General features: G+C 38.2%; 1 protein-coding gene across 1 annotated transcript; it reads right to left on the bottom strand.

Annotated features, from left to right (window-relative positions):
- Positions 1–29,724: 29,724 nt before the first annotated feature.
- chrm4a (cholinergic receptor, muscarinic 4a) lies at positions 29,725–93,033 on the bottom strand. The gene is made up of 7 exons (XM_059327749.1): positions 92,572–93,033; positions 54,074–54,666; positions 52,504–52,658; positions 49,390–49,591; positions 48,985–49,074; positions 45,116–45,388; positions 29,725–34,052 (listed from the first exon to the last, which is right to left on the bottom strand). Exons 1-7 carry the CDS (start codon positions 92,624–92,626, stop codon positions 33,807–33,809), a joined length of 1,614 nt encoding a protein of 537 aa, XP_059183732.1. The 5' UTR covers positions 92,627–93,033; the 3' UTR covers positions 29,725–33,806.
- Between the last annotated feature and the right edge of the window lie 21,814 nt (positions 93,034–114,847).

Below are 114,847 nucleotides of genomic sequence, written 5' to 3'. Positions count from 1 at the left end.
CAACAATCTGGTGAAGAGTGAGTCAAGGGAGGAGTTGACGAGGTGATCAAGAGCAGCTGAGTGGAGAGTGGAACAGAGAGCGGGAAAGAGGCACACATACACAAACACTCAATATGCATTATTGCTGTGCTGTTAAATGGTCCCCCTCCCCCCAGTGACTGCCCCTGACACGCTGTGTTATCCCAGAGTCCCACTGCTCTGTGGCAGACATTAAATGTTGAAATCATATCTCACAGTACAATATGCAGTCAGAGTGTGTTAGGAATTTGTTGTAATTTGTTATAGTAAGGCCCAAAGCACAAATATGTCAGTCACTTCAGCTGGATTACAAACCAGGCAAGGCAGTTTACAGCCCCAGGGCCACAGGGCACTGAAGGCCCAAATTTTACTTTGCATCAGCTGGTTTCCACTCATTTGTTTTACTTCTTTGGAAAGATGTGCTACTAAATCACATTATCATCTGTAATTATAAGGGTTGGTCATGATGTTGGTCTTGTAATGGGGCCCTTTGTGTTATGAAGATTAAACATAGCTGTCGCTCGGTTGGTAGAGTGGTCACCCACTGACTGGAAGGTTGATGGTTCGATCCCTGACTATGGCTGCCTACATGTCGAGGTAGCTTTGGCAAGATACTGAACCCCAAATGGCTCCCGATTCATTGGCGTGTGAATGAATTCCCAATGGTGGCAAACGTCATACCAAACTCAAACGTATCAGTACAAACGATTTGATCATTTTTGTAGCACTGCACTAATTATTGCAGGGATTTATTTTATGCCCTGAGAAGCTAGAGTCTCATGCAACCCTGGACTCTTCCCAACCCATTAGAAATATGCTTGCTGCCTTTGAAGTGGCAAAAAGTAGCTGACTGGATTGGCAATTATTGGAATAATTCTTCCCATCTTCACCTGCAGATATTGGATTTCTCCTACTGTGTTACTACAATCGATTCTTTAGGCAACTGTGATGTAAAACCCAGCTGCAGAGCTCATATCTGCCTGTCCAAACAAAGGTGGCTAAAGTTTCAGGCACAGAAATAAGGTCAGTTAGCAGAGTGGAGTCAAGAGCCAACTACCCCAGCCATCCAATATTAAGGGCTGTACAGGGCGTCTGATTACACTCAAGACTCAAGGTCAAAATATACCGGAGCTGAAAAACATCCATCAAAACAGCCCATATTAGTACTACCCCCACCCTCGCCAGGCGCTCTCCAGTGCACATTGACACGCTGCCCTGAGACACTTGATGAACTCTTCAGATGAGAAAATTAGGTCAAAGTAGTGGGTGTCCTTACATGGTTTTATGCCAGAGTGATGCAGAGGTGGAAGAAGTATTCAGATCTTTAGCTTGAGGAAAAGCAGCAATATTACACTGTAAAGCAAAAAGTCCAAGTCCAAAAGTGTAACAGGTTGTGTAAGGATCCAATTTGCACATAGCAAAGCCAGGAACAAATGGTAACAACTTTTTACGGAAAACTTGCAGAGCAGCTAGTACGGCAGGGTGAATAACTTCAAGTCAGGGACAGAAAGCTGGTGAGTTTACTGTACAGATACATCTCAAAAAATTTGAAGATCATGAAAAAGTTCAATATTTTTGTAAATTTGTGAAACTCGTTTATTAAAGCGAAATATTTCAAGCCTGTTTTCTTGTAATTTTGATGATTCTGGCTTAGAGATAATGAAAACCCAAAACTCAGTGTCTCAGAAAATGAGAATATTGTGAAAAAGTTAAATATGTGAGTCCACAGTCAGTGGTGATTTGGGGCCATGGGGCCATGGATTCGTCGGCTAGAGCATCACTTTTAAGTGTCCTCTGGAAACACTTCTGTTGGGTTGTGGTCTATTTGCAGTGCTTTAACCCTTTGATGCACAACATGGGTCTAAATTGACCGACTGAGTTTTTATGTTCTATATCTTTGCAATAAATTTATTTCATCATTAAGTATTGCAGGTTTTCTTCAATTAACTTATACCTTAAAACATTAACTTGAGAAAAACATTTTCCTTCATAAGGGAAAATGGAAACAATGATCTGTTGTAATAAAAAACAAGATATTCAAAGACTATATTCAATCATGAAATAAATTGATTTGAAAAGATAGAGCAAAGAAACACACAGCCAGCATTAAATAACATGGGAAATGAATGTGGGTCATTTTTGTCCCATGTTGTGCATCAAAGGGTTAATAAACAGAAACAGTCACTTCTCTTTATTTCTCTTCATTTGCTCTTCTGATGAATCAAAGCTGCCAGTCTCACACAGATGCTGACATGAAACCTGAAATAAGCAATAATTAGACATCTGCACTGTGAATCTTATGTAAAATTACTGTGAGATCTGAGCAGTATTCTACTGTATTGATGTCATACAGTGTAATACTGCAATGCAATGCAATCTGAGAGAAAAATATGTGATTACGAAAATAATGTTGATGTTTATTCTGGTGACTACTGTACATTTCCGAGGAGGACCTGCTGTGTACAGTGTGAACAGGAATGGAGCCAGAACAGTGCCTTGTGGAGACCCTGTGCTGTTCATTAATGTCCCAGAAACACAGTTCCCCAACCTGACATACTGTGGTCTTCCTGTCAGGTAATCTGTGATCCAGGAGATGAAGGAAAGATCCCCTCCCATCTCTGTCAGTTTATTTTTAAGTATGTTGGGTTGGATGGTGTTGAATGCGCTTGAAAAATCAAAGGACATGATTCTCACATGAGCACCAGTTTCCTCCAGACGAGCAAGGGCACGGTGAAGCATGTCACTCCCATGTGTTGTTTGTATGTATATATATATATATATATATATATATATATATACATACAAACAACACATGGGAGTGACATGCTTCACCGTATATATATATATATATATATATATATATATATATATATATATATGTAGATATCAGACTGAAAAGACCATCTTTGCAGCAAAGGCATGATTGGATTAATTGCTGTTTCAAGGGTGAATTTCAAGAGCACGATAACAGCTCAGCGGACAGGAATGCAAGACTTTATTCCAAACATTCTTCATAATCCAAATAATAACCAATAAAATCAACTAATGCTTTGTTTTAATTGCTTTGTTGATTTGTCTGTTGTGGTAAGGTCTCTCATTCTCTTCTATATGATAAAATGGGTCAGATATTTGCTGAAATGTTTGGCAAAACATTTCTCAGGGATTCATAACACTATGACACACAACTTAGCAACCCTGGAAAATGATCACAGTGACATTCATTTCAGTGATTGCAAGATCAAACATAATCACTATCCTGGTGAATCATCGCCCATAACTCAAATTTAGGAAGAAACAAGGAAGAAACTATGATCAAATAATATAATGGATTGTAATGAAATCCAACTGATTTAAATGAGACAGTAATAACCAGTCGTGTGCACATTTACACCAAAGTTTTGCAGTGTATGGAAGCACCTGTTGTCTGAGACATATGGAATATGTCAAGTTACATGTGCACTCATTAACACAAATATCTAATCAACCAATCACATGGCAGCAACTCAATGCATTTAGGCATGTAGACATGGTGAAGAGGAGCTGCTGAAGGTCAAACCAGCAACAGAATGGGCAAGAAAGGTAATTTAAATCACTTTGAATGTGACGGGCTGGTCTGAGTGTTTCACAAACTGCTGATCTACTGGTATGTGCCATAGACTGTATATGAATAATGGATGTAGTCACCGTGACGTCACCCATTGGTTTGTGGCCCGTTTGAGGCATTGAGTTCATCGTTACACTCGTCGCCATCTTGCATCTCTCTACACCTCAACCTGACTGAGAGAAGCTGCTGCTAATTCATGTTAGCATTAACTGGAGCATTAACTGGGATGTTCATTTTAGCTAGCAAAAAACAAAAACAAAATGTTTGTTACTTACCTGAAAACTGAACAGTGACTCCTTGGAGTCTCTGTTGGTCCAACCAAATGTTGAACAAGACATTTTTACTGAACAAAACGTTCAAATAATTGAACATTAAGGTCATTAAGTGAAAATACAGTGAAAGGGTCAAAGTTATGAGACCAAACCGCTAAACGTCCTTTTCTATATCTATATACCGTTATATATAACTTTATTGACACGTTGTCGTCGATACGCATTGTTCTGCTTCTTTCCTGATGACGGCTCGCCTTGTTAGTGACCTGTCAATCAAAGGTAGCCACGCCTCAAATCATACGATTCTTTATCTTCTATTTTCTTCTAAATGGGGCCATTATTAGAACTATTAACATGAAATTGTCTTGAAGAAGATGTTTTACTAATATTTGAGACTAAAGTGTTGTCATAAAAAAATTCTGAGGTAATAAATCAAGTGAGAAGTTTCTCATTTTGTTTTGAAATAAATGAACCAAAATGCTTCTGCAGTCGCCGTCAACTTTTGGAATTTTTGGTAGAATGCAGCTTAAGGCACTTCCTGGTTTGCCTCCCTGTTCAGACCCGGAGGTTGCCACTTGCACGCACAACCATCCCTAGGGTTTACAGAGAATGCTCCGAAAAAAGAGAAAATATCCAGTGAACGTCAGTTCTGTGGGCCAAAATGCCTTGTTGATGCCATGGGTCAGAGGCCAGATTGGTTCTAGATGATAGAAAGTGACTCAAATAACCACTTGTTGCAACCAAGGTGTGCAGAAGACCATCTCTAAATACTCATCACGCAGCAGAAAATCACACCGCCACTTTATTAGGTACACCTAAAGTGGCCAATGATTGTTTATATGTTTGCATTATCAATTGAGAGCTTCCTCCATGCTAAAAATAGTATAAAACCAAATTTGCATGACAACTTCTAAATGTCTCATGACAGACCTGAAGCTGGAGAAAAGAATTTCCGATTACAAGCTAATCTGATGTTTACAGGAGTAAACAAGCACAGATGTGTGTGTGCCACTGAGACACTTGGGGTGAATTACACACAGCTCCTGATTCACACACTCACATATGGTTTTGTTCATTGTGTGTGTGTGTGTGTGTGTGTGTGTGTGTGTGTGTGTGTGTGTGTGCATGAGAGGTGCCTCATGCATACAACTTCAGAGTTACCATCCACATTCCTCATGATGATTATTCAGAGTTGTTCAACTGACTATGATGATGATCACATTTTCACCATGGCAACACACTGCCTCTCCTCTCCTCTTCTCTCCTCTGTGTGTGAGTGAGTGACTGCTAAATACCAGTGACTTCTATTGTTTTGTTTTCTATAGCCATTGTGTAAGATGCACAGGTATTGTGTTCCTTTTGGATCTGTTCCTCGCATTGTAAGTCAGGATACAGACCTTGAAGAAGTGCTGAAACCTTCCATCTGTAAAGACAACTTAGAATTCCGACCACTACAACACAATCTATGTAATTTAAAGGCTTCACTGAATGCCTTTCTGAAATAATCCTGTCTGGTTATTGCAGTTGTGTAATTAATTAGGTTTTTGTCCATTTGATTAGTTTTCTGACTCTGACTCTTAACGACCTGCTCCTTTCAATCTAGGTCAGCTCTGATGTTCTGATCTCCGTGTTCCATTTCTTTGGGATCGACGCTGGAATAAGTGATGTGTGTAGTTTCTATCTGTGTTGCCATGGTTACAGTGTGCATGGCATTAAAGTGGCGGGGCCAGTGGGTGGGGCTATCCCTGGTTTCCCAAAGCAACATTTTTTTATTAAACAGTAATAATGACTTCTTAATTTGTTTGTCTTAATGCTGTAATTTATTTCCCTCTCGAGTGATTTAAGTCCCCTTTCACTCATAAATTCATTTTTTATCCTCTTCCTTGATTGTGATGTTTGAGTTTGCAGACTGAGGTCTGTGTACAGCTGGTTTTCATGTTTATCTGATGAAGCTCACATTAAATCTCAGTTTAGCACATGGACTAGCTACAGGATTTGTGTCACATCATAAATGGGGCCTACCATGGTCCTTTATTAGCCTGATGCGCCAGATTGTTTGTAAGTAGTAAAACTTGAGTATTTTAGTATTCAAACTTGGGTTAAAGTATAGTAACTATTTCACAGATCGGCCTCCGTTCGGTTCTATTTCCCCTATCCAGTCATATTTGCAATGCCACACTTTCCAGTGTTTCGCAGTCATTTCTAATAAGATCACCACCACCAGTGTAGGTAAAACTGATTTATACATATTTAACAATCAATGTATAAAATTTAGTTTATGTACATGGAGATTTACATGTCTAATTCATAGACTGTGTATAAATAAATAATTGGTTTGTGGCCCGCTGGAAGCATGGAGTTCAGTGTTACACTCGTCGCTATCTTGTTTCCGATACGGGGAGCAGACCATATCTGGACTGTGGAGGAGTGAGAGGGATCTGATCACTGACTACAGCCTCTCTACACCGGAAACAGTATTAATTGGAGCATTTTGGCTAGCAAAAAGCATAAACAAAATGTACGTTACTGACCTCAGAAAACTGAGCAGCGACTCCTTGGAGTGTCTGTTAGTCCAACCAAACACTGAACAAGACATTTTTACTTAACAAAACGTCCAAATAAGTGAATCATTAAGTGAAAATACAGTGAAAGGGTCAAAGTTATGAGACCAAACTGCTAAACGTCGTTTAAAAAAAAAAAAAAAAATATATAACTTTATTGCCACGTTGTTGCATTGTTCTGCTTCTCTTCTGATGACTGCTCGCCTTGTTAGCCACCTGTCAATCAAAGGTAGCCACGCCTCAAATCATACGATTCTTTATCTTCTTCTTTCTTCTAAATGGGGCCATTATTTACACTATTAACATGAAATTGTCTTGAAGAAGATTTTTTTCTTGTGATTGAGACCATAGTGTTGTCCTAAAAAAAATTTCTGAGGTAATAAATCAAGTGAGAAGTTTTCTCATTTTGCATTGAAATGAATGGACAGAAATGTTTTTGCAGCCACACTTAGCGCCCCTTGCTGCAATTATCATTAGAATGCAGATTAAGGCACTTCCTGGTTTGCCTCCCTGCTTAGACCCAGAGGTTGGCGCCTGGTCTAATTACAATATGAAAGGAACTCTGATGAGAGAAAGCAGTAAGAATGTTCGGGTGAGGATCTTAAAAACCGCATCTGTATTTTTACTGTTCTGTATTTTATCGTGAAGGACGGCAGTATGGTCTGGGTGTGTTGATGACAGTGATATTTACCTGGCTTACCCAGAAACATCCAATTTCCCCTGGAAAAATCAGCGACCCAATTATTTTACAGCAAAGATATGGAAGTGACTGATCCATGAAAAGGATAGCACACGACTAATTCACTGGTGTTAGCGTCCTTTTGTCGACACTGGTAACCCCAGGGCTATCGTACACGGTTAAACATGTTTTTTATGTTAAATCTTAACTGAAAAGTAACTCAAGCTGACAGATAAATGTGGAGTAGAAGTATAAAGTAACGTAAGTGAATACTCAAGTAAAGTACCTCAAAATAGTACTTAAGTACAGTACTTGAGTAAATGTATTTAGTTACATTCCACCACTGCACAGACGTTATCATTGGAAACTATTTCGAAGAGGGTAGGCACTTAAAAAAAACCCTTCTCGATTGGAGAAACCTTCTATCCATCACCATCTACGCCACTGCCTCCTCTCAGGGGTGTTATTTAATTAGCTGCCAGTAGCGCCTCAGATAATGCTAATTGGTCACAGCACTGGCTGTGCAAGGCAAGGCAATTTTTTTTTTTGTATAACACCATTCATGTACACAAGGTCACTCAAAATGCTTCACAGAGGCATAAAAAATACAACAGACATTAAAAGCAGTAGAAGCTGCATTCAAAGCAAAAATGAAATATTCTATTAATACGGTAAAAGTGTATTTAGGAGACAAAACAATTAAAACAAGCAATTACATTCCTTTTTTTTTGTTTTTTTTTTACATTACATGTCATTTGGCTGACGCTTTTGTCCAAAAAGACTTACAATAAGTGCATTTAACCTGATGGTACTAGCCTCAGACAACAGGAACCAAGTGAGTACATAACTTTTAAGAGCCACTGTAATCCCTACCGGAGTGCTATTTTTGTTTTTTTTTAATTAGGCGACCATGACTTAACCGAGATATTGTTAGAAGTGAAAGGTCTTCAGCCTGCAGCGGAAGATGTACAGGCTGTCTGAGTATAGGCTGTCCCCATTGAAAAGGATTAAAAAAATATTGTACTTGAAGTAAACAGTAATGTTTTCAGCCCTGTTTTAAACTAAATGCTATACCTTGCTTGGTTTTGATCCCGGGAACACTGAGTAACAGGATTTTGAAAATCCATTCTTGACAAATGGGAAGCCAGTGCAGTGATTTAAAGACAGGTGTGATGTGGTCCTTTTCCCTCGTGTTAGCAGACAAAAGGTCATTACTTAAAGCCTGAAAAAATTGATTTTCATGTGCTTGGTATCCCAAGATTCTTGTGTAATCTAGTGATATCCGCAAGGTAAATCCTACATGCCACTCAAACAGCGGTCTCCTGAGTGAGAGTCCTGTGTCCTCCTCCCTCTACCTTTGAACTAAATCACCTGACTTCCTTCTTTATTAACAGTAAACATTGAGCGGCTGTTGCTCCGTTGGTAGAGCGGTCACCAATTGATCAGACGGCTAGTGGTTCGATCCCTGACCATGGCAGCTTACATGTCGAAGTATCCTTGGGCAAGAAACTGAACCCCAAAATTGCTCCTGATGCTGCATTCATCTGTGTGTGAATGAATTCCCAATGGTGGCAGGTGGCACCAGTGTGCCCTGGTAGCCTCGGCCACCAGTATGAATGTGTGTGTGAACGGGTGAATGAGCGCAGTCCGTAGTGTAAAGCGATTTGAATAAAAGCTATATATATAGATAAAATATATATATTATTTAAAAATAAAGCTATATAAGTGCGGTCCATTTACCATTTACAATAAATATAGGAGGGAGACTTGGGCCAAAGGCTACTTCCTCTAACCCTCAGGGCCCACTTTAATTTACTACACTTTCGAGCCCTTTGGGCTGAAAATGTCCACCTCCAAAAAAATGCTATAAAAACTTTACAGATTAATATTTTTTTCTACTTTTTCTGCATAAACCTCTTAAACAACTTATGCCCTGCTCAAAACTATTAAACATTCAAAGATTTTGAGGATTTTAACCCTTTAAATGCCAGTTTGATTGCATGATGTCACTGATGTTTTATATGGAAAAAAAAACACAAAAATGTAGTTATTTTTCATGTAATATATTTTTTTGGGCTGGGGCATTGGTTTTTATAACAGCCTTGGATATGTCAAAGGTTAAGAACAAAATTGATTTTGATGCATTTTTAGTTTTTGTGTAGTGTCAGATTTTTTTGTTTTTTAAGATTATTTTTTTGTGGCATTTTTATGCTTTATTGAAAGTGATAGAGTGAAAGGGGGTGATAGAGGGGAAGACATGCGGCAAAGGGAGCTAAGGCCGGATTCGAACCCGGCTCCGCCGCAGCAAGGACTCAGCCTACATGGTAAGCGCTCTACAGGTGTGAGCCACCGGGACGCCCCTGCAGTGTCAGATTTAAAATGTAATACCCTTTCAGGCCCTTTGGGCGGAAAATGTCCACTTCCAGAAAAATGCTATAAAAACTTTACAGATTAATATTTTTTTTCCACTTTTTTCTGCATAAATCTCTTGTCTTATAAACAACTTATGCCCTGCTCAAAACTATTAAACATTCAAAGATTTTAAGGATTTTAACCCTTTAAATGCCAAATTGATTGCACAATGTCACTGTTTTTCAAAGAAAAAACACAAAAAAAAATTGAGTTATTTTCCCTTTATAATAAATAATTTTTGGCTGGGGCATTGTTTTTTTTGGGTAGGTCAAAGATTAAGAACAAAACTGATTTTGATGCATTTTTAGTTTTTGTGTAGTGTCAGATTTAAAATGAAAAAAACCCTAAATAACGCTTTAAAAATATTACTGATATATAATTTTTTCCAACTTTTTTGGATTAAATCTTTCAATCAACTTCAGTCCTGATAAAAACTATCAAATATTCAATTATTTATATCATATATGTATATATCTATATCTATATCTATATCTATATATATATATATATATATACACTGGTAATAGTTTTATAGTGTTTTTGGAAGTGGAGATGTCTGCCATAAAAGGGTAGTACATTTTAAATCTGACACTACACAAAAAACTAAATGCATCAAAATCAATTTTGTTGCTACTCTTTGACATAGCCAAGGCTGTGATAAAAAATAAATGCCTCAGCCATAAATTATTTATTATATGGAAAATAACTACATTTTTGTGTGTTTTTTATTTGAAAAACAGTGACATCATGGAATCAAGCTGGCATTTAAAGGGCTAAAATCCTGAAAATAATTGAATATTTGATAGTTTTTATCAGGACTGAAGTTAATCAAAAGATTTAACCCCAAAAAGTTGGAAAAACATATATTTCAGTAATATTTTTAAAGCATTATTTATAAGTGGACATGGCTGCTATCAAGTGGCAAAAAGGGGTTTTTACATTTTAAATCTGACACTACACAAAAACTAAAAATGCATCAAAATCAATTTTGTTCTTAATCTTTCAAGGCTGTGATAAAAACCAATGCCCCAGCCAAAAAATATTTATTATATGGAAAATAACTACATTTTTGTGTGTTTTTTATTTGAAAAACAGTGAGATCATGGAATCAAGCTGGCATTTAAAGGGTTAAAATCCTGAAAATAATTGAATATTTGATAGTTTTTATCAGGACTGAAGTTGATCAAAAGATTTAACCCCAAAAAGTTGGAAAAACATTTATTTCAGTAATATTTTTAAAGCATTATTTATAAGTGGACATGGCTGCTATCAAGTGGCCAAAAAGGGGTTTTTACATTTTAAATCTGACACTACACAAAAACTAAAAATGCATCAAAATCAATTTTGTTCTTAATCTTTCACCTACCCAAGGCTGTGATAAAAACCAATGCCCCAGCCAAAAATTATTTATTATATGGAAAATAACTACATTTTTGTGTGTTTTTTATTTGAAAAACAGTGACATCATGGAATCAAGTTGGCATTTAAAGGGTTAAAATCCTGAAAATAATTGAATATTTGATAGTTTTTATCAGGACTGAAGTTGATCAAAAGATTTAACCCCAAAACGTTGGAAAAACATATATTTCAGTAATATTTTTAAAGCATTATTTATAAGTGGACATGGCTGCTATCAAGTGGCCAAAAAGGGGGTTTTACATTTTAAATCTGACACTACACAAAAACTAAAAATGCATCAAAATCAATTTTGTTCTTAATCTTTGACCTACCCAAGGCTGTGATAAAAACCAATGCCCCAGACAAAAATTATTTATTATATGGAAAATAACTTTTTTTTGTTTGTTTTTTCTTTGAAAAACAGTGACATTGTGCAATCAAACTGGCATTTAAAGGGTTAAAATTCTCAAAATCTTTGAATGTTTGGTAGTTTTGAGCAGGGCAGAAGTTGTTTAAGAGGTTTATGCAGAAAAAAGTAGAAAATATTAATCTGTGAAGTTTTTATAGCATTTTTTGGAGGTGGACATTTTCAGCCTGAAAGGGTAGTAAGCTTGTACACAGTGTATTATAGAGCCATTAGAAAAAAATAAATTAGAATTTCAAAATATATCAAGAAAGAAATCCTTCTTCCAAAAATCATGTCATTTGCAGTATCACAGCCAAAATTATTGCCAAAACAAAAGTGAAAAATTACAAAAATGGCTGTAAATGTCCTTACTGAGGGCTAATCTATGCGCCCAATGGTAACTGATAATGGAAATTTAATGTGCTTCAACAGTTGTGTTTCCATCAACAAATTTCAATGTACATTTTAAAGATTTGCATAATAAAAGCTTGGTGGAAACATCAAAATTCTGTAAAACTTTTGAAAGTGCGCATAAAAGTTTCTGAGTTGGTTTCTGTCTTTTTTCAGAAAAAAAAAAAGTTAATGAGCTAAATGTGCAATGAAAATGCTTTTTTCCAAATAAGTTCTGACGTAACGAACATTTAACTTACAACTGATTAACTGTTTCCACTCTTCCAGAAAACCCAAAAGAATAAGTTGTTTCCGATATCAGCGTCTTCTCTCCATTGAGTTAGCCTACAGCAATACATTACACTGCCATCTACTGACCAAAGTATGTTACTGCAGCTTTGTTTATTCGCTCTAAACCAGTTGGTGGAATATCGCCATGTCACATTTTCTTTCATGAAACATTTCAAAAAGTAGCTTCAAATATTGCCTCTCCTACTAATACAAACATGTGCAATGACTGTACACATTAGACAATGTTTCAACAGCAGGTGTTTATTAGCATTACAGTTTTGAATCAACACAAGTTGTTTCTTAAATATCTTTAATACATTTCATTTAAAAAGTAATAGTTTCTGTGTATTGTGCCAGGCGATGCTTTATGTTGCTTTGAAAATGATGCGTCTATTCAAATAGTGTTTTACATGAAAAAGTATAGGAAGAAGTACAAACAGCCATAAAGCATTATACAGACCAAAAAAAAATCACCAGAGGGGTTTTTCCCAAAAGCCGCCACTGGAAGCCAAAATAAAAAAAAAGGACCTGACTGCAATGGCACTCAACGTTTTAAAGAGTAAATCAACCTTGATTCATAAAGGGCAGAAAACTGCTGTTTCACTGCTATATGGTCCACGAAGGACATAAAAAATACTTTTACTGTACTTGAGTATATGTTTGAGGTACTGTACTGTTACATCACTGGAGTAATTTCATTTTGAAGACCACTACTTACACTAATACTACATAAAGAGTTTTATAGGCATCTACATAATTTACTACTTACTCCAGTAAGCAGTAAAACCCACTACTTTACTATTTACTTCACTACATGTATCCTGAGTTACTTTGCAGAGTAAGTGTTGTTCTTACAGAGCAACTTAACCACAGCTCAGTCTTCAGTGGTTTGACTGCTCACTGTGCTGCAGTGATGTAGAAGTGGACTCTAGGGTGTGTAAGTACACCGTTCATCACAGTTGATGGTTTACAGGTAAACAGCACACTTTTGACCACACCGAACCTCCATTAAGTCACATTGTTGCATTCAAAAATAATTCACCTGAATTTTTTCTCAAAAAAAAAAAAGAAAAAAAAAGAGTTGAAGATGAAAGTGTGACCACTGAAGGCGCTATGGCTAGACCAATCTCATTCTCGGCTTTGTCACAACCATCACGTCACCCATTGGTTTGTGGGCTCTGGTTTTGAGGCCCCAAGGTCAGCGTTTTGGCTGTCTCCCTTTTGGCCATCACCACATTGGCGCATCCACAGCATGGATTAAAAACCCAGAATGGTGCTACATCATTGACATTTTTAAGCGATGAAGTGATAACACTGTGACAGGGTCAAAGTCCTAAGACGTGAACACACAGTGCACTGTGGTAGTGACCTGTCAATCATAGCCAGGTAGCCACGTCCTGAATCATACCTTGTGTTATTGTCTGTTTTACTCTAAATGGGGCTGTTTACAAAATTAGCAAAATAAGAAAACTTGAAACTAACGATTGAGAACATGAGAACATGAATGTTAACATAGGTAATAAATAAAGTCGGAAGTTAGGTTGTTTTATTAGGTATTGTTTGGTAAGATTCTGAGCCCCAAATTGTGCTGTGTGAGTGTGAATGTTTACCGTATTGATGACGAGCTACAAGCTACATTGACTACTTAACCTACGTAAGTAATTTAACTTATGTAAGAAAAGTAATTATTTCAACGTATATAACTTATTTTTAACCAAACCATAATCTTTTCCCCAAACTTAACCAAGTTGTTTTGTTTAAATTCCCAATGTTAACCTAGCCTGGCTAACGGCAGACTATATCACAAATGAGATATAGGGCGCTATGAATGTCTATCATAAGCGTACGTATAATTATACTAGATGACATATATATATATATATATATATATGTCTTGCTCTATATATCAGGGTCTTGCTAAACCCCATTAGCTTAGCCACTAACGGGCTAGTTGGTAGCTTTTGCCAAATCCTGTTGGAAGCAAGGCTAAAACATCCTTTTTGGTGGTGATAAAGGAGTGTAAAGCCAAACGTTGTTCTTCTTTAAAAATAAGCGTTGGCTCTAAACTATCTAGAACACTGTCGACAGCTAGATCCAAAGAGAGCCTCTTGTCTGCTGCAGCCACGTTGGATCCGTAAGCAAACTACAATTTCCGTCTGTCCAATAGTACGCGTCATCGTCTTGCCGTCCCTCCCCGTTCTGATTGGATACCAAAAGCAAGGCTAAGAATCGGCCATGGACACCATACTGCCTTGCAGTTCCAAACAAAATCGAGCGTGCAAGGCAGAATGGGTATACCCAGGCTAATGTTAACCATGTGTTCCACTCCTTTAAAACTTTGACCACAGTAGAGCGTTACAGTTTGATGCGCAGGCCTGCTCAGTGCATTAAAAAGTGGCGCCATGGTTCCTGAACAAGTGTTTGTATGTGAAGAGTTGGGAATGAGAACAGGTTGGGATGGTAACTGGTAGCTATGTTTTTTTTAATCTGTGCTGCTGTTTGGGTGACTGCAAGAAACTTGTCAAACAGGTCAGTTTGACAAGCATCCTGCAAAACTTTGCATTGGATATAATTGGATATACAACTGTGCTTGGTAGCCATTTTCTGTTGCTTTTGAGCTGAACTGAAACTGTGAGGTCCATTTTCTAGGTTCTGCCATGCTCGCCACTATACAACAGATTGTGTCAAATATATATGGCAGCGAAAATGAAAAACCCCAGCTTCAGAGCGGTGCCAAAATGTAGGTTCAGGAAGTCACCCTGGAGTGGTGGATAACAGTGGAAACAAAAGCAGAACCTGAGACAATGGCTACACAAACAGGCCACCTGTGATACCTGTTTGTGCATTGATAGAGTCCTTCTTGTGAGCTTAAAGGTGGAAATGTTCAGTCTTCTGTGTGCATCCCCAATTCCCAAATCAAAAACACCTCCTGCTACATTTACTGTTGATTTACCCTTTAAAGAGCCATTCTTTTACGTCTTGTTGGACCCCAGATCTGATAGAGTAGCAGAATCAATTTAAAGCATATGTACATATCCAGATGGTTATCAACATAGAGGAAACATTACATAAACATTATATATGTGGGTGTTTCCTTTGCATTTATATTACAGATTTCCAGCTCCCAATATAAAACATATATCATCTTAATACAGGGATGTACTTTACATAAAAAAATGACTTGCTCTTGGTGAAAATGTTTTGTGGTCACTTAACTGATGCCATTGAGCTGAAGTTTTAATAGCAATACTCTGACAAAATATAAGACTACAATTCACAATGTCTTTAGATCACTATAACGTTCATGCTCTGTACATTGGGAGGTAAATATATTTCATATACTTTGAAAGAACACAAGGACCATGTCTCCTCTCTTTGGAATGATTCAGTATGTGATATATTATGCTCAAATATTCAGAATTATTGTGTTGTGTATTCACAGCAATGAGCTTCAAATTGATATGTAAACAAACAGTGGTATATTTTATACTAGTGACTACCTTTGAATTATACATTACATTGACTTTTACATATATATCTTTAGAAAAAGATGTTTGGACAGTGATTTACAGTAAACTACCAAATGAAACATTAGCATAATGAAAATTTCTTTGCTTCAGTTTGGTAGTTGCACATCCAGAATTATAATACAGAACAAGTGATTTTTAACTATCATAGCACAGTATTTGTTAGTTCGATTCTTTATTGTTTAGCAGGGAAAATACATTAAATCTTATCATCAGAAGATAAAACCTCATCAAGTATCATCAGATAAAACTTGTCAGTCAAGTGAGATAAACAGAGAGTTAATCCAGTGGTTCTCCAGCACCAGAAACAGTGCACAAAGTGGTACTCCACTGAGCCATTCATTGGCTATTGTCTTTTTTAACCCTTTGATGCACAACATGGGTCTAAAGTGACCCGATATGTATGAGTTTTTATGTTCTACATCTTTGCAATAAATTATTTTCATCATTTAGTATTCCAGATTTTCCTCAATAAGTTTGTTTTTGATCATCATACATCCTAATTTTATGTTTTCCTTTATTTATTAATAAAATCCCTTTTTTGTTTCACTACGCTTCTCATGCACAACATGGGTAAAAAAATGACCCATATCCATTTTTCAGCTAAGTAGCTTGCTAAGCTAACTACTTAGCTAACTTCTTGGCTAAGTAGCTTGCTAAGCTAACTATTTTGCTTAATTCTTGGCTAAGTAGTTAACTTAGCAAGCTACTTAGCCAAGGAGTTAGCTATGTTATAATACAAAAACGTTTTTTCTTCAGAAAGTATGAGAGGCAAAATGGAAATAATGATTTGTTGTTATCAAAAACAAGATATTTAAAGAATACTTGGAATATTCAATCATAAAATAAGTTGATATCAAAAGATAGAGCACAGAAACACAAGCACTAAATAACATGGGAAATTAATGTGGGAAATTAATGTGACCCATGTTGTGTATTAGAAGGGGTGTCAATATGTTGTGCATCAAAGGGTTAACCTTTGGCCAAAGCATTTACCATTCTCCATCGGCTGTTTAAAAATTTGCCTGGGGTTCTACAAAAAATGGTGTTAATAGTACAGACAGAACCAAATGTACTGCCATGTGGGACTAAGGCATATTCAGGAGCGGGGACAGTGATCTTCCTGTGTGGCTGCTCTTTGGCCACAATGTTTTTACCCCAAGATGGATAGCAGAGAGAGGCTTCTTTATAACCCTTATTACAGTCTCTGCAGTTTCACACGTGTGGCTCTGTTGGCCTTGGAGGTCTAACCACCTTCATCCTCCAGGGATTTATTATTTCCTATTAAGATTTTAAAAGTGTCGAGGACAAGCTGAAAAATTGATTTTTAAATGTTGCAAGCAAGCATGTTTCTTCAGAATTTACCATTGATTTATTACACCTTGGATTTTATTTTGGATTTTCGTTCTACCAGCTCTGATAATACTGTACTCTGCTCACTTTAATCGAGTTAGTTTTCCTTTAAGTCACCTTTTATGTACATTTGTATGGATGGCTTCTTCTACCATTATAGGAAAAAACATTGGCCACTTTGTACAAGAGTGTATGCTTCTTTTGTTCTGGTGCTTCCACATAGCTGATATACATTGTTTGCTACTTGTTAACTTTGCCTGGATGGACTGGTATTTTTTAGACTGAACCACTGTAGACAGAAAGGTGCAAGGGAGGACCACAGACCTTTATCATGGACAAATCCAACAGTTTCCTCAACCATGATCAAGGCTGAGTATGAATTCACATCTTAAATACAGGAACCGCTGCAATACAGTTTTTATAGTGATGTTGAAAGAAAAACTAATACTTATAAACAAATATTTGACAGCCAGGGAATTTTTCCAGTTTTGGTGCAGTGGAATGAATCACTTCATCAATACTAAATATTGAGGGTCCATACCCAGCCATGGCGATGTGCAGAGCTCCTTGTAGAGGTGTACGATGGAAAACCAATCAATGTAGAGTTGGAGAGTGGTCTTTGGGGGTGGGAGACAATTTGTTCCATTATGATAGGAAGTGAGGAAACCTCAATCAATCTTGTTAGAACTATTGTATGCCCACCGCCTCAAAGCCCTCGATGCTCCCTGTGGGTCGGACCTTGCCCTGATCTGTCTTCACCGCTCCACCACACACCTCTCCCGGGGCTCATGAGATAAGTGCAGCCGTGAAACTGAGGACACCTCCACTGAGAAGAATGCAAATTACACCAGACGCAATCTTGTGTTAAAACCTTTCTGAATGGAGCAAAACCTCACACATAGGAGCTGACAGGGAACAAGGGCAGAAGAGTGGAAGAGTCCATGTCTTAAAACCAAGACCACTGGGATAACCAAATGTTGATTTTCAACCACGACGATGATAATTCCCAGACCAAGTAACTCTGTCTTCTTTTAACTGTGATAATAAAGGTTTCCCTAAACTGAGTCAGTCCTAACTATGGAGAGCAAACCAAATTATGTATTTTTGTACGCCAACATGGAAGTTAGCATCCCCATGGGGTCTATTGGGAATCCGCCTATGGGATTTTGGATCATTGCAGAAAAAAAGTTCTGTGGCAAACACACATTTCTGATACGAACGCATTTTGTTCAGCAGGATAATCTTCACAAATGACACTTTTATTATGTTTGAAGCGTAAATGTAGCCGAGAAGTAAAAAGCTACCATTTTGCTTCAGGTGGTCTCCGACAAGCTAACCAGCGATTTTGACAAGCTAGCGAAACCGTAGCCTAATAAATTGTTTATTGGCCGAATCTACAATCTACTAGAGTTTGCATGTAAAAACTTCAAAATTCACAAGTGGGGGGTATTTACTAATGTTTAATATGCCGTATAACAAAATGCGAACATCTCTTAATTTGTGTAAACCACAGACCTTATTTAAGGCTTCTAAACACCAACCCATTTAAAATCCTCATTGAGTTTTAGAGGATAGACAGCAGGGCGCTAACATGCTAACTTACTTCCTGGTTTAACAACTCATTCCTTTGGTGCCCTATTAGTGGTAAATGAATACAATTTGGAATGTAATTTGTAATGATTTTAGAAAGCACTGATGGAACAATGTCAACAATGTAAATTAATTAACCAATTGTATAAGGGTTTAGAACATTAATCAAATACAATTAGTGGGGCGGCATAGCTCAATATGTCATAAAAATAGTACATTTTTTGATAAAAGCACCAAATTTGGCAGATGCGTTGATAATTTTATTGGGAACAACACTGGATATTGGGCATTTTTAAATGGCTACCAGCAGTTGGTTAAACTTTCCTTTCCCATTGGGCCCATGTGCAATAATGGACATAATCTAGATCCTATAACCCTGAGAACCAAATCAAATACTCACTGTCACTTTTACAGACTTTAACAAGGCAGTTGGTCATCTCATTATATTATAATGTTATTATATATTGCAAGCAGAAAATCGGAACGCCAAGGGGTTCCATTTATTACTGTAACATGCAGAGGCAATCTCAAGATTTTGTTGCATTTTCTTACATTTTTTATTGTTTTACATTGTCATAAACTATATTTTCACTTGAACTTCTATGTATTTAATATTTGTGGTGTTGAAAACATGTAAACAGCAGCTTGGAGGCAGCCCAGGTTCTATTTACTTGTAACAGCTGGCCGCCATTTTCCAAAATGGCCAGCATCGTCATCAGATTGTGAATATGCGATGGCCCAATATCCATTCTTTATCTAAATATATTTAGCTATATATGTACCAAATTTGGTGCTTTTATCACAAAATGAACAATAGGTTAGCTATGCCGCCCCATTAAATAACATTAATTATGTCCCATAAGTTGTTGCAGCAGTTCTTGGGTTGATCCCATTTTCCTCAATACATATATGCATTTCTGTGCACCGTAGGAACACCATGGGGTTGGAGGTCTGAAATACATGAGTATGAGATTAAGTGTATCCTAGTAGTTTCACTTACAAAAAAATTATTCTAAATAAGTTTGGTAAATGTTTGTCAGTCGTCTTGAGTTATAGCCCAGTTTAAACTGGATGGACTGTCAAATGAATACCGTGCCTAGTGAAGCTTTAATTCTTTCAGTCAGTAAAGAAGTCAGGCAGTCAGTCCAATTTTCCTAAACTCTGCTGTCATCCATTACTCTGCACAGCTTGTCAATTAAGTATGTCAGCTAACCACGCAGTGATACTTTCTGCCAATCACGTTCAGCAGTCTGTTGCTGGAATTTGTCTTTGTACACCTCCTGCTGTCTCTTGCAGACTTCTTCCCTCTGTCTTTTCTTTACTGTCTGTCTATTACACTGAGCAGTAATTCTCAAGTTGTTGTTGTTGCTCAAGTCTTGGTACCTGCTTTATTGTCATTGTGAGAAAACAAACAAAGGATTTTTTTCAAAAATGCTGTTACAAACTCTTTTTTTAGGATTAAATCGGAAGTTTAAATGGTGCTTCCACCGGCACCTGAAGAAAGTAATAAAAAAAGAAAGTGAAGAGGAAAAAGGAGAGGGTTGCAACAAGAGTTTCTATCCAGCTGTTCACTGGAGGAACAAAAACATGGTTTCCCACAATGAGAACGTGGCAATTACTGTGTGTTATCACTATAACCCTGAATTGATTATAGCTTAAGGCTTGCATTTTTTTAAATTCTATGTATTGATTTATTCTCGGAATAAATGTTACAATTTATTTAAATTGTATTTTTATTGTATTTATTTTTTAAATGTTCCTCTAAAATGCTTCATAATAATGTTCCCTAATGTGCAAAGTAAAACTTACTAATAAAATAAATAGAAACCCAGCAAGAGAGAGAACAGGGGGAAAATAAATATGAGATGAGGTGGAAGAGAGCGTGAAGAATAGTTAGTGAATGAAGAGATACTGCAGGGGAGAGAGAACAGAATGAATTACCAAAAGCTTTTGAACTGTTCCTGCCGAGTCTCCAGTGTCTCTCGCTGAGAACAGCAACCGACAATAAAGGGAAATGTTTTCAGTTCACAATGTCTCTTTGGAAATCACGTCTCCCTCTGTTTCTGCATGTTGTGACAGTCATACAATTATATTCTAAATTATAGTCCTATTCTGAAAGATTAGCGTTAAGGAACAAAGCATGTTGTGATACGTTCGTGTCTGTGCAAACACTGCTGATGGTACGAGGATGTGGAGGACCAGAGTGCTCAGTTCAGAGTCTTGAACCAGAAGCATAAAGACTAGATAGTCTGGTCAAATGTGATTTGGACGAACTATTGACTTTTGAGAGTTTGCTCTCGGTTTTTATTCTGTCCTGAAAGCCTTCCCATGAAAGGCGGACATAGCTACCTCAAAAATCAGTGAGGAGACAGCGGGTTCCAAGACATAACTGATGTTAAAAGAGCCTTTTATAACAGGTCACCATGAACCTCGCATTAAACGAGGACACAGTCTCTCCATGCTTCACCTCAACCACTGGAGTACCACTTCAAGATTTTGTATTTTTTTAGTTCAGCTCTAACTTTGACATTTTCTCACACAATCAATATCAATGATGGGTATATCATTTAATGTCTTTTTCATGCATTATCCTAGCCTGGCTAACGCCAGACTATATCACAAATGAGATATAGTCTGGGTACTACCTGGCTGCAGACATGTTGGATCCGCAAGAAAACTACAAAACTACAAGCTTCCGTCTGTCCAATAGTAAGCGTCATCGTATTGCAGTCCCTCCCCGTTCTGTGATTGGATCCCTAAAACAGGGCTAAGAAATGGCCATAGAAACCAGACTGTCTTGTAGTTGGAAATGAAATCGAGCGCACAAGGCAGTATGGGTATGGATAAAGCTAGCATTATCAAGTGTTTCCTCTACATTCATTCGAATTTGAATTACGTGTGCCGCTGCTGAAATTTCACATGATCATTAATATCAATGCGCCAATAATGATTTCTACTCGCACTGTGTGAGCACAACAACACATGACATTATTTTCGTCTAGATTTGAGTCATCAACGAGCAAATCAAATCCTGTCGGACCCTTTTAGGACATCAACGTAAAGGTCAGTGAGCGGCAGTGTTGCCAACTTGGTGACTTTGTCGCTAGATTTAGCGACTTTTCAGATCCCCCCTAGCGACTATTTTTCAAAAAAGCTACTAGGGACAAATCCAGCGACTTTCGGAGAATCGAAGCGGCACAGTCCTCCCGCAGCAGTCTCTCCCAGCTGCAGTCATGTTAACATAATATTAACCCCTTAGTGTCCAGTCTGCAAATCGCGTATGTGCGAAGTAGCTGGTTTACAGTCAGTGTCTTTTTTGGGTCACTTTTGCTGGTCCCGAGGCCGGATTAAGGAGGAGGGTTGAAATTGTGACGGACGACAGTGCACTTGCAGTTCTTAACATATTAAGGGTGTTTTTTACTCACTTTTTGTATTCCTGTCTACATGTACATGCGCATGGTAAATTATGCTAATTAGGCGATGACGTCATTTAGTGACTTCTAGAGACTTTTTGGACAACCAATAGCTACTTTCCTTACTGAGGAGTTGGCAACACTGCTCATGGTCACGGACACAGCAGCACCACTGCTGAAAAAAAATCTAGGGGAAAAACTGATTATCCGAACATTTTCCGAACTCAGGTCATGGGGGCTGGAGCCAATCCTAGCTGACATTGGGTGAGAGATGGAGTACACCCTGGACAGGTCGCCAGACTACCACAGGGCTGACACATGAAACAAACAACCATTCAGCAATTTGGAGTCACCAATTCAACCTAAGCTGCATGTTTCTGGACTGTGAGAGGAAGCCGGAGGACCCAGAGAGAACCCACGTTGACATGGCCAGAAGAGCCGCAATGCTAATCACCGCTAATCTTGTTTTATTCTAAATTAATTTCTTGTGGTTGAAAGTCAAACTAATCCTGAACACAGTAATCAACGGAGCTTCTCTTCATGGAAAACCTCCTCATCACTCCACCTACAGTACCAGGAACTGTAGCCAAGACCACCTAAAGGTCTAGTGTGTAGGTTTGATGGGTTGGCAGAAATTGAGTATGATATTCATAATTATGTTTGCATTTGTCAAAAACCACAAACCAGGAATCATTGTGCTTTCTTTAGCTTTGAATGGATCTCTTATATCTACATATTTTCTGTTCTGTTTCTATGGTAGTCCTGAGTGGACAAACCAATCACCGGCTCTAGAGAGTGTTGTTTTGAAGAAAAAGCCTCCAACACGCCTTGAAAAAAAGGGGTAAGTAAGAACTTCAGTCCACACAAAGACAAATTCCAAGCTTTTGAGGGTGTCAAAATAGCCTTGAGACAAATCAGGACTTAAAGAAACCAAGAGAACAAAACTGTAATCATCATCCTGTTGTATTACTGTTGTGTATACAAAGAATCAACTGTTATGTAAAGTTGATGAAGTCCAACAAGGTCAAGCTGTCCAGCCCTAACATTTGCTAGGAATTAGTGATGGCCAAATGAAGCTTTATGAATAATTATCTATGTTTTTTGGAGCCCACTAGAGGGGGCTATCCAACAAAGAGGTTTTTGCACTAAAAGTTTCATGATGAATCAAGAGAATAAAATTGTTCAATATTTCCTTGAAACATTTGTACACAGTGTTGGAAAGTTGAATATCGACCCACACACCTGTGCATGAAATGATGTGTCTAAAACGATGATGATTTCTTGTTACATGGCAAAGACACAGCATGAAAAATAAACCTCGCCTGTGCTGGTAAAATGACAGCAGAACAGTGAAATGAAATGAAAGAATTTTGCATCTCCATGGGGAACTGACATCTGACTGACAGCAGAACAGCCTCTCCAGTCTGCTTCAAAAGTATCAAGCCGTGCCGAGCAGGAAAGAAACTGCAAACTGGACTTGATCAAGTCCAAAATGTCCAATCCACGCAAAAGATAAAGACAAGTGTGAGATAATAAGAAAAACATTTTTGAGTACTACTACTGCCATGACTCAGACATTTAGTTGAGCAAGTTGACAGAGGCCAGTGTTGAATTTGTCAGACGGCACTTAAAGGACTCTTTTTGTTGACTGCCTACTTGACTCAGTCCTTTTGAACATTTTGAGTTGAGAAATCTTTCCTTGAACTTTTACTCCTGTGCACTAAATGAGCATTGTTAGACTCAACCAGTGTGGGTGAATTCAGGCAAAGATGATGGACTCGGGCCAGTAGTACACTCACTGAGGTTTGGTTTAGGAAGAAAGCAGGCTGAGTCACTTCTCCTCAGTCCCAGGGTGGATGAACAGGTCATGATTTTCTTTTGTGTCCTTTTTCTCTCTTCAGTGTGGGCAATAGGTGCTTGACAAGCTCCTGAGCCATGCTAAGCTGACACAGTCACATTATAAGCAGACAGAACCCGGCCAAAGTCCTGCTGAGCCATGGAGGATTTTTTTTAACCATTCCCGCTGACTGGTTTCATTTCTCAGATGTAATGGCTGTGTTTGAATTGGACCAAGTACAAATCCTTGTTGGACATGAATAATGTCTGACCTAAATCTCAACCCTGCACAAAAATCTGACCTGTCATTCCCTCACCAGTTATACAAATGACCAGATAACTGCTGTTTTTACTCCTCAAAGGGAATAACATTGGCCGTGAAATATCAGTAAGACAGCTGTATCACTGAAGCTGCCTTCTCATGATAAGAAATGTTCTTATTTTGTTCTTAAATTTTCCGCGAGGCAGGGTGCAGCTCAGGTATCCATTATCATACGAAGCATACCTGTCACTGTGTCTGCATTGCTTGGCAATGTTCAGACAGATAAGCTAAGTTTAGCATTGGATTAAGCTAAATTCGTATATGGCATATTCAGCCCCATCTGACTGCTGACTGCAGGACTGCTCATAGAGGTGATACGTTATTAATGTGGAACACAGGATCATTTTTCTTCTATTGTTCATTTCTTCACGCTTGCATCACTACGTCCCAATCTCATTGGTTGAAAGGTCAGCAGCAAACTAAGTGAAGCTCAAATTATCTGAACCTTCTGGGGCAGTTTTTGATCAGTGCCCGACTCCAAGAGTAGTGCCACTGCTTCGTATTAGGGATAGTTCGGAATTTTTGAAGTGAGGTTGTATGAGGTAACCCACAGTCAATGTGTTCTGTGTAGTAGATGATGGTCTGTGAGTTCCCAGTTTGGAGAACCAGGTGTGCTCCAGGCAGGAATGTGCAGACAGGGCCTGTCACACAATGTATTTTAACCACCTAAACAAAGGCCCAACCTATCCATTAGGGGAAAGAGTGGCCGATGGGAAAGTCTCAGGCCACACCCTCTCAAATGGACGCGTATTTGCTTAGCGACAGTTTCGACGTGAAGTCACATACGTGATGGATTAAACACTGGAGACGCAACTGTGGCTGTCGCTAATTATGCACATCTACCGCTGATCATAAACAAACCAGCATGGCTAATTGTATACCGGATCAACTGGAGTTGAGTCCAACTCATGGCAGCAGCAGGTCTCCAGGTCTGTAGGCATGGATTTACAGTTCACACAGCAGCACCAGCAGGTAGCCTGGGTTCTTTCTTGGAGTTTAGTTTCCACAGAAGTTTCCCCCATCTCTCTCCTGTATATTCCAGTTCATAAAGATATCCTTTTGTCTCCATATTGAAGGCCATTTCACTGTCGCTGTCATAATCACTCAATTTTATTTTATTGTATTTGTTGTCTCAAAAACTAGCACTGGATTCGGAACAAAACAGCTGATCTGCTGCGCTTATGCGAAGGAACAGGGTTGACAAAAAGTAGTGCCAAATAAAACAGCTGTGGACAGCAACAAAAAATGTGGACATATCGTAAATATAGTATACACATAAACGGGTATAACATATTTAGGCTGGGCTGAGATAAGTTTTGTGACAGGCCCCATCTGCAGTCTGTTTCCTGCCTGGAGCGTCTGGTTCTCCAAACTAGGAACGTGCAGACCATCATCTAATACACAGAACACATCTACTGTGGGTAAGTACCTCATACAACCCCACTTAAAAAATATCTGAACTATCCCTTAAAGCCAATCCAACAGTTCATAAGAACTGATTAATTATTCATACTAATAAGACAGTTCTGAAGGACATGATTTTTTTCTTCATATCCTTATTTTAGGAAACAATTATTGTGTTTTAAGTCTGTCTAATTGTCTGTGACTGTATCTTCAGCATGAGCATTAGGATGGATACAAGAGATAATGAGGATTCCTGTACTTCATCTTTTTTCCTCACATTGTGGCCTAATTTTCTTCTCCAGGCTCATCACTCTTTTCCCTAATTCCTTCCTCCTCATTCCTTCTACTCTCTCCCATCCAGATGTTTTCTTGTTTCTTCACTCCCTCTACTCCATTTTCTCTCCCCTATTCCCTTACCTCTTGTTTTTGCATCGTCCCCTCCCTCTACACACTGTACTGCATTCTAGACATGTGTGGCATTTTTCTTTGTCCTTCCACTCATAAAGCTGTTAAACAGGAGTGATGTGAGATACATTAACTGTTGGGATGTACAATATGTTTAGATGGATTTGTTGACACTTGTGTTGACAACAAGTACATTTTGGCAGCAGCATCACCTCCAAAGAACTGTATTTTTACATTTTCTTACTGTATTTTACAAATACAGTGTATTACTAGAAATACATTTGCAGTATATTACTGTATTATTGTTAGTTTTCAACACAATACTGTTCACAGTTTTTTCAGTAAATTACTGAATATTTACAGTACACTTAGAATAATTGTAATCATTTTCACATACCCCTTTTTGCCCAAGGCAGTTCCAGGGACGTTTCGGAGATGGTGCCTAATCTTGAACAATTTCCTTGCGTTTTGCAAGCCAAAGAGCCAAAGAGATGAGAAGTTGTGTTTTGAAACAAAATTTTGAACTGAGCCATGTTGGTTTTGAAAAAGCTGACTCTTCAGAATGAAACAGATCCCAGGGTAACTGGTTCTAGAGCGGCATCAACCCCTTTGCGGGGTCATCCCTATGTTCACTTTTTTAGAAAAAAGGTCCTATGTTCCCTGTTTTTCTCCAAAAGTTGTTGTTCCCCTGTAGCAATACATACTGGGGAGCATAAGACCCTTTTTCTGAAAAAGGGTCCTATGTTCCCCGCAATCTATCAATCTTTACGGTAGACTCTCAGCATGGCCAGCAGGCCTACCGTCGCATTAGCTCAAGCAGCCCAAAAATTTGTACAGCAGCTACTTTCTGGTTACTTTGCAGTTAATTTTTCTTTTTAAATCTAAGATTACTCATATTTGTATATTCCCACCCCTAATCATATTGTCTTGCATCGAGGCTTAGCTTTTTCTTTTTAGGGTTAGGGTTAGGTTAGGGTCAGGGTTAGGTTATTTGAATATGCATATCAAACAGCCCGTAGGCCTACATAGGCCTATTGCCATGGAATTTGGCAGTAATTGTGGAAAAAGTAACAGACCGGGGAACATAGGACCCTTTTTGGGAAAAGCGGGTAAAAAGGGTCCTATGTTCCCCAGTCTCATACAAAGAGGGGAACATAGGACCCGGGAAACATAGACACGCTTCCCTCTTTGCACTTAGGGGCGGGCCGGGTTTATCGTGACCTACAAGACCAACTAAAACACTAACTGCAATGTGAGCTAGCGTTAGCGGGCTAATGTTAGCACCCTAGCGTTAGAGAGCTAATGTTAGCGCCCTAGCATTAGCTTACAGCAAAGGCTAACAATAACATCTTACGTTCAGTGTTAATAAGAACGTAATCGCTGTCGAGCAGCAGCCAATGTAGGCTCGCAAAGCCAGGAGCAACATTTGTAAAAAGACGATGAAGTCCACAATTGTTGTTATTATGCTTGTGAAGAGCGGAGACGTATACGGTGATGTGTCTCTCTAGCCTGTGGAAATGCAATCAGGTTCTGAGAAGGTTCACAAATTGAACCAACAGCAAACCAGCAGCAGCACTTCAACTATGTTCGCGTTGGTGGAAAAGGGGTAGTAAAGAGCTGTAATCACATATTTGTTCTCCCAGATTGCATTGCAAAATAGGGTATGACACTGTTTACCAACTCAATTACTGTAAAAGATTAGCAGTTTAAACACCAACAGTTTAAACTAACATGTAACATGTGCATACTGTGCACTTTAACTTTACATGATGATGATTAAAAAAATATGCGCAGGGAATAACTAATCCCAATGGAAAATAGAGAGGACGTGAACAGACTCAGAGAGAGAGAGCACCAACACATGCAGCAGTATGATGCTTCACCAATTTAACGAGGCAGTGCAGATGAGCGGAATACATTTAACTAATTTTCCTCACCGTCTGCCTAAAAAGCCCCCAAGTTTTTCTTTTTGTCTTTCTCAAATGCCACTCTATAATTATCTCCTTAAAAAAATCTCACCCATCAACCAAATACCAACAAACAAACCCCTGAAAAATCCAGACACTAAACTGTTTTTGACACGCTTAATGTGCTCCCAGTTTAACCCCTCAAAACAAACCAGCATGGTTATTAGAGTATGACTAAATTCAGCCAAGCTGCAGCTCTGCTCGCTTTTATCTTCTGTATTTAACTTGGCATGTGTGGAAACATTAAAACAAAGGGCTTGTGGAGGGAAAATACAAAAAAACAAAACGCTGCTGCCACTGAACGGATAAGAATAAAGTCAATAACGACTTGACATGTTTAGGCCTTTACATACCGGTGGTTGTTACATAAAACATGAAAATGCAAAATACTCATCTGCAAATATTTTTGCACTATGCTACACTAAAGTATATATTTTTAATATGTCTGTTTTACATAATGTGATTGGTTGATGCATTTCTTTATGTCGTGAAAGCTCAGAAAAATCATCAAAATCCTAAAAAGCAACTTTTTGCTGCATAATATTTAGATTCTGTGACAAAAAGAAGAGTTCACAACAATATATTGGCCATGCAAATTACATTAAAAAAGATCTTGAGGGTTGATTGTTCATTTTTGTCCTTTCAACTACTGGCCACATTATCATGACAAAAACTAACATTATTAGACAAAATCGAAGTCTAAATGGTCACAAAGTAAATGACACGTCCATTCTCCTCAGGAGATGAATGCTCTGTGTGATTCAGATGCTTTTCGTCTTATTCCTCTGGCCAGGTGCTACATTTCTTTACATGAAATGTGATGTATAAAGTCATGGAGGGTGATGGCAACCGTGTGAAATTTAGGTGTCGTGACTCAATGCAAAGGACTAAATGAAGAACTAATGGCGCAAAGCACATTTTTCTTGTGGTGTTAATACATACAAGGCCAAAAGTAGAATAGATTAGATTCTCCGGGAATGCAAATTCAAACATTTACAGAAGCTGTAATTTTTTAATTCAAGGAACAAACTAACTTACAAAAGGCTATCAGCACTGTGATTGTCCTGCACAGCTTGTCCCTGAGCACTCTGAAATCCATTCAGAAAATAAGCGTATTAAAAGTTCAGTTGTTGAATTGCAGAGACCTCATAAAGTATGAATATATGATATATATAAATTTACAGGCATTATCATTGAAATTTAAACCTTGACTGGATCAAAATCAGGTTGCAAAAGTAACCAAAACGAAGCATATAATGGTGATATTTCTGTCATAACCATTCATAGAGCTGTATGCACAATGCATGCTATAAAACTGTCTACTCTATCTGAGTGGCAAAGTAGCAATAGTGTTTTTATCTGATGAAACGAAATACTGAACTTTTACAAGGACAAAAATTGATACAGACGTTTCCATAGCTAAAACATTTGACACGATGTAACATGTAAAAAGTAACCCAGTCTCAAAAAAAAGTATCAAAATCTCGAGAAAAAGTAACCTACAGTTGAAACCAGAAGTTTACATACACTATATAAAAAGACACATATGCTTTTTTTTCTGACTGTCTGACATGAAATCAGACATCACTTTTCCTGTTTTAGGTCCGTTAGGATTACCAAAATTATTTCTATTTGCTAAATGCCAGAATAATGAGAGAAGGATTTTTTTTAGACAATTTTTTATTACTTTCTTCAAAGTCAGAAGTTTACATACACTAACATTATTATGCCTTGAAACAATTTGGGAAAGCCCAGATGATTCTATCATGTCTTTGGAAGCTTCTGATAGGTTTATTGACGACATTTGAGTTAATTTGAGACACACCTGTGGATGTATTTTATGACACACCTGAAACACACTGCTTCTTTGTGTGACATCATGGGAAAGTCAAAAGAAATCAACCAAAATATCAGGAAGAGAAATGTGGACTTGCACAAGTCTGGTTCATCCTTGGGTGCAATTTCCAGATGCCTGAAGGTGCCACATTCATCTGTTCAAATAATTATACACAAGTATAAACACCATGGGAATGTCCAGCCATCATACCGCTCAGGAAGGAGACGGGCTCTGTGTCTTCTGGAAATGTCTTCTTGCTGGCAGAGTGGCCTTTCAGCCCATTTTGGTACAGTACTCGTTTCACTCTGGATAATGACACACTCTTACCAGCTTCAGCCAGCATCTTCACAAGGTCTTTTGCTTTTGTTCTTGGGTTGATATGCACATTTTGGACCAAAGCACGTTCATCTCTGGCACACAGAGCCCGTCTCCTTCCTGAGCGGTATGATGGCTGGACATTCCCATGGTGTTTATACTTGTGTATAATTATTTGAACAGATGAATGTGGCACCTTCAGGCATCTGGAAATTGCACCCAAGGATGAACCAGACTTGTGCAAGTCCACAATTCTCTTGCTGATATCTTGGCTGATTTCTTTTGACTTTCCCATGATGTCACACAAAGAAGCAGTGTGTTTCAGGTGTGCCTTAAAAAACAACCACAGGTGTGTCTCGAATTAACTCAAATGTTGTCAATAAACCTATCAGAAGCTTCCAAAGACATGACTGCATCATCTGGGCTTTCCCAAATTGTTTCAAGGCATAATAATGTTAGTGTATGTAAACTTCTGACTTTGAAGAAAGTAACAAAAAATTGTCTAAAAAAATCCTTCTCTCATTATTTTGGCATTTAGCAAATAGAAATAATTTTGGTAATCCTAACGGACCTAAAACAGGAAAAGTGATTGTCTGATTTCATGTCAGACAGTCAGAAAAAAAGCATATGTGTCTTTTTATATAGTGTATGTAAACTTCTGGTTTCAACTGTAATCTTGATACGTCCTCATTCACAAAAAATCAGTTGATATAATATATTTTATGTTAACACAAAAGTATAGATGTAAACTTTTTTTATTTAATCTTTCATGAAAAACATGGTATAACAAACATTTGACAAGATGTAACGTGTCAAATGTTTTTAGCTGTGGAAAACGTCGCAGAATGTGGATAATTCAGAAAGCCTTGCAGTATTAAGTGCCTTAGCTTGCTAACATATAGCTAACATTAGCTTGCTAACAGCTAATGTGTCCTTTCTGGTAAACGTTAAGTGCTAAAATAATCATTAGATTAGCTTGAATCTAATAGTGTAGCTAGTAGCACGTATTTTGATAGCTTTTCAGCCCATGGTTGTGTATTGCTGCTCCTGCGAGTACTGGAGTCCAGACACCGATCCAGTACCACGTAATTTATGAAATTAGTAATCTATTTACTGGCTCGCTCCGTTAAGCTCTGGCACAGTTCTTCTTCGCCGCTCTTAAAACAGTGGCGCATGGTGCGTTCAAGGTCTACATGAATGTCAGAATTTTCGATGCTGTTCCTCGCTCCAAGTTCCGACTTTCAAGTTCTGACTGTGAGTGTAAATTAAACACACCAAATCGCGTTACGGTAAGCACGTGTTAGACCCGCCTTCAAAATAAAAGCAAACACATGTCGCTTTCAAAATAAGAGCACATGGATGTGTTAGCAGAGTCCACCACAGAATTTACAAGAAGACTGTCAAAATAAGATGCCTTAAATAAAACATAGAAGAACCCTTATTCTCCTTTATAATAATTCTCTAAAATATGCAATGAGTGGCGTTAGAGTGTGCGAGAGGCACCAAATTTAGGCTTTTAGGGCAAAAATGTTCTCCGGGGGAGTATGCCCCCGGACCCCCAGATTTATTTATTGAAGTTGCTGTTGCACTACTGTTTTGTATACTGTTTTATTTTAAAATAAATGGCTTGAATCTGCTGTATTTGTTCATGTTTTACAAAGGGTTTAACCTGAGCCAGGCCTTACCACAATGATAATCATATCACAGTCATGCAGGTGTAGTATGATATTTTATTATAACATACTGGTTTCAGATCGGTACTCGGTATCGGCCGATACCCACAGCGCAAGTATCGGAATCGGTATCGGGAGGGAAAAAATAGTATTGGAATATCTATATATCTAATATCTATAGCCACAAATGTAAAGTAACTATTAGAAGACATGGAGCTTAGCTATAACCATTTCTAACTTCTATCGGTCTATAACATGCTCGTAGAATGTAAATCAAATTTATTTAAAGCAAGATGTTGATGGTTGTCAAACCCCATTATTATTTAATGGCTAATGAACTGGAATGGAAAACACAAACAAGGTGTAATGGGAAAACCACGGAGGAGCACTACAGTTAATAAGGTGGTATAATAAGCATAATTAGCTTACCCATAATTAGGTGCTTTTGTTGCTCATGAGCTAGACATATCCAACATGGCTGCCACAGTGTGTGGTTTGCTATAAAGTCACTGTACTGCTGCTACTGTCTCCTCTGTCCTCCGTCACCCGTCCCCTCCTTAGTCTTGTCTTCAGTCACAAAGTCTTGCAGTCATCCCGTGTCTATATGTAGAGCTGATTTATGTCTATTTTTATTTCGGTTCTATGCTATTCATAGAAAGAATGACATCATTTGGGGTATCAATCAGAAAAAACTATAAAAAAAATAATGGTAAGATGTAAAAAAAAATATTGAGAATGTAATATCAAGAAATATTGAGTTATTGATTTTTATCTAAAACAACAGCTGCTTTATACTTAAATAAAAATGACCACCAGGAGGTCATGTGGAGGGCCGGGTGGTGTGAGTTAATTTCGCAATGAATTCATCACAATACATTATGCATTCCCTCTGATCTGTAGAGGAAGGCTGAGTTCTAAAATGCAAACAGCATGGACATATTATAGTGTGGCATAATATGATGTATTAGTTAGAATTTAGTGTGCACTCTCTCAGCTGCAAATCTTAAGGCCTGTAAACCCTCTGAATTCCGCCGGCATGATTGAAACGTATGTTTTCTTTAAGTCATCGCCAAAAGTACACCGTTTATCATAAAAGAAACTGTAAAAAGAGGCCTTATCATTGAAATTTAAATTCTGCAACAGTCCTTGACTGGATCATAGGTTGCATAAGTTTCTGTTAGTAAAAGTAACCAAACAAAGCCTTAAATTGTTATATTTCTGTCAAAATCTATTTATTCTACATGTGTCTTTTAAAACGACGCCAAAAATAACCGTTTGGATATTAAAATCTGCCCTCCTCAGCACAACTAGGAAGCCATGATTAATTTTGCTGAGACAAACGGTCACATGATAAATATTCACAAAAAATTGTTGTAAAAATGCAAATATCATGTGGGGGCCCAATTATTTTATTCTAATATCCATGACACTTGTGGACACTTAGAAAAGCCTTTTATATATAAATTACAATTCATTCAAATTAAAAAAAAATTATCAGAGAAATTCAACTTGTGTTTTTTTCTTTTTTATGATTCATGTCCTTATAACTGTGTTATTCTGCACAAAAGAAATATTAAAGTTCTTCAGACTTCTAACCATGATTGTGCTGATTCCACAGATCTGCAGGACCTATATATGGCAATAAAATACAAGGCCACAGTGAGTAAAATGTAAAAAGAGCAAAAAACGCCCTAAAACGGCTTGGGGTTCAGAGGGTTAACATAGACATACTGCGTTCTGATTGGCTGCTGCTGGTACCGTGATTGTGTCAGACTGTAGCTGTCATTATGGCTGAAGTTGGCTTAAGTTGCTGTTATGATTACCATAACAGTGACATTTGATTTTTTATGGGTGGTGAAGCTATTCCTGAACTTGTGAACACATATCAGATAGAAGCATGGTGATTAGTTCCATCTATCATATCCTAATCTTTACGCACCAATAGGAATGACTCGTTTCCACAGTTGCTCAGCCCTGCTGTCTCTTTAAAAGGAACCCTTTAACTAAATGCTGTCATACATTACTCTCCTTCAGCCCTCTTCCACTCACCTTTCAAAAAATGTTCCTCTGTTCCCCTGTTGCAGTGGTTTACCCCGCCCCCATCCGTCCCACCCTCAGTCTTCACCTTCCATCTCATCTTGTACCTATGTTTTTATACTGGCACAGCAGCAGATTCTTGAATGTCTTTTTGAATGTGGCGTTGCACAGTGCGTAACAAGCTGGGTTGATGGTAGAGTTGACATAACACAGCCAGTAGCCGATGGCCCACACGGTGTCAGGGACACAAGACTGGCAGAAGGTTGAGATCAACACCATGACGTTATACGGCGTCCATGTGATGATGAAAGCCAGCAGGATGGCAAAGATAGTCTTGGTTACCTAAAAGAGAATTGGAAGAAAAGAGATAGGAAGAGTGAAGTGAGCAAAAGATAATGACCTATTTGTTTTTCATTCATTTCACTTTAGTGTGAAAATCAATTTTCTGAGAATTAAAACTTGTTTTGGATCCATGAGCGTGAGAAAGTGCTGTAAGCAACAATGATGGAACTGACAAAAATAATAGCTCCGAAAGACTGATTGGCTCGAGAATTTTTCAACCTCCTTTTATCTATTTTTTATTTGTTTTGTATTTTTATTTATTTATTTTTCCTTCCCTATTATTTTTGTATATATATATATATATATGTATGTATTCATAGGATAGCCCTGACTATACAAGTGTATATATGTATTGTCACACCGCGGTGAGGTGGTGTTTTATTTTGTGTTCTGGTCTTGTTATTTCCTGTTTTTTTTTTGAAAAAGTAACTCTCCTCTCGTTTCAGGTCACTTGCCCTTTCCCGTGTGTCATCTGTCTGATTATCTCCCCTAATTACTGGTTGTGTTCACCTGGTGCTCCCTTCCCTCCATGTGTTCAAATAGTCTGTGTTCACCTGGTGCTCCCTTCCCTCCATGTGTTCCAAAAGTCTGTGTTTTCCCTTGTCTTGGTCCAGTGTGTTTGACCCCGTCAGCATACCAGCCACTTATCTCCTTCTTGTCACAGCCACAGCTTGTCTTGTTTTTCGCCCTTTTGGATTCCTCGCAAGTGATTTTTCTTTTAGTTAAGCGCAGTTCTTAGTTTCATAGCTTTTTGAGTCAGACACTTTGTTTTTCCTCCTTTTGGAGTGATTTTGTGTTCTTTATTATTTTTCCCCCTTTAGTCCTGATCCAGTTTCTCATAGTGTTTTAGTAGAATCTTTTATTTTTCCTATCAGTTTTTGTTCCTACCTTTTGGAGCGCTTTTAGTTTGAAGGTGTTATTTTAAATTTAAATTTTAAATTGAATAGTTTTTAGTTAGTTTTTCCTAGCCCCTTTCTTTCACTCTGTGAGGACTTACCCTGCTGCATTCATTGAATAAAGAAACTTTTAAGTTCACTTACTCTGCATCTGAGTCCTGACTTGAGCCCAGCCTGACATGTATGTACATAAATACACTATTGTATTTTTCTCCTTTTTCCAACCTTATTATATTATTATCTAATTTACCTTGTTGTTTATTCTAAGTTTACAATTATTAGTTACTCAGTATAAAAAAATATAAATTTACAGGAATGCTACAAGTATAAAGAATATGATATGTAAGTGTCTATTAATTAAGTCCTGCAATAAAGTATTAAAAATAAATTGGAAATTGGGCCGGAAATATTTAAAATCTCAAACACTATGGTATTCTCTTGGCAGTAATAAAAAAAGGTATACTTGCTTTAATACCAGGGTTAAAATATGCCACAATAATATCTGATAATATCTGAGTCCTGCTTCCCAGAAGCATCTTGAGGCTGAGATAATGGCGAATCTATCTGATTATCTGATTAGTGTGATCCATCTTATAAACCTTTTTAAGATTCAGTCGCAGCTCCTGACTACCTCCGATGCTACTTACAGCCTAAACACCAGAGGCCTTCTACTATAATCTCATCACACAGACACTTAGTGCAGGTTGCAGCTTAAAATTTGGGAAATGGTTTGCAATATGAAACAATTAATGTAACAAGTTTTGTCTCAACTCCCTTCATTGATCTGTCTGTTCTCTGCTGGTTAGGAGGCGTATAATTCACGAAACCCACATTAGTGAGATCAGCTTCTCTCGAGTTTCCTGTGTGGTTTCTATGGTTGCCATTCTCGCACAGCGTGCAGCAGCACTGAACCATCATAAATTCTTAAAGGTACAGTTTGGATTTATTAAAGTGGGGTTGTATGAGGTTCTTATCCACGGCAGATGTATTAACTATGCATGCCACCAGACTATTGACAAAAACAGCAATTTTAACTTGCATAACACAGGAATTGCTGGTGTACAGCTGCCTTGACTATTTTGTTTACCTATGTCATTGTGTGCCTCTGAACCCACCTTTTAAAAGGTCAAACAATAATATGAACAAACTAACCAATTGATGGAGCAGTAGACCAGCACTGCAAAAAAGGTGTGTCTAAAAACAAGATAAAACACTAAATCTGAGGGAAATGATCTTACTGCATGGACAGATAATTTCACTTGACAACATTTCTTGAATTAACATTGTTAAATCTAGAAATAACTCTTAAAACAAGATAAATTATCTAACACTTCTAAATATAAAGTTTTTTTATCTTGTAAGAAACAAATAATTGTCAGTGCACTCTGCTCGGGCCAGTTCATCGCTGCTTGCAGCTTTAATTATCTTGTTATAAGATTAAATTACTTATTTTAAGCATTCAAAATGCTTATTTCTAGATTTAACAATCTTAATTTAAGAAATCATATCAAGTGAAATTATCTGTCCATGCAGCAAGATCATTTCCCTCAGAATTAGTGTTTTTATAACTTTTTTGCAGTGTGCATGTTCTACAATGTAAAATGACAAAATGTTTTTGTCAATGGAGTCAGGTGAATTTGAATAGAGCAAAAACAACCTCTTTGTAAACTTAAAGAGGGCTTTCTGATGGCAAGATAAAGCAATGGAAATATTCCAAATCTGTGGACAAATTTTTTAACAAAATAATTACAGCTTCAAAATCCATTTGATGCCTCATTTACTTGTAATAGGGAATCAAGAATGTTGCCTCGGTCATTCCCATTCTGCGCCCCGAATGCCTGTTCCTATAGGATGTAGCTTTGGTGGGCGGTAGGAAGTGGCTCTGTGGAACAAACATATCACCAGCTATGTCACTGTTTTTGGTAAACCTGGATCATGTGGGGGCTTCCCTTGTAGAGCAATTACCACTAAAACTGAGTCCTTATCACAGGTTAGAGTCCAGCCTTGAGCTCTTTGCTGCATGTCTTTCCCTCCGTCTCTGTCTCTTTCACCATCAAAATAGAGCATGAAACTTACTTTACTTTAAGTGTATGCTACATTTAGAATATTTTCACTGCTTTATTTTGCCATCAGAAAGCCCTGTTTAAGCTTATGCAGTGGTTATTTATGCTTGAGTCAAAGCCACCATTGACAAAAACAGATGATTTTACATTGTACAACATGCTGGTCTACTGCTCCCTCAATTGGTTAGTTTGTTCATGTTATTGTGCGACCTTGGTGTTTTAAAGGATTAGGACGGATTCGCCGAAAGTACACAATAAAGATCCAACATCTTGTGTGAGTTCTTGGTGATTTATGGACTTTTCTGATTGACAGAAAGCTCAACTGTTGTTAAAGCGAACCGCTAACTAGAGGTCGACCGATATATCGGGCCGATATTTGCGTTTTTTACTTGTTTAAATTGAGACTTGTGTAACATTTGTCATCATTGTGTCATTTGGTCATGTAAATGGAGGGAGAAAAAGCAATATTGGCTTCAAGAATCAGCCCAAAAAAATCGGCAGCACATATCGGGGATCGGTTAAGACTGATGTCAAAATAATCGGTATTGGCATCAGCCTTAAAAAACAGCCTTAAAAAAATCGGTCAACCATGACCACTAACTGCTGCAAACTCTGGCTGCTTTCAGTTAACTCTGTTACATGTGCTGCCAGGACTGCCCGGAATACAGTGTTGGTGTTTACACCGCTAGCAGAGGAGCTTTGGACCGTAGGGAGGTGGAAGTTTAAGGCCTTGAGCGGCGGAAGGCTGGCTTGGAACTTGGCAAATGGGCCAGAACACAAGCCAAGAGACAGGCAATGCATCCTGGCAGAGGAGTAGAAACTGAAGAGGACTATAAATAAGTACTTACAGCCAGACCAAACTATTTCTTCTTGCCTCTGGTGCAAAAATTTTTTGCAAGGTTGTCCATTGAAAAAATTTAACAAGGCTTATCTTTGTCGCGCATCAATGCACTAGCAAATGGACTGCAAGAGATGTTAGTCAAAAAGGAATCATTTTATAAAGAATATGAATTTGCAAGAACAGATATCTCCTTTTTTATTTGCTGTTTTTTCCACTTTAAATATTTCATTTTCGTAGAGCCCAGGGTTTATAAGTATAATTGATGTTGACTTGCTTTGATAAAATATATTTTTTGATGTTTATTTATCGTGCACTCAAAGGAATATCAATGAAACTGATGTTGGTTTATTAATCTTAAGAATGCCTTTTATGTGTTGTTGCAAATTAAAACTTTGTACAGTTGCTTGGACCAATAGAGCGCCTCGCCAGAGGATGGAGCGGCTCAGGAGGTAGAGCAGGTTAATGGTCCTCAGCACCTCCTGTCACATATTTAAGTGTCTTTGGGCAAGAAACCGAACCCCAAGCACCTCCTGATGGTCAGGCCAGCACTGTGAATGGTCTATTTCATATAATACTGCTTTGTTGCAGAACAAAATTGATTTTTGTTCAACTTTTTTGATGGACAACCCTGTATCTACATAGGACTAAATATCTGTGTTAATAAAGTTGAATAGGTATACATAATATAGTGGCTGGTGAATGTATATACAGAGACAAGTGGAAATGGAAAAGGACTGGAAGGAAATAACAGGATCATCTTAAGGTCCTGCTGAGTTTTGATACAGACACAGTCTGACCTGAATACAAACATGCCACACTCAAACACACGACACTGTCCTTTGCTAACCAGCATACACTTCAAGTCTGGCTGCGATCCATCATTCAAACTGACAGTAACAGCACAAGGTGAAAACTGTCTGAAAACAGCATTTGAGCTTCCACAGAAGCTGAAGGAGGAACACTAAACTACTTGTTGCAGTTGAGGTTTTTATAGTTTTTGTTCACTTAATTGAATCTTCAAGTCCACACTTTTATCTTGCAGAAACTGAATGAAAACTGAATGAACTTACTCATTCTGAATCTGGTGCATTCTGTTGTATGTTTCACATGCTTTTTTGGAATCAGGTTTGCATAATGTGCAGGATTTTCCCAAGAAATGTTTAGACTCATACAAAAATAATCCCTTTCAACCATCACTTATGACTGACTAGAAATGTTTGATTGTGTCCCTCTGTCTATTCTTTCTCTTTTTCCTCTTCTACAATGTCATTCAGCAGATGCTTTTATCCAAAGCAACATACATTTGAGCATCCAAGGTTTTTATGTGTCACCTTTTGTACACAAAACTACAAAAACAGCGACACAGAAAAAAAATGCTCCAAGCATCCAAGGCTGAATCTGGGGTTTTCTTTCACTTTCAGCCAAGTTTAAATGTTAGGTAAACAAATAGTAAGTGACAATTCCTGCGACAAAAAAAGACCAATCCAAACAGGAAATAAAATCATTATAAAAAGATTAATCTGCACCAGACTGGTTGTCTATTGTATCGGATGTGAATCTGAAGCAATGGACTATCTCAGAGCTGACACATAGAGAGAAACAAACACCTACAGGCAATTTAGAGTCACTAGTTAACCTACACTGCATGTATTTGGACTGTGGGAGGATACCGGAGGACCCACAGAGAACCCACTCTAAGACAGGGTGAATCCGCTAAGCTGGATGTGACGTACTAAATGGGATGTGACATAGTACTCTACTTGACAACAACACGCCATTTGTAAAAGCAGTGTTGCTAACTTAGCGACTTTGTTGCTATATTTAGCGACTTTTCAGACCCCATTCGTGACTATTTTTCAAGAAAGCGATTGGAGAGAAATCCAGCGACTTTTTCTGGTGTTATTGGGGACTTTTGGAGACTCGTTCTTACTCTTCTTAACGAGCTGCTGGGGTCGGCGGCTTGTTAGGAAGAGTAAGAATGAGTCGAAACGGCACAGTCCTCCTGTAGCAGTCTTTCCCAGCTGCAGAGCCGGAGGGGATGTTAACCCCTTAGCGTCCAGTCTGCAAATTGCTACTAGGTTAACAGTTAGCCCTGTAGCAGTACAGTGTGTATGTGCTGCCGCTACAGGAGGTATTCACTTAGCGATCTCTGTTTGTTTACAACAAGCACCGGACACAGTTAGCGATGCCAGTTAATTCACTATCACTAAGTTTATGATCAGTGGAGACGCTGTGCATAATTAGCCATGCTGGTTTGTTTATGATCAGCTGCTGACGTTGTGCACAGTTAGCGATGGCGGCCACAGTTGCGTCTCCCGTGTTTAATCCATTGCGTATGTGACGTCACGGTCAAACCTGTCGCTAAGCAATTACGCGACGGTCGAAAACCATACATCACCTCCGGAGTCTCTAAATCCCTCTGAAGGCTAACTTGTCCTGGAGACATGCAGAGTGAGCGGACATTTGAGAGGGCGTGGCCTGAGACTTTCCCGGTGGCCACTCTTCCCCTTAAAGGAAACACGGCTGGTGGCTTTTAATTTCTTTTAAATTAAAGTATGACCTGTGGAGTTTATTTTAAGAGTGCTAGACCAAACTGAGAAAAATGTCGCTAAAGATACATGCTCTGTCATTTAAAAAAGCTCAGAGGAATGGTTCCAAATGCCATCTGTCATTCTGAACGCTAATGAAGTGAAGTGACAGCAACTCATCAACAGCTGCTCCCTACCATCCACACGCAGGTAAAGTCTGTAGTCCCACCTGTAAACCAGCGACATAGTGTACGCCGCCAAGCAAAACCAACAGGTTGAGTTTTGTTTCTTGTCATGATGAACTATAATGCCCTTTATACATATTTGGGGGTTGTGGGCGGTGGATTTTTAGGGGGAAATAGCAGGTCAACTGTATATGCCAAGTGTTAAGTTGTTTTAGTCTTAAATCATAAAAAATACTTTTAAGGGACAATGACAGGGGACATATATATATTATTTATAATTATGATGTTCAACCATGCAAACAATACATTAATTAATTAACTAGAAAATTTCCTCTGGGGAAATTTTGAAAGGGCCACAGGGGCTACTGCCGGTGTGTGTACACTATGATGAGATTCTTCAGAGATTTATAACTATGCCCTTTAACCTCAAAATGTGTGTGTGTGTGTGTGTGTGTGTGTAATTAAAATCACATAAAGTTACTGTGTGTGTGCGTGCGTGCGTGCGTGCGCGTGTGTGTGCGTGCGTGCGCGTGTGTTTGAAGCATGTGTATGCATATGAGGGGTATTTTATGCCAGCACACTATACTTAAACGCCTAGAATGCGTCGCCTGTGCCAGCATAAAGTCTGATTAATAGGCGTGCTTACAGACACGCGTATTGCGAGTACACCAGATAACATGGGTGACGGGTGAAAAGTGCCACGAGCGAACGTAGTGGACGCCTGTGTGTGTGTGTAACGCGTGTACGCCTATAACAGTTCAGCTGTTACACAGAGTCTCAGCTTCATACGGGGTTGTGAAAGCAGAACTTATAGATGAACTCCAAGCCCCACAGAGCTGTCAGGATATTTCTATCATTTTCAGGCCCGTTTTTATTTTCTTGATGATATTTAATGATAGCAAGGGTGAAAGGGATAATTAAAATAACTTCAGCTACTTAAAAATAGTAATACTAAAGTGCGACGCTCACAGCCAGTTCCCAGTTCGCTCTTGGACATACAGTTCATTACGCATCAGCTGTAATGTACAAATTAAATATTAAGTAGCCATGCGGACCTGTCCAATGAATAAGGATGCTTCTTGAGTAATTTTATGCGCTTGGACATACAGTTCATTAAGCATCAGCCGAGCATTGTCCGGTTCTGAGCTTTGTGCTCTGTGCGCGTTCTCATCAAAGGAGCTGCGATCGCGAGCAAGCTTCCCCCATATTCCAGGGATTTATTATGATGCAGCTACTGCGTTGCCATGGTGATGAGATAAACAACATGAAAGTAGCTTACTTCAGAAGCGATCAGCAGTACCCGTGACCGGGCTCCGCCCGGTCAACTTCTGCCCGGCGCTGTGTATAACATGTGGCCTTCCCAAACATCAGGCTCACCCGCCGGCATTAGTTATGATTATGATTAATAATCAATAATAATAATTATGTTAATAAATGTGAACCGTGCATGGTTCAGAGAACAGTAGCCTATACTAGTGCATGATGATACTTTTTCCCTCTTTTTTATGCTTGATAATAAGTATTTATTAATACAGGACTTTTTTTTGTCACGCAGTGTTGACATACTAATATTAATACCATCAGTATTTCCCAGTATCTCAAACCGAGAAGGTAGTAGTAGCAGATTAACTGCGATAGCGCCATCATTGCCACTGAGAGAGGATTTACAGACGTTTCCTTTTTCTTTATCTTACGAGGATCTCGTAATTATGAGATCAGGATCTCGTAACTACGAGAAAAGGTGTCTATTTTTTTTTAATCCAGTGAATGCAATGCGCTTCCGTACACAAGCTCTCCCAACAGAGCTCTATAAAGGCTGTACACAATACAACAGTAAAGACAAAACATGCGTATCGGCTCTATCGCACGGCACAATGAATCATTTTATTGCACAAAGTGCCGACTACAGATGAACCCAAACAGTAGATAAGGTGTTAAGGAACAGCTCAACATCAGACAGAATCCTCACATTAACGGCGATTGTTGTTTCAGTACCACGGACAGCTCATGCGTAACAGAACATGCGCAGATCATATCCTACAGCAACCAGTTAGTGTGGAAACCAGTAAGGACACAACACCAGCCTTTAATCTTACTGTTGTCTCACGCCAGTGTTTACTTGTACTGTTTAAGGTTGAGCCGCCAGCCGTTGTGAGAAATAAAGCATGACGCGGTGCGAGCCGCAAATATAACGACCACCCGTCAACGAAGAGTTCCAGGGTGGTCACAAGGGCCGAGTTACAATTGCAACAACAGTTGCAATTATACATTTATATCCTTTCTTACATACTTGTTTACATTTTTTGTAACAAAATATGTTTTGATCAAACTATGATGGCGAATTTTGAGTTTAACAGCCGCTTCGCTTCACAATTAAAGAGAGACCAAGAGAGACCTATTACACAGTTTAGGCTGTTTCAGTCTACCTAAATGCAATTTAAGTACACGCCTCGGCTGATGCTTAATGAACTGTATGTCCAAGCGCATAAAATTACTCAAAAAGCATCCTTATTCATTGGACAGGTCCGCATGGCTACTTAATATTCAATTTGTACATTACAGTTGATGCGTAATGAACTGTATGTCCAAGAGCGAACTGGGAACTGGCTGTGAGCGTCGCACTTTAGTATTACTATCATTAAATATCATCAAGAAAATAAAAACGGGCCTGAAAATGATAGAAATATCCTGACAGCTCTGTGGGGCTTGGAGTTCATCTATAAGTTCTGCTTTCACAACCCCGTATGAAGCTGAGACTCTGTGTAACAGCTGAACTGTTATAGGCGTACACGTGTTACACACACACACAGGCGTCCACTACGTTCGCTCGTGGCACTTTTCACCCGTCACCCATGTTATCTGGTGTACTCGCAATACGCGTGTCTGTACGCCTATGTAGAATTGTACTTAACAGTCACGCGGGTCTTCATGTCACGTATTTGAGGCGTAGTTCACCCGTCACGCAGCCGTCACGTAGGTGTATGCGCAACAACGCGTGTACAGCGTCTGCGTGACGCCTACGTGACGCCTGTCTGTCCATTGAAAGTGAATGGAATTTACACGCGCACGTTAGACGTTTGATGTCATCGCATAGGCGCTGTACACGCGTTTTAGTATAGTGTGCTGGCATAAAATGCCCCTCATAGTATGCATGTGTGAGGAGTGTGCGTGTTTCGCGCGTTTGTGTGTATCTGTAACTGTAATCACATCAAAGATCAAAGGCAATCAGATCAAAGCAATCAACAGAATTAACTGACACCTATATACATAATACCTATCATTGATCCGACTTCACTTTTTTTCAGAGTTCTTCCTGAACGTCTACATATGATTTTTTTAAAGAAAAATTAAAAAATAACTTTGTTAGAGCGATCTAAAAAAACTGTTCCATCTTCCTTTTTTCCGAAATCTTCCTGCATTTTTAATATGGGACCCAATGAGGCTGTTGGTAGTGTTGGTGCCGCATCTGTGCGTCGTACGCCCAAACTATAACTCTGACAGCTTTACCAGAGGATTGTGAGGGAGAAGACAAATTTTCCTACATTTCTATATATAAATTATTTCTGTAGAGTGGAATTTGCGGCCTGGAGCGTAGTTTTCAAATGTATTTTTTGACAATTTTTTCTCTCCCTCTACACTCTGGCGATGATGTCACACACTGTGCCACGAACATTCTGTGCAATACACACCCATTATAATCTCAGAATTTCTCCAAAAATGATCATGGTCATTGATAAAAAACTATATGACCTATCGAAACGTGGATTAATACACCAATACACAAGACTTGTGTCTACTGTTTAAGTTAAGTTAAGTTTAAATGGAGTCTCTAAATGGAGTCTCTCTATGCCGGAGAAGTAGACGTTTAAAAATCTCCAATTATTGTTCTTTTTCACTCATTTTTTGTCGGCCGTCCCATTCATTTCAATGCAAAATTTTGGGCAGTTGTTTGCGACTTACGTCGCGAAAAATTTGTATTCTGTAGAGAAAAGTAATAGCACACCGATCCCGATCAAACCGCACCTTTTGATATATAATTTGTCCTTCAACTCTTCAAGTTGTAGGACTAGTAGCGGGACGAAATTGTGTCCGGAAGAGGAAGAAGAAAAAATCCACAGTATAACAGTTGTGCTCGGGGCTTCGCCAGTAACTACACTGGTCCCTACAGCTATTGCTGTATGGGACCAGTGCTCGGTGCGATTGCCCGAGGCCCTAATTAATTGCCATGCAAAGGGTAAAAAACATAATTTTTACTCTACACCCCTGATTCCATACAAATTGGGTCTTTGCTAAAAATAAAACAGAATTAAATTATTTCCATTTTTGACATATAATGAATTGAAAAATGTACAAAGACAACATTTTTCATGTTCAAACTGATAATGTTTTTTTAAAACATACAGTCTGGACTTGGATTTGTTTAAAAACTTATATGTGCCTTTGTGACCAAACAAAAAGCTGTTTCATGCAATGTATATCTATATGTCAGCACACTGTTTATTGCTTTATTAATTTACGCCTTGTGTCTGTGCAATTTGATGTAAACATACTTTCTTTTCTCTGGCAGCCATCTGTCTTTTCCTCTTCACTTGGCTTCGAGCGATGCTTGCAAACTTTCTGGCCACAGTCCGAGGACGGCTGATTGGGATTGAATGGCTCTCGGCTCCCTCTACAGGCGGGACGATCTCTATTGCTGTGATGCATTCATCCCCCGCCTGCTTCGTTACAATCTTTATCTTGGACCACCTCGAGGCGTTGGTCATCTTGGGCACTGCAGGATTGGATGTTGTTGTTGTGGCAATAGTGTTGGGATTTGTTGTGGCCTGCAAACAAACCAAGAGTTTTAGAGCCAGTGTGACCTGTTGTAGAATGCATGAAGGTGTATGGAGTCACTGTGTACTACATTTACTGAAATCTGAACAGTATTTTACTGTATTGATGTCATATAATGCCACACTGTATATTGCATTCTTTATTTTTTAGTCATATTTGCTAGAGGAAGCATGTATAATGTGAATAAAATTGGGCCAAACACAGAACCTTGTGGAACACCATTACTAACATTTTGTGACAAAACTGTGAACAGTATCGTGTTCAGATCTACATTTACTGAAATCTGAACAGTATTCTACTGTATGCACGTCATATAGTGTCATACTGTATATTGCAATACAATCTGGGAACAAACAAATCTGTGATTAATGCCATTATCTACAGGGCACCAAAGGAATGAGCTCTTGAACCAGGAAGTCAGTTAGCATGTTAGTGCCCTGCTGTCTATCCTCGAAAACTCAATGAGGATTTTAAATGGGTTGGTGGTTAGATGCCTGAAATAATGTCTGTGGTTATCACAAGCTGAAGAGACGTTCACGATTTGTTGTATAACATAAATATGTCAGTAAATATCCCCATTTGTGAATTTTGAAGTTTTTACATGTTCTTAATAAGGCGGTTGCTAACAAGTGAGTAAAAGAGACTATAGTCTCAATGCCAGACATGATCAGGAACTCTCTCACTAGTCCGCCTCAAAGCCATGTTTTTCAGAGCTCTTGCAAATTCTTGTAGATTGTAGATTAGGTTAATAAACAATTTATTAGGCTACGGCTTTGCTAGCTTGTCAAAACTGCTGGTTAGCTCGTTGGGAGGTCATCCCTATGTTCCCCGTTTTCCCCAAAAAGGGTCCTATGTTCCCCTGTAACAATACATACATGCATGTATGTTCCCCACTGCTGCGGGGTTAAGGTTAGGCTTAGGGTTAGCTCGAGACCTGCAGGTTTGCCACCCCTGACCTAATCTTTCCTCATCCAGGCCTATTTGCATATGCGCGTCAAACAGCCCGTAGGCCTACATGGGCCTATTTGCCATGGAATTTGGCAGTAATGGTGGAAAAAGTAACAGACTGGGGAACATAGGACCCTTTTTGGGAAAAGCGGGGAAAAAGGGTCCTATGTTCCCCAGTCTCATACAAAGAAGGGAACATAGGACCCGGGGAACATAGACACACTCCCATCTGAAGCTAACGGTAGTGACGCTAAAGTCATGCAACCGTGGTGTAGTTAGCTATAACATAATGGTAGCTTTTTATTTTGTTGGCTGCATTAATACTTCAAACATAATAAAAGTGGTGCTAATTTGTGAACATTATCCTGCTGAACAAAACGTGTTAGCATCACAAACGTGTGTTTGCCTCAGAGCTTATTTTCTTTTTCTTCAATGCAATTCTTTGAACTTTGAATTCTTAATAGACCACATGGTGATGCTGACTTCTGGGTTGGTCTACAAAAATATGTAATTTTGTTGGTTCTCTATTTCTTACTGTATTCATAAAATACAATAAGGCAGGCGAAGCTGCTGCCAGAAAGTTACTGTACATTTACACTGAAAAGTGTTACAGTGCACAATAAAAGGGCCAGAATATTCCTCCAGCAAGAGTATTAAAGCATCAGGTATTACAGTTGATTTGGTACTTTTTCTAAAACACTTTTGCAGTTTTGCAGTACAACGGTACTTTTTTCCTAAAAAAGAAAAAGAAAAAAAGGCCACCACTTAGAGTAGCACATAAGAAAATATCTAGAAATGGAAATCAAATTGTAAACCCTGTCCATCATCACCTTTTAATTTAACAGAATATTCCCTTCTATCTGGTCAAATCATTTCACCAGATATTTAGCCTTGTAAAGCACAAATAATCCTCTGGCATGGTGCAGCCCTCCCCTACATGTCTATGCTGTGATGTTGTCACAGCAACACATTGTCTCTGTCCTACACCTCTCACCAAACTAACACAGTCTGCTTTTACATCTTCAACATGCCATGCACTACCCAAAACTACAGCAACTGAATGCAACTGACATAAAAAAGATCTTTTTGTGTTATAATATATAACTTGTTGCCTTGAGGTAACCAGATAATGATCTCCAACCAGGTAAATATTTATAGCTTTTCTTTTCTTGTACAAACAGAATATTAAGCTTGTCATGTTAAAAAAACAACAACAAAACACTTCCACAAGATCACAAGATATTCAACTTGTAAACCAAGAAATAGATAATGAAGTCATTATCAGAAGAGGATGAGAAAACATCTATCTATAAAGCAAGAAGTGTCTCTCTGTGTGTGTGTGTGTGTGTGTGTAGGGTACATCTCTCTGACCGTTAGTCAGACTGACCTCAGAATTCGTATGTGGCTTGCGCATGGCACAAAGATGTGTATCCTCGATTTTGAAGATTTTTGAATTCATTTTTCAAAATATCATTATTTACGTACACTGTAAAAAATGTCTGTAGATTTTACGGTGAAAAACTGCTAAACCATGACAGTAAAAGACCATAAAATGATAAATGGGTTAATTCAGTTTCAGTAACAATGAAACACCGTAAATGTATGTATCAACCAAGAGGTTTTTTTTTTTTTTACATTTTTTTGAAAAAAACATTACTCCACTGTAAAATACACTGGCACTGTTTGTAACAAAAATATACTGTTATATATATACACAAGCCATCACTGTAATTTTTGCATATATTTTTTTTATAAAACTACTTTTTCTGACTGTTAAATGTACTAAACACCATATCTCCAACAGAAATATACTGTAATATTTAATGGTTAAATCTTTTATTTATGCAGCATTTATAAAGTATTTTCTTGGTAATTATATGGCAGAACAGCGTTTCTTTTGATGGAAAAACTTTTTATTTTTTTACAGTAAAATATGGGATGGAATGGCAATCGTAAATGTGAAATCAACAATGCTAATATCATTTTACCGTCATATTTAAAAAAGCTCTACGTTCTGGCAACCACAGCTGCAGTTTTTTTCAGTAAAAACAACAGTTGCTTTTTTACAGTGTAGGACGGGTTGCAGCAGTGCACTGTTTCCGATCGGACGCCTTTTAGGGGAGCTCCGCCCCATTGTGTGATAGGCCTACACCTGGTCAGTAACACAATTCACTCTGGAGTTACACCCTGACTCATCTCATCTGGAAGTCTATTTAGCCTACCTATCTTTAGGAGTTTTAAAGTGCGCTACAAGGTTCAGTTTTACAATAATATTTGAATAGTTTCCAACGATTATTAATGTTCAATGTGTATGTGCTGGATGGTGTGGTACCTCATGAAAAGTAAGTGTTTTATGGAGTTGCAGACGTTGTAGTGTGGCATGTAATGTACGAATACATACTACCTACCGGCACTGCACTCGTGATAAACATGAACAATCATAAGATAATGAAGTTTTAGAAAACATTTAATTATCATAACTTGGATGCTCTCGATTTATGTGCATATATAAAGTTGTACAAATCTGTTAATCTGTATATCATCTGTATAATTTTTTCAAAAATGATTTTGAGAATGTGTGAAAAATCAAGCATGGATTCGGAGAAAAAAGAAATTTGTACAACTTTTGAACACCAACCTCAGATATCACCTCATTGTTGGTGTTGTCCTTTGGTTCTGTCTGAGGAATAAACGCTGTGGACGAATCGTTGGAGCTTTCTTTTTCCTCCTAAATGGATAAATAAATGGAACATCAGTACACTGTAAACCTTAGATGTAAATTTACAGTTAAATCTGAACAGTATTTTAATGTATTGATGCCATACTGAAAATTGCAATGCAATCTGGGAGAAAAAAATGTGATTACAGCACTTTAAGAGAATTACTTACAGAAATGTACTGTAAATTTAGCCTGGACAGTTTTACCGTGTACTAACTATGGCGTTTCAAATTAAAGCTTCCCACAGTAAATGTTGCAAGAAGCCATTAAGGCAGTAAAACTGTGACACTAATGAACATTTGGTGGGTAAGCAGAGATGAATACCTGTGTGAGTCCTGGACTGGGCTGAGCTGGAGCCTGAGGCTGAGCAGGCTTGGGCTCCTCTACTCTGCCATTCTTCACAGCCTCCACAGCGGTGGTAGTTGAGTCCAGACTGAGTTTGGGAGTTGAACGGGGACTGGCCTGAGGACTGGTCTCATTGTTATTGTTCTGCTTTAACAGGTGACTCTTTATCAAGCTGGGAGTTCTGGAAAACAAATATTATAATATAATAAATCTCACATTTAAAAATTCCGCAATTGGATATGATTTATTAATTGTGCAGATATTAGGGCTGGGCAATATACCGATATAAAAGATATATCATTATATTTTCAAACGTGATATGGAATTAGACGATCGATCACTTTATGGAGCTTTGATTTTAAAAAAAAGGTTCTCCTGTTGTTAAACGGTTTCAATAAAATTACTTGTGACATGTCATATTTGGCTTTGACTTTGACTGAACATTAATCTCACTTTGCGATAAAAGTCGGGATATATATCGTATATCGATTTTCAGCCTAAATTTATATTGGGATATGACCTTTGTTCCATATCGCCCAGCCCTAGCAGATATTATAGTAATTCTTTCTGAAGCAAAGTTTGTACATGATAAGTTGATGTTAATGGCCTGGGTGACTTGTTAGTTCTTTTAGTTGTGAAAGTTGTAAGGCTAAGAGATATAGATATACCCAATGGATAATGACAATAGCAATCTATAAAAGACATACAAAATGTCGGGAAATATTCACATCACCTGTGCTTTATAATCATTTACAAAGAAAATGATGATTGAATCTGAATCCAGACAACTCTACACGTATCAGGAGCCATATCATTTATCAGGGTTAGACAATAATAGCATAACAATAATAGCCTTATTGTTCATTCATTCATTCATTATCCTTAACCGCAATCTGGGAAAAAAACTAATCTGTGATTAATGCCATTATTTACAGATCGCCACAGGAATGAGTTCTTAAACCAGGAAGTAAATTAGCATGTTATCGCCCTGGGGTCTATCCTCTCAATCTCAATTAAGATTTTGAATGGGTTGGTTGTTAGATGCCTGAAATAATGTCTGTGATTATCACAAGCTGAAGAGATGTTCGCCTTTTGTTGTACGACATAAAATACATCAGTCTTTACAAAGAAAGTGATAACTGAATCTGAATCCAGGCAACTCTACACGTATCAGGTGCCATATCATTTATCAGGGTTAGTGCTAATATTGTTCATTCATTCATTCATTCTCCTTAACCGCTGATCCGCAGTTGGGTCGCAGGGGGCTGGAGCCGAGCAGTATTGGGTGAGAGGCGGGGTACACCCTGGACAGGTCTCCAGACTATCACATGGCTGACACATAGAGACAGACAATCACACTCTCATTCACTCCTACGGACAATTTAGAGTCACCAATTAAACCTAAGTGCATGTTTTTGGACACGGGGAAAACATGCAAACTCAACAAAGAAGAGCTGGAGGCCGGAGTCGAACTGGCGACCCTCTTGCTGCTACACCACTGTTGCCAGTGTTAGTTTAATTATTATTGTTTTTTCCCTTTGCTTCCTTATCGCCCTTATTTACCTTATCCAAGAACTAGAGTGCCATAACTTATTCTACCCGTATGATAATTACTGCGATTTGATCTATCCATCTTTTCTCCCATGTAAGTTGAAAAGTAATCAGAATTTGATTCCCTGTGTTTTTCCATAGAAGCTCACTGTTCACAGCGAGCAGTGAGTTGTTTTAATCTCCCCTTGCGAGCTAACAATGAGTGGGAGTTTTTGCATTAAACACAAGAGTCACTAGGCCCAAGTAATTTAGGTGCTAATTTTCCATTTTCCTTAGCAATGTTTTTTTTTTACTTATACACTTGAGAAAAATGGTAGATTAGATTTTTCTTAGATGCTCAGATATTTAAATAATTAAAAAAATATTCTCTTGGTGCTATAGTTTCTATCGTCTTTATGCCCTGTTTGTAGTTGTGAGGCTTTCTTAAGGCTTGTTGTGTATTTAACTGGGTGAACCTGTTGTCACAACCTATTGACTGGCAGATGTTCTGGCATGCTGTCAAAACAACAAAGCTACTTGGTAAGGGTTAGAAAAAGATTGTCGTTTAGATTAATGATTAAGATTATATGACAGGTCAGTGTTCTGAATCCAGCTATCTACCCCGACCATCCTCAGTGGACCCTTGTGCTCTTTTTACTGTGTCACCCGAGTTCCCTCGGGAGGCCTACATCTCCAAAAATGAAAGGGGTACCCTACGGCTTCTGAAACAAGTCTCTATATGTGAAGGGTTGAGAGTAAGAAAGACCATTTAGACATATTTGAGGTCTCAATTCTAGTCATTCTACCCAAGGGGGGCACCCCAGAGGAAGCATCCTTCCAAGGTTTAGCAATATCAAGTGAGCATCACCTACGGGACACACCAGCAATGAACCTGGGTTCAAACTATTGTGGCAAATGGTTACCGAATCAAATCTGCAACATTCCCTGCAATAGCAGGGAATGTTGCAGATTTGTCCAGGGACCATCAGATTGTGGTGGAGGGCTTAGTTCAGGCAGAAATTTTGGCTGAAGAGTACTTAAACCCCTACTGCAGAATCCATTATCCGTTCTCGAAATAAAAAAAGTAGCAGCACGTGTTGAACAAATGATATCAACTCGAAAATTGCTGCAACAACTTCTAGGACATAATTGAGCAATGAAATGGACTTAAAAAAGTGATACATTAATGTTATAAACCCTTTTACACCTTCATAGATTTAAATAATGATTAATTAAGTCATTTTTATTAGAGATTTATTACCAGAACAACTTGACACAGCATCTAAAATTAATCTTCAGGCTCCCAGCTTTCATTTGATGTACAACACTTCTATGGGGCATCTACTGTTGACCTGCTATCTCCACCTTAAAATCCACTGCCGACAACCCCCAATTCTTAATAAAAGGGGGCAAAATGGTAAGGGGTTAAAACAGATTTCAAAGTACCCTATTAATATTATAAAGGGAATAGTCTAAACACGTTTTACACGTTTGTCTTTTGTGTTTTCTGTTTACTAATGACCTTGTATAAGGCCATTATTTTGGTTCTTTTGATGCTCTTACTTTATTCCCTTTTTCTCTTTCTTCTCTGGTTTGTGTTTGGAGACCCTGCTCCTGGAGGCAAGGGAAATGTGGATGTACAGGACTGTCATAATAATGACAGGAAGATAGAACGCTGCTATGGCCGTTCCAAACGTCACTGCAGGGTTCGAAAGGAACTGTAGGAAGAAAGAAAGAAAAAAGAAACTCTTCGATTATAGAATGTTCACACGAATGCAGGTACACATGAAAAGCAACCTGAAATCCTGTATTTGTAAAGTTTTTGTGACGTTGCTTAATCTGTTAAACCTTGTAGGTTGTAATTGGTGGTATTGTATTGTGCTAAAATATATTAAGAGTAGTATTTTGCACAACCTTACATACAGTGGGTACAGAAAGTATTCAGACCCCCTTCAATTTTTCACTCTTTGTTTCATTGCAGCCATTTTCTAAATTGATGTACACTCAGCACCCCATCTTGAAAAAATTAAATTTCTTAAAAAAGAAAAAGTGAAATATCACATGGTCATGAGTATTCAGACCCTTTGCTGTGACACTCATATATTTAACTCATGTGCTGTGCATTTCTTCTGATGCTCCTTGAGATGTTTCTACTCCTTCACTGGAGTCCAGCTATGTTTAATTAAACTGATTGGACTTGATTAGGAAAGGCACACACCTGTCTATATAAGACCTTACACCTCACAGTGCATGTCAGAGCAAATGAGAATCATGAGGTCGAAGGAATTGCCCGAAGAGCTCAGAGCTCAGAGAAGATCTGGCCAAGGTTACAAAATAATTTCTGCAGCACTCAAGGTTCCTAAGAGCACAGTAGCCTCCATAATCCTTAAATGGAAGAAGTTTGGGACGACCAGAAAAATGAACTTAAATTATTTTAGCAAATGGCTGCAATGAAACAGAGTGAAAAATGTAAGGGGGTCTGAATACTTTCCGTACCCACTGTATATATTGGGGGTATTAGAGTATTAGACATTCTAGGAAAGATTAACAACATGTTGGGAATTAAGGATGCCTCTTTTATGAATAAATGATACCTTGCACAGGGCGTCAAATATATGAATAAAAGGGCTTTATCATAAATGCTATCCCTCCCATAAGGATATCAAATATTTAAGGATGAACCTGAGCAACACTTGTGTGGACTGCATGGTTCATAAGTGTGGTTAGATGGCTATCAGAATCATTAATAATTATCATAAATAATTATTAATTATAATAAATGATATGACTTGATTTGCTCTAAGTGATAGCTTGTTGGGGGCACCACTCTTTAAAACAGAGAAAATATAGCCAATTCACCTACATCAGCCTCACATGGGGCACCATTTATGTTGGGATAGCATAAAAGAGGCATCCTTAAATTCCAACAGAAATATAAACGCCCCATGTCAAATGTACAACCACCTGTTACCATGTGACAGACGTCCCACATTTAGGTCACATTATGTGGCATCTGAGCCAGCTTCATTGTCTGATTGAAGTCAGTGACATCTGTTCAGAAGCTAGAAAAAAAGCTAAAGCCAAAAAAGGGTGGGGACAAGTTGATTCAAAGATTGCATTTTATGTACTGTACCTGAATATAACACTCTCCAGGTGGCACTGTTCGCTGACCAACGATGAACTGCCAGAACAAGATGGCAGGAGCCCACAAGATGAACGACAGGATCCATGCTGCAGCAATCATTAATCCTGCCATCTTAGTTGTCCTTCTTGCTGGATATGTGAGGGGTTTGGTCACGCAGAAATACCGATCAAAGCTGATGATCAATAAATTCATCACCGAGGCGTTTGAGACGACATAATCTAAAGCTAGCCACAAGTCACAAACCACCGGCCCGAGTGGCCAGTAGCCAACAATGATGTAGACTGTGTACAAATTCATGCTGAAAACACCAATAATCAAGTCAGCGCATGCTAACGAAAATAAGAAATAGTTATTGACAGTTTGTAGGTGGCGGTTTACTTTGATGGACAGCATGACTAAAATATTTCCTGTCACAGTCACAAAGCTCAGAGATCCTGTAACCAAGGCGATAAAAAACATCTCCAGAGCCTTATATGGACTTCCTTCCCCCACTCCTTCGTCCACAGGAGAGCAGAATGTTGAATCATTGGTGGAGATGTTGCATGAGGCGTTGGAGAACAGGTCAGCCGATTGGATGGACCCTGAAGGAAGGAAAAGAGAGATAAGAAGATAGACATAGAAATATGGGGTGTATACCATCATCATATTGGCCGATAAACCTGTAATTTAATTCTATCCATGAGCTTATTTTTTCCAAGAAGCTATAAGAACCATTTCTGTACTGCTACAGCTCCATTGGGGACGCTTTTAGCAGCACACCCATCTGGTTGTACTGCCCCTCCCCTGCCTAATCTGATTGCACTAACTGGCTGCTGCAGTCTAAGGGAGGATCAAACATACAGCTGCTGAGTCTTGCTGATGTGGAACAGTCACTCCTGGTAATACGATAACAAGAGAGATGTTTTATTGACAATGGTTTCAACTGTGTCATGAATGGATAAAAAAACCTTTTAATATGCCTGCACTAAGATCTGATATCCTGCTCCACGGAAGCACCGCTTTATTTCCATAAAACTATAAAATGCTCTCACTGTGTCTGTTTTCTCTCCTGACATTCCCTCTTTAGCGAATCACCTACAAAAGGTGCCCAACATACAACGAGTATTTTCTTTCCCTTAGCAACGAGCACCAAATCGGATGACAATAAGAACAGATTTCCATTGGCAGCTTCAAAATAAAAGCCAATCAGTCTTAGTAAAAGTAACCTGTTAGAGTAATCAGACTACTTTTTCAAGTGGCACAACATGTTTTATAAGTGATCAGTTATTTAGTTAAGTTTTCAAATAAGTAATCCTTTTCTCTGTTACTGTACTTGTCTGTTCCTATTATTGTTGCCTTGCAAAAAGAACAACCTTTACAAGTTCACCCAGATTTTTGTTTTTCTTAAAACACCTTGGAGGGTATCATTAGCTGCGTACTGTTGGAAGGTATAATCCTACAGTTGCATCAATTCTCTTTTAGTTCAGCTTACAAGATAGCACCGAGAACAGCCTTTATGGCACAACAGAGGGGTGGGCAATATTGCTCGACAAAAAATATCACAATATTTCAGGATACTTTTGCGATTTTTTTTGTCTGTGTAAATGAATAAAAATCGTAAAACAAAAAAAATCAATTATAAATCAAAAATGTAGTGTAAAGTATCAGTATCAACAGTTGCCAAATACCAAAAAATTACTCTTGACTCTTGAGTTTTAATAAATAATAATAATAAAAAAACATCTAGGGGGTCCGGGGGCATGCCTTTATATTATGAATAGTGTAGATATATACGTCAAGAAGTAGGAATGTTGCCAAAATCATGATATGCATTTTTTTACTCATAAAAATATAAACTGGTATTATCATTAACGATACGACATGGCACACCCCTAGCACAACATGCACCAGGGGGTTCTTTATTGTCTCAAGACTATCTCTTCAGAGAACAAAGGTTACAATGTAACTTTTCATTTTAGGTAACACAAAAGAACTTCTCAGTAAGTAACAACCAATAAGTGGTAAACATGCTTATATCAAGACTGTTCTCATTCCCAGGTCGTCAAAACCAGTTATTTATATGGACTAATTTATGTTTGCCATTTTACTCATGCAACAAATATATTTCATGACCTTTTTCCAAACCTTAACCAAGTGGTTTTGTTGCCTAAACACAAACAAACAAACAAACCAAACTAAACCAAACCAAAAGTGCTTTTGTTTAAATCCATGTTTACCACCTGTTTCAAGTGTTTAAAACTGCAACTATGGAGCATTATAGTTAAAAAAGTGACGCCAAGGGGTGCTGACCAATTGTCTGTTAGTGACAAGTTGGGAATAAGAATTGGTTGTTAAACAGGAACAGACTGACTCAAACAGCAGAGATTCAGGTTCAATCCAAAAATACTCAAAAGTAGTATTGATAATGATAATAACAATAGCAATAGTAGCAAATGGAGTAGTACTAGTCCATGCAGTTCACCAGTGTCCTATTTTAAATCCACACATTATTGCCATAAGGAAAGATCATAAACAAACCTTACAGCATCAATGCCACACAGTAAAAAACTGCTAAACTACTAAAAAGTGAGTCACGGAAGATGAACAATCACTGGCAGTCTTTTACAACCTTGATCACAACAACACAGTCTTTAAACAGTGAAATCCAAAAGGAATATCTTTTCTGATTTGGTGTAACATGGCTCTGAAAATAATACGACTATATATAATGTGTGAGAAGGTGGTTTACTGACTGAATGCCTGGCTGGAGTTTATACCAGTGGATAAGCCTGACTGAAATTCTGCGACGTGAGTCATGTATTTGTGCTGATGATTTCAGCTTTGCTAACATGGTATAAAATGAGCCTCAGCTCAACCCTCTCACTCAGCAGAGAAGCTGTTCCTCAGAGATTCTGAAGTCATTAGTCAGAGTCCCTTCCCTCCCTGCAACAGACTATTTTAAAGACTATATAGTGCAAATCAATGACTTTCAGGCCCCCAGCCTCTGAACGAGGCCCAATCAACAAGCTCTAAACCAGCAGGTGGATGACTTCCTGCCTATAAAAAAGGCTGACGTGGACTAGAGTTCATGGAGTGCACCAACAGCTGCACAGCATGCTCATTGGCTTTTAGAGGAAAAAAGACTTCCAAAAAGGAAAGTTAATTGTCCAGTAATTCAAAGAGACATGCACAACATAAAGGGAACACATTCAGTAATATATATAGGAATATTTTATAATATTAATAATTATATTTATTTTTGAAAGGGAGGGCAATTTTCAGAAAAGATGAATGTTTAGCCAAGAAAATAAACATTAGCTCTGTATTAACTCCAATAGGCAGTTAAACAAGGACACCACCATTCTCTTCTTTGGGGTGAGTCGAATATAAAAATGTAATTACTTTTCTAAAGTAAACTATTACGGTAACACTTTACAATGACCATCTAGGTGATGTTTATAGATGGTTTATAGACCAGTTTAATAAACTATTAATTTTAATTTATTGGTTTGTTAATAGTAAAGAATCTATGAACTTAGATAAATATACCATCTATAAATGGCCTATATACAGTTTATAAATCTGTTTACCATTTATAAATGATGGTTATTGTATAAGCTCAATAATGCTCTACACATTTTAAATGGTCTCGACCATTCTAGTACCTGCCATGCTGTTGTAACATTTTGTTGTTTTGCGTGTACAATGTGTTGTAGTGTAAATTTACTACCTCTCTGAGTGAGAAAAGTGAATTAAAGACCAAGTCGAAGTTCCTTGTAGTTTTCTTTATTATCAAATACCAGAATACACTGCCTAGGTACAGCTGAGGAGAACTTTGTCAATTTCAAGGCTGCCGTGTTCTCTCTGGCTTTTCTGTCTGTTTGTAAAATCATTTAATTAGAATGTTCCAGCCCATACCCAACGCAAGTGCATGTTTTCCCGGGAACAAGCACGCTGCTAGGTCTACTTTTTAACCTTAAAAGGATACAACCTATACTTGTTTATATTCAAATTCCACAGCCTCTACTGTCTGACAAATCCCAGATCTTTACAGTTCATTATTCTGGTTTGAACCAGTTGTTACAGTTCTGTTCTGAACAAAAGGTCAGATTGTGGTTTCTCTAGTAAAGCAGAACACTTTTTTAAATGTAATATAAAATATACTACAGTGTCTTGGCATTCATTCATTCATTATCCTTAACCACTTATCTGCACTCGGGTCGCGGGGGGCTGGAGCCGATCAGCTGACATTGGGTGAGAGGCGGGTTCACCCTGGACAGGTCTCCAGACTATCACAGGGCTGACACATAGAGACAGGCAATCACGCTCTCATTCACTCCTACGGGCAATTTCGAGTCACCAATTAAACCTAAGTGCATGTTTTTTGACTGTGGGAGGAAGCAGGAGTACCCGGAGAGAACCCACGCTGACACGGGGAGAACATGCAAACTCCACACAGAAGAGCCGGCGAACAGTGACCCTCTTGCTGTGAAGTGAGAGTGCTAACCACTACACCACCGTATAGCCCGTGTCTTGGCATTGCTGTCCTGAAATAAGCAGGGACGTCCCTGGCAGGGGGAATTTAAATATCATTGGGGTTCTGGGCTTTCATATTCATCTGATTAAATTTTTTGTGACCAGGGAGTATTTTGGCATTAAAAAATACCTGTAGCTAAGGAAAAAAGACCAAGAGCCAAGCTTTGACAATTTTTTCTCTCCATCTCCACTCTAGCCTCTCCATAGGGTAACATTGGCGGGATTTTTAGTTGTGTTTTTGCTGAATAATTTGAAAACCGTTTACCGAAAACCTTAGAAAAGTCATAGCACACTTGTCATGTGGTGGCTGTGGCTCAGTTGGTAGAGCGGGTCACCCATTGATCGGAGGGTTGTTGGTTCAATCCCTGACCGTGGCAGCCTACATGTCGAAGTATCCTTGAGTTCTGGGCCTTCATCTGATTAAATTTTTTTGTGACCTGGGAGTATTTTGGCATTAAAAAAGACCTGTAGCAAAGGAAAAAAGACCAAGAGCCAAGCTCTTAACACAAATTGGACTGTTTCTGCAATAAGGCGTGTTTGTTTAGAAAGCAGACAATTTTGCCCCGAATTTATGTAAATGGAAAATGGACCTGCATTCATATAGCGCTTTTCTAGTCACTTAGCGACCACTCAAAGCTCTTTACACTACAGACTGTGCTCATTCACACACACATTCATACTGGTGGCAGAGGCTACCCTAAACGGTGCCACCTGCTACCATTGGGAATTCATTCACACACCAACGCAGCATCGGGAGCAATTTGGGGTTCAGTATCTTGCTCAAGAATACTTCGACATGTAGGCTGCCTGGTCAGGGATCGAACCACCAACACTCCGATCGGTGGGCAACTCGCTCTACCAACTGAGCCACAGTTACATATTAAGTTATGTATATAAGTTAATTTAAAGATGTTAAAATAATACAGGAGCACCAAGTTGGCACAGTTAGGGGTGCATTTCAAACTTTGAAAGTTTTTTGAGGATTTCAGTCTGGTCCAAGCTCTTATGTTCTGTTCGGTAAGTAGCCTATGCAAACATTTACATAAGGTTAACCCTCTAGATCAGGGGTGGGCAACTGGAGAACCGGGGGCCACATACGGCCTGCACCTTTGAAGTGGCCCTCAGTACAACTACATGCATTTGAGCATGAAATCTCAAAAAATGGCAACAAAATTACTTCTTGCAATTAATGTTGGTCTGCTGTTCTTGCACTGAAAAAAAGAAATCACAGTAAGTGATTCTTTTTTTATTTGCTTCAAACCTTTTGTATTCCTATTTATACTGTTAAACATGCATTTGAGCATGAAATATGTTAAGTTACTGCACTGTAAACATATTTAAAATAGCAGTTTCATCATATCTGGTTATGTGCACGGTCCTATATGTCGCCCTGTAGTAGTGTTGATGAAAAATTGTGGCCCCCTCCAGCATTTAAGTTGCCCATCCCTGCTCTAGAGTCATTGTTAACGCCGTTGTCATAACTTAAAAACAAAGCAACGTCGAGCCCTGCAGTCAACTTCAGTCTAAAGTACTAGATTGAACTCCATGTCAGTTTTTGTTTGATGATGATAGGCCAAGTAAAACCAGAGATAAGGTTGAATATATTTGGTATAAAAATACATGAACTAGATGATATCCCCATTTTACATCTTATATGTTATAATTGCAACCTGTGTTCACATTTGCAGCCCTTTATAGCTCTTCAGCCAACTATTTGCAATAGATGTATCAAACTGAGATGGTTTCTGTGATCTACAAGTAAAAAAAGGCACAAAATCACAGCTGAGCTAACAGAAGCTCAACGTCACTGATTCTGCTGATGAATTTAGTATAGTCAGTTTAGACAGGACAGAACACTGAATTAAAGAATATTATACACCAGCCTATGGCTCAATAAAATGCACAAACCTTTCCAATGAATTAATGCAGATTCATGTGTGCATTTATTGCTGGCGCTACTTCAAAGCACCGTGCCTATTGAAAATGAATGCATACCCTCTAACCAATCTGTGCTGTGAATTCAATTTAGGCCATGGTTTAAATATACAGTATTGTTCTTTCTACAAGATGCTGAGTCAACACAGTTATTCTGTTGATATTCAAAGTCATTTAACAGCGAGAGACTGGCTGGCTCTGATAACATTCAATGAATGTATTAATTGCATGAAGAAACAAAAATGGGGAAACCAAGGAGATGAGTTCATGGGAATAAGGGAATAGAAGTCCAATCATTTTCCGCCTTCTAACGGTGTTTTTGAATCCATTTTCCCCCCACGAATAACTACGAGCAATCTGAAAAACTTACATGTTTTAGGTGGCATATGACATCTAAAGTGACATACACTGTAAAAAATGTCTGTAGATTTTACGGTGAAAAACTGCTAAACCATGACAGTAAAAGACCATAAAATGATAAATGAGTTAATACCGTTCAGTAACAATGAAATACTGTAAATGTATATATCAGTCAAAATTGTATTTTTTACATAAAAAAACAAAACATTACTCCACTGTAAAATACTGGCACCGTGTTTGTAACAAAAATATATTGAAATATATATACAAGCCATCCCTGTGATTTTTACATTTATTTTTTGTAAACATACTTTTTCTCACTGTTAAATGTACTAATCACCATATCTCTAACAAAAATATACTGTAATAATAAATGGTAAAATCTTTCATTTTTGCACCATTTATAAAGTATTTTCTTCTCAATCATATGGCAGATTATCATTTTACCGTTATATTAGAAAAAGTTGCACTGTATTGATTACGGTAAAGTTGTCGTTTTTTTACCATTAAAAATACTTTTTTTTTTACAGTGTATTATATGGACCACAGCTCTAGAATTTTGACATTTCAATCTAAAGGAGGCAAGAATGAAGCGAAATACTGGTGGTACCATTTAAACCAGATATTAAAATGTGTTCTTCGTATCTATTCTTTGGGATCGGATTGTAATATGCAAACTAGAACATTTCTAAAGAAATTTTGAGTGTGCTTGCCTCTGGCCAGTGACTCTCACCCATACATTATTATATTACAATTTGAACTGTTCTCAAAATGGAAAAGAGGAGGAAGTCATGTAAGATACTCGACTGAAAGCATTTTTGGCCAAACCTTAGCTCCTATCATTGATCTGACTTCACTTTGAGCATCCTGAGTTCTTCCTGAACATCTACATATGTGTTTTGTGAAGAAAAATGAAAAAAAAAAAAGTCTTTTTAGAGCGATCAGAAGAAACTGGTACCTCAGCTTTCCTCCAGAATTGTCCCACCTTTTTACCATGGCGGTCTATGAGGCTGTGGGTGGTGTTGGTGGATCATTTGTGCGTAACTACGCAAAGAGTAAAAACTGCTTTAAAGTGTTTTAATTTAGTCTTAATATCATTTTATCTCACTTTTTTTTTTACTTCATCACTATCTAGATAATAATTTCCCTTTCAAATAAACTTATAATTTCTATTATTTTTCATAGTACATAAATCCAAAGCAGACTGTGGTAAGTGCAATTACTGCTTGGTTTTGAGTTGGATTTTGTGGTTTTTATATAATTATTTCTCTGAAATAAAGCAAAATTGAAATCTAAAACTTTGTCACAAGATAAAACAGACATCAAGGAGTTCATTTTTAGTTATAACTCAATTTTGACCAAAAATGTAGTTACTGCAGTTGGACTTTTTAGGGCAGAATAGTATATAGTGTTCTTTTTCAAGCACACTCAATTAATTAGGTAGACAGCTCAAGGGAAGCAAAAAAACACTTGCTACTGCTACTACTACTTGCAGCCTTTTCCAGGCTTGCTTGAGTTAGCAGGAATAGGTGGGTGACCCTTTAACCTTTTTTCTTAAGAGTGTGGTTTGTCTGCACTGATATGTGATCACAATGAAGACCTAACTGCCTCCAAATGCACTCTGGTCGACCTAATCCCTTTCTGATCCCAGTGTGTTCTGTATGCATTTACACCCAACAATGCCTCATTTAAAGGGGGTGAATTTGTACAGATGTACTGAACCCACATATACACATTCCAGGCTGAGCACTGATGATTTAAAATTCAAGCAGTTTCTCAGTTGGAGCAGACTGGCATCATTGCAGACTTCTAGACTGTCAATGACAGGCTGTGATTACAAATGTGGTAAAGTATGTAGAGGAAGTCATCTGCATCTAATTTTATCATCACTCTCGCTCTCTCGATTGTTTTACTTGTAAGTGTTGCCAATATTTCTACATAATTTGTATAATTTGTTATTCTAAGAACAATGTCAAAACTTAAAAGTAAACATTCTTTCATTTTGTAAATGTAATAGGGCTGGGCGATATGGACCAAAAGTCATATCCTGATATATTTAGGCTGAATATCGATAAACGATATATATCCCAATATATATTTTATTGAAACCGTTTATTTAAATGAACATAAATACTTTATAACAACAGGAGTACCTTTTTTTTTTTTTTTAAAGCAAAGCTCCATAAAGTGCACATTTAAATAAAAGAATATCTTAAATAAAAATAGCCTATGATATAAAATAAGTCAATCTTTTTCTGAAATAAATATATTTATATGAGAAAAGAATAACAAACTAAACAAAATAACTAAATATGACAAATCCTAGTAAGGGCAGTATTTATATATATAAAGAAAGAAAGAAAATTTGAACTATATCAATATATGCAATATGGTCTAATTCCATATCACATTTAAAAATATATTGATATATTTTTTATATCGATATATCGCCCAGCCTTAAAATGTAACAGTGCTTTTATTTTGAAGGCTAAGCTAACATTACTTACATGACACTAAAACTAATAAAGACTAAACTAAAACTCAGCATTTTCAAAAAATAAAATCTAAACTAAAACAAGCAAACTCACTCTAAAAACTAAAACTAACTGAATTTGTAAACAAAAATTTTAAATTAAAACTAAGACTAATAAAAAATTACAAAAATCTGGACAGGAAATCAAGGAGTCATGCTCTCAAATTGAAAGACCATGCTCTTGAATACTGATAGGAAAAAATGTTCTCTCCCTCTGCACTCTAGCGATGATGTCATCCACTCTAGCCTCTCCATAGGGTAACATTGGGGGGATTTTTTTTTTGTGTTTTTGCCAAATAATTTGAAAAACGTTTGTCGAAACCCTTAGAAAAGTCATAGCACACTTGTCATGGCCGAGCCGGTCCATTTGATACCTTTTTAGTGTATGTGCGACCAAAACTGTGGGAGGAGTAGTCGACCAAAAAAAACATGGAAGAAACAGAAGAATAAGCCCCGTGAATACTGCCCTACAACGTCTAACTGCTGTGACTACGCAAAGAGTAAAACTGAGAAAAACTGCTTTAAAGTGTTTTAATTTAGTCTTAATATAATTTTATCCCACTTTTTTACTTGATCACTATCCAGATAATAATTTCCCTTTCAAATAATTTTTAAATTTAAAATTTAAATTAGTACATATATCCAAAGCAGACCATGGTAAGTGCAATTACTGCTTAGGTACTGATAGGAAAAAGCTCCATACATCACTGCATACATTATGCATCATACACACATTTACACATACAGTTAAGTAGCTGACCAACGAGTAGGAATAAAACACATGAATGCACACATGTATCACAAACAGGCAATGCTCCCCTGGTGCTCGTTCATCCATACCAAGACATGGGCTGAGAAAGTGAGTGTAGGGAGTTTGTGTTTAAACATGTATGTAATATATCTGCAGTGTTTGAATCATGTATGTGTATCCTGCCTCTGTAAGGAGCACCCCACTGCTCTTTGATAATGATATATTCAGGGAACTGCAGTTACCGTTAAGTCTTAAATCAGTCTGTTGCTATAGAACAATGTCATCACTTCCTTGTTATTAAGAACCTACACAGAGTAGACTTTAAACTAGGGCCGGGACTTTAACGCGTTAATTAAGATTAATTAATTGCACAAAAATGAACGAGTTAAAAAAATTGACGCATTTTAATCACACTTATATTTGCACCGCGGAACGTTTCTCACTGGATGAGTTTCAGGCGGACCGATTATACTGGAGCACCAACTAGCGTTCATGAGTTCAGACGACAACAAACCACAGTGAACATGAAGGAAGAAGCTGATGAGACCTTTGGTTGGCCCTGTGGATGATGAGACATTTAGCTACTAAAAACCAACGGATGGAAGCGTCGATAAGAGCATGGTTGTGTTGCTATGCAACAAGGAATTCACATATCACCGCAGCACATCCAGCCTCAAGTATCACCTCAATGCAAAACATATAGCAGCTAGCGGCTAGTGTGGTAGCTAGCATGGATTGTGTTTTACTTCAAAAACCAAAGTATTATAGTTTACAGAAGGTCTACCTACCTATAGGCTACCTGAATTTATTAAATGTACTATATTTCTAAATATGCTATTGCTACACTTAATGGCAAAAATTACACTGGTCTGTTGGACTTGAACAAAAATAAACAATATTTTTGTTGCTTAAGCTTATGTATTCAGTCATTATTCAATGGTATACTAAAAATCCATGTGAAAAAAATTACTTCCCGGCCCTACTTTAAACATTGAAACAAAAATATAAGGGACACATACCATGACGTCACAATTATAGTATAGTAGTTATATAATCAAAAATTCAAATGAGATTAAGCAGGATAACTAAGCCCAGTGTGAGCTGGGATCGCCTCCAGCCCCCTGCGACCCAAGTCCAGATAAGCGGCTCAGGATAATGAATGAATGGATGAAAATAGCAACAAAATTTCATTGATCTCCACTGAACTAGAGTGGGGACAGATATATCTTAAAGTGATATTTGTAACCCTGCAAATATAACAAATAGATAAGTAAGAAATGCAAAACACTCCCCCTGCCTTTTCATGGATGAGTGATTTAATGTCTTTTCTGTCTTTGGAAAAAAATTAAATATTCCTTGAGAGGCTCAGCAGCCAATTTTTTAATAAAAGTCGATTCGATACATCCAATTTTCTTTAAAAATTATTTTTATTGGATTTTCCTTGGATGCATAATTATATCAGCTGTCAGAGCACACATCAGTTTATCCAATAAAATAAATGTAAACACCAAAATTATATAGTCAAAATATACAAAAACAAAACAAATAGATAAGCTACGATAACCATATAAGAGAAAATAATAAATAAAATAAAAATAGAAATACATCCAATTTTCATTTATTTAATTATATTATTTATATATATATTATAATAGTATGCATTTTATTGTATTGTATTTATTTCTCTTTTTGTTTTGTGGGTTGTCTTTTTTGTGGTTCTTCGTTGTAATGTACCGTTTAAAAAACAAAAATGTGGAAAACAGCTGTGGAATAACTTGTGTCTTGTACTGATGCTTATGAATGCTGATTTCCAATAAAAAATATTATAAAAACAAAAGTAAGGATTTTATTTTATTTTGTTAATTGGATATTAGACTGTATTTCCTAAATGTACCCTTTAGTAGGTCACTAAACCCCGAAATGTTCCAGTAACTAAAGAAACTATCCTAGAGAGATCAAAGGGGATAAACACAAACCAGTTTTATGGAGATGGAGGGAAAAAAAGATGGTTTTGACCTGCGGGTTAATGGTCTGATAATGTATGGAACACAGATAAGAGATGTTCTGTAAACAGAAATTAGACATAATTATCATGTTCACATGCCCAGAGCACCACACAGCCACGCTCAACACAATGGCACACACAAATGCAATGAAAAAACAAGATACAGCAGCCTGCATACATGCACACGGTACAAACACATATCAGAAAAAAATAAGAAATTAAGAAATTCATTTTCAGGTCAGAATATCATTGGGTGGCCTTTGAAAGATTCTGAGCAACATTAGGTCGGTTATGTTCTAAAAGCCATCTAAATATTTTATGCATCATTCATGTGGGCCAAGTGGAGCTAATTCTGGATACAGTCTCTTTTGTTTATGTAATACTCTAGTCACACTGTTTGAGTTTTTTATGTAATGATTAAATAATCTAAAATAATCTATGGTGGCTTCGGAGTTTAGGCTTTTGGGGATTGTGTCATTTAAATACATTTCACATCTTACAGTCTCCATCAGCTGGTTGCTCAGGTGTCATTACATGATCTAGTGTGGAATATGGTGACGAGGTGACAGGTTAGGGCTTGGTGGTGACTTCTGTCTTTGTTCACAAGAGTTTTTCTATGTGTATTGATTTATTTTGCAGGTAAAACTGTGTTTGATAGCATGATCGTGTACATGGTGGCTGGAGAGGGAGCATGTCTATGTTCCCCTCTTTGTATGAGACCGGGGAGACCCGCTTTTCCCAAAAAGGGTCCTATGTTCCCCGGTCTGTTACTTTTTCCACCGTTACTGCCAAATTCCATGGCAAATAGGCCTATGTTGGCCTACGGGCGGTTTGACACGCATATGCAAATAGGCCTAGACGAGGAAAGATTAGGTCAGGGGTGGCAAACCTGCAGGTCTCGAGCTAACCCTAACTATTTTATATATTTATCAAAATTCTATTTCAATTTCTTTTATATGTTTATGGCATGCCCTATTTATTTATTTTAACAGGGCAAAATTTTTTTTTAACTGTGCTTTTACTCCATTTCTATACCTTTTAATCTCCTCCAGGTAACTAACCGGAACAGCTCGAAAAAAACTTCAATTTTATTATTATTATTATTTTATTATTTTTAAATTAATTTTAATTCACCAAAATAAATGAATTGCTCCCTCAACCTCCTCCCAGATCTCCTGCCTCCATCTTTTAAAACCACTCTTTTAACTATTTTACAGATAAGAGACACCCTTTTAATAGCTTTTACTAAAGAAAATCCCCCTCGTGAAGGAACCTCTAAAAATGATTTTGTCTATATTATCCTCCTGTGCCCGTACCCGTGCCCTCCGTAGCAGTCTGTGCTGCATTTTAATCCGAACCTAACCCTAACCCGGCAACAGTGGGGAGCATAGGGAAAAACGGGGAACATGGGGATGACCCCGCTGGGGGAGAAGTCTGGGCCCATGTTTTGCAATCCAATAGTGTCATGTTAATGCACGGGACAATATAGAGGAAACAAAATTATGTATTTTTATGGGCCAATTTGGAAGTAGCATCCCCATGGGATCTATTGAAAATTCCTCAATGGGATTTTTGCATTGGAATTTGGATCATTGCAGAAAATAATCTCTGTGGCAAAAATTTCTAGAGCTTATGCATTTTGTTCAGTAGAATAATGATCACAAATGAAAACCACTTTTATGATATTTGAAGCATTAATGCAGTCGACAGTAGTAAAACGTTATGCTATAGCTCACTACTCTACAGTTGAATGGCTTGACTACTAACTACCGTTAGCTTCAGACGCTCTCCAACAAGCTTACCAGCAGTTTTGACAAGCTAGCGAAACCGTAGCCTAATAAATTGTTTTTTAACCTAACCTGACTAGTGAGAGTTCCTGTCCGTGTCCGTTTAATGTCCCAGACAATCACTCTAGTCTCATTTAGCCACTTGTTAGCAACCGCATTTTTAGGAACATTTAAGAACTTCAAAATTCACAAGTTTGGGTATTTACTAACGCAATTTATGCTGTATAACAAAACGTGAACATCTCTTTCTTGTTTTAACCACAGAACTTATTTCAGTCATCTAACCACCAACCCATCAAAAATCCTCATTGAGTTTGAGAGGATAGACCCAATGGCGCTAACATGCTAACTCAGTCCTGGTTTAAGAACTCATTCAGGTATGATTACGTGTTTTCAGCTCCTTACATAGGTACGTCCTTTACAGTGCACATAGAATATGTCCACATTATTATGTCACTTTCTTTTCTAATTTTATGCCATAATTTTCCATCTTAAATGATAATAGACCTGCCTAGTGAGGCTCATTAACCAGTGTTTGTTTTCCAGTCCAATGATGATCATAAAAATCATAATTACTGGGTAAACCACATGTATCAGCCATCATCAAAACACAGTTTTATAGAAATTACTGTGTCATGACAACACAAATGAGAATAACCAAGTTGTGAATTAATCTGCATTTAAAAACTAAATTCTACACTGCAACGTCTACATTTTCTAATGTTTTTATCCTCCCTTTTCATGTTTAAAATGCCTGTTTCCATAAATAGAGATCAAAAAACTATCTCAGGGACACACCCATGCACACAGAAGGCTTGGCTCAGATCCTCTATGAAATATACAACACAAGAAGCACATTACCATTGATTTCATCACCATCATCTTACACACACTCATATATACATGTTGAGCATTCCAGCAACAAGGCACTTGCCAGCACAGTGTTGCAACATTTATATCTCTCTAACATGGGTACGCACCCGCACAGTCAACAGACAACAAGCAGCCAGCACTCTACTGAAATATTCATCTAAAATACACATTATATTAAATTATACAACTGGAGATGTTCGCCTGTTTCATTGCGCATTTACCGACTGCTGTGTTAGATCTAAAAAGGTCTAAAGGTATGCTGAATACCACTTTAATTAACAATGCAATTATCTTATAATTATCAACACTGGCCCAACAAATGCTCTATGATTCTCCTTTTTCTTGTCTTTTTTCTTATTTCCTCCCCACAAGTAAGATGTGAACAATTGGTGTGACCTGCCTCTTATACCTTACTGCTAATATCAAAACATACATGTTGAATTTTGATTAGACGGCTCAAAAAGAGGAAGAAATACAAAATGGTCCTCAGGGAAGGTAGCTGGTCTAGCAGTTTCGCAGCAAACAAGCCCCTGTGGGGAAATGTTTGTTTGTTGTTTTGCTGCAAGTGTAGACTACAACAAACCAACAGTGAACCCACAGGTCCCATTGGACAGCCCGCAGCATCATCTGGATTATTGCTCCATTGTGGGGGGTTTGTGCAGGCCTCACTAAGGTGTTAAAAGCCTTAAAGACTAGTTATGTCAAAATCACAAACACATTATTATTCCGCAAGCAAAGCAAAACAAAACATTCATGTAATCATTGCATGGCTTATTACATCTTTACTTTTCTTTTTTTTTTTAGCTTGGGTCTTTATTGGTTAAGATAATATTGTACTCCCCAAAGTAACTGCTGAGATTTGGTACCACAAAGTCTGAGGCAAGAAACATGAGCAGCCTGAAGCAGACAGATTGTAAACCATTTGATTGAAATATTGAACAGAACAGTATGATCCCTTACTGCACAGGGATTCTGTGTGCACACAACTACTGTATGTATGGTAAATCAAAGACAAGCCAGGAAGACACTCAGAAGGATGCAATGCACTTAATGTGCTATTGGGAAAAAAATATTCATGATAACATCACTAATTAACCCTCGCACCCCTCTTCTTGAGTGTGAGGGACTAAGGTGAGTCCTGGACCACTTGTACCCCCTTTTGAACCAACGAGAACCTAGTTCTAGTAGTGGGATGGTACTTGTGCTGGTTTGCAGTTGTTTGCAGAACCTGTTTGCCTCTCCACAGACTAGGGAGCCATGTTGTTACATCACTGTGTATGTCTCAGTTCTCTGCAAGCACAATACCAACGGGACAGTGTCTATGTTCCCCGGATCCTATGTTCCCCTCTTTGCATGAGACTGGGGAAAATAGGACCCTTTTCCCCCACTTTTCCCTAAAAGGGTTCTCCGTTCTCCGGTCTGTTACTTTTTCCATTACTGCCAAATTCCATGGCAAATAGGCCTATGTAGGCCAACTGGCTGTTTGATGCGCATATATACAAATAGGCCTAAACGAGGAAAGATTAGGTCAATGGGGGCAAACCTGCAGGTCTCGAGCTAACCCTAACCCTAACCCCGCATCAGTGGGGAGCATAGGACCCTTTTTCAGAAAAAGGGTCCTATGCTCCCCGGTATGTATTGCTACAGGGGAACATAGGACCCTTTTTGGGAAAAACTGGGAACATAGGACCCGGCGAACATAGTGATGACCCCGTACCAACAATGGTGGACTACATTGTCACTTTACAAATGTTACTCCTGGCTTTGCGAGCCTACATTGGCATCCAAACACGACTGGAACAACACATTTGTGTTGCTTGTCTTTATTGCTATGGAGGGCTATTATGTTCTTAGTAACTGAACGTGAGATGTTAATGTTAGCCTTTGTTGTAAGCTAACGCTAGCCCGCTAACATTTAGCCTGTAACGCTAACCTGTATCGATCACATTGCAGTTAAACAAATCAAATCAAATGAATAATACATGTTTTAGTTGATCTTGTTGGTCATGATAATCCCTCCCCCAAGGAACCAGTTTGAAACTCAAAAAAGTGGTTCAAGATTAGGCACTAGCTCCGAACCAGCTATTGAACTTGGTGGAAAAGGGGTACAGAAGGACCACATGGGGCAGCAGTGGCTCAGTTGGCTCAGAAGTGGAGCGGTGGCTCCGGTGGCTCCGTTGGCAAAACGGTCGCCCAATGATCAGAAGGTTGGTGGTTCAATCCCTGACCATGGCAGCCTACATGTCCAAGTATCCTTGGGCAAGATACTGAACCCCAAATGGCTCCTGATGCTGCATTCATCAGTGTATAAATGAACTTTCAATGGCAGGTGGCACCAGTATCCCCTGGTAGCCTCAGCCACCAGTATGAATAAAAGCACTCTATTTACCATTTGCAGTCCATCACATACTCAACTGACATCCCACTTTTAAGTGCATTGCTGCCTTCTGCTGCTGTGTTTCTCATGTCACCAAAAAGAGTGAATTCTTTGTTTTAGATGTTTTTGTAATACTATTGATGTACTGTACAGCTCCCTGATCCAGGGAATCACCAGTAGACAATAACCTTATATTGTATTAGCCATGTTTATTCACATACAGAGCAAGGAAGAGAGATCCAAACATAAGGGGCCACTCAGAATGCATGTGGAGATGTATTCTAAAGCAGCTGTCCAATTGTGATTGCATCACCTATGTTAATGTCAGGTATCAAGGGGTAAAGGATTAAGGGGATTGAGATGCACCATTGACACGGAGCATATATGAGACAAATGCTCAGGGAATGCCAAAAGGAACAGAAGGAAACCTTGCTGAACAGGTTATGCTAAGAGGCACTGCTCTAGAAAAATCCAGCTTGCGATGACAATATTTCAGCCTGTGATTTATAAGAGTTTGCACAGTAAGTGGCTGATCTTACATTTTCAGCCCTTTGTCAGGTGCCAAAAAGTGCAAAATTGTATTATGTAAGGTGTGATGTGGAGGGTGTAAAAATATGGGGGGAAGTAATGGATAATTTATTGCGGAGGAGGGAATTTTGATTGTGATTAAAAGTACGGGTGGATTTTTTGGGGCAATTTCAAATACAGGCACACAGAGAAGGAGACATAAATAGATCTATCTATGTCTCCTTCTCTATTCTCACTATAATAGTGACAATAATTTTGCAGATTTCCCAGAGATCGTTATTGACCCTTAACAGTAGTGTCTCAAAATCAATGCTTTGACAGACAGGAAGCTACTGTAAAGACCTTAGAACTGGACTGATGTGATCCACTTTCTTGGTCTTGGGACTTGGGCAGCAGTGTTTGGAATCAGCTGCAGCTGTCTAATTGATTTCCCCAGTCCCAGACTAAAAAGTGAACGTCTTTAGTAAATCTAGGAGTTTTATATCAAACGTGTTTGATATTATCTCAAGTCTCATTAACGCATGGGTCTCAAACTCAAATTACCTGAGGAGCCGCTGGAGGCAGTTTCAAAATGACCAAAAAAGACACAAAATTACTAAAAAAAAAAAGACACAAAATGACAGAAAAAAACGAAATTACTTAAAAAAAGACACATAATGACAAAAAAAGACACAAAATTACCAAAAAAACACACAGAATTATCAAAAAAGACCCAAAATTATTTAAAAAAGACACAAAATTACCAAAAAATACACAGAATTACAAAAAAAGACACAAAATTATTAAGAAAAGACACATATTATTTAAAAAGACACAACATGATTTAAAAAAGACATAAAATGACCAAAAAAAGACACAAAATTACCCCAAAAAGACACAAAATTACCCCCAAAAGACACAAAATTGTTTTAAAAAGACACATATTTTTTAAAAAGACACAAAATTATGAAAAAAGACACAAAATTACCAGATAAAAAAATTAAAGGGACCTTCCACACACAAAATGGTAAAGTGCCATTCATATAAAACTCACATTAAACTTTCATATCAAGGTGGAGGCCACAAAATATTATCACGACGGCCGCAATTGGCCTGCGGGCCGCGAGTTTGAGACCCATGCAGTAATGTAACACAATCACCAACCAATAGATGAGCGTGGGAAAGGTCCCCTTTTCCAGACCGGCCAGTAAAACCACTTCCACAGGAAATAGGAACATCACAATAATGCTAGATCAGTCCTAAATAAAAATATAGTGATGTCATATATTTAGATTTTTGGGGGCGCTGTTTCTTAGTAAAGAGAACAGTAAGGAGCGCCAGTTAAAATGTATGAATAAATGTAGGCCAAAAGCTGCTTCTCCTCCATTTGTAAGTTTGTACTAAGAGCATGATGGGAAAAAATCTGCATGGTAGGAAAAAACTGCTAAAAGAATCTAGCTGTAGTCTTGTAAATAGTGACCCTGAAAGATTGACAGTCTGTCTAAAATCTCAGTGTGAGACTAAAAACTCTAAACACTTGTCTTTAGATGTGAGCAGGTGTGACAGGATAGTTTTCCAGGAGTCTTTTCCAAATCTTTTCAAAGTCTTCTGATGTATAGGGAGCATTAGGGAGACCTGGAAAGACACTGACACAGTAGTTGAGTCTACTGATAAATGCATAAGAAAAGTTTTTCCAAATCCTGCTGAGACATGAGTCCTTTTATATATTCTTAAGGTGATAGTTTGCTGACGTTGTAAGTGTCTTAATGTGGCTGTTGAAATTAAGATCTGAGTTCATGAGTAGACCCAGATTTCTGTCTTGCTCTGTGCTTTTTAACATTGCAGATTGAAGCTGAGCGCTGACTTTTAATCGTTCCTCCTTGGCTCCGAAAACAACTACCTCAGTTTGGTCTCAGCACATCCAATTGATGATTTGTTCTGTGCAATTACTCTGTGTTGTATTGGACCACAGATATCGTCCTCTTTTCCTGTTTGTGTTTATTTGCATGTTTGCATGAACTTTCATGTTTTCTACACTATATAAATGTTTCCCTTTTGATATTTATAATTCTATCTGGATTATTAGACTTGCTTTGTGTTCCTCATGGGGAGCACTTGACTGCTCTGACATCCATAATCCCCGAAAGTACTGCTGTACAAACTGCAACGGCAGTGCAGACTTGGAAAATCTCTTGAGAATTTCTGCAGTCAGCGCAGTATCACACAGTGATACTGGGTTTTAGTCCAGCGATGTTGGGTTACAGTATCCCCACGAGCCAAGAAAATAAAGACTAGAAAATTAAACCAACTGAGCAGGCAATGTGCCCCAACCACTAATTACATGATCAAAATTAGGTAACATGGCATTAAAAAGTACACCAAAAAAAAGGGAAACATGGTGGGAGGTCTGGAGAGTGGGATTAGTTTCTGTCAGTTGTGATTTGTAATATGGTTCATCAATGTGACTTCATGTATTCCCACACAGTGTTTAATCATTTAGATCCTATTTTGGCAGATTGTCGCTATTACCAAAAATGAGAGTTTGGACCCACTGGGAAAGAGTTGGTTCTTTCTTGGAGTTTGCATGTTTTCCTGCCTCTCATTTTCATTAGGGCTGTTTCCACTACCTGTAGAAGAGCAGGGCCTTTTTTCTCCCCTGATAAAAGCCTGGTTGCTGATTGGATAGAACGCTAAGCAGGATGTGACGCAGTACTCAACGCCACAACAACACGCGCCATTTCTAAAAGCCGGCGAAGCAGTGTTGCCAACTTAGTGACTTTGTTGCTATATTTAGCGACTTTTCAGACCCCCTTAGCGACTATTTTAACGAGCCGCGGCAAATGTAACCCCTTAGCGTCCAGTCTGCAAATTGCTAATAGCGATCTCTGTTTGTTTACAACAAGCACCGGACACTATGGGCACAGTAAGCGATGCCAGTTAATTCACAATTGCTATGTTTATGATCAGCGGAGACGCTGTGCATAATTAGCCATGCTGCTTTGTTTATGATCAGCTGCTGACGTTGTGCAGTTAGTGATGGTGGCCACAGTTGAGTCTCCCGTGTTTAATCCGTCGCGTATGTAACGTCACGGTCAAACTGTCGCTAAACGATTACGCAACAGTCGAAAACCATATGTCACCTCCAGAGTCACTAAATCCCTCTGGGCGCTAACTTGTAATGGAGACATGCAGAGTGAGCATACTTTTGAGAGGGCGTGGCCTGAGACTTTCCCGGTGGCCACTTTTCCCCCTCGTGGAAACATGGCTATTGACTTTGAGCAAGGTACAGCCCTTAGAACCAGTGCCCTAGTCAAGACCAACTTAATTGTTTCCATGTCATGTCCAAGACCATCTCCAAATGCAGTCAAGGCCCAGTTAAGATTGAGTCCAGAGCAAATTGATTCTTGTTCAAGACCATAAATCTTTCCAGAAGGATAGAAATATCTATTTGTAAACAAGATGGATCTATGTTCTACCATCAAATTAACCTAACACATCATGTTGGTCGAATCAGCCAATCAGGCAATGTTCCGTACAGCTAATCCCGAATCAGCAGCCAGGAATAGCTAGTCCAAAAAGCTGAGCCAGAGACAAAGAAAATTCTGAGTCCAATTTGTGACAAAGACAAGAGCAAAACTGTTTAGAACTGACAGAAACCTGATCCTCTGGATGCCCACTGACTATTACACTGTATGATACCTGCTGTAATTAAATTATTTTCATTGATCATCACAAAAACAATAAATTAGATTAAATTAGACTGAGGTCAGGGGGGATCTCTTCCTGTCCATCCCTGTATCTCCCTCTCTCCTCCCTTTCTCTTCATCTCCACATCCCTCTCTCTTGCTCCCTCTTTTTCCTTTGGTCACTCCACTGGTTGGTTCTGTGTTTGGTGTGTGTTAGTGGGTGTGTGTGTGTGTGTGTGTGTTTGAGAGAGTTTTATACCCCCCCAAGCACATCATAGCGTTGCCAATCCATACTTCACAGTGCAGGCCCAGCAGCGCTCTGTGTGAGTATGGTTGTGCAGGCAACTGTGTGTGTACTAGCAATATTAACTATTCTATTTGACACATTCACACTGTAATGGAGCTTCTCTCCCTTTCTAGTCTAGTCTGTCTCTCCACCACCATACGTCTTCATTATACCCTTTTTAAGTTCCCCTTTATTTTGGCCTTGTTCCACAAGGGGGCATGAGACTAAATTATATAATTTTATACCCCCCTCAGTTTTAAAACACATATACACAAATAAGCCGTGTTTTCTTTAGGGAATCTAATTAAACACGGGAGACGCCGTCACTAACTGTGCACAACGTCAGCAGCTGATCATAAACAAAGCAGCATGGCTAATTATGCACAGTGTCTCCGCTGATCATAAACATAGCGATCGTGAATTAACACAAAGTATCCGGTGCTTGTTGTAAACAAACAGAGATCGCTAGAGCACATACACACTGTACTGCTACAGAACTAACTGTTAGCCGGCTATGTGACTGCAGCTGGGAGAGACTGCTGCAGGAGGAATGTGCTGCTTCAACTCATTCTTACTCCTCTTAACAAGCCCGCCGGCCCCCCCAGCTCGTTAAGAAGAGCCGAAAAGTTTCTAATTATAGCAACAAAGTCGCTAGGTTGGCAACAGTGCTTTGCTGGCTTATACAAATGGCTCGTGTTGTTATGACGTCGAGTACTAGGTCACATCATGCTTAGCGTTCTATCCAATCAGTAACCCGGCTTATTTCAGGGGAGAAAAAAGACCCTGCTCTTTGACAGGGACGAAAAAAGTTCCGACCAAGGCCCGCTCCGGCTGGCTCATATTCAAATTAGGGGCGTTTCAGCGAGTGAGACCCGCCTCATTCCAGGTATTGCCCGGTAGTGGAAATAGCCCTATAGATACTTCCTCAATGCAATGATTTTCCCTCCAGGAAAAAGCCACATATTTGAATGTAGTTATCTTATCGGCCTGATCCCATTACAAATATACCTTTCATAGCCTTGCCTATACTAGGCTCTGTTTGAGAACTAAAGAGAGTCTATAGATACTTCCTCAATGCAATGATTTTCCCTCCAGGAAAAAGCCACATATTTGAATGTAGTTATCTTATCGGCTTGATCCCATTACAAATATACCTTTCATAGCCTTGTCTATACTAGGCTCTGAGAACTAAAGAGAGTCTTCATGCACACTATGGTAATCCATCCAATAGTTGTTGAGATATTTCAGTCTGCAGCCAGGTGGACCAACTGTCCAAAAAACTGACCAACTAAAGCAAACCTGGCTAAAAACATTAATCTAGTAGCAAGAGTTTAAGAAAGTCCACACCGCCTTATTTTGTTTGAAGTGCTTCTGTATTACTTTAGATGTCTATTGTCCACCAACACCCACTTACTTACTGGAAGAGTCAGCACATCAATCAACCAGCATGTGTCAGCACAGGACTGTCACAAGGCTTTTTCACAGAATAGATAAAGCACGGACAGCCACAAATGGCTGAGTCATCATTAATAGTGTTCCAGCCTTTGACTCTTTACTTTCCTGCATACGTGCCCCAGTTCCACCTTTAGCAGGACTGGGGTCCTGCTAAAGGTGGAACTGGGGGGACTGGGGTCCTGCTAAAGGACCCTTGCTTGTCAAAATCTGAAACCTCAAGGTCTGCAGTTCATTGTTGATAAATGCCCATTGTCTGTGGAAACTGCAAAACAATATCTTGCTTGTCTTTCTCCTTCCAAAATGCACCGGTAATCAGATCACCAATGTAGTTATAAAGACAAGAAGAACATAACAATCAAGTAGAAAACAACATATATGCTGTGGAGATATACAGCCACTGTAAAGTTTTTAATTAAGATGTGCATTGCCATATGCTTACTGTAGTTTGGTCCATAGCACTTCTATATAAAAGTAGATCATATCTAACATTAAACACATCCTGAGATTCTACGAATTCCAAGTTTAAGAGACTATTGCAATGGGTTTTCCGAAGAGTGGGATCTAGGCTAATCTAAGAGCGGTTCACATGAACATCGCATGAACCATCGTTTTTCTCACCGAAACCTGCTCTCTTCTGAACAAGCTGGATAACATTTGACAGCAGATTATCCACCACTGAACAGATAGTTGCGTTATAGTGATAACAGAGACCTGGCTGCACACAAAAAGTCCACAACATATCTTTACCATGAAACCAGCAGAATGCATTGCATCCGCCTGTGACTCCTCTCTGCTCGGCTTTTGTTCTCTGTGTGCTTCACTGAGCAAGTAATCTCTGCGAGACTCTCCAGAGACCCTGTTCACTGAAACAGCCTCTTGAATGCAGAATCAGTTTGGATGTAGGTCTTGATTTTAGTTTGGAAAGTTTACTTTACATTTTTTTGGGACATTGCAAGGTTTGTTGCATGTCTAACTGTACTCAATCTTTAACAATGCCATTGCTGCATTTAGTAACACAAGGGGAAATACTGCCCGCCTTTTTTAGACCATGTGGCAGCTGTTACAAATTGCAAAATTTAAGTGGCTTAATGCAGTCCAAGGCTCAACATCCTGTGACTACACACAAGCTTCTTCCACACCTTGCTCAGCAGAAATGTCACAGGAGGTTAGGGTAATTAAGCATAATGAAATTTAAAAAGCTCCTATTTAACCATGTACTGTTCCGTACCTACATCCTCTAGGGTTATCGAAGACGAATGCTATTAAAGTGTTGCTTTGTGATAAACATCAGAGCCAACAATCCCAGCAGCACAAGTTCTAAAGACTGAGAAGACTTTTGTTACATTATTTCCTCCTCTAAATTCCCTCGGTGTCACATCAGAGATTTGTCCAGATACACTTCCACTGAGGCTGGCCTTATCTACATTTCATCGGCACATCGCTGGGTATTACAAGTCTGTGTCCTCGAAAAGCCTCAATTTTCTGTCTCCATCATTGCGTATTTCTGTCTGTCTGTGAATTACACAGCAAAAATTATGAGGCAGCGTCTAATGTTCCTCACATCTAGATTAGAAATCTAGTGAGATGGACAATATGTTTTGCTGCAGCACAATAACGTTCAGTAATAAAGGTCAGGTTTCAGACATTATTCTACAATTATTACAGACATTTTGTATGCAAAATACCTCTAATATAGGAAGAGTGCACATTACACTGAATTAATCAGGACAACAGGTAGATATGAATGGGGTCATCCCTATGTTACCCGGGTCCTATGTTCCCCGTTTTTCCCAAAAAGGATCCTATGTTCCCCTGTAGCAATACATACTGGGGAGCATAGGACTCTTTTCCAGAAAAAGGTTCTATGCTCCACGCAATCTATCAATCTTTATGGACTCTCAGCATGGCCCACCTTAGCTCAAGCAGCCCAAAACTTAAATTTGCACAGCAGCTACTTTCTGGTTACTTTGCAGTTCATTTTTTTGGGCTTTTTGAATAGGGTTAGGGTTAGGGTTAGGGTTAGGCCTATTTGCCATGGAATTTGGCAGTAATGGTGAAAAAAGTAACAGACCGGGGAACATAGGACCCTTTTTGGAAAAGCGGGGAAAAAGGGTCCTATGTTCCCCAGTCTCATACAAAGAGGGGAACATAGTACCCGGGGAACATAGACATGCTCCCGATATGAATTAAGTTTCAAGTTTCAGCATTGTGACCCAATGGTCTGTGGAATTATAACTCGAAGTGTTTGGCTCCCACTATCTTGGTTTTTTGGAGCCAGAGGAGATCATATTGCGGGGGCAACCAAATCAGTCAGAGCCAGCATTAGCGGGCTAGCTTGTCTAGCAAGATGCAAAAACAGACAACACAAACTCCTTAGAGTGTCTTTTAGTACAATCAAACACTTTACACAACACCCAACACCATGGTAGCAAATTGTCAATCACAAGGTAGCCATGCCCTAATGATTAGCCCGCTTTATCATCTATTTTACTTTAATGGGACCATAATTTACAAAATAAACATCATGCTGCATTGAAGAAGACTTGAAACCATCGCTGAAGACCATACATTTACTCGGAAAATGTTACTTAGGTCAAGTGAGAAATACATTTGTTTTCTTAGAGACTCTAGAAAGACTTCTTTTTGCAACCAGTGGAGTCGCCCCCTGCTGGCCATTACAAATTCACCAAAACGGAAACATCTAAAGATCATCCTGAATCTTCATTATCTCTTGTTATCAGCATGTCCTTTTAAAATTAATGATGGGTTAATGAATTTGTAAAATATTAGCACAATCAGTTCTAATCCTACCAGACTAGCTGTTCTCTCCAGCTTTGAACAGTTGGCATAAATCCTCATCTGCCTCTCGTCAAACCCCTACCCCCTAATTCCTCTATCGCCCCTCTGCATCCTAGCCTCTCTCTCCAACTTTACATCCCTCTGTGCCCATTTTGATGCCAGCTCACAGGGAATGTGCCAGTAACAACATCTGGGGCTGACACATACACAGTCGCACAGTAAGTGCAACATGGCAACTGCAGTATCCTCAAAAACTAGGCCATTACAGGGTGGAAACAGGAGAAAATGACAACAGAACTACAGGTTGTAACAGATGCTAGTGGCACTGTGAAGGTTTCATCAGGATAGTCGATTGTTTTAGAATGCGGCCGTCCTCAGCCCCCACCACCAAAAAAACAATAATTCTGTATTTGTTTTGTATTAACTTGACTGAAATGTCCTCATTATCAGAGGACCCTGTTCACTTTAGCTCATTTTAACACAAAATGCTAAAAATTATAAAACAGAAATAAAATACCTGTACCACCCAAGGAGATATTATAAAATGTCTTCTCTTTGTCTGACAAATAAAAACTGTAATGCAAAAGATGAACTGACAAAACAGCTTGAGATTAATTTTGAGCATCAACTTGACTTCAAACTACCACTTTCAAATGACAACAATAAGATAGAAAAGATCCAACCAACTTAGAATGTTCTTGCATATTCTAACCCACTTCTTACAATAAAAATGAAGAAGACATACAACATAAACTTACTGGGGAAATGTGACTGGCGTAACTAATCATGATGTAACTAGAAATACAGTAATTTTCCAATAGACTTCTATACAAATGGGCTCTTTTTGCAACCAGTGGTGTCGCCCCCTGCTGGCCATTAGAAAGAATGCAGGTTTATGGTACTTTCAGGCTTCACCTTCACTAAAAATTGATAAAACACATATGTGGTTACATAAAGCTATGTTAGGGTGTTAGGGAGTTGTGAAAGCACCTTTAATGATTTAATATGTGGTTACATAAAGCTATGTTAGGGTGCTTTCACAACCCAAGTCCAATTTGTTAGTCCGAATCAGAGTGAAATTGATACTTTTGGTCTGTTTTTTATTTAGTCTGCTTTGCTTTCACAGTGCATAAATGTAAGCAGACCAGAAAAAAATAAAACATAAAAAACAGTGCAGGTAGCCCACAATCTTCTGGATTTTGGTCCATTTCCTAAAATTGGGTCGTTCACAGTGCAATCGAACCACACAAGGTTCGTCTCTCATAAGTGGTGTCAGACCGGTTGATTTGGTCCGCGCAATCGTATGATTGGATCGTTCCCAATCGACCAAACAAACTGTAACAAGGATTAGAGATGTTCCGATACCATTTTTTCCCTCCCGATATCGATTCCAATACTTGTGCTGTGGGTATCGGCCGATACCGAGTACCGATCTGATACCAGTATGTTATTTAAAAAAATTATACTACACCCACATGACTGTGATATGATTATCATTGTGGTAAGGCCTGGCTCAGGTTAATAAATACAGCAGATTCAAGCCATTTATTTTTACATTTATTTTTAAATAAAACAGTATACAAAACAGTAGTGCAACAGCAACTTAAATAAATAAAACTGGGGCCTAAATTTGGTGCCTCTTGCATATTCTAATGCCACTATTCCATCTTAATCATTGGATATTTTAGAGAATTATTGTAAAGGAGAATAAGTATTCTTTTTATTTTGACAGTCTGTTGACAGTATCGGATCGGTGCCTGGTCTCCAGTACTCGATGATACCGATGCCAGCATTTTCGGCAGTATCGGAGCAATTTCCGATACTGGTATCGGATCAGAACAACTCTAACAAGGATTTAACTGCACCAGAGTTCGATTGAAATGGACTAAACGTTGAGTTGTGAAAGCACCTTTAATGATTTAATATGTGTTTGGTCGAAGGGCAGTCCAACCAGAGACAATTCAAAAATGAGACAGCTCACCGACAAATCGTTTCCTGTACCTGAATCACATGGGTCTCGCACTGCTTATCTCCTTTAGGAGACTAGCAGCAGGTCCTGTTTCTCTTCATTCCAGAAGTGAAAGTGAGCAGAGATTATAACTGATTCTTTAACTCCAAATTAACCAAAGTAAATATTGGACCCATTTATCAGAAGCCACATATCTTGGGAACATTCTGACACTGAAATGGCATTTTTAGACAGACAAATTGGTGGAAAATTAATTTGTTCGACACGTTTTTGTATCTCAGCAACAAACTCTTGCAAGATCTGGCGATGGCAAATGATTGACAGCTCAATTAACATTCGCAAATGCATTTTCCTAAGGCTGAATGTTGCTGTTGGTTGTGTAAATAACTAGATTGATAACTTCACTTTGGAGACAGAAAAAGAACCTTAATACAGCATAAGAGAACGGGGTCTCTTTAAAAAAAAAAAAAAGTGCATTATAGTGATAACAGAAGAAGAGAAGACAGGGCTGTGAAGACATTTGGAGCCAAATCATTTCAAAGTACGAAACTAAACAGAGGGGGAAAAACTAATTATGAAAAAGGCATATAAAAGAAACTGAAATAAAACTGATCCAAATGCCATCAAAACAAAACACACATAAAATTAACAAAAAAAGACTAAACAAAAAGGATAAGACATGAAGTCAAACTGTTCGGTATTTTGTAAGAAAACTGTGTATGCAGGTGTGTGTGTGGGTCGACGATAACTGAGGTGAAGATATCTTACATAAATATTTTATGTTTACAATGTCAGATAGCAGGGAAGAGGAAAAATGAACATAAATAAATAAAAATAAGTATTACAGACTGAGTTGGTACCAAATGAAGCTTTCATCTGATACTGTTAATATATCATTCTTACATAATATTAGTTTATCTATTAACAGTACGTTAGTTTTGTTCTGTTGGAACGTTGCAAAAAAACAAAGACTGCAAAATACAATGGATTTGTGCCAGTGTGTTTCTTTGTTTTCCGTGAAAAAGGAAAGTTTGTGATAAGAGCAGCATTGATTTAGTGTCCCAGTAATAAATGGTCTGCATGTAAGATAAAAAACAGTTTAAATATGGAGGCTTCTGCCAGTAATTAACATTCAGCAGCCAGCAGAATGATCACAGTGATCTACATCACATCTGCACAGCAAGTACTTTTTTGCCAGCATGCTGAACAATGGCGGCATTGTGCTGCTGACCTCCCTCACACTACAACAAAAAGCTGAACCGCTGTGAATTGAAAGAACAACTCCCGTGCCTGGTTAATACTACTGCATCATGGCGGGTGCAGGTACAGGACAACAAGAATGCATCTAAAAAATTTGAGTTTCAGAGCAGCATTTCCTGCGTTTTGGTGGCTTTTAAAGAATGAAAATAACAAAATAATGAGAACACACTGCAACTTCATATTTATATTAAAATCCACACTTCATATTTTGCAAAAAGCATGGCCCATTCCTTTGAGGCTTTCACTGAGAAAGAGGAACTCCTTTCGTTTCGGTCTGGAATTTGCTAGTGTACTTTTTTAGCTTGGAAGGATCCATTTCATTCATTCATTCATTCATTCCTCTTCTGAACTAATGCACAGGCCAATAACAATACACTTTCCTGCACATAAGATGTAACTGTATGGCGGTCTAGTAGTAACTTTTCGTAAACTTCCGCTGCAAAGTGCAAGAAACAGGCTGTGATAATGAAAATTTGTCAAAAATCAAGAGAAATGAGGCAGGTTTCACTCGCCGAAACACCCCTAATTTGAATAAGAGGAGTCCAGATAAGTCTTTTGTCGGGACTTTTTTAATCCCTGTAGAAGAGCAGGCCCATTTTTCTCCCCTGAAAAAAGCCTGGTTACTGATTGGATAGAACGCTAAGCAGGATGTGACGTAGTACTCGACGCCACAACAACACACGCCTTTTGTCAAAGCCAACGAAGCAGTATTGCCAACTTAGCGACTTTGTTGCTATAATTAGCAACTTTTTGGCTCTTTATGAGCTGCCAGCCCCCGCAGCTCGTTAAGAAGAGTAAGAATGAGTCGAAGCGGCACAGTCCTCCTGCAGCAGTCTCTCCCAGCTGCAGAGCTGGAGGGGATGTTAAACCCTTAGGGTCCAGTCTGCAAATTGCTAATAGGCTCACAGTTAGCTCTGTAGCAGTACAGTGTGTATGTGCTGCTGCTGCAGGAGGTGTTCACTTAGCGATCTCTAGCAACACCGGTTAATTCACCATCACTATGTTTATGATTAGCAGAGAAGCTGTGCATAATTAGCCATGCTGCTTTGTTTACGATCAGCTGCTGACGTTGTGCACAGTACGTGACCACAGAGTCTCTAAATCCCTCTGGGGGCCTTTTTGTAATGGAGACGCGCAGAGTAAGCAGACTTTTGAGAGGGCGTGGCCTGAGACTTTCCCGGTGGTCACTCTTCCCCCAAAGGAAACACGGCTATTACAACACTTTAAGAGAATGCCATTATTTACAGGAACTTACTGTAAATTTACACTGAAAAGTTTTACAGTTAATGAGCAATATGTATATCCGCTGACTGCATTTTATTGTGTCGGAGACGTTTCAAGACGCCCATCCAGAACACTAAAAAACAGTGACTGACATGAAAAATGTAAATGTACGGTCCACTTTAAAAGACTAAAACTGTTTGTATGCACAAATACAGAAATCACTGTGGAACCAGCCTCAATTCCACTCCCAGAGTTAGCCATAAATGCCCTCAAACACCTATTTGCACATCAATACTAGTGCACTGTTCCACCACTAATTAAACCTGTTAAACCATCATTGCAGTAAAATCTCAATCATCATAATTATTAGGCTGAGGAGGATGATCAATGATTCATTTTGAGTGCTCATGTTGAAACGAATGTGGGAAATGATGGCTCAAATAACAATAAAGATGAAATCACTCATAGTTTCTAATGAAGTTTATACATGTGGCTATGGCTGAGATTTTACAGAACACTGTGTCTGCAAAAAATAATAACACTGTGTGTTGCTGTCCAAAAAAATTATTGAATTTAATTAATCAAATCAATTTGCCATTACACTGAAAGATAGCGTGTTATTACTGATCCCAAAGCTGCAAACGATGGAGCGCAGCATCTTTATTTCACTTCATCAGAGCATGCATTTATTCCCTACAGCAGGCCGGAGCACGCCCAGTGGAATCACACTGGAAACAATACTTTGCACGGCAGCCAGATTCACTCTCTATTCACGCTACAGGTGCTGGGAAAATGCCCTGATCCTGGACTAAAAAAAGAATACACTCTAAACTGTTGTATTGATGATAAACTGGTCTAGATTTACAGTGAAATCTGCACTGTATTGATGCCAAACAGTGTCATACGGTATATTGCAATGCAATTTGAGGGGAAAAAACAAGACAAGGCCCTTATTTACATGAATTTACTGTAAATTTACATGGAAGTTTTACAATGTATTGAAATGCTCATAGAAAGAGAAAAAACAATCAATAAAAGCATCTACTCAAAAAGATTTTGAGACTACTCAAAAAACAGAGACATGGTGATGTCCTGGTCCAGCTTTGCAGAGCCGTAATCCAGAACATCGCGGTCTGGTACGGAAAGACGTCTTACCACACTAGAGGCAGAACGATAAATCAGCCGGCCGATATATCGGGCCAATATTTTACTTGTATCGACATCGGCCGATATGTGCTTGCGTTCGCCGATCAATCAGCCCATACACCAAGCAAGGCTCGGTGCAACATCTGATGTGAAAAACATATCAAATATGTGGATCATCTGAGGCGCCACCACCTCGAGGCCTAGAACAACATACACATTGTTTGCTATCCAACTGTTAATATGTTTTGTTTGTTTTGTTAATAAATGTTTCTTTTTTTGTTTAAATTGAGACTTGTGTAACATCTGTTATCATTGTGTCATTTTTATCATATAAATGGAGAGAGAAAAGGCAATATCGGCTTCAAGAATCGGCCCCAAAAAATCGGCAGCACATATCGGGGATCGGTTAAGACTGACAAAATAATCGGTATCAGCATCAGCCTTAAAAAACCCATATTGGTCGACCACTATACCACACAACAAAGAAAATGGACAGAATTACCAGCAGGAAAAAGATTGTAGTCAGCTATGTGGTGTACTCTGAAGTCCAGCCACTCCCTCTGTACTGAGATTTATTTCACCAGCCTGACCATGTAGTTACAGATGAAATTTGAATTTCTACACACCTTTTAGGTATTAAAAGTCTGTCAGTCAACTTTGGCAATCTGTAGCTTAAAGAGAATAGGCTTATATGTACCAAAACTGACTTAGCCCCTTCTTTTTTTGAGCCACAGATAAACTGCGAAGACAATTACTTGTTGTTTGGCTACATCATTAACACAACAAAGACTTGTCCCTCAAATCTTTAGTAACCAACATGATTCCAAGCCTCTCTTTGAGATGAAGCTAAAAGTTATTACAACCACCTTTCAAGCTTACAACAATGACTGATTGATACTCCAGAGATAGATTTAGTGGTAAGTTTTTCAATGAATAGTTTCACATTTATAGTTACCTGAGAGTTTAATGAAAAGATCAACACCAAGGCTACAGCCAACAGCCAATTAGCCTATGTATTTGCACTTGGGGTTCTTTAACTTTGGTGAACTTTGACTGCAACATCTGCCAGGAGCAAAGAGGTGTATAGTGGAGCCCACCTGGCTGTTAATCAGCCTACAAACCAGAAAAAACGATTTCCATGTGCATCCCCTCCTGCATTAGCTGCATTCAGCAGGGATAACCCCCCGGCCGGGGATGGCCACCAGCCTGCATCCACACATGTGTGACTGGAAACCAGAGAAAGCTACTATCTTGCCTTGGTCTAAAAGCAAGAAATTCCAATTTCAAGCAACTCTTAAACTCTTGAATTAAAATACTACATCAAGTTTGCTTATCTAAAGACAACAACATTTGTTTTCTCAAAGGGTTATGTAGCCAACTATTTATTCATGTCCAGCAGTCACTTCCTGGAGTCGTTAGAGACAGAGCGCACTTAAGCCCCGCCCCCACCAGAGGGAAAATAATCCATCTCTCTCCATTGACTTTGGAATAAAAGAAGGAACCTCCTTTGTCAATTCCGTCTACTAGCAAACAACAGAAAAATGTCATGAAATGCACTACCAACAGGTTTAGAACACATAAGTAAGTTTATATAAACCGACGAACCGAAAAACTGAACTTTTAGGAGGACAAAAGTGGAAACAGATGTGAGACATCAGCAGTTGCCATGGGGAAAACTGTGCCATCCTGAAACCTATGTTCCCCCTTTTTTAGAAAAAAGGTCCTATGTTCCCCTGTAGCAATACATACCGAGGAGCATAGGACCCTTTTAATACGCTCCCCACTGTTGCAGGGTAAGGGTTAGGGTTAGGATTAGGGTTAACTTGAGACCTGCAGGTTTGCCACCCCTGACCTAATCTTTCCTGGTCTAGGCCTGTTTGCATATGTGCGTCAAACAGCCCGTAGGCCTACATAGTTTGTTTTGTGCCATGGAATATGACAGTAATGGTGGAAAAAGTAACAGACTGGGGAACATAGGACCCTTTTTGGGAAAAGCAGGGAAAAAGGGTCCTATGTTCCCCAGTCTCATACAAAGAGGGGAACATAGACACGCTCCCTGAAATTACGTATACGGTGCATTTGTCACTCAGTCATATATGCAAATTCAGGGCTAACTACATTTCAGTAAGTTAAGCTAAAGCATTTGACACGATGTAACTTGTGTTTTAGTAGAATGTGGAAAATTCAGAAAATACTATGCAGTATAAAGTGCCTTAGCCTACTAAGATAAAGCTAACATTAGCTTGCTAACAGCAAACTTCTCCTTTCTGGTAAACACAGAGTGCTAAACAACTGCACGAGACCCTTTGAGGAGGTGGTCTCAGTCTGGTCCCAGATTGATTTCAGGATTCTGGGATGCAACAGTACTGAACTGTAGCAGGGTGTGTGGTGATGCATTTTGTTTGGCTGAGATTATCCCTGTGTGAATCGAAAACCAAAACAAGAGGAAAACGCTCCAAGTCCACAAACTGAAGTAATTCACAGTAGGGCTGGGTGATATGGACCAAAAGTCATATCCTGAGCCGGGCAGCATTTATATATAAAGAAAGGGAAAAAAAATTAACTATGTCGATAGATGCGATATGGTCTAATTCCATATCACATTTAAAAATATGTTGATATATTTTTTATATTGATAAATTGCCCAACCCTAATTCAAACCAGATTAAACAGACTAATGATGTAAAAACACCTCTAGACTTAGTCTGACTCCTGATGTTAATGGTACAAAATGAACCTGCTATCAACCACTGAGGGCAGTAATTAGGCATTAGGCAGCTACACTGTCATCTCACTGCTTTAACTAAGAAAACTAAAGAGCACAGTCAACAACAACAACAACAACAACAACAACAACAACAACAACAACCAACACAAGTAACTGCCATAACACACATAACTTAAAGCAGAATCCAAATCAAGAATAAGCCATACTTTTCATTTAAATTGGATCTTTTTTCATTTTAAAAGCTGGCCAACATTGTATGCATTGATTCTAAATACAGTGCAGGATAGCTTAGTGATTTCAAGTATCCTCCCTTTTTTTTTTTTTTTTTACAACAATTTTTCTTTGTTGTTTTACCAAACTTTGTAGAATTAAAATTAACATAACAGCCCCCTCTAGTGGAGCCAGCACGACTAGTTGGTAACAGACCAATGAAGCAGTTTAAGAGCAAGAGCAGAAAATAAATGTAAAAGACAACATTTGCCATAAAAAAAAGTTAAATATATTATATATATTCAATATATATATATATATATATATATATATATATATATATATATATATATATATATATATATATATATATATATATATATATAAATGGTAATAAGAAGTGTTAGGAGAAGAAGAAAAATATATAAGATTATGATATTTTTTGGTCACAAAGACAAAAAAATATGCATAAACTTGCTCCATCTCTACACAAATAGCCATATTCACCAATACACCAGACACACAAACACACATTTTCTTCCCACACATATACATGTTCTCATGTAAACACACCCACATCCAGAATTATCCACACACATAACCATATGTGCACACGCACACGCACACACACACACACACACACACACACACACACACACCAATAAACACGCCTTTCCACCACAGGGATCCGTCCTCTGCAGGAGCCGGGATGTAAATAGGATAGAATTAAGAGAGCAGAAGGAAGAGAAGGAGACATGAGAGGTGAAGAGAGGGAAGCGAGGAGAACAGAAGAGCGGCTGATGGAGGGGAGGAGACAGGGGAGGAATCAGAGAAAATGGAGTCGAGGGGGAATGTAACATCAACCCCCTGATGTTTTATCTAGAACTCAATGCTGTCAATCATTCCATCGGAGCGGCCCGTTCCCTTCCGGGATTCTTTTTTTCTTTAAGTATCAACTAAATCACCCAGCCTGCTGTTTTGTATGTGCAGTTTTTTTAAATAGTCTGTAAACAGCCAGGAAAAACATAAATATGCACATGATTACAACCTTTAAATAGACTCTATGAAACATATATATCTGATATAATCGATACAGCAGCATCAATATAAACTCTGGCAAACTTTCAACTGCTGTTGACACTGAAATGTTAGAGTTTTCTGTAGTTTCGCTGTTCTGTCTTGTACATTGTAAACCTTAGATGTGAATTTACAGTGAAATCTAAACAGTATTCTACTGTATTGATGTCATACAGTGTCATACTGTATATTGCAATGCAATCTGGGAGAAAAATATGTGATTATAGCACTTATAGATTCACAACACAATACAGTTAATTCCTGTAAATAATACTTTTTAAGAATACAGTAATTTACTGCACATGTATTTCTAGTAACACACCGTATTTCTAAAATACAAACAAAAAAATGTGTAATTTTGCCAGTGAATTACTGTACATTTACCAGAATACATTAATAACTGCAGATGTATTTCTGGTAATGCACTGTATTTATAAAATTCAGTAAGAAACTGTAAAAAATGGCCTAATTTTGCCAGTTAATTACTGTTAATTTACACTGAAAAGTTTACAGTTTACTGTAAATATTCACTAATTAAAATCAAAACGGTGAACATTATTTTGCTGTAAATTTCCAATTAATACAGTAATATACTGCAAATGTATTTCTAGTAATGCACTGTATTTATACAATTCAGTAAGAAAAACTGTAAAAATGCAGTAATTTTACCAGTACATTTTCTGTAAATTTACAGTAATATGCTGCAAATGAATTTCTAGTAACACACTGTATTTCTAAAACACACAAAAAAACCTGTAAAAATGTATTTTCAGTGAATTACTGTAAATTTACACTGAAAGGTTTTACAGTGTACCAGTAGCTAATTCCCACCAACCTCAGCAAAAAGAGTCACAGTCTGGACATTTATTGTCTTCTGATATAGTTTATAAACCACATTTCCCACATTTCTCTTCACTTCACCCTCCAATATCTCCCAGTATCTTTCCTTCAGGGTCTAAATGTTTCCCTCACACACACACCTACACACCTACGCACACAGACACTGTGGGATCCTCACATCATGTCAGTCAGCTGCTCTGAAGCAGATTTGCTGTGTTTCTGATTCTCGCTGGGGCTGGGCGATATGGACCAAAAGTCATATCCTGATATATTTAGTCTGAATATCGATATACGATATATATCCTGATATTTTTATCATTAAATGAGAGCAAATTCAAGTCAAAGTCAAAGTCAAATATGACATGTCACAAGTAGTTTAACTGAAACTTTAAGTATTTAAGTGAACAAAAATACTGTATAACAACAGGAGAACCTTTTAAAAAAAAACAAAGCTCCTTTAAGTGCACATTTAAATAAAAAAACATCTTAAATAAAGCCGCAGCTTGTCTGGAGCAAGGATCACAGTGCAAATTTGAACAATGTCGACATATACGATATGGTCAAATTCCATATCACATTTAAAAATATAGTGATATATCGCACAGCCCTACACCTTTCCATAGATTTTCATATATATTTATGCTGTATAATCAGTGTAAACACTTTGGACTAATTCTCTCTCCTCCTTATCTCATTTCCAGCCTTTTATATTCCAGAAAAGATATGGAAAGGGGAAAAAGATGAGAAGAAGAGATGAAAATGTTAAAAGAGGAGAGGGGAGTGGAGAGGGGAAGGGAAGGGGGAGAGGAGGAGTTTATTCAGGCTTTTTAATCTCTGAAAACCTAATTCTGTTCGTCTTCTCACACTGTTTTTGTAATCTCCTCCTTCACTACCTCCTATCTTCCTACGCCCCTTTTTCTCATCATCTTTATTTTTCCTTCTCTGCTGCTCTCATTGTTTCCAAAAGCAGCGTACCCTTCAACCATTTAGACATGGTGATAGAGAAGAGAAACACATTCCCACTGATCTCTACAACAATATCACATCATCACTTACCTGCTGATCCAAGAGCATTTATTAGTCAATTATTAGTTATAATGGAAGGGATTTTTGTCAAATAATAAATATTATTTTATATAACTTATATAAAATGTTATCAGAAAAGAATTCCTGTTTATAATTATTTAAATATATTTTTTTAAATGCCACAACACCCTGTCTACTCCACATCTTTAACCTTGAGAATGTTAAATTTTGTTCCTTTATTTGAATAAAACCTTTTTTCTTGTTTTTTTTCTACCTCCATGTTTTTTGCAATATCCAAAACTTACTAAATTGCTTTATATTTTTTTAATATATATATTTGACAACATTTTCTATACATCTATTTTTGTGTTTCTATTCATTTTTTGTAATGTTTATTTGTTATTTTAAAATATTTTTTTCATTTAATATATATATTTTTTAACATTTCCTTAACATCCATGAACATGAAATTTAATTGCTGATTTGTATTTTCAATAATATCATTGTTTTCAGCATATATATTTTTTAACATTTCCTTGAACTTATTTTTATTGATACATATAATGTATTGCTTATTTGTTATTTTAACATATTTTTTTCATTTAAAATATATATATTTTAACACTTCCTTAACGTCCATGAACTTCTTTTTTAATATATATATTTTTAATTTCATTGCTTATTTGTATTTTCAATAATATCATTGTTTTCAGTATATATATTTTTCTAACATTTCCATAACTTGTTTTTATTGATACATATACTGTATTTGTATTTTCATTGTATTAACATAAAGAGCATCATAATGCTTCAATATTTAGACAGATGCACAATTAAACTCTTTTTAGACATTTTTTTTTTTTAGTCAGATTTTTTTGGATGCAAAAAAAATCCGACTGACAATCACAGCACTGTGTCCGATAACATGTACATGGTAAAAGCCTACTTATCATTACTATTATTATTATTATTACTATTATTATTATTATTATTATTATTATTATTATTATTAATAATAATAATAATAATAATATTTGGTTTCTTTATGTGGTTGTCCTACCGTGCTTTATTGAACATGGCCAGTATTAATATGACACATATATGATGTATGTATAAATGAATGGCGCTTTTACTCACCATTGAAGTTCCAGAGGGGCCGAAGCCCTCCAACTCCGGTACTGTCGTTACTCATGTTGCATGGCGGAGCACCAGCTGCCAACCTGACTCCTCTCGCTTTCTTTCTCCAAGTTTTCACAGCAAAATCCCTTCCGTAGTCCTTCTTTCAATCTTTTTCTTTTTTTTATCCTCTTCTCCTGCTCACCCGTTGTTCACAGAGCGGCGGACTTTACTCTGGTGTTGATCCCTGGCTTCTGTTATCACACCAGTTTGTATGTTTTCCTCTCAGGGCTGGATGCTGGATCAGTCAGCCGGTGTAATCATAGGAAGGTAAATATGTAAAATAGATGAATACATGACAGATCGACATCACCTCATTACTTCTAGTTGTTAATTAGTCTGATGGAAATCAGAAATGTGGCCGCTCAGCTTCTCGCGCGTGGTTTCTCCATGCGCACCAGAAATCCTTCCGTTCATTCAGAGAGAGAGAGAGAGAGCGCGCGAGAGAGAGATAGAGAGGAGAGAGAAAGAGGAGGGAGGGAGAGAGAGGGGGAGAGAGGGGGGGGAGGGGGAAAGAGAGAGAGAGAGAGGAGGGAGGGGGAAAGAGAGAGGGGGGAGAGAGAGAGAGAGAGGAGGGGGAGAGAGAGGGAGAGAGAGAGGAGGGAGGGGGAGAGAGAGAGGGAGAGAGAGAGGAGGGAGGGGGAGGGAGAGAGAGAGAGAGGGAAGAGAAAGAGGAGGGATGGGGAGAGAGAGAGAGAGGGGGGGGGCAGAGGGAAGAGAGAGAGGAGGGAGAGAGACTGAGAGACAGAGAGAGGGGGGGTCAGCGAGAGAGAGGGGGGGCATGGAGAGAGAAAAGGAGAGAGGGGGAGAGAGAGAGAGGACAGAGAGAGAGAGAGAGAGGAAAGGGTGGAGGAGAGAGGGGGAGAGCAGGGATGGGGAGGACAGGAGAGGGGGGAGAAAGAGGAGAGGAAAAGAGAGGGTAGAGAGTGAGAGAGAAAGGGAGAGAGAGAGAGACTTGTGATGTCATTTTCCTTAGCCAATCCTTAGTGACTGAATCTGTGTTTAGGGTATTTCATATTTCTTCACAGTGCTCCTGTTCTAAATTTATAGTTAGTCTGTCATCACTGACAGTAACTCACTCCTCAGAGGAAGTTTAATGCAAAGTAAAATAGTAAACATGCTGCTCTACTCTCATTTAAAATCACAAAAATCACCAAGAACAATACATTTTATATTTGCTGTTCTCTACTATTATTAAAACAAATGATTGAACACTGCCCAGATCAGCCTCTTGAACGTGTTCACAGGTTCAAGTCTGCAGAGAAATGGTGAGCCTGTGAAATCCAAGCGAGACTTGATGAGCATATGCAGGAGAAGACAGCTTCCGACAAAGCCAATGCTGCTGAATCCAGAACACTTTATTTGGCCAACATATTCAACATATGTCAGGTGGTATGCTTTCTGCTCAAGATCTTCAGTTGAGTCAGCAACAAGACCCTTGTATCTCTAAGGCCCCGTTTACACGGGGATGCTTGCGGGTAAAAATGACAAAGTATTTTGGCGGAAGTGCCTTTCGTTTAGACGGTGACGGCGTTTTTGGAGCTTGTAGAACCTGATGATGTAATAAATTCCCGATAATGTAATAACCCCGATAATGTAATAAAAATCTGCACTTGAGTCCATTGAAAATGTAATAAAACCTGATAATGTAATAACTTCCCGATAATGTAATAAAGTGCATTTCCCAATAATGTAATACACTTTTTACCAATAATGTAATAAAGTATAACACCAAGCACCTTTAGATTTCAAGAAGCTGTTGAATGCATTCGTGTGTCATGGATACCTTGTTTGTGAAAAACGGATGAACGGGTCATAGTGGGGCGGATTAGCTAAACAATCGTTCACTTTGTGATAAAAGTATGAAATTTGGTAGATGTGTTGGTGAATATGTTTCGAACAAATCTGGATATTGGGCCACCTCAAAAGCGCCCCCTAGTGGCCGTGACAGGCATTTGTTATACAAATAAATCAATGATGAATAAAAACTGCCCTTTTAATAATACCAACTGGTGATGAATTGTATATTGTTGGAAAGCCTGATTAGTCACCTTTACAACGAGGTACAGCTTGTAAGGATCGTGCATTCATGGAATGAGCAACGGGGCTAAACGTGTGGGTAGCACCCCCCAAAAATGTGCATCCCCTGTGGGGCGGATTAGCTCAATAAATCACAAGAATTGTTTATTTTGTGATAGAAGCACACAATTTGGTGGATATGTTGGTGGATATGTTTCAAACAAATCTGAATCTTAGGCCATCGCAAATTCGCCCCCTAGTGGCCATAGCAGTCATTTTCTTGGTTAAAATTACAAAAAATATTTAAATTATTTCTTAAAATATTTAAAAAATTTAAACTAAATATACAAACGTAAATCAAAAAATGTAAATACACATATTAAATTAACAAAAATCCAGTTAGACACTCTTTCAGTTATTTTTTCCTGCCCCACCACAATCGGGCTAGCCATCGAGCTAGCTAGCAAATGAGCTAGCTAGTATTTGCTTCCTGGGACAAGCAGTGCAGTGGACTGTCCATCAAGGTATGTCTAAATATTTTATTTCACCTGTTATAATTATGAATAAAATATGCTATGAACATCATAAAGGCTAAAGAGAAAAACAATCATCATGGGCCTTGGCGGAAAAGTAAATTAGCAAGATAGCAAAATTAGGTACTTAAGCTAGCTAGTTAGCTTGGAACATGTATCAGTGGCTGTTGGGTGTGAAAGCTTAATAAGACACTGTTAAATTATGTCCTGTGGAATGTGGACATCCCTCTCTGCACACACACACACACACACACACACACACACACACACACACACTATATGTAATATGTCTCCTTTGCCCATGTGATTCTTTTTTTCTTTTTTTTAAATGTATTTTATAACTCCATCACAGTTAGTCAGGCGGCTTAGGACCAGATTTGAGAAGAAAGGAGACTCGCCGGACAAAAGCACCAAAATTTTTCCACATGCTCTCTATCACCAAAGGTTTCAACTTTTGGTAGGAGCCACTTCATCAAGATTGCAGATAGGAGACGGCAGCCATATAAGCCATAAGTCTATGAGAACCAATATATCTTCCAAGCCACTTAGAAGGTCAATCTTGGTGTCAAAATATACATTTTCTGGGTCAAAGAATCATTTAAAGCTATTTAGAATATCACTGGATGACTCACTGTAAATAATTTGTTGATCAAGATCTGACATGAGATGAAAGCGTACCCTTGATTTTTTTGAGCAGTGTACATGGCAGCTAATCCACACTCTCCCGTGAACATTGATTCCAAACAGTTTCAACTCAGGATTCCCTGCTGCAGCACTTGAAGCGAGTTGCCCAGTCTGAGTGAAAATGAACATATCTATTTGATCAAATAATCATCTAGTGATATTCTCAATAGCTTTAAATGATTCCTGGACCCAGAAAATGTATATTTTGACACCAATTGACCTTCTAAGTGGCTTGGAAGATATAGCATTTCTCATAGACTTTATATGGCTGCCATCACCGCAATCTTGATGAAGTGGCTCCTACTAAAAATTGAAACCTATATTGATAGAGAGTATGTGGAAAAAATGTGGTGCTCTTGTCCGGCGTGTCCCCTTTATTTGGCTAAGCCGCCTGACTAAGTCACACACCTCAGTACAAGGATTTTGCCAGAAAGAGTAACCTGCTACAAGTAACCCTAGTAGAATTTTTAAAATGTATGATTTTTTTCTCTGTCTAAATGTGTTTTGTTTTTATTGTTGCAGGTCATACAATATATATCTTTTTAAGGAGCAACAGAAGAATACAAGCCAAAGAGGAGGCCGTAGCCTGTGAATGGGAATATCAAGATCTAATAAAATGTTATACAAAGTTAATGTTCTTTTCTATTAGACTGTAATAAAGCTTTTGTCACTTTAACATGTCTCTAAATTATATTTGTGGTGCTGAAAACATGAAACAGCAGCTGTAGGGTAGGCAAAGCATTCCTCGCCAGTAACCACCGGCGGCCATTTTAAAAAATGGCTGCCACAGCCATCAGAATTTTTTTTGCGATGGCCCAATATCCAGATTCATTAAACATGTATTCAGCAATGAGTGTACCAAATTTGATGCTTTTATCACAAAATGAACGATTGTTCAGCTAATCCACCCCACTACACAGGGGATGCACATTTTTGGGGGTTGCTACCCACACGTTTAGCCCCGTTGCTCATTCCATGAATGCACGATCCTTACAAGCTGTACCTCGTTGTAAAGGTGACTAATCAGGCTTTCCAACAATATACAATTCATCACCAGTTGGTATTATTAAAAGGGCAGTTTTTATTCATCATTGATTTATTCGTATAACAAATGCCTGCCACGGCCACTAGGGGGCGCTTTTGAGGTGGCCCAATATCCAGATTTGTTCGAAACATATTCACCAACACATCTACCAAATTTCATGCTTTTATCACAAAGTGAACGATTGTTGTAAAATATTGAGCTAATCCGCCCCACTATCAAAAGTTACTAAACATTCAACTTTGACCTGTTGGTGGTGTTAGAGCTCTTGAGCTAGAGTTGCCTACACAGTATCACCACTTGAACTCAAGTAATGGGTGGTCTGCTGTTAAATTATTACAATATTGGGGAATTGTTACATTATCAGGACTTGCTAAATGAAGGCTAACCTGATAATGTAATAACCTCCCATTAATGTTATACTTTATTACATTATTGGTAAAAAAAAAAAGTGTATTACATTATTGGGAAATGCATTTTATTACATTATCAGGAAGTTATTACATTATCAGGTTCTACAGGGCTTAAAAATGCAAAAATCTGAAACCGCCCTCCAGAGTGGAAAACTGTAATCCGCTCCACCATAGCGTGTCCGTCTTTTAGTGAACAGAGAAGGAACTGTTATTACCTCTATCACATTTTGGATGCACCAATTGGTGGGAGGCGAGCCAGACGGCTTTGGACGAGACCTGGGAGATCTAGTGGATGGTGGAGAACTTTGTGGAAGGAGTAGCTGATGAAAATGCGTGGCGTGAAAACTTCCACATGCCCAAAGATGCTCTTATCGCTTTAAATGATGCTGCCTGGCATACCCAATCCAATTCACACACTTTTTTGTGGATTTCCTACCGAAAACCCTGGTCTAAACACGGAATAAAAAGTGAAGATGTGATGCCACTTTTGCGTCTTCTGTTCAGACCGTCATCTTGTAAACGTAGCCTAAGGTGTTTCCATTTGTTGCTGCAAGGAGGCAACCGTCTAGGCATCAGAGGCGTGTTGGTGATTTAAAGGTCCTTAGGTTGCTCAAGCAATGGAATAAGCTACAAGTACATGATGATATTCTGTACAGAATGATAAAAGATCCTGTATCCAAGCAAAAGAGGTTTTATTATGTGTTATCTGGGAGTCTAAAAGATCAGGCATTCACGATCTGGCAGGTGACAGTACAAGTACGTCTTTATAATGGCATTTACACTTAAAATAGAAAAAAAAACAAGAAAAGCTCTGCAAAAAAGTAAATTTGTGGACTTTTTTTTTTACAGTGTATATAAAAACAATTCTAAAAAGAGCAGCACTAAAACAGTAAGTTAAAATAAATAAAACTAAAATAGAAAATACAACCATAGTATGGAAGTGTATTGCATTCAATTGGAAAAAAAAAACTCATTTTTTTCTGAGTAATTTATTTTTTGGTTTGGTTCTCAGGGTAATTATTTCTGTTTTAATGAGTCATTTTTTTCCCTGTTTTTTGGACTAATTTTTTTCTGTTTTTCGTGGCAATTTTTTTCCACCATGTTTTTTGGGGTCATTTTTTTTCCATGAATTATCGTCAAATCCCACGAGAACATCCAACCTGCAAGTGACTCTCGTGGATCTATGGTGACTCCTGACCCGCACATATATATGCCCCATCTTCAACTTTCTACCTTATCGGGTCAATAAAGGTAAGGTATCCAGTGTCTTAAACCCAGATCAAATTAAAACTTGATTTAACCAAACAAGCCGGTCATGTTTGTTTCCATTAAATCAAGCTCCTCAATAAAGGAATGAAAAGAAAAATTACCGCGAAAAACAGGAGGGAAAAATTTTCCATGAAAAAAATGTTTAAGAAAAAGAGGAAAAAAAAATTCCCAGAAAAACTAAAGGGAAAAAAATACCACGAAAAACAGAAAAAATTACTCATTAAAACAGAAATAATTACCCTGAAAAACCAACCAAAAAATTACTTAAATTACTTAGATAAACCAGAGGGGTTTTTTTCTTCAAGTGAATGCAATACACTTCTGTACCATAGTACTGCAATACTAATTTGATACATTACATACATCTGCACCAACTTTTCATCTTTTCGACCAACAATAAAATGTATTATTATTATTATATCATATAGATTAAAAAGTACAATGACTCTGTGTTCCCGCTGGCATAAGCAAGCCACAAAACAGTCGATAGTTGTACTGTCTGAAGTGAAACTATTAGTTTAATTCAGTCTAATGTTCTCTCCCACTCATTTAAGTTGGTTCACTCGTCAGTAATACACTCTCTTAACACTACTGACTTATTCTAAAACCAATTTTCCTGCCAATAAGCCACATTAATATTCATCACATTATTATTTTAACATATTACTATCATACTATCAACTTCACGCCAAAGTACAGACTTGAAACTTTCTCCCAATTTTTGTTTGACATTCCTAGGTCATGTAAAACCAAAGATATGATAGTTTTAATTTGATAGTACAGAAATATTTGAGCGTTGGTGCAGCTCTCTGTGTAATTTCGCACATAGTTTGTTTTGAATAAATACACATGTTTTTATGGGACTTTTTTGTTTGAGAGAGTTTTATTATATTTCAATTTAAAATTTTTATATGTTCATATTTGTATCATATGTTTACATTTTCAAGTTCCAAAACAGTTCATTGAGCATATTTATGGTTTTTATTGTAGTAAATAGGATAATTTTTCAACTCGGATTTCATTATTTTTGGGCTCAATATGTTGATCAACTAGGTTTAAGTGAGAAAATAACTGTCAGATCATATAGGTGAAGAAAAAATGGATACCAAATATGGGTATAGTAAACATTTTTTATGTGGTACATCAAGGGCAAAATAGACTCAGACCCCAGAGGGTTAACTACCCCTTGTGATTTTGCCCCATTATATACAGAGTTGGGGGTTTTGGGCAGTGGATTTTTAGAATAGAATAGAATGCCTTTATTGTCACTATACACATGTACAATGAGATTTGAGAGCTGACTCCAAAAAGCAGTGCGACAATAAATAAAATATATATAAAATATAAAAGTATACAATATAAACATACATAGGCAAGTAAATGTAAAGAAAAATATATATACGATATAATGTAAACATAGGCAAGAAAGGGAGGTAAGGTCTTCAATTCAATTTGCCAGAAGCAGATATGATGCTATGCAGTGTTCATGAATATATTGCACGTTGAGGACAATTTATTGATGGCAATAAATTGCCAGATATAGTATTTTTTTTAAAAAGAAGAAATATTGCACGGTAATAAAGTCCATATGAAAATCAGTGCATATGAGAGTTCAGGGTTGTTATTGCTTTTGGGAAGAAACTGTAATTGAAACGGTTTGTTTTTGACCTGATGTTTTTGACCTCATCCCCCTTTTGGATGAGTCCGACTGCAGTGGTGTCGTCAGCGAACTTAATGATGAGGTTGTTGTTGTGGGTCGAACTGCAGTCATGGGTGTAGAGGCCGTACAGCAGGGGGCTCAGCACACAGCCCTGAGGGGAGCCCTGTGGAGGAGAGGTGAGGGCCAAGTCTCACAGTCTGGGTCAGTTGGTGAGGAAGTCCTTTATCCAGGCACATGTGAGAGGAGGGACGCCAAGTGTAGGGGGAGATAACAGGTCAACAATAAATGCCACATAGAAGATGTGTAACCATCTGAAAGCTGGGGATCTGATTCAAGAATGGATATAAATGATTAAGACCCCTCCAGAATATTACCTCAATACACCAAGATCTTTGGAAACACATAGAAAAATCCATGCTGTGATTTGGCCCATTGAAGCACTATGAGATTTTTGCGCTAATAAAATAATTTAAAAAATATTTCATCCCCTTCTGGAGATTAAATACTACATGTTTGCTACCATTGGATTCTTTCAGTTTCATAGGATATCAGTACCTTCTCTACAGCCTTAAATGAGCCCGCTGCAGCCTCGGAAAGAAAAAAAAACAGCAAATAAATCAGATGAAAACCACATTAGTGTTAGTTGACAATGATACAATTGCCATGTCGTCCACTGACTCTCAGGTTACAGTTTCTAGACTATTTAACAGAATCAGTCTGCATGTCAATACACAACAAACAATGTCTGAGGTTCTCAAGTTATTTACTTATTGTTCAACTGTCAGGAGTGCTTTCTATCTCACCCTCCTTCTCTCTTAGCCTCTCACTTTACACTGTGCTGAAATATTGCCATTCATGTAGATACACAGAAAGAAGACTCTTGTGTACTGTAACTGTCACTTCAAAGCCAAAGTGTTAATTAATCCAATTAGATGAGAGGAGGAGGACTTAGTGCAGAGGGTGAGGTGGGAAAAGAAGCTTTCACATCAGTTCATATACATGAATATGCCAAAAAATAATCAAACATACCTCTTTATAAAAGCTCCATGTAGAACTGGGCCCTGTACTATGAAGTAGGGTTTGCAGTTGGCAAGGTAATTCAGGGTTGATGTAGTTTAAAGAGCGAGGAAGGCCAGGAGTTGGGGTGGAAACATGGGTCAAACAAAGACAGGCCTTTCACCTGGAAGCCACTGTTCATTTTACATGATTTTGACTTTTTGTGTTCTGTGTGAAACATACTTAATTTAACCCAAACCACGATCTTTTCCGCATTTACCCAAGTAGGTTTGTGTGAATTCATGACATTCACCACAGGTCTCTCGGACTATCCGTCAGGGAGTGTGTCTATGTTCCCCGGGTCCTATGTTCCCTTTTTGTATGAGACTGGGGAACATAGGACCCTTTTTCCCCGCTTTTCCCAAAAAAGAGGCAGGAAGCTAGGGCCTGTACCATATTGTACCTGGTAAAATCAGTCTCACTTCCCTCATTAATTGTTACTGATCTTATGTTCCCCGGGTCCTATGTTCCCCTCATTGTATGAGGGGAACATACAATGTATGGGGGACCCTTTTTCCCCGCATTTCCCAAAAAGAGTCCTATGTTCCCCAGTCCACTTTTTCCACCATTACTGCCAAATTCCATGGCAAATGTAGGCCTATGTAGGCCTATGGGCTGTTTGACGCGCATATGCAAATAGGCCTAGACGAGGAAAGATTAAGTCAGGGGTGGCAAACCTGCAGGTCTCGAGCTAACCCTAACCCTAACCCTGCAACAGTGGGGAGCATTTTAGAAAAATGGGGAACATAGTACCCGGGGAACATAGTGATGACCCCATCTGATATATCCGAAACTAATGCAAACATGGTGGCATGCGAGTCCAAAAGTGACCCCATGAGGTCTCTAAGACCCTGTTGAGACTTGGCCGATTGGATCACAAGTGGACGGATACAGACACCTGTGTGTACCTGTGTGTGCAGCTGACCCTTTGTGTTCCAATTTCATTACTGCCTACACGACTTCCGCTAGAAGGTGAAATTGCTCCACTCACATTTATTACGTCAGATAACAACAACAACTTGAGTCGCTGGTTGCTATCTTGCTATCAGTACCCTTGCAAACGGACTGGTAAAGATATGAGTCATCAAGTTTTCTTTGGACTAAATCTTTCACTTGCACCCCAACCACGTTCATCAGTGCTCCCCTCCATTTTATGTCCACTGGTGCGTTGTCATTGGGCGGCAACCTCCGGGTCTGAGCAGGGAGGCAAACCAGGAAGTGCCTTAAGCTGCATTCTACTGAAAATTCCAGTAGGCGGCGATAAGTGTTGGCTGCAAAAAAATTCTGTTCATTCATTTCAATGTAAAATGAGAAAACTTCTCACTTGATTTATTACCTTAGAAATTTTTTTTGGGACACTTAAGTCTCATTCGCTAGGAAAAAACCTTCAAGACAATTTGATGTTAATAGTTCAAATAATGGCCCCATTTAAAAGAAAGTAGAAGATAAAGAATCATATGATTTGGGGCGTGGCTACCTTTGATTGACAGGTCACTAACAAGGCGAGCCGTCATCAGGAGAGAAGCAGAGCAATTCGTATCCACAGCAATGTGTCAATAAAGTTAAATATAACGTTGTATAGATATAAAAAAGGACATTTAGCGGTTTGGTCTCATAACTTTGGCCCTGTCACTGTTTTTTCACTTAATGACAGTTTATTTGAACGTTTTGTTCAGTAAAAATGTCTTGTTCAGCGTTTGGTTGGACTAACAGACACTCCAAGGAGTCGCTGTTCAGTTTTCTGAGGTCAGTAACGTACATTTTGTTTTGTTTTTTGCTAGCCAAAACTAACATCCCAGTTAATGCTAACATGAATTAGCAGCAGCTTCTCTCAGTCAGGTTGAGGTATAGAGAGGCTGTAGTCAGTGATCAGATCCCTCTCACTCCTCCACAGTCCAGATATGGTCTGCTCCCCGTATCGGAAACATGTCATCAAAATGACCACCACACGGCCTTCATTGATGATGTTTTTTTCCTGTTACGTCCTTGTCGGGGACGCATGAAGACCCATCAGCGTTTACACTACAAAATATATGTGGTCAAATGCGTTCTAGACCACTTGGCAAGGGGTTTAAAAGTGTAGATGGGGTCTATATGTGACAAGTTAGGATGTGTAAGGATAAGGCCACTGTAGTGGAATTACTACCGCTCTTGAGTGAGATAATTAATCAAAGAGCACATCGAAGTTCCTTTTAGTTTTCTTTATTATCAGACATCAAATTACACTGCCTCGGTAAAGCGGAAGAGAACTTTGTCCAATCTTAGAGGCTGCTGAAAAAAAGTGTCCCTCTCCAATAAAGCCCCAATTGAACCACAATTGTAACATCCCACACCTCCAATGTACGGAGCACGTTTTTTTGTGAGTGTGCATGCTGATAAGTCTACTTTTAACCTTAAAAGAACACAACCTATACTGTTTATATTCTGCCCCCAAGCGCCTCTAATATCTGACGAATCCCAGATCTACAGCACGTTATTTCTGGTTTAATCCTTAGAAGTCTCAGCATTCACATTACTTAACCCTTTGGAGTTTGGGGCTATTTTGTCGTTTTTTGACTCCTTTTCATTCTGCCTGTATAAACCACTTAAAAATCAACATTTTGAACACAAAAACCCCCACACAAAACACAAAATTACAAAAAACACATACAAACACACTCAAAACACGCCAAAAACACAATAAAAATACAAAATACACATATAAAACAGTAAAATCATGTTAATACACTTTGAGGATGCATTAAATTGGACATGGAAACTTCTGGAAAAGCCAAAACTTTAGAGAAAAGCTAACAGCAGGGCTCCATGCTGCTTAATTTTTACGCTGTGATGTCATGAAGAAGCCGTGCTCTGGCACTTTCATGGACTCCAGAGGGTTAAACCAGCTGTTACATGATCAAGAGGTCACACTGGGGCCTTTTAGTAAAGCAGAGGACTTAAAAGTAACAGAATATATACCACACCACCACTTTGCAACTGGAAAACTGGAGTTTAAATCTGAGGCCTTCTGACAAAATGAAGAAGGTGAAAATAAGTGGGTCAAGTTACTAACATACCTTGTTTCTAAGTGAGATTGGTGAGGTTACGGATGCTCCTTTCTACTTTCTTGTGGAAAGTCACTGCTATAAGTATTTTTAAAAATCGCTGAATCTCTCCTTGGCACAATTTCGGCCTTGACTTGCTTGTCCCTGTCAAATTTATTCTGTTCCCTTCGAGAGAAAGGCCATGCCACTGTGGGGAACCGCAACCAAGTTCTGACTGAAAAAGGGCTAGAAATGCATTATGTATGTTTTCTTCTCCAGGGGGGCAATTGTTCCCATGGTACTGGTGAACAAAACTGTAGGAGTAGGGGGGGAGTTACTGTATGTTCTCTTGATCAAGCATCCACGAATCTGGGTGGACTGCTTGGCCCCTGGTCTGCCACCAGGGAGAGTGGAGGCTTGGCGGTCTTTCTCACAAGAATGGGCAGCCAGCCTAAAGTTTAAAAAGTAACTCCAAACTGAACCTTGCATGGCTTGACTTGAATCCTTCTTTTAATTTTAAGCATTTTAACTCTATGGAGTTTTGGGCTATTTTGTCCATTTCTGAACCATTTTCATCGTGCATGTATACACCACTTAAAAATGTTTAAATGCCATGTTGGTATATTTTTTTTCACCTAAATGACCTAATAATAATTGATTTTTTATTCTGACTTACTGGATCAACATTTTGAACCCCAAAAAAAATTGTCATTTTGTGTCTTTGTAAGTCATTTTGTGTCTTTTTTGGTCGTTTTGTGTCTTCTTCTGTGTTTTTTTTTGTGGTCATTTTGTCTTCTTATTTTGTGTCTTTTTTTGCTCATTTTGTGTCTTTTTTTAGTCATTTTGTGTCTTTATTTGGTCATTTTGTCTTTTTATTTTTTGTCTTTTTTGGTCATTTTTTGTCTTGTTTTAGTCATTTTTTGTCTTTTTTTAGTCATGTTTTGTCTTTATTTGGTCATTTTGTCTTTTTATTTTGTGTGTTTTTTGGTCATTTTGTGTCTTTTTTGGTCATTTTGTGTCTTTTTTTAGTCATTTTGTGTCTTTATTTGGTCATTTTGTCTTTTTATTTTTTGTCTTTTTTGGTCATTTTTTGTCTTGTTTTAGTCATTTTTTGTCTTTTTTTAGTCATGTTTTGTCTTTATTTGGTCATTTTGTCTTTTTATTTTGTGTGTTTTTTGGTCATTTTGTCTTTTTTTGTCATTTTGTCTTATTTTGTCTTTTTATTTTGTCTTTTTTTTTGTCATTTTTTGTCTTTTTTGGTCATTTTGTGTCTTTTTTTTTGTCATTTTGTGTCCTGTTTATTAATTTAGTCCAACATAAAATGTGATTTTGAATCTTTTTTTTTTAACTTTCAAATCATGCTCAATAAAGAATTTGAAATGTTGCAAATGTGAACAAAGGTTGCAAATATAACATATAAGAGGGTTACATCCAGTTATATCATTTTATACTAAATATATTTGAGCTTGTCTCCAGTTTTACTTGGTATATCATCATCAAACTGAAACTGGACTCATGGAGTTTACAGCCAGAACTTTAGAGGTAAATTTACAGTAGGGCTCCACGCTGCTTTGTTTTCTAGTCTGGATGTCATCAAGAAGTCTGGATTTTGAGCTTTTGGTGACTCCAGAGGGTTAAGAAAGTAGACCTTAGATCTGGCTCAACTTGAGGATGTAAAGAAACACAAACTATTGTGACTCATTGCTGGATTTCAAATAATAAAAAATAAATATGAATTAGATTGATGATCCAGATGAGGGATAAATAGAAATGCACTACAATATATGCACTTGTTAATCAGATGCCTATTACTTACACATATAAGTGCTGCTTGTGTTATTGTTGACAGTGCACTGTTTGAGCTGATTACTCATCAACAAGACAGCATTTTAATGTGTACCACACTTGCAGGCTCTTGTACTGATTGAAAAAAATAAGTCTATATTTATTTGATGAGTGATGTTATTGTTGACTGTCAGATGCAATCATGTTTGTTGTTGTACCATATAAGTCAAATATCTGTTATGACTAAATAACCATGACATTTAAGACAACCTAATTGTATTAGACTACAGGGTATAACATGTAAAAGCAAGACTACAGCAGGAGCCACAGCCTCGTATCTAACACACAGCCTGGATTAATAACATCAATGTTAATATGTTCAAGTGTCATTTAAAGAGGGACTTTAGCCTGATATCCACACTGTAAAAGTTTATAGATTTACAGTAAATTCCTGTAAATAATGGCATTCAGACACTTCAGGCATCTATACAGAACATTACAGTTTATATTAAACTGTTAAAAGTTCTTTACAATGAAATGAATGAGAGAAGTAAACTCTCTGAAACATACTAATATCTGCAACCCATATGCTAATGTCATCAAAGGGCGATAAAGAAAAACTCTTATTTAACTGCTTCAAGTGGATTTTTTCTGCTTCTTTTCTCTGCCATTTTGTCTTTTCCTTCTCAATCTCAGACACCACAGTCTCAATTTTCTTGGATTCCAAAATCTTCAGTGTGTCTGATGAAAGCAAGTTATAGAATATTTAAATATTCAATTCAATATTCAATATTAATTTACATCAAAGGTTTACAGTGTCGTCTTTATTCTGTTTTTATTTGGTTGACATTGAAATTAATGTCGAGTATGAACTCTAAGGAAAAAGTTGCCAGTTGTGACATTGTGTGTGTATATGTATATATATATATATATATATATATATATATATATATATATATATATATATATATATATATATCCATCCATCCATCCATTCTCGTCCGCTTATTCGCTTATTATTTATTTATTTTTTATGTATCTATTTTTGCTTCTTGCATTTATTGTTTCAACTTTTGAACACAAATAAGTGCTGTCTTGTTGTTTCATTTTGTGTTTTTGTCTTGTATTTATTGTTGTTCGTTTGCTTTGAATTGTTCATCTTTTATTTCATGTTCAAATAAATTCTCATAAAAAAGAATTTTAAAAAATAGTTTCAACTTGTTTTTCTTATACTTCTTTGGTGGTGGTGGGGTGGGGGGGTTGGAGGGGGAATAGGGAGAAAAAGTTTGCTCTGTTCCATGTAACAATGTCATGCTGTTTGATCTGCTGTGCTGCACTTTGCAAACAAAAACTAATAAACACACTCATAAAAAAAAAGTTTGACTAACCTGCTACACCAGGTAGGGGTTGACTTTTGTGATACTTGTTGCACAACTAATTTTTTTAGTTGACTGACGAGGTCAGCCCTACAAACGGGTGTGTATGTGACTGAGTGAGTGAACTACTTTGCTTAGGGGGTGGGGCTGCTCAAAGCTGCTCGTCCGCTGTCCTATTCTACGTTTGCAGCATGCACCTTTGTCATTGTCCTCATAAGGACAGTGCTTTTACTTCACTCATTTCATTTTAAAGGTCATTATTAGGACCCAAGCACACAGCGGTGCAGAAGCGCTATTGTTCCTCTAAGTTTTATTATAGCATTAGGACCTGGCAATACCCTGAATGAGGCGTGTCTCACTCGCCGAAACGCCCCTAATTTGAATACGAGCAGTCCGGAGCGCGCTTTTGTCAGGACTTTTTTACTCCCTGTAGAAGAGCAGGGTCTTTTATCTCCCCTGAAAACAGCCTGGTTACTGATTGGATAGATCACTAAGCGGGATGTGACGTAGTACTCTACACGACAACAACACATGCCATTTGTAAAAGCCGGTGAAGCAGTGTTCCCAACTTAACGACTTTGTTGCTGAATTTAGAGACTTTTCAGACCCCCTTAGAGACTATTTTTCAGGAAAGCCACTGGAGACAAATCCAGCAACTCCTTCTTACTCTTCTTAACGAGCCGCTAAGCGGCAGTTAGCTACAGTTAGCTCTGTAGCAGTACAGTGTGTACGTGTTGCTGCCACAGGAGGTGTTCACTTAGCGATCTCTGTTTGTTTACAACAAGCTCCAGACACTCTGTGCACAGTTAGTTATGCCGTTAATTCACGATCACTATGTTTATGATCATCAGAGACTCTGTGCATAATTAGCCATGCTGCTTTCAGCTGCTGACGTTGTGCACAGTGAGCGACAGCGAAAACCATACGTCACCTCCGAGTCTCGTAAAACCCTCTGGGGGCTAACTTGTAATGGAGACACGCAGAGTGAGCAGACTTTTGAGAGGATTTGGCCTGAGACTTTCCCGGTGGCCACTTTTCCCCCCTAGTCGAAACACGGCTAGCATATTATTACATTATCATTAACTATTCCTGTAACACATTGCCCACAAAAATTGCATTGACCAATTGTGGTCAGTCATATACTAGGTTTTGACCGAGTCTTGTTACTATATAAATAAGTAAAATGTTTTATTTTCGCTGATGTTTGTTTTCCATATATTGCAAAAAATATATATATTTTCCAGAAGTGTAACAAAGTAGTCTCTGGCTGGCTATAGACAAATAAATATATCAACTGAGATATTACCAGGGAAAGAACAATGGCTGTTTTACACTGTACGGCAAAATGGCGACCTCTCCACTGTTGTAGTATTTGATCCATTTCATCAAACATCTATGGAAATGCATTTGAATTGTTCACCTCTGAAATATGAATCCCGAGTATGTCAACACCTCCAGGTTCTTGGCAAACAACAAGATTGTTTGAAAGTTGCATTTTTGAAACATCAAATACCCAACATAGTATATTTTTTACAGTGTTGTTTTCAGAACTGCTACTTTTCGAGACCTTGAGTCAAACCCTGCCAGAAATATTGATTTGGAGAAAACTTGAGTCGTCTGTGTGCATTGATACTTTCCAGCCGTGAATTTATCTCGACTTTGAATTCTGATATTTGATCTTCGCTGAAGTGTTGACTTGTATTGAGAACAAGTGAGAGTAATATTGTGTGTTTGTGTGCGTTTGAGTGAACAACCTTACATAAGAAATGCTATGCTCTACTCACCTCACCTCTGACACACACACACAGACACACACACACACCGCATGTGTCATTATGGATTGAAGTGGGCTGATTTTGGCTCAGCCATTATCTTCTTACACAACCCACTACAGTGAAGAGAGTCTCAGTGTGAGCTTGTGTGTGTATGTGAGCGCTCACATTACTCATGTGCTTATGCGCTATTTCAAGTCATTTCTAAAATTGCACCCTAATAAAGCAATGTGCTCTATCTATCAGCCCTGTGCCCTCTCTTTGTCAGCAGGGTTGTTGAGCTTTATTGTGATGTGTGTAAGTCTGAAACGTAAAACTGGTGCAATTACCATCACTTTGAAACCTCAGAGACACTAAGAAAAAGCTTTCCCAAGCTGGTGACAGGACTTTTTTTTGGCTCTTATTTCTTTTGGATACCAAGATCCACATTAGACCTATCTTATGTTCCAGTAAAATCAATATCATAATAATAATCAGGATGTTTTCTCACATAATCATTATGCAGAGCAGTGTTGTTATATGTAGTGCAGTCCAACCACCAGGTGGTGGTGTCATAACATTGACAAATGGAAATACACTGTAAATTTACAGTGTAAATTATCTACGTATCTAGGTCAGGGGTCTGCAACGTTTACTAACTAAAGAGCCATTGTTGGCCAAGAAAAGAGAAAAATATCATAATGGAGCTGCATACCTTATTCTGAGCCTTACTATGAAACAGCCTATTGAGTCTAAATGAACCTACCCATAATACTAATAGGTCGTAATGTACTGAATATACATAAGCTGAATAGCAAAATATATTTCAAGTACCATTTGAGAATGTACTATTTAAATATGTGAGTAGGGAATGAACTGTATGAATGTAAAACTTGTGAATTTAATAACTTACATGAATAATTTCTGATGATTTTTAATGATGTCTACAATGTTTCATTGTTTTTAAATTATCATTGTTCAGCTCGTCCCATTTTGGTGACAGCTAATGGGGATCCTTTTAACAATAAACAATAATGAGCATTTATTAGTATGATTTTGTCAGAATGCAGCCAGGACCCAAGTGCAAATGAGAGGTTGACACCAAAAATATCTCAGGAGATTTGGAATTGAAGGAAAAACTCAAAACTGGCTTGATGTTGGCAAAATTCAGAGGTTAAGATGGCGAGCTGTAGACTTTATTACTCTATGATGCACATTTTAGTTAGAAATGACTAAATTTTAAAATGACATTTTAGACTAAAATGTAAAAATAACATCAAATGTAATGCAACACATTTTTTAAATTCAGGAATACAAAATGCTTTGGGCCTACACCAACAATCAATGAAAATTAAAATGTAAAGAGAATAGAAAAGAAATTTAATTGGGTATAATTTTTTTGTTGCAGCCACAGGGAGCCACTGCAGACGGCCTGAAGGGCCACATGTGGCCCCTGAGCTGCAGGTTGCCGACCCCTGATCTAGGTGTATACCTGGATAATAAGTTGGACTGGTCCCTAAACATAGACGCTCTCTACAAAAAGGGGCAGAGCCGCCTCTTTTTCTTCTTGAAGCTCAGGTCTGTGGACATCTAGTAAGATGCTGCAGATGTTTTATCAGTCTGTGGTGGTAGTGTGTTGTTTTATGTTGCAGTCTGCTGGGGAGGCAGCATCAGACCCAGAGATGAAGGCGTTTGGACAGACTGGTCCAAAGAGCTGGTTCTGTGGTTGAAGCCAGGTTGGACACACTGGAGGAGGTGGTGGAGACAGGCACTGTCAACATGTTCAAGGCCATCCTGAAATACCCAGATCATCCGCTACACAAAAGCTTTATGGACCAAAAAAACAGCAGAGGACGGCTCCTCTCTCTCTGCTGCAGGACGGAGAGATACAAAATATCCTTCTCTCCTACAGCCATCAGGCTGTCTCATTCTAACAGAGATTCTACCAGACTAACTGAATTCACCCTCGGGGATGAATAAAGTAATTTTGATTTGATACTGTATATTGCAATGCAATCTGAGAGATAGACAATGTGATTATAGCCGTTAAATAGAATGTCAATATTTACAGGAATTTACTTTAAATTTACACTGAAGAGTTTTACAGTGTACTGCAAATATTCAGTAATTTACTGTGTAAATTGTAAACAGTATGGTGTTGTAAATGTACAAGAACATCCATTTATTTATAGTAAAATATTGTATTTCTAAAGAAACTGTTAAAAAAATTAAGTACTTTGCATGCAAACTGCTCACAGTTAATTACTGTAAATTTACACTTAGAAGTGCATATATAGTGTGTGTGTGTGTGTGTATGTGTATGTGTATGTGTGTGTGTGTGTGTGTGTGTGTTTGTGTTTGTGTTTGTTTGTGTGTGTGTTTGTGTGTGCGTAAATTATGCCATTTTTCACAGTTAACATAACTGATTGTAATTAGATTTGTGATCAGGTTAATGGAGACACATATGTTATATGTTTAGTGTACACTAGGGTTGCAATATTTCTTTTTTTTTTTTAAAGTTGGAAACGTTCCATGGGAATTAATGGGAATAAACCATGAATTTACAGAATTGAAAGTTGGTTAACAGGGAACTAAAATATAGTTGAGGAAAATATTTTTTAGCATAATCTTGACTAAAACCACCAGATTTTATGTAAGTACACTTGAATATCTCTGCTTCTCTTCATTCATATGCACACAGTACAGTGCAGGGCTGCTGAGGCCACGCCCCCTACATGCACTGTGCATTCCTCCATCACATGCACAGATGATTTCTACAACTCTGGACCAGAGCACAAGACTATTGAAGCCACACATATGAGCCCATGGAATACATTTTGGGATTTTTAAAAATATTTATATTTGGATATGATACAATTTCTTTAAATAACCCGCAATTTCCAGTTAATTCCCATAAATTTCCATAATTCCCTTTTTATTTAATTTCGAAAATTCCCCATCTTAACTTCTGTCAGGCTGGGCTCAAGTCAGGACTCAGATGCAGAGCAGGTGAATTTAAAATCTCTTTAGTCATAAAGGCAGCAAGGAAAACCTCACAGAGTGGAAGAAAGGGGCTATGAAACTCCTGACTGTGAGTAGAAATCTAACAAAGAAAAGTCACTATTTCCCAAAGGAGGAAAAACACTGAAAACTATCTATACTAATAAACTAAATAAATAATCCTAATCTAAGATAAGGGGAACATTTTCAAGGGGAAAACAATAAAATAAAAACTCCTACAAACAAAAAGTACTACAAAAGGGAGAAACAAAACCTGATAGGAAAAATAAAAGATTATACTAAAACACGATATAAAACTGGATCAGGACTAAAGGGGGAAAATAATAAAGAACACAAAATCACTCTTAAAGGAGGAAAATCACTCTTGCAAGCAATCCAAAAGGGCAAAAAACAAGACAAGCTGTGGCAAGAAGGAGATAAGTGGCTGGTATGGTGACAAGGTCAAACACACTGGACCAAGACAAGGGAAAACACAGACTATTGGGACACATGGAGGGAAGGGAGCAACAGGTGAACACAGACTATTGGAACACATGGAGAGAAGGGAGCACCAGGTGAACACAGACTATTGGAACACATGGAGGGAAGGGAGCACCAGGTGAACACAGGCTATTGGAACACATGGAGGGAAGGGAGCACCAGGTGAACACAATCGGTAATTAGGGGAGACAATCAGACAGATGACACACGGGGAAGGGCAAGTGACCTGAAACGAGAGGAGACTTTTTCAAATAAAACAGGAAATAACAAGACCAGAACACAAAATAAAACACCACCTCACCTGTGACAACTTCCCATAGAAAGTTTATGGAAATTAATTGGAAATTTTTCAAACCTTTGCAACCCGAAAGTGTATTCAATCACACCTGGATTTTATCTGCATAAGACACTTGAAATGACAGGTACAAATGGTATAAATGGGACATAGCTTTGAACAACGGCCCTGGACACATAAGTGCCAAAAGCCAGATTGCCTTAGTTTCACCTTTTCCAATTAAACTGTCACAGTCAGTAAGTTTAAAAAAACAACAAAAACTGAAAAATTACGCAAACCAAAAAAACTCTCATATGTTGGAAGCAATTAAAGGCATTGAGATAGATTTACTGTCACAGTGGGGAAGCAGTGGAGAGAATCTCACAGGCAGAGAAATATAGCTGCCAGATAAAAAGCCAATAAACAGAGAGAGAGAGAGACATCAGTCTGTATCATTTCTGATTCCAGAATTGGTTTTAGTCATTTTTCACAGAGAGAAAAACAAACCACATGTTGGCAATAAACCATCATCCCCATACACAACAAAAATCAATGTACTTGTACTGAATGCCTAGTTGTCCTTTTTCATGGATTCAATCGAAGTTTGTTAAAAATTAGTGTTCACATGCATAAAATTCACATTAATCAATATTAACAATCTTGCATGTCTTACCTTTGATTCTTTTCTCTGTGTTTTATGTTTCCATACAGCTTAACCTATTACATGTTGTCTTTCAGTAGCAGTACGAGATTACATTGATCATCCTCCTGCAAATATCATCTACTCCAAATTATAACTTTCATAGAATTGCTTGAAATTTTCAGCATATGTGCCCCTCTGCATCCTTTATAGATTGTCACACCGCGGCGAGGTGGTGTTTTATTTTGTGTTCTGGTCTTGTTATTTCCTGTTTTATTTTGAAATAGTAACTCTCCTCTCGTTTCAGGTCACTTGCCCTTCCCCGTGTGTCATCTGTCTGATTGTCTCCCCTAATTACCGATTGTGTTCACCTGGTGCTCCCTTCCCTCCATGTGTTCCAATAGTCTGTGTTCACCTGGTGCTCCCTTTCCTCCATGTGTCCCAATAGTCTGTGTTCACCTGGTGCTCCCTTCCCTCCATGTGTTCCAATAGTGTGTGTTCACCTGGTGCTCCCTTCCCTCCATGTGTTCCAATGGTCTGTGTTTACCTGGTGCTCCCTTCCCTCCATGTGTCCCAATAGTCTGTGTTCACCTGGTGCTCCCTTCCCTCCATGTGTTCCAATAGTCTGTGTTTTCCCTTGTCTTGGTCCAGTGTGTTTGACCCCGTCACCATACCAGCCAGTTATCTCCTTCTTGCCACAGCTACAGCTTGTCTTGTTTTCGCCTTTTTGGATTCCTTACAATTGATTTTCCTTTGTAAATTATTAGTTAAGCGCAGTTCTTAGTTTCATAGTTTTTTGAGTCAGCCATTTTGATTATCCCATTGTAGGATATTTTGTTTTATCGATTTCCCCTTATCTTAGATTAGGATTATTTATTTAGTTAATAAATGTAGATAGGTTCCGTGTTTTTTACTCCTTCGGAGCAACTTTCCTTTGTTAGGTCTTTACTCAGAGTCAGGTGTTTCATAGCCCTTTTCTTTCACTCTGTGAGGATTAACTCTGCTTGGAATAAAGAAACCTTAAGTTCACTGTCTGTCCTGACTTGAGCCCGGGCCTGACATAGATAATATAAATTTCATGACATTAGACTCGTTTTAGGACATGTAGAAAAAAAGTTACCAACTTTTTTTCCCCACGTTTAAGGTAACTCATGACCAAGACATTGATAAAGTTTAATTTTTTTATTATTATTATTGGTCTATTTTAGTCA

The sequence above is a fragment of the Centropristis striata genome, chromosome 24 (genome assembly GCF_030273125.1).
Source record: "Centropristis striata isolate RG_2023a ecotype Rhode Island chromosome 24, C.striata_1.0, whole genome shotgun sequence".
NCBI classification, from domain to species: Eukaryota; Metazoa; Chordata; class Actinopteri; order Perciformes; family Serranidae; genus Centropristis; species Centropristis striata.
This window is presented reverse-complemented; position numbering and strand designations above follow the sequence as displayed.

Excerpts from the sequence above, each read along its gene's own strand:
- chrm4a (XM_059327749.1), bottom strand. The coding sequence starts at position 92,626 with ATGAGTAACGACAGTACCGGAGTTGGAGGGCTTCGGCCCCTCTGGAAC. Across the intron at positions 52,659-54,073 it reads CTGGAGAGTGTTATATTCAG|TTCCTTTCGAACCCTGCAGT; the intron begins GTACAGTACATA and ends TTCTTCCTACAG. Across the intron at positions 49,075-49,389 it reads CCAGTCCAGGACTCACACAG|GAGGAAAAAGAAAGCTCCAA; the intron begins GTATTCATCTCT and ends TTATCCATTTAG.